The sequence below is a fragment of the Oxyura jamaicensis genome, chromosome 2 (assembly GCF_011077185.1).
Source record: "Oxyura jamaicensis isolate SHBP4307 breed ruddy duck chromosome 2, BPBGC_Ojam_1.0, whole genome shotgun sequence".
NCBI classification, from domain to species: Eukaryota; Metazoa; Chordata; class Aves; order Anseriformes; family Anatidae; genus Oxyura; species Oxyura jamaicensis.
In genome coordinates this window covers 151,871,796-152,015,974 of record NC_048894.1, presented here as the reverse complement: position 1 = coordinate 152,015,974, position 144,179 = coordinate 151,871,796, and the positions used below count along the sequence as shown (strand labels likewise).

General features: G+C 37.7%; 1 protein-coding gene and 1 long non-coding RNA gene across 5 annotated transcripts; both read right to left on the bottom strand.

Moving 5' to 3' along the window:
• Positions 1-25,243: 25,243 nt before the first annotated feature.
• On the bottom strand, positions 25,244-119,180 carry KHDRBS3 (KH RNA binding domain containing, signal transduction associated 3). Of its 4 annotated transcripts, XR_004748273.1 has the most exons (12): positions 118,727-119,180; positions 91,425-91,543; positions 81,469-81,585; positions 78,034-78,180; positions 71,534-71,673; positions 60,555-60,665; positions 58,943-59,135; positions 46,892-46,974; positions 33,033-33,091; positions 29,781-29,930; positions 28,364-28,420; positions 25,244-25,992 (listed from the first exon to the last, which is right to left on the bottom strand). XR_004748273.1 is itself a non-coding variant. In XM_035317988.1 (10 exons), the coding sequence occupies exons 1-10, from the start codon at positions 118,812-118,814 to the stop codon at positions 29,839-29,841; spliced, it is 1,149 nt and encodes a 382-aa protein (XP_035173879.1). In that variant the 5' UTR covers positions 118,815-119,179; the 3' UTR covers positions 28,916-29,838. The 4 variants fall into 4 exon arrangements, 3 of the variants coding, with proteins under 3 accessions (XP_035173879.1, XP_035173880.1, XP_035173881.1); XM_035317988.1 differs by lacking the exons at positions 25,244-25,992; positions 28,364-28,420 and having other exon boundaries at positions 28,916-29,930; positions 118,727-119,179; XM_035317989.1 differs by lacking the exons at positions 25,244-25,992; positions 28,364-28,420 and having other exon boundaries at positions 28,916-29,930; positions 60,555-60,662; positions 118,727-119,179.
• Positions 64,507-66,941, bottom strand: LOC118162063. Its single transcript, XR_004748274.1, has 2 exons — positions 66,563-66,941; positions 64,507-66,490 (listed from the first exon to the last, which is right to left on the bottom strand). It is a non-coding gene; the product is annotated as an uncharacterized LOC118162063 (long non-coding RNA).
• Positions 119,181-144,179: the final 24,999 nt, after the last annotated feature.

Below are 144,179 nucleotides of genomic sequence, written 5' to 3'. Positions count from 1 at the left end.
CCATTAACACATATTTAATGAAGAGAGAGGCACTGAACTGGGATTAATTGGATGCCACAGCTTTTATTTATAGTCTAAATCATGACATGAATCAAAATGTGTTAATGGCTACAGGGTTCTCCAGTGTATCTTGTGCTCCAATAAGGCTCAGGACCCTCCAGGAAGAGTTTCCCTAACCCTAATGGTTGTAGACCTAACTGCTGTCATGTTGTTAGTTTCTGGATCATTTAGTTGCTCGAACTGATGTTCCTATTTTGGCTCCAGGAAACAAATGGAAGGCTCATGAATGATTTCTCGCAACGCAAATACGGTTTTAAACTGATCACCAGAAAATCAGTCATTCATTATCTGTCATGTACCCCACCTACCTTGGTAGAAGGAGATAGTGTAGAATTGCCCCAGGCAGGCTAAGGCAGCTACTTTCCTGTCTCTGGGATGAACCAAGGCCCACATCTTCCAGAGTTTTAAATCTGCTCTTTAGTCAAGATTTACAATTCAAATTTTGCAAATGATCGAAGAATTGGGAACAGAAACTCAAGAGATGAGTGCCAGGAGGTGGAATATGCACCAGAGATGGTCTTTCTCATCTAGCAGAAAACGGTACAGCAGAAAATGAAAACTCAAAAAAGAAGCCAAAATTTAATGTGAGAGGTGGTGAAACATCAGCATATTTCACCAAGAGAAAATTTTCCAAGTAGAATTATTTTAAGGAAGTTATACTGTACATCTGAAGTTTTGCACCTCAAGGTACAAGTGGATCATGAAAGTGGTTCTTTTTGACCTTGAAGTATAATAATAAATCATTGATCCCAGGTAAAAATATGAATAAAGTTTGACGCATTCTTCTAGTTGTCTTTCTGCAGTACCTACTTTTCTCAGATATCATTTCTTCATTTTTATCATTATTAGCCCTTGGAAACCCTCAACATGTGATTAATCTGCATCCTGGTGTGCCATATAATGAACAAAGAATAAAAAGATGTCCTCTACCCCCGAACTCCTCACAGTACAACTAAGACTGAACATCTGGGTAGAGGTGGGGAACACAAGAAAACAAAGACAGAATTTCTGGCTGCAGATGGTGTGGCTGCACAATGTGGTTAACCCTGTGTAGCCTTCATGGACCAAATTTAAGGGTATTTGGGTAAGATAAGGTTATTTAGTTTCTTTTTGTTATGGAAACACATGGCAGTAAGGGTGAGGGCAATAAGTGGAAGCTGGTATCGTGGGTGGAGTAGAGGCAAGATTTGATATTGTGATGCTGAATGAAAGAGGCTAGGTGGGTAGGTCATCTAAGTTCAGTTAGCTCAGTTAAGACAAACAGATGTTTTTGTTTGTGTGTTTGTTTTTGTTGTAAAAGAAAAAGAAAATCCTGAGGAAAAGTGCAAAAACCTTGCTTGAGAGGGGTGGCACGGTCAAAGTGGCAGCCTGGGAGAGCAGTCCTGACAGCAGACTTACATAGATATGAAGACAAGCTTGTGTATGATGGGGTCACAGAGAAGTGACGAATCAGAACAAGAGCTGACCAAAACATGGGCAGAAAAGCAGGAATGGCTGTGAAAGCACTTTGCTTAGGAATGTCCATCAGAAAGCATAGGCAAGATGACAATCTAAATTTGAAGATAGCTAAAGACCTGCAAGCCCAGCAGAACAGTGGGGTTATCTGTAGCAAACCATTTCAGAAAGCAATTGTAGACAGTGCCTTTAACAGGATCAGAAGAGGGACATGGGACAGAAGTTGAACAGTGTCCTGGTTTCAGTTAGGACAGAGTTATTTTTCCTCCTAGTAGCTGGTAGGGTGCTATGTTTTGGATTAGGATGAGAAGAGTGCTGATAACATGCTGATGTTTTAATTGCTGCAGAGCAGTGCTTACACCAAGCCAAGGACTTTTCAGCTTCTCGCTCTGTCCTGCCAGCAGGCAGGCTGGGGGTGCAGCAAGAGCTGGGAGGGGGCAGACCCAGGACAGCTGACCCAAACTAGCCAAAGGGGTATTCCATACCATCTGACGTCATGCTAAACAATATATAGGGGTGGCTAGCCGGGGTAGGGGGCCGGCTGCTTGGGGTTGGGCTGGGCATCGGTCAGTGGGTGGTGAGCAATTGCATTGTGCATGTCTTTATCTCAACCCACAGGCTTCACTTTCCCGTTTCTCTCCCCAATCTCAGAGAGGGAGGGGGGAGGGTGAGCGAATGGCTGTGTGGTGTTTAGCTGCCAGCCGGGTTAAACCAAAACAAACAGTCAGTTAGGTTTTTATCAGGTTTGTTTGCTTGGTATTCCTTTTTTTATTTTTTTTTCCTTTGAAAATATGTAAGGTAAAGGAGTAGATAAGTCAAGGGTGAAAAGCTTGAGAGATGGGAGAGTCAGTGAGGCAAGAAGAGAGTGAGTAGAAGGGAATGGGGTGAGATTCTTCAGCCTCAGTAACTGGGTGAAAAAATGGGAAAGATGAAGGGAGCAGGAGCTGCAGGAATGTACACACACTTGACCACTTGACAGCTGCCCAGTCTCCAGCTATTGATAGGTGTAGCGCTCTAGCCAGTGCTGTCATGGATGTTGCATGGATGTGTGAGATACCACAGGGCATCAGAACAAGCACTAGCTGTCTTTGTGAAGTCAACTCAACAGATCCTCTGATGCTTTGGTCAGTTCAGCAATGTGCTATATGCCTCTACCTTGACTTTGGTCTGGATTTGATTACCTACACAGAAGTATCTACTACGGTCTTATTCCCCAAGGTATCCTACCTGGCCTCTAGTGGCTAACCAAGGAGACCAATCTGCAGTAAGGCTTGAATCATCTCTGTCAGCCTCGTTCATGTCAAGACAAACCTAGTACATCTGAAAAGGCCTATGCATTTGAGATGCTAAGCAACTGAACAAAGCCATTGTCTCTAGTGCTGAGAATGAGAAACGTAGCACATCTATACGTAAACACCTACATTTAAACTACTAAATTTTGTCATTCTTTGTGAAATATGTAAAGGAAGGAACAAATGAGTATCCTCCCTAAGGAAAGGTGAACCCTGACCTCAAATATAGTTTAAGCACTGGAGTCTTTGCATAGGAAGGGATTGTAACAAATTTTCCACCCATAGAAATAGTGTTTAATGAGAACAATTATCTTGACATGAGACTCCACAGCAGTGGACACCCCACCATACGTGTTTTGCTGCTCACACCAGTACTTAATAAAACAATAGGATCATATTATTTAAAATATTCATTGGTACCTTTTTTGATGTATATTTGTGTTCTTACTAAAGCAAAAGAGAGAGATAACAGAAAAAAAAAAAAAAAAAATCAACCCCCCCCCTGCAATCAATGTTTTTGATTGCAATTCTTTGCAAGGAATGACTAGTGATCATGAGTTGTGAAGTTTTTTTACACTTCATGGCTGCATGACAGTGTCACTAGTATGCTACTAACTTAATTATGTCCTCTCTTCCTCTTCATGCTGGCTGAGAAGCCAAACATCTCTAGTGAGAATACACAAAACATCTCACAGCTTCCTCCCAGCATCAGTAAGAAAAAAAATAAAATAAAAAAATTGTTTTTTGGGTTGACTGAATTTCTTTCTGTTTTTATTTGAACCATAGCAGAAATTTTACTATACTAAGTAAATACCTTATTAAAGTCTTTTTGTTAACTTTGTGCATTTTAACAATGATGTAAAAACTACCACCAGCTTAAACTGTTTTAAAAAAAAAAAAAAAAAAAAAAAAAAAGCTTTAGATAAGTTCCCTTTAGCAAACTAACACATAAGGGCTTAATAGTTTTTTTTGTTTGTTTGTTTGTTTTAAAATACTTTATTTATTGATGCATTTCAATGAGTAAGTTTTAACACGAAATTTGCTATCCATTTAGGCCCAGCTCCAATTTCAAGGTAAGATGGGAAATACTATGCCGCTGTGTAAAAAATATCAAAACTAAGTGGTACTTCAGCATGACAAGACAACATATCACTGCCCAGCTGGGATGCCAAGAGGAAAATCAAAGCAAACACTGGTGTTTGTAGGCTCCTGCACAATATGACAAATGTATGTTGTGATCTCCAGAGAAAGGAAGATGAGCTCAGGAAGTGTGTAATGAATGGCACTCTGTCTTTGAGAGTCAGCAGCACTGGGAGCAACTGCAGTTCCAGTAAAGCTCTGCTTCCTTCCTATAATGCTTTCATATCGAGCTGTTGTTAATCATTACCAAGAACTCCTGTTCCTATGTCTTCCATGGGAAAGACTAAATGCAGACCTACAGCATGTTCATGGCTGATGGGGGCCTTGGAGCCCCTTTGGAGAGCCAGCAAGGAACAGCAGAGCTTGAGGGTGGGGATACATCTTTCCTCATCTTCTGAGGAGATGCTGTGTCTTCTGCACATTGTGCTGATAAATGGTCTGCCAATTTTCAGTGGAAGGATTCAAGAGACATTTGGCAGCTGGCTAGTCTCACCCAAAGATAACTCCTAAGGGAACTGCTGAGACTCTTGGGCACACCAGTGGGAGAAGGAAGAAGGAAAGGGATGTGTGGAGAAGACACAGGTAGGTACACAGATATGTGAGTGATATGAAAACCAAGAAGCAGCTCAGGAGAGAAGGACTGAGACCAAGAAGTGAAGCAGCCACCATGTTTCAGTTGTTCCCTTCCTCGCAAGCCATGACGATGCCTTGAGGTCCCCTTCTGTTACAGCCTCCCAGTGCAAACAAAACACACAGGAATTGTCATCAAGTCACTGCACATCCCTGTAAAAAGTGTCTCTTATTCAGTCACAGGAAAATGCATGTAGTATTACTCAGATGATCGTGAAAAGGGAGGGGTACCTGAAGAGACCTGAACTGAGCCCAACCCTGTAAAGAGGCAGCGGAAGGGGGAAGTAGGTTGGACTCAGCAGGTAGCTGAGCTGGTCAGCCCCATTCTGTGCAGTAGCAGGGCACTCCTGTGATTGAGTGGAGGCCTAAGAACAGATATAAATAAATAAACAAAAATCATTTGTGCAAACACAAGAGTTTAGAGTGTTTAATTCAGGCCTGACTGTTACTTTCTTCTCTGCACAAGAACGGTGCAGAGTGAGGACCACTGTGAGATATAAAGAAGCATTGACTCTAATAGGTTTTAGCTATTCACCATATTAATCATAATCCAGCTCACCTTTCAAAAAGTAAATAACATCTTTAAGATTATCAGACTCAGTTTCAAGCAACATTTTTCTTATTAAACGAGCACACAGGACTGGGAAAAATCAATAGGAGACTTAGACTAGCCTCTGCGTAGAGGGTGTTTGTTATCACCCGTAAGTCACTGTAAAAGATGACTAAGCTGCCACATCATGGAGAAAAGTAATTTTACAGGGCGCAGGTGGGTTCAAGTTCCTGTCTTCTCCACTCCTGTAATTCAGTGAATCACATGTCTCCACCAGCTAAATGAATCTGCGAGCCTGCCAGAGACAGATGGTCACCACAGTGACAGAGCTCAGCGTGCTAATTTCCACTTTACAGTCCATGTTTCCTTCCCTTCTCTCTTTAGCAATAAAGAAAGGACTTCTAACTCTTTGTCAGCACTGCAAGTTGGTTTGTTGGGGCTGGTGTAACAGCCCACAGTTGCAGATGGCTGGCTGACCACATCCATGCGAGGAAAGAAGCAGATTCTCATTTCAGCTGGTAGGAGGAGACTTGAGTGATCACCACATTCATCACCTGGTTGATACAGTCCACCTCCCTTGCTGTCCTGGTCTCCTCAAATAACTGCAAATAGCAATGTAAATTCAGTGAAACTGATATTGTTGAGAGTAAGGTTACCATGTACAAAAATGTTTTTGTCTCCAGATGGTCTGATTTTTCTCTGTAGTTTAACAAATATGAAACTTTCAAAATTAATTACTTATGCTAAGGTCGGGGGTTATTTTGAGGGAGTGTTTTTGGTGCTTTTATTTGTTTATTTATTAAAGGATTTTATTATTATTATTATTATTTTTCAAAAAGTAAGGTCATCTTGAATTTTCTTACTAGACCAAAAAGTTATTCAACTGTTTTATAATAGGGCTTTAGAGCTTGCAGATGTAATGGGAAGACCAGTTGTTTGGAACAAGAAAAGATAAGTAGCCATTCTAGCAAACTGTTTGCAACACAAAGGAAAGGTGATAAAAGGAACAACAGAAGCAGAGAAAGATTAAACAATTGGCCTATGGTTTTACAACCTATCTGTGTCAGACAGAATCCCTCAATTTGCCTTCCATTTAGTAAACTGCTTGTGGAGGGAGTTACAGTACATTAGTGAAAACAAATACATATATATGTTAGATGTTATGGACACTGAGAACAATTTTGGAAGCATTAACAAGAAACTATTTAGGTTTGTAGTAGCACTAGTTATGGTACCAGTTTCAGGCATACAAGAAAGCCAATACTTTTCCTTTTCCTCTCTACAGCTACTACATGGACAGAATAAAACTCTGTTCTACCTGTGACTTTCAAATGGATGCCAAGCTTCACAGCTCACTTCTGTTACCTAGATTAATGAGCTATTATTTTCTGTTTGTCTTACTACCTTTGTTAATTCTGACCTGAAATGTAGCTACTAAAGATCAATAGGGCCCCTAAAATGCACATCTGTACATTAAAAGTAATGTCATGCACAGGATACGGCAAAGCTGACTTCACGTTATTAGCTGTGTTCACCAGACAATTCCATAACCTTCACCTGTCCTCTGCATATATTTTGATAACTAGCATTGAGTGACTCTCTAAAGTGAATACTGGAACCTTTATCATGAAATTAATCAATATTACTTGCTACCCTTGATATTACATTCTGAGGATATTTAATTGTACATCTCTGGAGCACAGGGGTATTTTAAAAATGTGTCAATACTATTAGCTGGCTGAAATGAAAAAAAAAAAAAATTGTATTCAATTTTTAATGATATAAGAGTTGGTATGATGTAATAGAACTTCAGATCCACACATTCCATGAAAATTGAATTATTTCCAGAATCTTCCAAAATTTGAATTGAAATTATATGAATTATTGCAAATTTCCTGACAGTGCACTGAAACAAGGATAGAGTGCAATCAGAATAAGATTATTTTAAGCCAACTTCTGCATTCACTGCTATCCGTACAAAAGCATGGTTGATGCAGTACTATCTGCATACTCCCAGCAAGCTTTCACTATGAGTAATCACTATTGAAGGGTGAATATGTAGTCACCTAGAAAAGCCATGTGGAACTGTAAACATGGGAAGGGAACTGACTCACTAGGTCTTCCAAGAGAAGGAAAGGTCTCTTCACGAAAACACCTGCCCTCTGACTAGACAGAAAATCCCACAGGATACAATCTACTTGAATTCTCATAGGATTATACTAGATAGAGCCATATATGACCACTTCACAGTAACATAATTTCTTTCTCTTTCTCCTCCACCCCTTTTTATTGAAGAAGAGAATGACTCATGGTCACCTCTTTGTAGTCCAGACTGAATGTGCCTACAACCTGCAGATACAGACAATGGGCAATTCTCTGAAATGTCATGATAACTTATTAAAAGTTACCACAAAAGTTAGGCTAATCTAGAGACTCTAAGTCTTTGGTGGACCATCTCTTGGAACTCCACAGTGGGTGCAAAGATAGTGTCCAGTTCTGGAGTTTAGTACTCAGCCATGATAGTCAATTAATCCTCACTTCCCTTCCCCTTTTCTGCTCTTTTATTCATCATAACATTTCTAATTGCTTCAAGAAGTGATTTCTCTAGGCATAGGAGCACCTTCACTACACTGTCCTGATTCATCTGTGATATTAATATATACATGTGCATGTATTCGTATAACCAATACCTGGAAGGTAATATATATTTATGAACAGCACCAATTCACCAATTCATGTGGCACAGAATTTTTTTATTCCAGTGATTTGCATGCTATGTGTTATGTATGTTTAAAAAAACATGTAAGCTTTTTTTAAGAAGTAGAAGTAAACAGGGTTATTTCTAGTGAAAGAGGCAAAGGGAAACTTTGCTTTTGGGTTACAATATGTTTAGGCAGTTATGCTAGAAATGTATACATATCTGAGATCATTCTTTGGCACAGAGTGGCCTGTATTTGTACTATTAAACTCTCCTAGACTGAAAAACAGGGTGGGTACATCCAAACTGCTAACTGGGAATGGTCCCCAGTCTGTGCTGATTCCCGAACTGTGTCCAGGATGTGTCTGGGAGAGCGCCAGCTGGCTGCAGCCAAAACTATAACAGGAACCATTTAACAGGACTGGCGATCAAGTTCCCGTCCCTGGGAACATTCCCTGGCACCGTTCAATTAGCCAGGATAGATGTAGTCCAAAAGTCTAAACTAATTACCATGAAAAGAGACAGTAATTCAGTGATGGTGTTTCATTGCCATATGTTGGCATCTTTGGGGTCTGGAGAGAAAATAAAACCATCCTAAGGAAAATTTCACTAAAGGAAAGCTCTGAAAGGCAATTACAATAGGGAAGCAATTTCAGGCAGCGCTTATGACACTGTCAGAGGGATGAAGATGAGCAAGGGAAGGAAAATGAGCCCATAAGAATAGAGCATGACAAAACTGTGCTACCCTTCCTTCCGTCCTTGCTATTTCAACAGAAGGGAAATATGTTAAAGAATGGAAGAAGAAAAACATTCAGTTACAAAGATGTTCTGCTTCCTTTAAGAACACCCTTTGAATGATGTATTGGATTTGATGGACTACTGGGCTATAGAGTTAACCATATCCTATTCTATAGAGAGAGCTCAGATCACCTCACAGTTAAAGCAAATTTCAAGATCTGGTATCCTGAGACTGTGTCCAGGACACAGTTGTGAGGAACATTTACAAGAAACAAGAACACGTTATTAAGAAACCTCACCAGGAAAGGCAAGTGTGCTACAGACATGCTGAGGCCCTGTAAAAGACAAATATTTCCAGTGAAATGTCAACCGTAAATGATAAATCCCACTTCAGGTTTAACTACTTTCCTTATACACAAACATACATATAACTATGCATGTTTTAGAACTAAATATCAACTAGTCCTACCTCCAGCATAGATTTCCCAAACAGATGAAGTAATCTATCTTCTTCTCACAATTATTTGGCACAGCACAGGCACTGGATCATGGAAGAAGGAAGAAACTGCTCCATGACACTATTGACATTGCATCCCTATCTGCTAGACCAAAGCCAGGAAATGACTGGATCATGAGAAACCACTGCATCAACAAGGAGGTAAACAACTTGTGCAAAGGCCATTGCTTGCACTGTGGCTCTCCACGTTATCAAGTACTGGATGTCCTTTGAAAACAGACTGAACTCCAAAGGTAGAGGCAGAGTGTAAATTCTTTCCATGTTTACTGGGACACATTTTGGGATATGACAAATATCTGTTCCTTCTCCTATTAAATGGAAAATGTTTAACTACTGACCTTCTCAAACATAGCTCAACAGTGAAAAGAGGACTAGTTAAAACCACTTTCTCACTGGATGGAAAATGTACATGTAGGACACAATGGACACAAAAGTAACTTGATTGTAACTCGACCAGTTCTCCTTTACCTGGACAAATACAAAATGTGCTTAAAATGATTGCATCTCAGATGTGCCTCACTGCCCACTTGTATCTTGTTATAAGGAGAAGTTGTCAGAACATGATCTATATACCCTGTTAGCTTTAACCAACTTCCATTCACTAAATTGTGGGAGATAGATAAAGGTCAATTGGTGGCTGAGAAAATTGAGTTTAATCACAAGCCACCTAAGTGAGGAAAGACATTACCATCTGGCATTATATAGTACATTAAACTGACTCTTCTCTGGCCTGTAAAGGTCATTATGCATTGTATGGCAAAGGCTGTACTGTGGAAATGCTAATTGATTTTTAATATTGGCTGCTGGTTTTCCTGGAGAGGGTGTCAAGTGCCTCTTGGGAGTACTTAGAGTGGTGCATCAGGAAGAGCGTTGCCAGCAAGTCGAGGGAGGTGATCCTCCCCCTCTTCTCAGACCTGGTGAGCCACACGTGGACAACTGTGTCCAGTTCTGGGCTCCCCAGTACAAGAGGGACATGGAGCTACTGGATCGAGTCCAGTGGAGGGCTACTGAGATGATTAGGGGACTGGAGCATCTCTCTTATCAGGAAAGACTGAGAGAGATGGGGCTGTTTAGCCTGGAGAAGAGAAGACTAAGAAGTGATCTTATCAATGTATACAAATATCTTAAGGGAAGGTGTCAAGAGGATGGGGTCAGACTGGGGTCAGATGGGGTCAGTGGTGCCCAGTGACCTGATAAGAGGCAATGGGCATAAAGTGAAACACAAACTACTTTTTTCTGGGGAAAGAAACCTCTGTCTAGATGGTGATACCTTCCTTTCTGTAAATAAGCCAGTTGATAATCTCATTTAGCCTTTACATACATATAACCTGCTTCTGATTGTCATCTTCAATGACACAAAATGCTTTGGGATCACACATGGTTACCTAATGCATGCAAAGCCCAAGTCTTCCCAGTGCCATTTAGTCAGCTGCATTTCAAGGAAATCCTGAAAGAAAAAGTACATGACTGGAAGAATGTGTTTGCCAGGGCTCTGGTATGGAAGACTGCCTGACTTATAAAGATGGCTTGCAATGACAGAAAAATTCCTGGCATGGTATTGGCAAATTTCCATGTTGGTAATGCCCTCAACCCTAAAATGAAGTCTGGAAGGCTAACCATCATCTCTATTAGATCACTAGCATGTAGGAATTTAATTTCTCTATATCAGAAGTGTATATTTCTAGAAAGAAAGAAAGAAAAAAGAGTGTTTCAGCTTTCAAACTAGGACTTCTTTAAATGACACTTCCAGCAGTTTAGACAACATTACCATTTATGTTGAACTTGTCACAGCTTTGCACAAATGTTCAAAATGAGGGGAAAAAAAAATGAAAAGGAAATGAAAAAGCACTACCAGAGCTTAAAATGAAGAGAAGAAAACAAAAGACAGCTTATTCCCAGTGCAATCCAAGCTCCTTTTGTCAGATTTAAAGAATTTTATCCAATTTCCCCATTAATCAGCCGATAAAGGGGACCCACATTCTGACATGAAGCATAAGATAATGTCAACATTATTTGCAAACTGCTACATTACAGTGACAGCCTAATGTTTATTACTGTCAAATTACTGTCATTTTAGTAAAAAGACCAAAAGAACTGGCTTTGCTAAGCACAGCTCTCAGTCCCACTAGAATAGTGAAGCTGCTTCCTCTTCCCCTGTGCTGTTCTCTGTGATGGAGCACAGTATATCCATTCCTCTGTACAGACAGCTCTGTGAACATGCAAGCTAATGAACGATTCAGGGACTTTTAAATAGCATGAAACCTTTTTATCTGAATCACCCTTTGTTTTTTTTGATATTTTTTTGTCCCTTTAAATATTTGTATGTATTATCACTACAGTTTATTTTCCTATTAGCTATTCTCCGTATAGCATTTGGGATTTTTAGTGACAGATTCTGATAGCCTTACACCATTTAAATAAACCTTTATTTATTATTATTATTATTATTATTTGTCAGTTCTGGCACTTTTGGAGTGGCATGCTATGCAATTTCAGAAAGCATATCAGTGCATAACCTTCTAGATTTGCATCTACTACTCAAACAATGTCATATTCTCATCACCTGCAATCTCCTAGTACAAAATGAAAACACTTGGTAACAGATCTGAGCTAATTCATTCTGTAGACTTGCATGCAAGCACCTGAACTTCTTTGACTGTGTTAAGAAGAGTACTGCAGAAGCTGTAAGCTGGAGATGGCAAAATCCAACCTTGAAATCAGTGATGGTTTCCTAGAAGTAGTATTGTTAAGAGCTGATACAATGCTTACACAAGAAAAGGAAGGACAGTCACTGGCTTCTGTGGCCTTTTAAAAAAAAAGGTTTGAGATCCCTCTATCCAGCTTTGAAAAGAATTGTTGGATTTGCATTTTTGGTGGGAGAGAGGGCAGATGAGTTTCTTCTGTTGAATGACTATGGGTGCTGCTAAGAGGAATGGAATTTCTTGTGCTGCCTTCAATGTATTTATGACAGTAGTTTAGCTAATGGTTATTTATTTCTTGCAGTTGAACTTCACATGTCAGATTATCACCTACTAAGGTCAGAAGATTGTTTTTTTCTCTCAACTATGTACTTAAGAAAAAAAAAAAAAAAAAAAAAAGCATCAGAAGTACATCTTGTACTGTGCTCCACTGGTTTGTGTCCAGAACCACTCTGTTTGGTGTGACCCTTGCCTCCAGTGTTTGCTTTTACAGCTAATAATGAGCAAACTGCAATTAGCGGTGGTTCAAACGAGAGTTAGAATGATCGGTTAAAATTTTCAGAACAAAGAAAATAAGCTCAGGACATGCCTCTCTACACATAGGTGAGTACACTGTAAAAATACACATTAAATAGCAAGCCCTGTAGATGGAGACTTTTATATGACAGGTGGGAAACGGAAAGCATGGAAGTGAGCTGAGGGTTACGAGCAATGTGCTTTGTCTGTCACTGGGAGATATTAAGTATTCCTAGCTATAACACTATCACCCTGCAGTCAGGCTGAGTGTCCAAACCATGCATCTTTCATCTCATAGAATTTTAGTAGCTTATTACCAGATGAAGCTCAAGTTTGTGGAATTAACCACTACAAAACAGAAAAAAATAAACCGTTAGATACCTTCACACAAGAAACTCATCCACAATGTTCAATTGCCTGTTCAATTCTGAATCAGAAGACCTAATATAAAATTTTAATTGACCCATTTTAAATTTGTCTTTGGTTCATTCACATTCATTATTTGTTGTCTACCATTTAGAGAAGTACTTCACTAGTCACTAGTGGCGCCCGGTCACTAGTGGCGTTCCCCAGGGCTCGGTGCTGGGGCCGGTCCTCTTCAATATCTTCATTGATGATCTGGATGAGGGCATTGAGTGCACCCTCAGTAAGTTTGCAGATGACACCAAGTTAGGTGCGTGTGTCGATCTGCTCGAGGGTAGGAAGGCTCTGCAGGAGGATCTGGAGAGGCTGGACCGATGGGCCAAGGTCAACTGCATGAAGTTCAACAAGGCCAAGTGCCGGGTCCTGCACCTGGGGCACAATAACCCCAAACAGCGCTACAGGCTGGGAGATGAGTGGTTGGAGAGCTGCCAGGCAGAGAAGGACCTGGGAGTGATGGTTGATAGTCGGCTGAGTATGAGCCAGCAGTGTGATCAGGTGGCCAAGAAGGCCAACAGCATCCTGGCCTGTATAAGAAACAGTGTGGCCAGCAGGGCCAGGGAGGTGATCGTCCCCCTGTACTCGGCTCTGGTGAGGCCGCACCTCGAGTACTGTGTTCAGTTTTGAGCCCCTCTTTAAAAGACGTTTAGATGTAGAGCTTAGGGATATGGTTTAGTGGGGACTGTTAGTGTTAGGTCAGAGGTTGGACTTGATGATCTTGAGGTCTCTTCCAACCTAGAAAATTCTGTGATTCTGTGATTCACCTTATCCAAGACAGTGAAGATGATCCCTTGCCCTGGCTGTGAGGCATAACCCTTCTCACATCAGGTATCTGTTCCACACTGTGGAGATGCTTCTGATCCCCGCTTGGAGCAGATCTTGTACTAAATAAGTAAGGCTGCCAAGATAAAGTGGGCTATGGAGATGACAGAGCAGGAAAGAGAATCTCATATGCACAGAGATTCTGTGTGTGAAGAGCTTTTCTTAGATTAATTGCATATGCACAGGGATTGTTTGCTTATTACCTAATTTTACCAAAACACTTAGGTCATATCTTCTTGTATAAACTGTGGAAGTCAGCTTAAAAATTACAGTAAAATAAGCACAAAGTCATACTAAATATAACTCATTACAAGAACAGGCAAATGGAGCACATCTGGTAAAATATTAAGGTTTTTTTTTTTTTTTTTTTTTTTTTTTTTATCGATTTCAAATACAAATGACCTCCAGAACACTGAAATTTAATTGCAAACATTCAATCTGATTAGTAAATCTAAAAGTCTGTCTCTTCCAGAAAAGATCACTACATTATTATTGGGGGGTGTGGGGTGATGAAAAGAACTAGTCCTCTGGCAGGGATATAATAATTTAAGGTCACATCCCTACCAATATCTAAATCACAACTCCTAAATCTACAGATGTCTGAAAAAGATTTTAAAGTCAAATAAGGCAGAAGAGTAGGAGCTCTTTAATCCCAGGGAATTTCACATGCTTGAAGAACAGCATTTGCTTTGTCTTCTGCTGAAATGCAGCTCTCTCTGGGGTAGAGGGAAGCAGCTGTGCAACACCACATAGCGATGCCACACAGGAACTTGACAGGAAAGGAAAAATTGCATGTGAAAGTACAGCAGCATCAGGAAGCTTGGTAGAAAACTGTGCAGTCATTACCCATTCAGATTACTGGGACAGAGATGGGAATTAAACTTCCTGTACCACAGGGTCTTTAAACAGCCCTGTGGCAAAGCTTGAAGTTTGATATCTTATTTAAGGGCTGCCCACCACCTATAGGGCCCTTTGCTCTGATAACTGCTGCTACTTGTGCTGTACAAGTGTCATATGTGCAGATAGATTTTCACTGAGAAGCAACGTTTGGTATAGGCTGATTTATTTTGCTGGTGCCTAATAGCATGAGCTGTTTCCAAAAAGGTTAAAACAAACAACAAAAAAAGGCAGCAATCCAAACACGATTAAATAGGATTCAGAAGCTGTAGAACCCACTGAGTCAACAGGGACCTGAACTGAGATAATAAATACCTGACTCTGGACAAACATCAGAGGGCTTGGCAATATGGTTCATGTGCTTCTCAAAGGGGAAAAGTACAGGGTGAAAACTGAAAGCAGTTACTGGAAACGTAAAAGACAAACAAATAGCCATATCAGAGGCTTGGGAGATGATCGGTTTGCCCATAAAGGATTTTTGTTTAATCTGCTTAGAGCATTAGTAAATATAAAAGGCATCCAAGGAAGGAACACCCAGGCACTTCTTCTGAGGTTCACAAATAATTTTTATAACCAGGAGGCAAGCAATCTGTTACGACCTTCTGTAGGTTTTGTCATCAAAGAGATGCCCATTTTGCACAGATACCCTCTGTATGATCTGCTTGGACAGTAAGAGTATACCAACCTCTCACTAAGTCAAGGATTTAGATCCAGTTAAGGAGATGCTTGTGAGTTACACTGGAGGTCTGATCTGTACAGTGACAAAACCACCACCTGGAAAAATGCAGGAGTCAGATCTGCTCTTCTTTTCTGCTGCATATAGAGCCCAGGCCTGGTATTCACACTAACCATGTCTAGTCTTGCTTGGTAAATAATACTTACATTACCTTAATCAGACATGGGTACATAAGACAAAAGCATGCACTGATCCAAATAAAACTCATCCAGAGGTCAATACCCCCTTACACACATACACACACACACACCTTTATTATTATTATTATTATTATTATTATTATTATTATTATTTTTCAGCTCATTTCATCCGCCTAGTACTACTGCAGCGTAGTGTTGTACACTGCCATAGCAGTACCATTATGGCACAGTACTGATCCTGGAGTGCTGGTAAGTAAAGACAAACTCATGATCAGAAATTATTTCAGAGAAGTATAGCAGAGGACTGAGAAATAATAGATGCCCTTAGGCAGGGCATTTGTAGGACAAGCAAGAGAGGTTTACACTGAAGGCTGTGGGACACTGTCCATGGCTCTTCTGTTTCCATGTTGGAAACAGCCAGACTGTGTCTACTGTAGATTACAAAGTGATGAAAATGTAATTGTAACAAAAGATTGAGCCCACTGCAAATATACTTAAGGTGATGGATTGTGTGTCCATGCCCAGGTCCTGGCAGGGGCTGCCCCGTGTCAGACCCACATGGTTCCAGTCGACTCCAATGGTCCCACAGAAGGGCCCAGCTGAGCCCAGCACCGAGCTGGTGGGGCCCCAGGGAAAACAGATTTCTGAAAGGGCAGAGCGGGCACAGGCCGAGGAGGAGGCCCAGGGCAAGGAAGAAGCAGCAGAGGGCCCAGGCCCCAGGAGGAGGAGGGCAGGAGGGGCTCCAGGCCCACAGGCAGCAGGGATTCCCCGGCAGCCCTGCAGAGCCCCCGATGGAGCAAATCTCCACCCTGCAGCCCAGGGAGGGCCCACGCCGCAGCAGGGGAACATTTCCTGAGGGAGCTGAGGCCATGGGGAGCCCCTGTGGGAGCAGGGTGTTCCTGAAGGGCTGCAGCCCAGGGCAGGGCCCTCGCTGGAGCAGGGCCATGGGTGAGGAGGAAGGGGTGGTCAAGAGGGGCTCGGGGGAGCTGAGCACAGCCCCCATCCCATCCCATCCCAGCCCATCCCTGTGCTGCTGGGCGAGAGGAAGTGGGAGTGAAGGGGGGATGTTGGGCCTGAGGAAGGGGCAGGAAGGTATTTTTAAATGTTTTTCTGTGTTCTTATTATGTGGATTTCTTAAAATTGGCAATAAATTAAATTAGTTTTCCCCAAGTTCGTTTTGTTGATGATGGTAATTGGTAAGAGATCTGCCTATCTTAACCCATAAGCTTTTCCATCCTATTTTCTTCCTGTCCTATTGAGGATGGGAACATGAGAACAGCTGGGTGTGAGTTTTGTTGTTAGTGAAGGCGAACTCACCACATGGGACCAGGAAATCACCAATTCATTTGCCTATGGATACTCTGATAAATCCAGCTGGTAAGACCCGCAGAATTTGATTCATGCCTTTCAACGGAACAAGTTAAATAAGAAAAAAGGACCACACCTTGTTTCAAAAATTACCATGCTCAAGAGATTTGATTTTTTTAATGGATAAATACATCAGCCCTGATTAGAAAATAGGACTCTTATGGCAAAATCCCGAACTCTGTTTGCTTCAAGACTGGAGACTTGTGCTTTTAGGCATGTAACTGCCTAAACCCAGGCTGTAAATCTTTTCAGATCTGCTCTGTCCTAATCAACCTACAATGTTATGGCCAGGTACTTAAAATTCTGACCATTGTTCATTTGAAAGATACAGATGGATCATGATGCCTGTCCTAAAATATAGCTAAGGCTTTTTAAATTTTAAAGCCCATTACACAGGGCTAATAGGAACAATACATTCACAGATACATGAAATAAGGCAGTGTTGTGTTCTGCTCACTGGATATGAAATGCTGCAGGTGCTCTAAAGAAAGTAAATAATAAATTGCAGTTGGCTAGGTTTATATATATACATATATATATAATGTACTAAGAAACTCTTTGAAAAAATAAATGCCTGTGTATAATTGAGAATGTTGCCTGCTCTTGAGATGTATCTGTAGTAGAACAAAAGATCTGCAGGGATGATTAATAAGTAGCACTGTTTCTCAAGCACTAGCTGATTAACAGCATTCCCACTTACACAATATTCCACTTGAATTAGCAGAACAGGGTATCGTCAGTGAATGACAGTAATGGGACTGGTGGTGCAGTAGCATAAGGAAGTCAACCCTTTCCTGCTAACATAATCTGATTATCAGGAACTTATTTATAATCAGCTCACTTACAGTCTGTATTTGCACAAGACAGAAGACAGAGGAGGGAGCACAGACTTCATGTTTAGTGTGTTTATTCATTATTAAATTAATTATATTATTAAACTAACAACTTCAATTATTTCAACAGCAGTCATATGGGTCAGTAAGGAGGTGTCAGCTAAGCCCAGGCAACCAAACGAGGCTTCTAGCATAGGAGGAGTTCTCCCATATTCCTTTTGCTGGTCAAATGATACCAGGCAGGCCTGTCTCTACCTTTCTTCCACAGATCTCTCTCACATCTGTCTATAGAGGTAACAAAACCAACCACAGTTCAAACTTGAGATCATATTATGTGGGTCCAAAACACCTGAAGCACATAAGCCTGGTTATAAAGTGGAGGGATTTACATTATCCGACGCTGTAAATGCCTTTGAAAACCTCACAGATTCTTACAGCATACTTCAAGAATCAATCTGAGCCACACTAAGCAAAACTGTAATAATGGTCCCATGGCTGTTGGCTGAGGGAGAAGAAAAGATGTGACTGTTACCATGACCAACCTGAGGAGGAAAACTAACAAGAAAGCATGTAGTATAGTTTTAACCTTCTTACATATTTTCACAGAAATCAAAGGAGGAAGGACCTCTCTAGTTTTAGTTTCCTTCCAGCTACCTTGAGCTGGGGAGATGTAGACTAATTGATTAATCTAGTGTAGTAGGTAATGAAGATTATAAGAATATCTGAATGAAGACCCTGCCCCCATCCTCTCCCACACACTTTTTTTTTTTTTTTTTTTCCCTGCCATGTATGAAATCAGAAATATAAAGCAGAAAAGTTATTTTCCTGATGCCTGGAAAAAGGGAAATTTCATGGCCATCATGAAGAATGAATATCTGGGGAATTGCAGGCTGTCTGGTCTAGCCTTTGTCTCTGGGAAGGTTATGAATTAAATCCATGCAGAAGCACATGTTCACAGAAGCATGCCAAGGACAAGAAGGTGACTGGGAAGAGCTGTTGTGAATGTACCAAGGGTAAATCACATCTGACCAACCTGTTTGCCTTATGTGGTGAGATGACTGGCATGGTAGATTTGGGAAGTACAGTCAATGTCATGCACTTTGACAAGAGAGGTTGGTTGGGACTTCTGGAACTCATCTTGCTCAACCTCCCTGCTCAAGCAAAGTCAAAGAGCAAGTTGTCCAGGACTATGCTAATAGAGAGAACTACAGCTTGTGCAAACGTTACAGAGTTCTGAATCAGTGTCATATTTTCTTGTTTCTACCTTTTTTTTTTTTTTTTCCCTTTCTTTCTCTTTTTGGTCAAAATGATTTTCTCATCTTTTGAATGGCCTAGAAACACCAGACATGTCCTGAGAAAAGCATATACTTAAAAAATATATATATTTGGAAAAAAAAGAGTTTTTTTTTGAAATGAAGTAGTAACTGTTCCAAACCCCCAAACAATTTTTTTTTTTTCTGAGAAATGTTGAGTTCTGAGGGATATCAAAATTATATAAATTCAATGAAAATAAAAAGTCTTATTGGCACATACGGGATTATTCACTGGAAAATTGCATTGATGGAAAATTTCAAGTTTGTTTTGGCTCCTTTTCTGTATAGCACAAAATGATCTACATGCATCACCTCTTTCTTAACACAATAGAATTTGAAAGTCTGCAAATTCCTCAGGCGTTAAGAACCATGGAAGTGTACAGTCTGAGGTTTCCATTAGTGGAAGCGCTGCATGTTTTCTGCTTCCTAGTTAAAAGATTTCCTATACATATTCCAATGGAGAACTAATCTTATTTATACAGCTCTGGATAACTGGGTAAGTACAATGAAGGTTTTTATTTTCCTTCTATGCAGCATCTAATAGTTATTACTGTGAGCTAGACACTAATATTTTAGGCACTAGGCTGAAACAGGAAATATTTTACTTTCTTAGTGCTAAGTTTTTATGCATAGAAATTCAAGTGCATTTTCTAGTCTCTAGACTTTCCTTTAGCCAATCCCATTTAAAACTTCCCTTTAAGCAGCAACTAAATTTATACATAACCATAAATTTCCTCTTGTATGAGTCGACTCGGCCAATATTCTAGCTAATCCTTAGATTTATCATGGTCAGAGATGTAGCCATGTTTAACAGAAGGCTCTAGAAACAAACACTGGATATTACAATGTCCTGATAAATACATATGCCAAGAAGGCTATGTCACAGGAACATTCAAAGTGGAAGCCATCAAAAGACAGTCCTTTTCTGCTTACACAGACAGCGTAAACCTTGGGTGGAAGGACAGAATAAAGGAAGGATGGGAGGCAACAACATGGTTATATACACATCTCTCACCTATTCCTTCTTTGAAAAGCCCCTTCTATACTGTTTACCAAACCACGTCTTCCATCCACATTACTATAAGAGCTGTCTTTTGTGATTTTCTCCAAGTTTCTGTTTATTTCCAGGCTGTGTTGATCGCCACAGTTTTCAAGGTATCAACAAAGCTGGATTTGGAACAGAAATGTAAGTGGGAATCACCATGCTCCACTTCATACATCTAAAGTTTAAACATCCAAATGAGTTTAACCACCCACAAGAGCCAAGGGGAAGGAGCCAGGTGCTTTCAGAGGATGAAACACCTGATCCCAATGTACTTCTGTCTCAAAAAAAGATGAGTTAACATTTCAAGTTGTTTCTCTTGGTTGACTATAAGGGGAGCCTGGGCAACCAGTCTAGAGTTTGCCATCTGAGTTTTAGATACATAAATCAGAACTTAAAAACCTGCCCCCTTTCTTTTCTTTAACAAAACTTATAGACTTTTGTTAAATTCATACCTACATGCTTTTTTCTCCTTTAATTTTAAAAAGTATAATTCATAGTGTACAATATCTCTAATTGTTTCTTGCATGAGGAACAGCAGATTTGTTGGTATGTTGATAACAGTAAATACTGGCTTACTGTGGCTTTTACTATTTGTAAAAGCAGTAAGAGATGTGGAAATATTATATTTTTAGAATATAGAAAAAGAGAATTTATTTGTGTTAATAAAATGTATTTTTATCATCTCAAACCTCAGATTATTCCATCAGCTTTTAAATCAGAAAGAAAAAAAAATCGTGAAGATTTTAATTTTTATACAGTCATCACGCATCCACAGCTTCAGTTCAGACACAGTTATTAGATCTTTCCATCTAGGGTCCTATGTAGGAAAAAACACTGAAGCCTGTTCTCCTTTATGTAGCTTGCTGCTGTGGTTAATCACTCTCATTTGAGCCTAATTTCTCATTTGAAACTGCAGAGCTTACACCCAGCATTAGTTCTTACTTTTTTTCACTACTAGATTAGAGTCATTTAGTGCTTGTTATTTTATCCTTGTGCAAGCAATTATAAACCATAATCAAGCTTTTTAAGTCTTTCACAGTAAGATATCTTCTATCCTTTGAATTATTCTCCTGAAGAGCACTTACCAAATACATTAAATTATGTACACATGCATATAAATATTACTCAGAAGTACACAAAGTGACCTTTCAAAGGGATTGTGGCATTTACAAAAATTATCTGCTTGTACCTTTGAAGGCTACCACCAAAAAGTACTGAAGTTATTACTACTATGTGAGGGATTCCAGTGCCAGACCAGCTAAGAAAAAAAATAATGGTAAGTTAACATAGACCCTGCTTGGGCCCCACATTTTACTCTTATAGGATATCCCCCTCTGACCTAGGACACACCAACTTGCACACATCATGTCTAAATCAAGAGTGAACTCCAGGGAATCACTGTTGGAATACTGTGTGCCAATATATATATAAACATATATATATATATGTTTTAAAGATTAGCCACTATTGATTGCATGGCTTCCCAAACTGGCTCAGAGAAGCTGTGCTCTACAACATGGAAGCTTTTTTCTTCCATTCCAGAGTTGGAAATAAAAAATGGCTTTCAGAATTTAGACTGATTTTTTTAATAACCTATTTTTCCTCATCTAGAGTTTCCTGTTGTTTAATATACTATTACTTTCTACTTTCATTTCTTCAAATCTGTAATGAAAGTAATAAAAAAATGCAACTCACAATCGCCACCGTCAAGTATATCAAGAAACTTCACCACAATTCCTTACACATTTATTCCACAACAGCTTCAAGAGGAATAATTGCCAGAGGATCATCTCTGCTTTCTTGACTTCTCCTGAAATGAATCAATCTTAGAGGGTCTATATTGCTCATATAACAATAACAGTCTGCAAGTATATCAAGAAAAAAAAAAAAAAAAAGTGTACTTGTACTTATTAATATGCTGTACCACGGAGAAAATAATCACCGGAATATTTTGAATGTCCAATGAAAGTTTCTGTTCAAAGAAACTGAAGTTTCTTTGAGAGTGAGAAGTGAGAGGCTCAAGTGCAGTAAACAAAATGGAAACCATAAGCTAAACAAAATAAGATTAATTTTCACATTTGGATATTTCTGATTATGAAAGTCTTCCAAAATGCACGTAAGCAGTATTCACCGTAGTTAATACTTGGTCCTCTCATTTGTTTTTGAGTCTGTGATCCAGTGTCCTGAAAGGCCTAATGAGTTTTTAAAACAGAAGATATTCATATTGCAATATGAACATTGCAAAATCATCTAGTGGAAGCCCAAAGTCCATGAATGTATGTTCGGCAGAGTAACTCTATAGCAGTCTGTTACCATCGCAGGCAAGATAATCCACATCTGTGGAGTTATGAGCTGGCAGTTGCATTATCGGGTGAACAAATTTCAAAACAAATACATTTTCCTTCTTTTTAATACAACAGTGACATTTGTGGGGGTGAAGTCTGAATTTTTTTCTCTCAGTAAGACATACACAAGAAACAGCTACTTCTGCATTAAAAAATGAAAAATAAAAAAAGCAACTACCACCACCAAAGAAACAAAAACAAAACAACCCTCCCCCTTAAAAGAATGAAACAAAACAAAGCCAAACAAAACAAAGACTATTTATCAAATGAAAAATAAATAAATAAATGGCAGTATTCCGTCTTTGTGAGATGCTTACGGGGCCAGGATCTTTCACAAGCAGATCAACAGTAGTAGCACAAGTTGCCACTTACTCTTTTGCCTCAGAAATCAATGAACCACTGTGTTTGTAGGCTGCTGCCTGAGTCAGCATTTGGAACAGTTCACTAGGTTTTGAACAGGAGGGAAAAATCACTCTAGGATCAGTAAAAACCCTTCCTTTTGACTCCACAGAAGGGCCATCATTTCACATCGGGTGCAATACTTCTTTCTTGATTTTAAATTTTAGTGAGAATATAAAGATAATACCATTTAAACTATGTTACGCCAAATGGTTCTATGCATCAGGAACTGTGGATAAGTGTTTAGCTTTGCAAAAGCAGAAAGTGAACTCCATGGACTGATTCACATTTGATTTCTCTCAGGGTGGTAAGAGCGGAACCTTGTTTAGTCAGGAATTCTGTAGCACAGTAGCTTTTCTATCTTGAAATAGCATGAGTTATTTTGATTTGTGGATGTAAAGATTCATGAGAAAATTTGTCCCATATCCTAATTAAATCTAAATTATTTTAATTTCATAAATCCCAAGTACATCTTTGACTGAAAGCTGGAAATTTCCGTTAAGCTTCTTCCCTAATTTGATATTTTTAGTAATGTCACCATTTCAGACTTAATACTTTCCAATAAGGAGGCTAAAAAAGAACTGTGCAGCACAGCAGCTTTATTTCTGCCCTTGGCTAAAGTTTCTAAGCATTTTAAAAATCCAAGTTAGCAGAGATGTTCTCTCAGCTTGCAGTCATAGGGAGAGCCTGCCTTAAGACAAGGGTCAATGCACTGCAAACACATTCAAGTATCCGAGAGTGCACAAACATTTATCATCTTAGCAATATGTGCTTTAACTCTAACTACCTTCAATAATTTCCATTACCAAAGGGGTTTTTCTCCCCATTAAACAATTGCAGCTGTCTTGGAAAAAAAAAAAAAAAAATGCTGAGCTAGTGAAATTTATTCTCAGCCCCTTCAACCAATTAATCTTTTTTATAAACTTGAAGCCAAAGGTACTCTGATTCTTGGTTGTGAATTTGCTTGGCTGTGACAGCCCTGAGGTTGTTGTATATTGGTAACCTAGAAATTATATCACTCAATGACAGATGTGATCCTCTTTACCAGCATATTATGTGTATTTTTAACTGTATAACTTTTTATTTTCATCTTTAAATTTTCCATTCTTTTACCCAGAAAGATGAGAAGTTCCAGTTTGAAAAGTATGCCTGCAACATTCTTTAGAAAGAAGGATAACCACAGTTTGTTCTAATTCATACAGTCATAGACTATTATTTCATACATTTATGTACCTAAGTAATGGTGGGAGGCCCCCACTCTTAGATATCCAAGTACACTATTGGAAAGATGTGAAGCAGCCTGAAGCTGAAGGCTCATGCCCTTGCTACAAACCTTTAAGAAAGGTGATGGTATGAACTGTTATTGTAGAACCACAGGAAGGATGCAGCCTTCCCTTCCAACGAACATACACAGTCATTTGAAGTGAGTGACAAAGAATTTCCCCCTTTCAACAAGACCCAGATTTCACTTAGAAGAAATACACAGGAAATACACAACCCCACTCACACTAATAAAACCAGCAGAAATGAAGCCCAGGATTCAGAGCACAAACACAGGTTTTTAGTGAAATCAAGCAAACTACATGCAAGACAAACAGGCAGATAGCCTGTGGTTGACCCACTTTAACTTGTATCAGTTTCTATGTTAGTCTACTCAGTATTTAGAAAAGATATCAAAACTATTGGAAATTCTGGGTAGCTTTGATAGTGCCACATATTAAAATAAGTTATGCTAGCAAAACATTTTAATATCAATACTAGGAAGCTTTGTTGTTGACTCCAGAGTGAAAGCTCAATACCTTACTCATTATATAGTTCATAGCAGTCCTCAAATTAGATTGTGTTGGTAATCCTACTGTCCAGTCCAAACTGTAGCAAGTGAAATTGCATTCTGCTTATCTAAATTCCAGCTCTCCCTGCCCAGGATCTACAGACAATTTTTACACTTGGCTAGCATTTAAAACGTTAGGTGCTGTTCCACACCAGAGGTTCCTGCCTGTCAATGTGAAGGGAATCCATTATTATACGCCTCTTGTGCTTACTCAAATGTTTTTGGATTTTGCTCTTACTTATTAAATATGTTATTTATTTACTGTGTACTCATAACTTGCTGTGGAAAACACTGCAGAAATGTAGTTGTAATACGGTGAGAGATGATGGCAGGGAAAATATTTCCCAATTGTGAGAGTAACTGATAAAAGCACCTTAAATGTTCAAAGGTTAAAAGTATTTTTTTTTACACTATGATAGTGTATTTTATTTTAAAAAAATATTTTTTTTTCAGTTTATTAAACATGGTATGTTACTCAAGACACTTGCATCAGTGCAAAGTTTAATATGAAATCTTATTTTTTTTTACCATATCCCCATTAATTTCCAATTCATCCTTCAATAGTCAGTATACAGTATTAGAAAATAATATGCTGAAAAGGAGGCATTTGGTGTGAAGAAGCTATTCAGTGATATTGCTTATTTTCAAAATAAAAACAAATGTGGTAGGCCCAGATTGTTTTTCTGAGGATGAATGAGTTTCAGTAAATACAAAAAGAAAAATACATCTGATGGAAGCATAACTGAGGAATGAGACACACACTCCGCAAGAAATATTTAGGAAAAAATGAAAGGAATTAAATTATTGTAATTTTATTTGTTACAAATTATCACAATCACAATTAATATAAAACAGAGAAAGCATTGAGGAAATGTAGCTGTAAGGTTCAAGATTAATCAAGGTGTAAAAGCCTCATCCAATACTACTACTAGAAAACTGTGATTGTGTGCCAGAGAAAACATTTCTATGCAAACACCAAGTGAAAGAGAATAAGCAGCATAATATAATTGACAGGAATTAAAACACCTTCATGTTATACAGTAGGTTTCTGAAGGAAATGGAATTTGGAATATTATTTCTACCCATGAGTCTTGTTTTGAGTAGACCTGTTTACAGTTAGTTAATATGAAAAGCTTCAGAATAAAACACCAATCTTCATTTTCATTTATCAATGTTGTTCATATATCAGACAAGCTATTTTGAAAAACATATTTAAACTCTAAGTCATGAGAATTCACACATGCTTATACTTGCTGTGTAAGGCTAAGAGGAGTCACTAAAGGAACATGAAGTTGCATTATTGCTTTGTAACAGGAACTTAAATGGAAATTCTTTATTGATCTCTAAATAAACATTGTTTAGTCACTAAACAATTAATGGTTTATATATACAATTATTTTAAAAAGTATATAACATTATACACTTTAAGGCTTTAATACAAGAAATACAGAACAGGATTTTCATACTCCGAAGCCTGTCTCATTGTTGCCTAGGCACACGGACATATACAATGCTCTAAGCAGTCCGTAATTAACATGGCAGAAGTTCCTGAAAAAGAGAAAAACAGAATTTATTTGTATACATCCCAAGACTAGCTACTACTAATTCTCTGAAGACTGTCAGATTACAAGCAGTTGAATCAGGCAATAATGTATACAATAAATGCATGCAGATTTATGGAAACCATTTCAGAAACTGCCTTCATTGGAATTCAATGCAAGTGTGATAAAAGCTTCAATAAAGGCAAATTAATGATGTGATTATAATCATATTACTTGGCCAGTAACACAGCAACTGACTAGTGTTAGAATACTATTCTTACTAGAATGGATAAATGTTGCTAGATTTAAGTTTGTCACGATAAAAGAAAGGCTGCCTTCTCTCTTTCTATCTCCCTCTCCCTTGTTCCTCTCTACCTTCCCCCTTCTCTGATTAATGCACCTTTTTAGATTTATTTTTCCCTCAGTTCAAAACCCAACAAATCTAATTTCATAGATTAGTTCAAAGAACGAAAAACCAAAAATGCAATAGCTGAACATAATGCGACTTCACGTTATCTCAGAACTATCAGGTTTCATACTGCAAATTTGTAGTTTCTCTGAGTATCTAGAATCAGCTCTTCTAAGTGGTATAAACATTCTTTTCTTGGGAGAAATAAAATGTGAGGCATTGAAAGAAGGAAGACTTACTGGATTTAAAATTCATACCACTAATATGCTCAATATCTATGCAGACTTTTTTTCTGAAATTTACCAAATTTAGATCTTACATCTCATTAAAAGAGCAAATAAACCAGGACTCAAATGGTTAACTTTTCTGGCAAGGTGGGTCACAGCTACTGAGTAGGAACACTATAAGGCCAGGGATTACTCTGTCTGCTGTCAGATGCAGATCTGGCACATGCCCAAAGCCAACACTAGGATGGGTGTGCACTTAGTCATGTAAGGAATTTTCTTTTAATTAAATCGTGACCTGCAACATCCAGTCACATGAGACCCTCCCAGACAACAGGAGTTGCAAACATCCTCTGCATGATTTGACAGGGATACCTGATTCCCCCCCATCCCCCAAGAGAAATTGCACATATCTGGTGATCCATCCATCCTCTATATAGCATATTATATGGCATCAAAGCTATGAGTTAGATAAGCACTCCTGAAGGTTGAATTCTTTTCTGATTCACTCATGCATCTACTAGCTATCCCCGCTGCTAGATATTTTAGTTTTAAGCCATCTGGTTTCATTGTATATGGTAAATATAAAACAGTATTTGCAAATGAAAACTTAATGATTTATGCAACTCATAATATTATGTGATTTAGAAGTTATCAATAGAAAGATTTAACCAGTGTCACTATTTATGTTTATATGTATTTTAAAAATATATTTATATTCTCAGATTTGCTCTAGCAGTTCTAGCAGCTAGCCTTACTCTCGGTTATTTAATCTTTGCCCTTCAAGCCCCAGAGGGCAGAAATCCTCTCCAAGCTCTCCTAACATTTCTAAAGTCCTTTGCTTTAAATATTACAGTAGTATCAAAATTGTTCTAAAGCCATCCTGTATGTACAAAAAAATCCTTTGGCCTGTGACAGCAGAGTTCTGTAGAGAAGCAGTTCAATGTATGCAATATTTTGAAGTATAAAGCTCTGAAGTCCACTACAGGCTCTGAGATCATGAGGTTAGCAGGAAGTATTTCCATTCCAAGTAGAAAACAAAGAAAAAAATCTGTACAAAGTACAGTTAAATTACTTCATAGAATTATAAGATCACTTAGGCTGGCAAAGATCTCTAAGATCATCAAGTCCAACTGTTAACCTAGCACTGCCAAGTCCACCACTAAACTTTATGTATTGAATTCATCAGAAACAGTAAAGCTAGGTCTATAGCTAATGTTTCTCAATGGACTTGTCCTCCTTTTGTGCCAAAATCCACTTTGCTTTTCATGCAGAAATGCTTGACTCAAAAAATCTTTCTACAAAATGCTTTATTCAGCTTTGTAAAACCATTTCAGACCTGTCTGCTGACTAGATGAGAGTTTTAAGTTCCCATTTGAACACTACTAGCATAAAATTACATTCATTTTCTTTCACCTTCCTCTGTGTGATAAAATACTTAGTTGGCTGAAATGCTGTCAGAACTAGGTATACCTTTTGATTTCCAGTCTCAGATACAGTTACACAATAAGCAAACAGCCAGAGGACATTGTCTGCACACCAGCACAGTTTAATGTCCTGTTTAATGACAATTTAAAATTATGGCTTTTCCCAGAGGAATTGAAAATAGGCAGTGATTTTGATTGCGCTCTAGTTCAGTGCCTATAACCATTAAGTAATTAAAGCCTTGTGTATAAAAAATTAAGGATCTGATCAAGAGCTCCATTATTTATCTAATAATTTCACAGATGAGTAAAGATACCTACCAAAGCATCAGAAGATTAAGGTTTTTGTTCTCTTGGCTGTCCAAAGAGTTAGGTTTCCTGACAAGAGAAAACAAAACACTTTTACAAAATTTGAAAGACTTTCAAATAAAAAATAAAGAAAACAATGTAAATCAAACTATAATTAATAAAAACTTAATGATCAATAAAAAGAACTTTGGGTAACATTTGTAATGTTTAAGTTACTAGAATTTATGGAAAAATAATATATTACGAACTATTGGTTATGAGGTTTTACACTTGTTTAATAGGGAATAGTTTGTCCAAATTTAACTAGCTAAGCTAAGGATTTTAGATTACTAACACAAATTAAACGTTTTAAAATGAGAATTTTTAGGTGTTCTTAAAGCCTTTCCTACATTCTGAAATGAAACCTTCTAAGTTGTAGTCTCCCTGTTTTTATTGGTTATACTACGATAAATTAGTGAGATTAAAATCTTATTTGATTTATTTACCTTTGCAAATGAAGACCGTTTTAAGGGTTACACATCCTCTGCCTCTGACGAAAGCGACCTCAATTAGTCAAGTCAGAAAGTCTTTAAAAGCTTTGTGTTTATTGCTTCCAGCACGGAGCGAGGTGGTCATTAACGTACCAAAATTCTCATAAAAATTCCAAAGTTGCACTAGTGAAAAAATGCTCAACAAGATGAAAACTAGTCACATCTTTTTCAGAAAATTCATTTGCTATTTTAAACAATTTTTTACAAAAATATTTTGATTTAATGTGGCACTCAAGCAGATCCATACCATTTGGATACTTTAAACAGCATTTATATCTACTGTGAGTATATAAACGTACATTTAGGTTTATACCATTTTTAAGAAGTTGTGCAATGTTTAATGTGAGCCTTTTATGCTGATCATTGTTAAACGGATTTCTCCCTGTTTACTACTATTTATGGAGTTTTATTATAAGATAAAGCATAAAATTAATCTCACACACACTGATTTTCTTTCAAAAGTTTATTTAGTATCAAGCAAGGGTAAAACTTTGCTTAACACTACAGAACATTTCAAGACTTGAGTTACAAAATACCACATTATTTGCATTTGTAATTTGCTTCCCTTTTTACGCATGTTTGCAAAGAGAAAAACTAGCAAATGACTGAAAATAAAGACTAAAAACTAAATTGTTGAAAACCTTTAAAATAAAAGGTTACGCTTATGTTAAAAGAATGGACTAACATATTTAGTAAACCTAGTTTAACACTAGTTAATCAAAGGTTATTTTTTTGATCACCTATTTTTCAAATACAGTTTGGAAATAACAAAGTTCCTTGTTTTACATATCTTTCTGTCCAGGTCGTTCTTTCAACAAAATATTTTAAGTTCAGTCCATCCATTCAGATTTTTAAGCGCTTTGATTTAATAAAAAGGGATTGTTCATAGAAAAAATTACTTTGAACAGTATACAGGACTGGTGGAGATTGGATATTTCACAACATCAGACAGTACAATCAGTATCTCGCATATGGCTGGTCTCTGTAGACTCCTTTTGTCGTCCTTGCAGAAGGTGCCTTGTGTCTTGAGTTGGTCCATTCTTCTTGCCCTACAAGAAGGGAAAATAAAATATAGTTAGACCCCTTTCAATATTCTCAGATGCTGTACTTTTTAAAAAAATATTATTATTTGTGATTTAAATGGCAACACTATCTACTCAAAACAAGGTGTACAAGCTGAAGTTTAATACGTGAACTACAAAATGTGGGTGCAACACATCTACATGAGCTACCCCATGATAGTCTTTCAGCCTATAACAGCATGGAGTGTGACAGATTTACAGGGAAACTATTTAGGGCTCTGTCATTCAGCTGAATCTACTTACTCAATATATATAGAAATGCCAGCTATACTAACAGACTAAGAAATAATTATGTTAGGATGAAATGAATGAAGCATCTGAGCTATAAATATGCAACCCTCAGAAATAAATTTCTTTGAATCAGCACCAATTTAGATTTAATTCAAATATGCAATCTAATAGTGAAAAGCCTCAAGTTTCACTACAAACACCTGTGTCTTCTAACAGTCTAAAGGCAATATTGGTCTTCACTTAAACACACACATCCTTTAACATGCAAGAAATTGGAAGGAGTACCATATAAACCAAGAGGGAAAACAAAACAAAACAAAACAAAACAAAAAACAAAAAACAGCAACCTGAAAAGAGTGAATGTGCTTCCAAATCTGCTTCCAAATCTGGTTTTGGAGAATTGCTCTGCCCTAAGCAGACAGGTGTACAAGTGAGCAGAATGCAATCCAGAAACAAATTGTAAAATCCAAATGAATAAATATGGTAATCTAAAATGCAGGCATCACTATTTGTTATTCTAGTCAACAGCAAAAAAAAAAAAAAAAGAATCACAGTCAACCATCAAGCAACCCCCTGGATTTTTTTGAATGGTAAGGTTAACTTCCTCAGATGGTAGACATCTGAAATTAGGTGGCAGTGATCCCATAAACTCAGTGGTCTGGTTTCATCATCTCTTCGTAATAATCTCATCCTAGATACTTTATTTAAAAAAAAAAAATGATGAGGGGAGTGTAGGTTATGTATCACACTGAGGTGGACGGAACAATTGCCGAGTAGGCAAGAGGCACAAGTTCAAATTTTGCTCTAAGGCTAGAAGAATTAAACTTTACCTTAGGCATTTTCTCCAGCTATCTGGTAACAGAATAATATATATGAGAAGCAACCTCATGGGCTTCTTCATTACAATGAGAACAAGGTTCATATTGAGGAAGAGAACCCCAGCCAGACAGTAAAGGCAGCTGGCTAAGGGCCAAGAATTAAAGAATATCCTAGCTTTAAAGTACTGCTGCAAATAATAGTTTAAATATAAAATTAAATCTTGGTTTAGTAGCAAGAACAGTTTGAGGGGAGTACTTGCTCCTTTTCAAGCACCTGGCTAAATCAGTAGGGCAAAGAGTTACTCTTCATCAGTTCTCCTTTTGGTGCCATGGCGGCTCAGAATTCTAAACAATATTCTTCCTATATCCTCTGGACTTGGCACCTGAGTTTCTCAGAAAATGAGAAATTCAGATAGTTCCTGGGACACCGTTTCCTCCTGGTCATCACTAGGCAGCCATCTGCTCAGTGAGCTGTCTTATGAATTTTATTTTGAGGCAACTAATGTTCTTTATGTAACGTAAGAATGATTATTAGTACTTGATTCCACATTTAAGGGTGCACTTGAGGGTGAGCTAGTTAAGAAAGCATGTAACTTGTAGTCACTAAGGCTTTATTGGCTCTAACCCCAAATCATTCAAGATATTTATAGTCTTCCTCTCAACATGAGTAAATCACTTAATATTCTGAGTGGCAGTGCTTAGAAAACCAATTCTAAATGAAAAAAAAATACATACACGTTTTTTTTTCAGCCTTAAATACTGCAATCCACATTTCCCCCCTCAGTCAACTCTATCTATATTGAGCAGTTTAGCACATTTTCCCCCTATCAATTTTGCATTCATGAAATATTCTTAGAAATATCATGCTTATATTGGCAAAGCATTTATTTTAACACTGAAATAAACATTTCACTTATATATCTATCAAGACCAACTGAAAGTGCTGGGGGATAGAGGAATTTTAAATGACTTCTTTTGATAAATTGACTTTTCCCTTAAGCAAAATGAACTAGTTTAAGCAGATGATATTGAGCAAACTTCTGTATTAGGTTCATTTATCAAGACAAACATCTTAGTTGAGGTCATTTTTGTTTTCAGCAGGAAACACTTCAAAATGTAGCCCAAGAAATATATCACGGAATATTTTCAGTTGAGTTCTGAAATCACTGTAACAGCCGTTACTCAGAGTCACAACTCTCACACTATGTACTAGCAATCCTCAAATGTTTGATATTTGAGTGATCTAGATTTTATTTCTCTGATCTCTAGCCAGAGATTTAACACTGATCCCTTAAGCAAAGGTGCCTTTTAACATGCTTTATGCTTCTAATCCGTAACACATTTCTTTAATTAAACCTGTCACTACTGTAATACTAGCCCAAAAAGTGTAATCTTTACCACTGGCATATGGTTTTTGCTTCATTATGCATTGTTTTGTCTCTGTATGAGCAACCCACTGCCCTTCTGTCTATTAGCCACCTAAAGTACTTCTACAACCTTTACATAGTGACTCCCTGCTTGATTTCACAGGACTGATGCACGATAAGAATACAAGAGGACTATACAAGTCTAAAACACTCTCAGTTAGGCTCTGACTCAGTACAGAAGTTCAGCATATTCCTAACTGGTATCAAATTGCACACCACTTATGCCACATTTAAAACGTTTGCTTTCAGCAGCAAACAGCTTCTGAAGTATGTCCCAACACCCCATTTTTTTTCCATAAATTTCATTGCATGTGACATGAAAAGAGTACTTGCAGCACGATTTAGATTTTTCTCTTTTAGCTTTTTATTTCTTTGATTTTAGTCTTACATGACTATGTTAGCTAGCATACCACAGAAGCTTCCTGCAGTATTTTTCTCAATAACCACATGTGGAGCTCTGTGACAGTGCAAGAATCCCCAAACAGCTGTTATCCACCGCAGAACTGAAGTCTGCTTTAGGGAAATTCTTCTTTGTTTATATTACTTTTTCAGAAGATTTTACTACTGTACTCATTCAGCTCAAAGCTACTCACCATAAGAGTCATACGTTTCTTCACTCAGTCCATGGCCATAGTCATAGTAATCTGCTCCACTGCATAGGAGGAGGGAAGCAGGAAGGGGAACAAGAAATAAAGAAGTTAAAATTTAAGAAGCAGTTCTTACAATTATTATACATTCTACCTATGAAGAGGAGAAAGCTTGAAGTATGTAGACATGTCCTAAGCTAAGGAAACTAAGCATCCATGTGACAATGACAGCTAAGGCCCTGTTTGTTCATTAATGAGAAGGAAAATAAGCTGTATTTATATCCATTTAGGTTTATTTTTCATCACTGTGATCCTGGTCCACAGTGGTAAATGTGGATGTGGGAATTTTGTATTTAAAATGATGCCAATAGGTTGGAAGGTTGAAGATCTTAAGAGTGCCAATGAAAGAAGAATAGCCGGTGTACATATGGAACCCAATTCCTTTGCCATCAGTGCCGACTACTGTCTAGTGTTTTGCCTGTGCATCTTTGAATTGACTAACAGAAAACACAGATAAAAGATAAGCAAAGTTAGATGCTTCCTATGTGTTTGTAAGGTTCAGTGTCTTTAAAACAAGAAAGATGCACACATATTCAAAGGCTATCGTTGTAACAAGTAGACAAGAAATGACAATTGAAATTTCAAAGTTAAAAGCAGAAACCTGCAGTCATTAGTATTCAAAAATCTGTACGAATATTATAACCATGGACTAAAACAGTCTTCCATTTCATAATGACATTTCTATTTCTATTAAGACCACTGAATGGAAATTGGAGGATAAGCCTTATTACATGCTCCTTTTCCATCGTGTTTTCATATTTTGTAGAAATGTAGCTATGTATAGTCTTTTACATAATTGATGGAACAGGCAATATGTAACAGAAGACTATTAGACATGTCCGCAGGATGTCTAAAGCAAATCTCTGGTTTTCTCTCCTTTTCTTCCTAATGATTGGCAGACCCAGAGCTGATGATAACTGGAAAATAAATACTCCACAAACTGATGCCACCAAATCTTTACCTGCTGAGTGGAAGGAAATCCTTGTAAAATATGATCGCTAACAAGTAATTGCAAATATTGATAAAATGCTTCCAAAATTAGATTGATTGCTAACAAAATTAAAACCAGAGAGAAAAGGCAATTTATAGCCTTAACATGAACTAGCAGATAAAAGATTTATTATAATACAAATAACACTTAAATCACAATCACTTCTAAAATAAACAAAATTACAATATAGATTTTTTTTTTTTTTAAACTAACATTTTTTAAATTCCACAAAATAATCCATGCTGGACACAGTAAAGCCGTGATGTGTGCAAATACATATCCAAAAACTGTGGATGAGTATTTAGTTGTTAACATAAAGCTTCCTCAACAAAAAGTTAATAGGAAACTAGTACTATGAAAACCCCCCAAAAAGTATGTGTCCAACATAAATGCTATCTGTGGTTCGCCAGCCCATACAGCACAGACCAGAATATCAAGGTCGAAGGTGGAAGCCTAAGAACACAATTTTGCCCTGCAGCAGTCGGTGATAGAAGAGTCTTTATTCTGACAACCAACTTGAAATTGACATTCACTATCCTTCCACATGGTACATAATTATTTATTTTAAGACTGTCAAGTTTAGAAACCTATAGCAGCTGAGCCCTATCCCCAAATCTGTCAATCCTGTCAGAACGACTTTTGCAGGGTTTCATTTCACAGACCTAAATATATATTAAACAAAAAAAAAACTCATAAATATATATTAAACAAAAAAAAAACTCATTTTACAGTATGCAAACTGCAAAACGAATAAACATTTGAAAGGAAAAATCTTTTACTTCCACTAAAAGGATAACATGACCTATCTATATTAATGGACAGACCCTTCAAAATTAATAATTTGTGTAAAAGAGAGACAAAATCATAATGGGAAGTAATGCTGCCCAGTGATATTCGATACCTTCTACTTTGACTCCTTTCCTTAGTGCTCTATAACAACACTGACTCTCTCAATTCAACTGACAAATACAAAACGTCTGAGAAGGCAACCGAGAGACTATGACTATGAAAAGGGTACATCTGTATGCTTTAAGGAGTTCTGTGTTAAAGAAAATAAACAAAAAGCATTAAAAAGATTTGTTTCACCTGTTATAGAGTCTGAATATGCTGTGGCATTCACAGCCAAAGTTATCTTTGTATTACACAAAAATCTAGTACGATACATGAAGTTGCAATTTAGAGAGCTCTATGATTTCAAGGCAATAATCTGCTCAAAGGAAAACTTTTCAAAGGAATCTGCAGTATCAGAATCAAACTAGTTCCTGAAGTGTGAATTTAAACTCATTAACTGAGATAGTTGAGGCCAATTATTTTGTGAGGATTTAAGTATTTATGTTATTTTTTTTTTCTCTGGACAGAAAGTATAATGTCAATACAAGTCTCACTTTTGAAGTACACATACTTTAAAGATCTTTAGGCAACAGTAAAAAAAGACAAACGTGTGATTTTCTTGTTTTAAAAGCATCCTTGATATTTACAATATTTTATATAGGTTCTATGGCATCCTAGCAATTCTGACTGAAGGCTGTTCATGTTTTATATTTCCCTTTAACTGATTTATTCTGCAAGGGAAAGCCATTTCTTCCTACTCCTTTTCATCTCGTCTACCTCCCTCCTTTCAGAACAAGGGAAAAAACACTACAGGATCCCTTCTCTTTTCACCTGGCAATACAAAACTGGGAGTCTGCTTTGAGTTAAGTTTTCAGATCTGAAATGTCCTCTTGAGGCCATTTTCTACAAAATTCCTTCCTGATTTTTTTCCTTCTCCAGGTGTCAGCAAGCAATTTCTCCCTAGCAGATGGGGGCGGTACCTAAAAATTCTGCAGTGTCTTCTTTATACATGGACCATTGCACACAGTGCAGTTAGGTAAGCTGTTCAGGCATTTTCCTAATCTTGGAAAAAACAATACATAGAGCCCTTGTTTATATCTAGTTTCTTCTGTATTCGCATACCACACAATGTCTTTTGGCTCTTGAGAGAAGACAGGGAGAAGACAGGGAGAAGACAAAGAAAAAAATAGCAAACAACAATAAACTTAAGTATATTGCCTCAAAGTGGTGAGGGCTCGGCATTAAACCTATAATGCTTAGATAAACTGTGAAGTGAGGTTTGAGTAGTTTAGCTATGGCCATGGAGAAATGATTGTTTTCTCTGTCCAAGAAGAAGGCAGAGATCTTGACAATCTCTGCAACACTGCAACACTGATGAAGTAAAGTCTTAGAGAAGCTGTTTTGCTATGTAAAACGGAGCACTGTGAAGCTGCTTGCCATTTTTCTAGAACCGCTGTGCTGTGAGAAGTGTCTTCTAAAATGAGCATTATTTTATTTCTGCACTTGAAGCAACAATAGCATGGAAACAAGACTTATCACTAAATGGAGTAAATTGAGTAAGGGGAGTTTAATGCAAAAACTCAGACTTTAGCACTGGTTACTGGGTTTCTAAACACCAAGTGAACTGGAACACTTTCCTCCTTCACAGGGAGGAAAAACAGATTCTTTTTTTTGCAACCAGCTGTCTGTAATGCTTGCTACGAAAAAAAAAATGTCTAAAAATATTTTTTTTCTGCTTTTTATTTTACATATTGATATCAGAAGTAATTTAAGACTGACAGAAGGCAGGGCCGTCTCAGAAAACTTCTGAACAGAGAAGACTTCCTTTTATTTTAATTGCAGCTTCACAAATGTCACCTCTGTCCTATAGAAATTACACATAAAAGCAGTGAAGTAGAAAGAACAAGTAAAGATCCTTTCTAGCAAGAGATCTTGTATGATAAACCCTGGCTGATATGATCGTATCTGAACAGAACTCTTCCACAAGGACAAGACTCTTTCTAGCCTTCCTATCAGATCTTCATGCTCAGCTGCTTCTGATATCACAAACCATCTGTCAACAGTAAACAGGAAGAAGAGTGTCCCAAATGTTATTGTCAAGACAATGATCACAGTAGTGAAGCTTCTCATCTCCACAATTGTCTTGAACATTGAGCTGAGTATCTGTTCTTAATGTGTTTGTGGATCATTAAAATGGAATCTGTAACCCAGCTTCCAGTACCATAGCGTGAAACTGGAACATCAGGAGGAAATTCATGTATTTTCTTGCATCTTACGGATAGAAGATTTTTATTTACTGCTCAGTTCTGCCTCTTTTTGGCAGAAGTTTCTTTGGTACATACTCTTATCCCTGCATCTCAGTTTATGTCTGTAATACAGAGATAATGATCGCAGAAAGCAGCTGACACCTGTAAGTGAAAGCTTTATAAAATACAGGCAAATGATGCAATCATCCTTTAACTACATCCCATTTTAATCTCATAATACAAATATCAAATCTTGTTTCCTAATCCTAAAAGATGACCAGAGTGCCCTCTCAAGGATTACCTTAGCTATCTCTATTTAGAAATTATTTTTTTATGGTAGGAGTTGTAATAATTTTCACTTATGTTGAAGAACAGTGAAATGTCTTTAGAACAATCTGCATTCTGAAGCTACCTACCAGGCATTCCAGTACATCTGTCTACATATTTCAAGCAGAACTCTAAGCACTCTAAGAACTAAGTTTTGCTGTAAAGCTAAGTTTTACCATCTGAAATGTCCAATTACTGATGTCTGTGAACTCATTCAGCCTTTTCTCCCTCAACTCCACTCTCATCATGATCCATCTCTCAAGACAGAAGTAGCAGAAGTGACTGAGGGGCATAAAGCAAATATAAGATTTCCTCTCAGGAACAGCAGCAGCAGGACCCTATAGCTTTATCTGGAAACTATCTGTAGACTACCATAATAATCCATTCATCAACATGGGAGTTGCTAAATAAAATGCCAAAAGTTTGCCACATGAAAAAAGAAAGCACCAACAGAGAAACTAAGAAGCTGAGCTGCCTCACATTGGCATTTTGGTTTGGCCTGTGAAATAGAACCAAACTCCTGCCGTCACCACATGACATTTGTCTGGCTCACAAAGCAGTTTGGGGACACATGTGAATGAGACTGCTATAAGAGGAAACCAAACTGGAAGTCTTGAATAATCTAGGTGTGTACCAAGAGTGTTCCAACAGCTAAATGAGGAAAGAGATATGAACCAATATAAACACAACGCTGAAGGATGTGTTTTCTTCCCCTCACTTCCAGACAGACAAAGACTACTCAGGACAATAGAAGCAGTGAGGATAACAAAGATCTGAATGGTATCAGTCAGAATTTTTTGACTACCCACTGCAATCCCAGAAGCAGCTGTGGGAACTGTTCCATCTCTAATTCCTGGCTATCTTTCTTGAATCCCACACAAGATGTTGGAGAGCTGAGATAATACTCCTTGACACAGACTGGAGTACAAGATAACACTGCCTATAATGCACTATCATCCACAAAAACTGCACAGACGGTATGTCACCATTCTGTCCTTAGAAATACTACTCAGTAAGATATACATCACACCTTCTTGTCTTTCTAATTTATTGAAGGAACAGTACAACTTTCATCAGTTTCCCATAAATTTGATAGCCTTACTCATCAGCTGAAATTGAAGAGCATTTGAGAAAAGAATTATCATTCTATCCCAGTTTTATGATTAGAATTCAAAATAATAAAAGTGCCATCAAGTAATATATTTGGTTAAAGACAGACTACGTTTTCAGGACTGTATAATCATAAGCACCTGACAGATCTTAAAAGCAATGCATTACCATGTTTGAGATCTTTCTGGTGCTTTCCTAGCACCCCTTACACCAGCAAGGTTCAAGTCTTGCTTCTCCAAGTACAATAAGGCAGACCTCTTCCTCTTGTGTTAAAAGCACAGTTCAATCCATTTAACTGCTAAGACTTGCTTTCTGGACTCCAGTGGACTCTATGACATGAATCAACATGCATGTTCCAACTGCATTGCATACTGCTCTCATCTGATGTGACTATATGACAATAAACTAAATTCTGATGGTTACTGAACTGAGCATTTTCTATTATTTTCTAAAGTTTGCCTAATTATAATTGATATTCCCCCACCAATGGAAGAAAGCAAATTTTTTCTTTCCTTGAAAGAAAAGAAAATACACAGGCATGGTCTCTACAAAATAAAACTGCAATTTTCAGTTACTATTAGCAAGCAGATATAATACACTTTCAACCAGCAAAACAGCATCAAATTGTCATCTACAAACATCAGCACAATTCATCAACACAAGAATGTGTTCTGAACTGATGAAGTCCAGTTTCCTATGCCTCTGTCATTCGACTAATAGACATTGGCTTCCAAAAAAGTGTGAGCTTCCAGTGAAGTTCCTTCTCCACCCCAGATGTGGGAAATAAATCCTCCCTATATATTTTTCACTGTCTACCGCAAGTGTGAATTTATGATGCAATCGTTTCCCTAGTTGTAGGACTAAGTAGTCTCTCTTCCTTCTCTGCTCATCTCTTTTAGTGAAACTGGTAAAAAGTGAATTCCTGTGCATGACATTTTAAAAGTTAATTCCAAGTGAATAAGAATAATTTGCAAACTCTGGAAGCCTGATTATCCAGGTTTTTTCTCCAAAGACCATACATCTAGTGTCACTGCTGCACTATCTTGACACCTAGCAATTGGATATTCATTTTACCTTTTACTGAATGTAACATCTTTGTAATCTTCATTATCCAAGATTAAACTACCTTCTTTTTGAAATCATACTGTAATTAAATTGAAACCCTCACAATTAAAATATTTTTAACCTAATTCCAGGAGTAACCATTAATACCTTCAATGTAGCCTTTGATATTCAAAAAATATTCACTGTTAATAATTTTCTCTTGATATTAAGCATTTCTTCAGATTCTATTTGTCTTATTTTTTTCTTACAGTTTCACCTGTATAGTCAACTGAGGAAACCTCCTAAATCCTACCAAATACTCATCCTCTTTAATTATACTGTGGAAATTCAATGACACTATTGTTAAATGCTGTACAGACATGTAGGAAAAAATAAACTACTGAAATAAATTGAAAAAAAAAAGTTTGCTTTCAAAACAAATTCCTTTTTTGGATTCTTTATATACTTAAAATTTTACACTACTTCTCTTTTTGTACTACTTTGACACCTATGTAAGATTTTTTCCAGCAGGTCTCTTAATCTTATATTATTAAAGGCATTTGTTACAAGTTTTCAAAACATTGAAAAATAGTCACAGTAAAATAAAATAGCAAAGCCATGAGGGAAACCAAAATTAGTTTTGGTATCTAAAGAATATTTTATTATTATTAATAAAACTTGAAATTAATTTCTTAAATAGTGAGATTTACTAATATCTACGTGATGAGGACTCTGAAAAACTTTTCCAATTTTATGAGCACACTGTGTGAAATACTTGCATTACAATTTATTTTTCCTTTAAAGATAGTTATTTTCCATCGCTACACAGAATTGGCTTAGTCATGTTCCTGTTTACTAAGGTTTCAGAACACTGATTTCTGTAAACCTTTTTTTTTTTAAAAAAAAGTTCAAACACGTATGCTAGAATCAGAATTAAAAGTAACTGTGCTTTTGTGAGGCACTTCTCAATATTTTATCTTATCACATCTTCACAGATGACGAAAAAAGGAAATCAACTATCTGAAGATTTGCCTGAAGAACAAGATCTGACAAACTGCAGAAAATAATGTCTTCCAAAAATATGAGCATAAAAATTAAGCAGAAAGCCACATAGCAGGGAATTTTAGTTAAAAGATGCATTAGCTTGTTTATGCTAATGCTTTTTAAGCTTTATTTATTCAGAATTACAACATCCAATAAGCTCCTATATACCTGGTGCTCATGTAACAATAAAATAATAGCAAAATAGTAGCCATTTTCACTATCCTCAAACTGCTGTGGATTGATTTGATTTATAAGTCAAAGCATGAAACACTAACAGCTAATGGCATTAAAATCCAGAGAATCACATCTTGAAAAGCTACAGTAACAGACACTGTTTTGCATATAATGCATATTTATACATCCTGGAAATGCATGATTGCTGACAAACTTAACAATGTAAATTTAAAACACTGAGCATCACAAACAAAATGTTAGCAATTAACTTTCAAATGCCAACAGCAACACCTCTGTAAGCTAGTTTCAAATCCATATACTCAGCTGTATGAAAATTCTCGTTTCATAAACAAAAATGTTGTCATCTTCTGTGTGACTACTAAGCATGGTTTCAGAATATAGATGAAAATTTGAGTTCCTAAGGGAAAATGGGGAGGACCACATTTCTGGACCATCGTACGAACTAAATCCTCTGAATCAGTTTGTCAAAACTAAGGTGCTTCTGGAATGGTATAAAAATCAGGGATCTACAAATTTGGAGAATTTTAGCACATCAATTTGTGTGCTTTAGCACACAAAGCTGTGTTGTTGCATCAGTTGAGCAATGGCCATTGCTTGACTTCATTGATTTATTTATTAAAAGGGAATATTTTTGATGTGATATCCAACCACGTTTTTCTTAACTACCACAAGCTACTAACCACAAATCTACTCACACCTTTCAAACCCCTGGGTCTTTGTGTGTAGTCTTCTGTAAAGAAATTGTCTTGAATCAGTCACTTGATGAACGGTGAAAAATAAGGCTTCACTGCATGGCATTCATAATGCTGGGTTTTTAACATGCTTGGCAATTACCACGTGTGGTTATGTTTTCAAGGGTTTAGATAAAAGATTTAGAGTTGCATCATGTACTTATCCTTCAACACATTAACGAACGAACACAGTGAACTAGATGCATTGAATAAAAATAAGCGGACTATAGGGAATTTGTAAACTCCCTCCAAAAGTTCAGATTAGCTTGACAGGATGGCTCTAAAGCTTACAGGCAAATTGCAGTTATTTGAGTGTACCACATTTTGGTGTGATTTGAAGTGGTAGCAATTATTGTTCAATATGCATAGAAAGTGACTGAGAAACACTGTTTAAGTCAATAGCACAATGGTTGTTGCTGAGAGGAATGTGGAGGATTAAGAAGCAACTGTGAAAATCAGAAAACAGTGCAGGAAACAGTGCGGAAAAGCCAGCAATTATTTTAAGTGTTAATCTTTCCCCTTTTGTATCGGTGTTTAAGATTAAATTCTTCTGCAATGGAGTGAAGGCAAGATCACCCAGACCGAAGACCTTAAGCAATTTTATAATCATAAATGTTACAAATTAAACACCAAATGACTACATTACTACATGAGTGACTTACTATTTTTGTTCCTAAACAGACACAGACGTATAGTTATACAAACTATTTTATAGCAGAGACTGCTGATCTCCACAGCGGATAAAAATAATGAAGCTAGTCAAAAGCAATTTTTTTTTTCCCCAGGATAATAAATAAATAAATCCAGTTTTAAATGCTACCAGAAAAGCATAAGAAGTTATTAGAAACTTCTGAGTGGCACAGGCAGACAGATGGGGTTCTCTGGATTTTTTATTTTTATTTTTTTTTGTGCTACAGTAACAGCATTAGCCCTTCTCTCTTGATAGCAAACTTAAAAGCAAACAGTAAACCTTTAATGCTGTTGGAGAGGTAACAAACCCACCCCTTTTCTCCGCAACCTTGTCACATAATCTGAATTTTAGTAACAAACCTCGTTCTCTGGCATGTTAACTCTCTGCAGCATCTGTCAATGCTATGAATGGTTGATCATAAGTACCTCTGTAGTCATCTCAATGCTATTAAGCAGATGGCAGCGCTAAATCCGAATGATGTAGTACATCTCCCTGGTGGACTTTGTTTCCATACACTACCATTATTCTACAATTCCTCAGTGATAAATCTTACGTATTCTAGAGAACATTAAACAGTGAACTGACAGCACCAATTGATTTATTAGCATCCGTTTCCCTTTGCCCTATTATTGTCTTCGCAAACATTTGTGCAGATCATGTATGGAGCCACTGAGGGATGAAAGCACATTTGCTCAATTTGTAACATATTTCAGAGATTTAGAATTAATGTATGTATATATATTTTTCATATGGAAAAAATGTTTAAACTGATCTACCAATTAAAATTAAGACCCAATTAATTTCTGCTGTTTCCTCTACAATATTATTTTCTGAATTTTCAGAGCAGTAACGTTGGTCCACTATGATACCCACTACTTGCTGCAATAAATCCAAGTCAAAGATTATGGTTCTAGACAGGTTTGGGAAGTCTTTAAGGGTCAGCAGGGTCATGTAAGCAAGCATTCATGCAGGGATAAGGGGAGCTGCCAAATCTACGTGCATCTGACATACGCAAGTATCTGCACTAAGAGTCACATGGGGAGATTATCACAGGGGTATCACACACTTGGAATTCACATTCTTCTATAAGATCCCAAAAAGTTTTTGGCGTACAACTGTGAATATTAAATTACTACACACTTATATAGGACCGATTTCGTGAAGGAATTACTGACGGCATAACGTGACGCCTGCCCTGCATGACCAAGTAACTAATTCTAGTCTTGCTGCTTTCCTTACCTCAGCATTATGTATCTCCCATAAATGATCATAGCTTCTGACAGCTTTCAGTGCTCTGTTAAGGTTAAAACTGTCCTGGCTGCTTGAAGTATTTGATTTTCAGAAGCTGAGATTATTATTTTATATATATATATATATATATATATATATATTATGAAGATACTGAACAGCCTCATTTATTAACCCTACTAGTTCACAGTGGCATAAATTTCATCTAATGATCCTCTGCAAAAAAAAAAAACTAAACATACAATTTAGTTGCATCTCTTCTAAAAATCTGTTAAGATAACCAGTCAAACTCAGTACAGCTCCAAGGGATATTTTTTAAAGGTTCTTTAACCATAAAACATAATTCTGATAAAAAACACATCCCCAAGCACTACAGTCTGGGGCTTTCTTACATGAACTAACAACACTGGATAAGAAAATGTTTTAAATGAAAATGATTTCTATGGGATTACAGGGCATTAAGATGGATGACAACTTGGAAAGAACTCTGATATTTCTCTCCCTGTTAATGCTGTGACAGGTTTTAAGTAAGGCTTCACATTGTGTGTGACTTTTATATCCCTTCTTGTACTTGACAATGTCAAATAAAATGCCATTGAAATTTAAACACATATGATTTGGTAGCAGCAAGCAAGCAGGTTACAGTCAGGAAGAACCGTTTGCAAATGCATGCAAATTCTCAGCTACCTTAATGCACACAGAAATACACAATATGCTGTTCTTCATATCTGAACATACCACGCCATCCTAGTCCACCTCAGATTTGGCCATTTCTGGGAAGTACACTAAACATGTCACAACTAAAAATGGAATACAGGAGAGTACTGTTGTGCTGTACTGCATGGTTGAATATGAAGAACATATACTCGTGCACACAGACATCTCAAAAATGTGCTGACATGCAAAAAAAAAAAAAAAAAAAAAAAACAGAGGTATTTTAATTATATTGTAAATTTCCATCTTTAATAAAGGAAGCACTGAAATATGCAAAATCTTTAAAAACAAAAAGAATATTTCAACTGTCTCCACTGTATCCCATAGGAAAATACACTTGCAAACATTAACCAAGTTTGATGAGGTGCGTGAACAGGATTCAAATGCTGTCTACTGCAAATGATTTTATGAACAAACTCATCTTTTCAGTCTATTAGCTATTTCTCAGCTTCCTTCACTAATACAGAATGTCTTTAAGATCACAATCTTCTGGAGATATTAGTATCAGAAGATATAGTAAAAATACTATTACTGTTTTAAAAGATTATTGCTTTCAACATTACAAATGAAAAGAAGAAATGTTGTTCATACATGCTTGTCATTAACGGATCTTAAACATATAAATGCCCTCTACACACAAGTCTTTTCTATCCATGCTTTATAATGAGGGTAAAATGTCAAGAATGATATAAGGTTAAACTATGCAAACAATTCTATTTCCCGTAATTTCCTTCACAGAAAGAACATAGTAATACACCGAAATATGATAAGTATCTCTCAGTGGTGACAAAATGACATTTTGCAATATGGGCTACTATTTGATATTCAAATTAGAGCCAGGAATGCTGTTCCAGGTAGCTCAGATGGCTGTTTATAGTTATTACTTTTTTGCCTGCCAATACAATCCTAAAATTATTTTTGCCAAGCCAGAAAACATGCCAGAGAATGAGTATCCATACCCCATTTGAAATATACGAGTGAATCATTTCTTGCTTTGTTTTACCATGTAGCACTTAATAAAATTATGGGAAAAAATATATTATTATTCAAGAGATAATGGAATCAAAATCTACCCATGTGTAATATTGTGAAACTACAGGCAAAATACAAAGTAAAGCAAACAATTTGTGAATCATCTCCTTCCAGACTAAGCTGAGTATATATTCATATCGTATGTATGAATATTATACATATTTTTATGTATAATTATTAGTTCTTTACGTGAGCAAACGCATCTCTTGGAAGACTTTTTTTTTTTTCTAATTTTAGTTCAAATGAAAAGAACACCCTAGTGAAAGCCTGCTTAGCATGAAAAAGAAGCAAATCCTAGTAATGTTTTCAGTTTGGGCTCAGTCAAATGACTTGGTAATGAAATCTGACTGTTTGTATGCAATAAACACTGTTACCAACACTAGAAGCAGTAAAACAGAATAGAATTACCAACATAAAAGTTCAGGACTATTTTGGTAATTTTCTTTTTGGAAAAAAAATCCATTACCAGCAGCTGGTCTCTAAATGCTCACAGAGCATCATATTTTGGAGGTCCTACAATGCTGGTGTCATGCCTTTTTTTTTTAAAAAAAAAAAATCATTAGTTTCCAAGACTTTATAGGAATCAAGTATATGTACAAAAGTATTATTTTCCTTGTGTTAGATCTCAATAATAATGACATTGGAACTTTCCACTAAGCTTTTTCATGTTGAGTTGTTGGGCACAGGAAAATATTCATTTTTACAATGAAATTTATGTTGGTTGCGTCAACACTACAGCAAAGCAGATGTTAAATGCAAACAGCTTTGATCTCAGCTTTGCTGTGAACAGTTCTATAGTATTTGAGATATGGCTACATGGAAAAAAGTAGTCTAAACATTCAGTGGAAGGTAAATGGATACTGCTGGTTCTTTTATTAACACAGCATCGACCCTTTCCTTCTCTTGTTCCCTGTGGACATGGTTTGAAGCCCTAAGCACCCCAAATAACCAAAGTAATAATATATAACTAGAGCATTTCCTAGCATTTTTTCAGCATTGTCTCAACCATTGTAAGTTTATTGCCATAAATTGTTTCAAGAAATTCTCAATGACATTAGGAAATCTACTACTTATCAAACTATCAGCGTAGTCTAAGAAAAAGAGTAAGAATAAATTCGCTAAAAGGTGCACAAGAATTCCCTTTCCTTAGAGTTATTCTCATTCGGTGAGACAGCAACACCAAATAAATGCAAAGTACTTCAGTATAATCAGGTTTAAAAAGGAAAAAAAAATCAAAATCTGCTGTTTCAGATGATTTACTACATTCTCTAGAGTTCCCCACACCTTATAAAAAAATGGTTTTTAAACATCAGTTCAAAATTAATACTCAAATTTCCTGAATTTCCTGAACAGCTAAACACTTTGATTTGTGATTTGGCATCATGGAAATTCTTTGTCTCAAGATATCACTTGTTTCTTTTCAACCACTAAGTAACTTTTATACTTAGGAGCTACTAAAGACAAAACACTGGAGGTTATTTCTCATAAGCCACTTATAACATTTTTACAGTCTAAAATGATTCTGAAAAAGTCTTTAAGTAAAATTAACTTTCTGACTGTGCAATATTTCACCTGTAGTTACTGCAGATCTTGGAACTTACCTCTGTGCTTGAGTACTATAGCTGTTGTCATAGGAATCATAGCTTTGCTCATCATAAGCAGTTCCATAGCCATCATCATACTCCTGAAAGGATATAAAATATAGGTAATATTAACCCTGGGCACACTCCAGAAACAAAGCAGTGACTTAGTTCTAAATATGAAAGACAATACCCTCCTGAAATGTATATACGACATATATGCACCCTGAAATAGCAAAATCTTGATATTAAGAGACTAATTCTATGTACATCTAAGACTCTATAATAAGTTTGAAAATATCTTGAGCTACTGGCAGCATTGTGCTTCAAAACGGGCTTGTGCAGAGAAAACTACTAAATACTTCATGTTTCCACATCTTTGAATTTGAGGTATGTCAGCTACTGAACCTTCAAAGAAAGTTCAGGGAAGCACTTCAGTTAGGAACCAAAGCACCTAAATAAAAGATTGTGAACTGGCTGATGTTGCTGACTCTTAATTCTGGACACTAAATTCAGTATTCCTATGTAGACTACAGACAGAAAAGAGAAATTCCCTAGAGATAACACTAGTAAGAACCACAGCTTTACCCTGAATGCCCTCTGTAAACTCTTCACCCTGTAGGAGTTTAGTAACCATTATTTAAGACACTAAAAGTAATGACTCCAATAGTGTTTCTCTTGAAGTATTTAAGAATACTGTTTAAGTATACACCATAATACTGCTCTTCCCAAATAGCACGGCATTTAAATACTAACTTGAACAAACCATGTTAGCTCCAGCCAGAAGCCATACAGAAGTTTAATATGAAAACAGGTGACAATGATGCTGTGCTTTCATGGAAAGATGGAATGTAGAGATCCAAATAATTGTCACTAATTTACTGTTGGATCAAACAATAAACATAACTGAGCTAAGCTGATGTTGAGTAAAAATGGCATTTCCTTCGTATTGATCCCTCACGTGGGAGATTTAGGAAATCCTATGCAAATATCCCAAAGGCCTCAATGAATATTTAGAGTTATCTCCTCCAGTTTCAACAAATGAGAATAACTCTAATTAGAAGGCACTTTGAAAACATAGGGACCCAGAGAAACCAAAAATCAGGCAATGTCATATAAATGATGCTTTCTGAGTGTGTATCAACCCTGGCAATGTAAGAATAAAGTCTCATCAAAGGACAGTCTCTTTACCTGCAAAAGAAACCTTTTCAAGAAACTTTCAGTGAAGACTGACAATAATAAAAACTACTGCTTGTGTCAATTAGGTAGGGGTTGTCTGACTCTAGTAGAAAACCCCTTCAATGATTTGCATCTGAGAGCTTGCTCAGAAGGAAAGCTTTCTACAGCAAAAATGCCAACAACATCCTCAAAACAAACAGGAAGCCATGAGTTTGCTGAGAGATTTTCTAGCATTTTCATGTCATTTGAAATTGCTAATATGGAACACCAAGCAAACAGCCCATCAGTACTGCCCCACCACTGCTAGATCAGTGATTGTTTCCCAGCAATGCTTAGAGAAGGGTGTTAATGAATATTTGCAGGCACAAGGGAGTGACAGCCTATTCATAGGCCTGGAAAAGGAAAAAAAAGACTCTTCCAATTCTTCGCAAAGAGATGCATGGATAAATGGTCCCACTCAAAAAAGGAAATTCATTGTTTGCTCTTTCAATAATTCATTGTCCTGAAACTAAAAGCTAAAGTACAGTCTTAGCATTTTCTTTGCCCATCTGATACAGATATGGATTTTCCTTGATGAGCCACACACTAAACCCACAAAACCATTCCCTCCTGGCAGTTATTATGAACAAGCACTTTATTACTTCTTGATGCAATGCAGACATCTGTTAACAATACAGACATTGATCAGCAGCAGAAGCTGTCTGAGCCAATGTATCTGCTCTGTTCCAGAGCATTTACATGACATTTAGTCTCCTCTCATAGAATCTGCTAAGTGTGAACAAGCCATCCCTAGTTCCCCAATCTCCAACGGTATATGCACATCAGTGGCAACAAATCGAAACAGAGGACTGAAATTAACCTTTTAACATTTTAGGAGAACTCGGCCCCTAAGGAATTCTTGGAGAATTCTTAAGCAATCAGTCCTATTTGCTATGGTGTATCTATGACTTCTTGCAGACAAAAGAACAAAGTTAACTTGAAATAGGAAACGCATTATCAGGACAACAAAATGCCCAGCAGAATGAAAGTACTATTTTGTGAAGGCCAATGTTTAGTATCAGACTTGTGTGTATGTAGCTAGCTTTCTCTTCCAGAGAACTTTTGCTTGGAATTCACTACTGCTCACCGCTGTGTGCATTAATTTCTGAAGCTGAGAATTTATTAAGTTTTGTATTACTATTTTGCTGAAGGTGACTCTAACCTTTGAAAGAAAAGATAACTGGTTTCTATTTTTTTGTATGTAGGACACCTGGCACTTAAGCATTAAGATCAACCTGTGGTGTTGCAATTACCATAATCTGCTTAGATAGATCATTTTTTCCTTTTTCTCGCTGTATTTACATTTATAAAATCAAAGCTTTACATTAAAAAATAAATAAACTTCCTGTGCTACATGATGCAAAAAAAAAGACTACATTTAAAGAGCTGCTTATGATGTCTTGTTAAGATAGAAAAGATTCAAATTCCACATTTATTTACTGTGCACTACTCCCTCGAAACAGCAAAGAGGCAGGGGCAGCCAAATTATGTTTCAGAGCTTTTCCTGAACTAGATCTGACATCGTATTTCCTGTTAGTCACTGCATTTGAAAACTTTCCCTTTTGGGAGGTTATTATTAAGGCTGGTCAAGGCAAAGTATTTTCAATTTTTAATTAAATCCGCACTATTTTTTGTTTCTGAAACAGACCTCTGGTGAATTCAATCCATCATAGAATTATAGAATACCCTGAGTCGGAAGCAACCCACAAGGATCATCCAAGTCCAACTTCTGGCTCCACACAGGACCACCCAGAAATCAGACCATGTGTCTGAGAGCATTGTACAAACGCTTCTTGAACTCTGGCAGGCTCAGTGTCATGACCACTTCCCTGGCAATGTTTTATTTAACCTTAGTATCTATACATAATATCCTCAGCCATCTGACATGTTTCAGCACTATAAAACATCATTCAAACTTAAAAGTAATTTTACATATAATGAAAAGGCAAAGAACTTTAGTATAGGATATCTGTGTATATTTAAGCGCATCATATTCACTGGCAAACAGTAAGGACTTCTTCCAATGGAACACTGGAAAAATTACACCTTCATAAAATATTTTCACCGCATTTTTCCCTCCTGATTTTTTGCATGCTTCACTTATTTATAAAGTACTTATTTTTGTATTTAAAGCCGTTATTATTCTTCGCGTGGACAGGACTTGCACTGCCACTACCTATCACAAGAAATACAGCAGGCTTCCCCCATACTCCAGTTACAAAAACAGCTACAAAACAGCTCTTCCTAATGGTAATCAGTAATCATCAGGAGTTTACTAGTGAAGCCTTATTTCTTCTCCAAAAAACAAAAGCCCAACAAAAACATGTTTTTAGCCCATGAACGGAGGCACTTTGTTTCTATTATTCACTATTCTACTTCTCAAGGCAACTTAGAAAACTAACTCTCATCAGATTTAGTCTGAAGAAAAGGCAGCAAATGTGCTGTACAGTTTATGCTTACAGTATAAAAATGTAGAAAGAACACTGCGCTGAAAATGCTATAGTCATCTTAAAACTGCAGGTACCACAGGGCACTTGAAATATCACGCAGGAAGGCATCAAGAGGCAATAGCCTGACTTATGTTCTTTATGATCTTAAGGTTTTTTTTTTAATTATTATTTTAATTTTTTATTTTTCCCAAAGGAAAAGAATGGCTAGAATTACAAGACATATCTTCTGAAAAAAAAATATGAAACTGTTCTGCAAAATCTCTAACCTTATTAATAACTCCACTATTAAGCCAGCATCACATTACATTTCCTCTGGAAAATGGCTTTTGCCTGCCGTTGTCTTAATGTTAGCACCTGCAGTTGATGTAAATCCAAACGGTGAAGAGCAGCGTTTGGTAGCTGCAATTGTTTAGTGCAAAGTGCAGACATTTTTCATGGACAGAACCAAAGGCAATACGTAAACATGCATCCTCCAAGTATATTAAACAGTAAGTTACAATCACAGGTCAAATGATGATAAAACCAATGAAAGCAATCTTTGCCAAAACCTCTGCAGTGCCCGACACATTCTAAATCAAGCTAAGTCTTGCTCATCTGTATTTCTTTCTAATGATTAAGTACTTTAAACATACCCTTGTTCATGGGGAATAGGAAATGGTGGCTTTAAATTATAATCTGCTGGCAGTGACAGTGACAGACTAGTGTTTGGGCCCCCTTTAGGTGAAATTAACAATGTTTCAAAGAGAACAAGACAGAGAAGCAGGAAAAAGAGGGGGTAAAAAGTTCATTTTAGCAAAAAGGCCATTTGCAGTGCTGGAAAAAATCATCAAATCAATAAGAAATCTTTTTCCCTGCTCTGCCCCACTACAGAAATCCATCCAAGGGGAAAAAAATAATTAAGGCTGTTATCACTATAACTAAAAGGTTGTTGATTCTTTTCCTCATCATTCTCTGAAATTAATACTTACACCAGTACTTCTTCACCAAATACTGGTGGAACTTCGTCTTTTCAGATAAAAACGATCACATTCAAAAAAATACAGTGCTTAGAAATTAACTTGAAGGAGAAAGCAAGTGAAAAAACATCAGCACAAGGCAGTAAAGAATTTTTGCAGCAAATTAGAATTGTAAAAAGAAGGAACAGCCATTTTGTTGTGTGAAAATAACATCTCCCCATCACTTAAACAACAGGGAATACGGGGCAATCAGAACAAATATGGGCACCTACTTCCATCTGAAGTCTGAATGCTAACATTAAGGACATTTGCAGCGAACACGTACAGACTGTAAGCTCTTAGTTGGTACATTTTCATCTGTTTTCATCTAGAAGGAGACCAGGGCATATTCAACCAGAACAAACAAGGTATTTCTGAAATGGGAGAGATGTACCAGTGGATTCTGTTTCGTGCACTTAAAAAAAAAAATAGAAGAGTTGCTAATGAATATAGGCAGCAGCATTTAAACTAAGTGACTATCAGGCCAAAACAGTTCTCTTTCTGTATACAGGGCCAGAATAAGAATCACAAGGAGAACTAAGGCCTATGAATAACATCAAGTCACAACATGGCCCCAGTTCAGATTAGCTGCTTGAACTCTGAAATAATTCAAGAATTATTTTATATACACAATATAGGTTATGTTTCAACCTCAAGATAAGTAGGCAGAAAAACTTTTCAGCTTTGCCTCCAAAAAACATCCCACAGTTTCCACGGCTAAAATGTTGTCTGATCTCCTGAGAAAATGGAAAGATTTTCCACTGTCTCTTCAGCACATCCTGAAAACCCCAACAGCAAAGGTAAACATAAAAGAAAAAGAAACAATGAATTGAGGGTCTTAATACCTTTAAAACTTAAAAAATAAATAAATAAATAATAAAAAAATATATATCTTTTTTCTTGACCTATTTAGCATGGAACAGAACATTGCAACTTAAAAAAAAAGAAAGAAAGACTGTTCTGACGCTGTGAACTTCCTTTCCAAAAGCCTTCCAGAATGTACACTGACTTTAAGAACTTTTGAAAAACAAAAACTCACTGAACGCATTGCTTTAAAAAAAAAAAAAAAAGGTAAGATTTAAGTGTAAACCACAACATTATCCACAGAAGGGAACAGAGACAGAAAGGACAAAAGTGTCATTTATGTAGTTCCTAGAGAATGAAGATTCCTCAACACCCTTTCCAGGAACTCAAACAAAGCTTCACACTCAAAACAACTACGCAAACAAGAATATTTGAAATTAATTTGAATAAAACTATTTCAAGTTTTTAGGAAAGTATCAATATTCAGAATATCAAGGTAAATTAAAACATGGTGCAACTATTGCAAAGTGAGATTAAAATTATACTGGAAATCAATGCAGGTAGAATTTAAACTCTTTTCAAAGTCTTATGTCCTCCGGACTAACCCTTATTTTGCGTAATGTTTTGCTCCCCATTTCAGGAAACATTCACTTGTAAATAAAGAACTTGTATTTTTCATATGGTATAGAAAGATTTAGCTCTATTTTTCCCCCCCTACAGATCTTACCGTTTCAACCAGGAACAGTAAATGAGTAAATGAATGTTAATGAGAAGAAGCAGTCTAGTTTAAAAACCGTTTACCTTGCAAAATCAACATCAACCTTGCTCCAAGAAATTGCTTCCACAGGATGTTTTTTGTAATCTTTACTCTCAGTTTTTAAGAATCTTCTAAACTAAATATGATCTCGGGGAGGAGATGCAGAAAGGATAATTACAAATCAGAATGCTGTGTCAAAAGGGTTAACTCCTGAACATCTTATCCACTCTTATAGTCTCCATACAGCCCTCAGACACCTATGAACTGATACTAAGACACCCAGCAGGGACTGAAGCCACCTAACATAATGAGATGAGTGGTAACACTGAAGGTATGAAAAACACAGATTGTGGCCTCAGTCCTGTCAGTGTTCAAGAAGCATTTAGACAACGCACTTAGATTTAAGTCTCTGACTAGATTTTACCTCTCAGATTGCCCTGTGTGGAGCCAGGAGATGGACTTGATGATCCTTGTAGGTCCTTTCCTGTTCTATGGTTCTACATTTGTGGTAAACAGTTCTTTAGGAACTCAACTATTTTCCTCTCTGCTCAGAGTCCATAGCCCTAAATGCATCCATTGCATTTGGCATTTTCCTCACACAAAGGAAATGGGACTTTATGAATTACAACCAATAATCAGCATCTGCAGAATTAAAGCTGAATGCTCGACATCAAGTCTGAGAGAATTTGAACGAACTTTCTAAGAAGATGCACTAAACAATAGGCTGAAGGTTATTCAGCTGAATGTGCTCTCACCTGCAAGAAATAAGACCTTGCATTCATTCCTTCATTCATGAGCATTTTATATTAATCACTGGATTGTGAAATGGAGTGTAGACTTCTGTTCTTAGCCATCCAGCCACACATCACTTGTCAGCAAACCAACCTCACCCCTTCCTTCCCTTTAAGCTTTGCACAAAGTTCTAAGAATTCCTTCCAGAATGGAAAGGATGGAAACCACAGCTCCTGACCCTGAGAATGCCAGGACAGCCATTAGCCTGATGGTTAGCACATGCTTTTCAGAGAGAACTGAGGGAATGTGAATACCTGCAAGGAGAGTCTAAACCTAGGACCTTCCGATACTGGAGAAATACCAAGCTTACAAATAAGCGTGACATACAGCATCCCATCTGATCGTTTTTTGGGTAGCATCTTGTTATCCAGCACATTACAGTGATGTCTTTTGGATCTTCACCATTTCTCATGGGGAATAGTATGAGCGTAGTCTCATACCATTTTGGCGCGTATATCTTACAGTATATGTAGTTTAAGTGGAATAGACTTAGTATGAGAACTACAATCTTAAATCTGAATTAAGGCAGAAAACGATGCTTTGTCTACCAGTAAAAACAAAGTATTTCTGGAAATATCCACAAATATATGCTTCAGTAACTATAAACTTAGAAATTTAAGAATCTCTAAGCTTTAGGATATTACAGAATCAAATGATAACTAAGCACAAAGTTTAGATCTTGAAGTTTGTTATTAGTATCTGTTATACATCCAACTGTTTTGTTCATCCTTTGAAGAAGCCTGTATCTTCACATCAACAAACCTTGACATGTAATTGTAAATTGTTCATAATGTTCTTTTTCAAGTTACAATTTACCTAACATTAGAAAGGCTCCCTAGGTCTCTTACTGGTATATGTTCCATCATAATTCAATTTCCTATTACAGAAAGCAATTTCATTGAAGCACTCTAATTTAAACACTGCTAGACATTATACACGTGGTCGCTGCTTTAGGTAACCCTTGTCTGAACACAAGAAAACATCAATAAACATCCAGAAACAGAACTAAAGCTCTGCCACCACTTCACACACACACACTAGGAGGAACATTTAGAACTGATTGTTTTCTGAAGTACTGCTGAAGCAAGTCTTGACCATAACTTGCTCAATTGCAGTTATTTTTCAGTTCCACACTGACACAAGAATTCATTTTACTTTAAACAATCTATGTTAAAAGTCCAGTCCTTAATGCCTAACATCTGATTATCAGCTCAGATAAATCTCACATTTCATTTAAAACATATAATCAGTCAAAATAGGACTCAACACGGCATCATAACAAATATGTTCCCACAGAGTACAGAATTGAAATACTTAGAGAATATTTGAAAAACCCTTCTGTGAAACAAGAGCAGGAGTGAATAAAAATCTAATCTTAAAAAGCTTCAGTCCCATCGCTGTATTACTAATTTGGAAAAAAAAAAAAAAAAAAAAAGGTTTAAAGCTGGTAGAGACGACAAGAAGAAGCAAAAAGCAGAAACTGCTACTAGACAGCAATTGAGATTGAACAGTTATGTTCTAACCTCTCTTTGCCTGAATATTGATCAAGGAGTCAACACTAAAAAAAAAAAAAAAAAAAGTAGTGAATTGCTAGCATATTGTTACTTATTTCTTGCATATTGAAAATTATGGAAAAGATTAAAATCTCCAGGTAGTAGTTAAATACAATTTCTGTTCCTTATCTTAATGGACTAAATTGTCAGTTTAAGAATGCATGAAAAATATTTTGACTTTTATCTATTGCACACGTTTGATTCAGTAAGTATAGAAACACTCTCTTAATTAAGAGAACAGTGTCCCTGAGACTATCCGCAAGTGCTTCAATAAATCTAGCAACCATCTCATATGTTTTTCCTTATCCAAGTATTATAAAAATAATCCTGGCCATGTTTCCATCTCATACTAGGCTTCCTCCTGACTCAAGCAGTCGAAGATGCAAAAATGGGAGGCATATTAGCTGTTGGAGAAAGTTTATCACACCAGAGCAGTGAGGTTAGAACGGTGATTATAAAGCTGGCTGGCTGCAGATGCTGGATTTTTTCCTACCATCCAAGCTGATGCTACAGCTGTTAAAAAAAAATCTTAACAGGAAACAGTAAGGAGCTGTGGTTTAGTAGCTTCAAACACTTTATCATGGTACTAGCAATATTGTAAAGTCCTAGGAGGAATGGGTTGTGTGGCTGAATGAGATATATAAGCAAGACTTGCAAAAGTGAAGTGGGAAAACTAGGCATACTGAACTGGAAAAAATGTGCAGGTACTGCTGCTAGTCCAGTACGTTGTGTGACTTCAGCAGAAAAGGCCACATCAAGCATCCAGAGCCAGCATTACAGACATCTGAAAAAGCTGACTGATGGATGGATACAGTCTACTTCTGTGTAGAGCCTTCTGTAACAGTTACGTTCTGGACAACTTCCTTATGGGCTCAAAACACGGGATAGAAATGATCACTTATTTCTGTTGATCCTGAGCCCTTGTTAAAATGCATCTACATTCAAATGAATTACTTTTTGCCTCTGGCATGATTTTCCCAGTGTAAGATTCTTCCTCCAGAATTAACCCTTCTGTTTTTTCAGACAACAGTAACTATCTTCCATTTTGGTGGTTTTTCAAAGTAACATCTTAAGAAAAAAAAAAAGGGGGGGGGGGGGGGGGCCACATAACGATAGGCAAGAGGCAGAAGTGAGTAGATTACTCTTAGATGTTAAAGATTCGTTGGTCTGACAGGTGTTCAGGACTACGGAAAGAGATTGCCAAAGGGAGTGACTGAAAGCGGAAGCTGTTTATGTGAGTTAATAATGGCCTCATTTTCTGTCACTTCATGTACATAACAGTATGCCAGAGGAAAAGGGCAAGGATTTTATGTACTGGAAGTCCTGCATCATCTTAGATTACATAATTACAGAAGCAAGTGGTTGAAGGCTTCCATCCAGAATATTGTTTGCTTCTTTCTAAACTTGCATATTTGCACACTATTTTAACAAGCACAAAGTAGAGGCTTGTAAGCCTATAGGAATTAAAACCTTCATGAATCCTTGCAAACATTCCAGTGTTCAATGGAAAAGTTTCAAATGCTGCTCTGTAACTTCTCCAGATATCCTGGTCTCTGTAGCTCAGAAACTATATGCCACAGATGCCGCTTAATATAACATGTTATAATACCTCCTTTCTCATGGATGTTGTCATTCTATTGACATCTCAGCAAATTGTGACACCTCGCCCTCCTTGGATATTGAGTTTGCAAAACAGCACTTGATACTTAGACACAGCCAACCACCAATTAGTAAGCAAGGACAAAAATATTACTAATGACTTTTACCATGTTACCTAAATCAATAAAATATACAGTTTTGGTACTTTGATTGTATGCTACAACTGGGCAGGTGGAAACAGTATCAGGCTTTAACACCTAACATACAATACCCTAATGGTTCATGTCCTAGAAAGAGTTTTGTAGCAAAGCTCATGAAGACACAAAACATGCTAATTTTAAAATGGTCCCTTTTGCACAGCTTCATCAATTACAGCATAATATATTTATCCTGGTTCAGATATCTTGTTTGGAATGTAAGTGATCCAGTTTTAGAGAATGTTCTTTTTAGCAGTTCTATAGTGTAGCACTGTTTTTCATTTTAGTGGTATTTTCTGATTATTATCTCAGGAGAGAAGCCTATGTCAGGATACAGATTCAAGACACTTTTGGACATTCATGCCATACATGTCTTTGCTATATGCTATAAGCACGTATTTAGAAGTTTGAAGTTACTAAGGTTTACTTTCTACCATATCAACATCCATTCTACTGCATATGCTATGGAAAAAGGCTAGATTGATTTGAAAGAACTACCAGTACTAAATGCTTTAAAAGCATCATGAAATAACCACCTGCTTGCCCACCTTGATCAGTCAAGTCAGGTATAACCAAGGGACATTTAAACATGCTGTTCAAATACGGATTCTCATAACATTAATAAACTACATTAGAATCTCCTTTATTGTTCAGGTATGTACAAAAATGTTCATGCTAAAGACATTAAACTTGTATCTCCATAAAGCAATGTTACATTGAACTTTATGTTTCTGATCAAATGGACAATGGCTGAGATTTGATTTGGAGCTTTTGTGGGGGGAAAATGTGGTAAGATTTTGTGGTAAGGGAGAGGATAGGTAAGAAAATGTGGTAAGGGAGGGGATAGGTGGAAGAAAGGTTTTGAGAGAAAAGAAGACATCTGAATAGGAAAAACTTTTTCTGAATCTCACGAGCTCCTTTTTTGCTAGTTTGAATAAAAAGATACAAAGTCTGGACAACAGACCTGGCTGTAAAAAGTACACACAAAGCTTTAAGATATATAAAAACATCAAAAGTTTTGTCCTTGAAAATGTTTTCTGTAAGACAATCCATTTTTATGACTATAGTTTTGATTTTATAAGCTTCTTTATTCTACTGCTCCGTTAGTTCAGTATAAATTAAATTCATACAATTCATATAATTCATAGCCATCTGTAATTTTCAGTCGTACAAAATATTTTTATATGTTTAATTTTTATTGCAGTGAAATCAAGACAAAAATGTAAGGCTTATTGAGACGCACTGTATGATTGTTAAAATTCTTGGATCAATTCTGAAGCTTTCATAAAAGTATTTTAATTGTCTAATCGTTGAACTGCACTATGCCTATAAATATGGCTCTAGGCTAAAGAGTAGAACATTATTCTCAGTTCAGAATTAAAGATCTACTGACAGCGTGATTTTTCAGATTTTTAAAGCAGAAACCTAATATGCTTAAGAGCTACATAAATATTTTGCCAAATGCACTGCAAATGTCTTTATGATAGCACATATAACCTGAAGTATTAGTGATTTGAAACAGTTCAAGTCTAAGAAGGTAATGAGATTAGCACATTCTCCATAAATTCTCAGAGCAAGACTTAATTAGGTACTAATTAAAGAAATTCTACTGAGTTCTGAAGTGATAGTTCTGAAGTGATAGTTAGGCTTATCCTTCCAAAAATCAATACGGTTCACGTCAACAGCTCTGAAAACAGCTCGACTTACATATTCACCGTAAGTCTCCTGTGCTGGAGGTGGTGGAAGGGGCCGGTAGCCTGCAGGTGGAGGTACCCCTCTCGCTCTGGGTGCTAGAAGTCCACGGCTACGACTGACTGGTCCTCTACTAGGAGGCACTCCTCTGGGTGCTGGTGCCCCTCTTGGTACTCCTGCTGACGGCGGAGGCACTCCTCCACGGCCCCTGTGAATACACAGATCACTTAACATTAAATAACACCCCCCTGGCATCCCTTTTAACAGCCCCCTCCCTCACATAAGACAATTTTGTTCTGCTACAGCCAGACAAAAACCCTATGAAAGAGCAATTTTAGTTTGGCATTTTTCTGTACGTTTGAATCCAATTATACACATTAAGCCATAAATACTGAAAGATAAAAACGAGACATGTATGATTCAGTGATGAACTTCTTACTAGCTTCAGCCATTCTTTTTTGCTGGTCGTATACACAGAGACACCCAAACCAATTTGCTGGAATCAGTCATCTTCGCTACAATTTGATATATAGTATGTGAAATCACAGTCATAGAATATCAGGTTAATTTGAATCTGTCAGGACACATTATACTCAAATCCTGCACAGAGGAATCAGCTGCAACTCCCTTCTGATCCTGAGCAACCTCCTAAATGCAATCCAAAGATCACATTGCACGTAAGAGATCAAACAGGTCAGGATAAATACATTTTCTTCCTTTTTTTTTCTTTTTTTTTTTTTTTTTTCCTAAAGAAGAGGTTTCCGCAGGAAACATTCAAACACATAATAAATGTGCAGGGTGATTAATTGGGCATAACCTCATGTTCTGTATGTATTTAAAGGTGTGAAATAGCAATGTATACATAGGTTTTTTTTAAACTTCTAAAAGAATAATAAAGGTTAATCTGCAATCCATTAATTTGAACACTTAATATATGAATGTAAAAAATCTGAGACCTAAACAGGGACAGTTTTCAGAAATATTGGATCCATTTTCAGGTAGAGTTCCCTCCTGCCTCCCTGTAATAAAGGGAGAGACCCACAGGCACAACTTGTGTGAAGCTTTCATCAATTATACACTTTTAAACAGGATGTCTAAAATATTGTTAATAGACATCTCCTTTTTAAAGGAGTCCATTTTCCCTCACTGCCTATAATTGAATTTAAATGACTGCTCTGTAGGCATATAGACTTGCTTTGAGGAAGTCATACCATCAGTCTAATGTAGCAGTTACATAGAAGAAAATGAACAAGCACAAATTCTTCACAACCTTCTCTACATATCAAGCCGTCATCTAAATAATTTCCAAAGTAGTAGCTGAGTAAAAATATTGTGTCTTGATTTCAGTAGAAATTTCCATCTCAAGCAATAGTACAGAATAAGACCCAAATCTCTTGAGGTCTCGTATTTCAACTGAGATATATTTTTATTAATTTATCAGAAAAAATATAATAAATTTAGCAGAGATTATTAGTATTTGATAAAGTGCATCAGCGATGAAAGAGTACAGAAATGTAAACACTTTCTACAACCAGTATCTAATTGCTTCTAATTACTGATCAAAACACAGTCACAAAGTATTTTAAACAAGCCTAGAGAGTAAGTGATTTAAAACTGTGCTTATTACTTGGTTTTGGCTAATCTGTAGAATGCCTCCTCAGGACAGGGTACCAGCTGCTTATTTGACTTCATTGTAGTGGGGGCAGGGGTGAGCAGAGATGTTCCCAGACACAGCCTGCTGAAGTAATATAAAGAAATAGCAAATGTGACACTTTCCAAGTGAAGCCAAAGAAAGGGAAACGAGCCTATTGGCATAGACAATAGTCAATACCAAGTAAAAAAATAAAAATCAGTAAAAAGACTCAAGAATCACAAGCCGTAATTTTCTCCATGGCATCCTTTAGCTACGGTACAAGTGAAAGCAGCAGGAAATTGGACATGCTGAAAAACATGGAAAAATGTTTGAGGGAGGAAAAATGATTTTTTGAGCAGCATAGGTTTACTCTTGAAGAGGTAGTATAACATCAGATACACAGGATGAAAAGGGCTTTTCTGCATTTCAAAAAAGTTAATAGGATTGGTGTGGTGATGGTTGGAAACCATACTTCTCCTGTCTTAGGAGACCATTTATATCCCGTTTTCTTCAGGAGTTCTTAAAGGAAGCACAAACAATCTGAGAAGCGTAGTACTGTCTTACACCACTCGGATGATTACTGCACTGTGCTGCGGGAGACTACAGAACGGTGCAGAGACAAGAAAGACAAAAACAGGAGAGTTAACACCATGCAGATTGAGCCAATGTCATATCAGGGTGTGATGGTAAGATACAATTTTTAGAAACTAAAAAACTTTAGTATCAAGGAACTAATGCTTGGCTGGCAGGAGCAACGAGCAGAAACTGACTCATACTATTGAGGAACCACTTGAAGGGGAACCTTTGCCTACCTTCACAAAAAACAACACAGTTCTGGTATTGCACAATTTGGAAAATGAATTTGAAAAATTAATTTATATCACGATATAAATTATGTTTAAAAAGATACATTTAAGAGTAAAACGTGTATATGCAGTATGGGAAGACATTCAAGAATATCCCAAGGGAAGTCACGCCAAATACACAACTGTCAAAAAATAAAAAATGAGAGAAGGCAAAAGGAGCTCAGTAAAACTAGGACAGCATGGCAAGAGGTATTTAAACAGGTATAACTTAAAAAGCTGAACCCATCTTTGAACATGAGGCACTAATAAAATAAGTTTAAAACACTCACAAAAGCAGCTCAGATAATTTAAGGCATTTGTAAAAAGCCTAGAATAGCTAGAAATCTTTCAAACACCCTGAAATCAGGAAAGTTGCCAAGAGTCTGAAGGCCAAAACAACAGTAAATATTGCTAAGGTATGTATCTATAACATCCATTTTTTTGGCTATACAATCAAGAAAGACTGGACAAGGTTCTCATGCTACAACCTTTTCTTATTGGGAATGCACAGTATGGTGTGGCCAGCTGCCTTAAAAACAAGTTACAGAACAAAAAGACGAAGTAAAAGTAATTGTACTATCTCTTTTTAAAATGTAATATGAATTCAGATGCCTAGCTCTTTAATCTGGAGCTGAATGCCAAACTGAATGTCAAGGAAAGGAAAGGAAAATAGCAAACAAAATTCAAAGCAGAAAACTGGAGGAGGGTGCAGGTAGGAGTGTGTGTGTGTATATATTCTAACATCAGACAAAGTAATAGGTTCTGAGCTATTCCTACCCACAGAACATTCATAATTAAGATTGGCCCAGTATTCAGGACAATAAAAAAAATAGAAAATATAAAAAGAGAATAAATAGAGCTGTAATACTACTATGTATCTTTATGATTCTGTTTTCTCATTTTTAAAGGGCATAAAAACTGGAAGAACATCAGAAACTATGATAACCCACAGTATAGAACAACCTTTATATAAGAAACAATTAAGTAGATTAAGGCACTTCAGGCTACAAAGGACAACTGAGGACAACATACTTTGATAAAATATAACAGAAACATCAATGCAGTGGAAAAGATATAAAAGGAATTATTCACCTGTCATTCCCTATGTAAGAAACAGGGCACATCAAGTAGGAGAAATTAAACCAGATTGCTTTAAGGTCTCAGTCACTATGACTGATCCTACAAAATGTGATCACAGAATCACAGAATGTTTGGTGTTGGAAGGGACCCCTCTGGAGGTCATCCTGTCCAATCCCCCTCCTCAAGCAGGGGCCACCTAGAGCCAGCTGCATAGACCCCATCCTGACAGCTTTTAAGGATCTCCAAGAAGGGAGACTTCATGATTTCTCTGGGCAACCTGTGCCAGTACTCCGTCACGCACACAATGTGAAGTGTTCCCTGACGTTCAGAGGGAGCCTGCTGTTTTTCAGTTTGTTCCCATTGAAGTTTTCCTGTCGATAAGGAGAGCCTGGCTCAATTTTCTTTGCACCTTCCCTTCAGGTATGTATATACATTGATAAGCTCCCTCTTCAAGCCTTCTTTCCTCCAGGCTGAACAGTCTCATCTCCTTCAGCCTTTCCTCATAGGAGATGCTCCAGTCCCTTCAATCATCCTCCTGGCCCTTTGTTGGACTCTCTACACTATGTCCACATATCTCCTACAGTGGGGAACCCAGCACTGTACCCAGTACTCCAGCTGTGTCCTCTCCTGTGCTGAGCACAAGGGAAGGATCACCTCTCTTCACCTGTGGGCAATACTTTGCCTAATGCAGTCTGGATACCACCTGCCTTCTTAGGAGCAAGGGCACACTACCGACTCACATTCAACTTGGTATTCATCGTGATCCCCAAGTCCTTTTCCACACAGCTGCTTTCCAGCTGGGTGGGCCCAAGCACGTACTGGTGCCTGGGGCTGTTTCTCTCCAGGTGCTGAACTTCACAACTGTTGAACTTCATTAGGTTCCTATCAGCCATTTCCCCAGCCTGTCCAGATCCCTCTGGATGGCAGCATGGCCCTCTGGTGTACCCACCACTCCTCCAACTGCTGTGTTGTCCCCAGACTTGCTGAGGTACAGTTTTACCCATTACCCAGACCATTAGTGGGGGCATTAAACAGGACTGGACCTAATAATAATCCCTGAGGTACATTGCTCACTGCTGGTCTCCATCTGGATTTTGCAACACTCATCAGCACACTCAGGGCCTGGCTGTTTCAACCCACCCTACTGTCTGTCCATTCAACCCAGACACCAACAGCTTCCCTATGAGGATGTTTTAGGGGACAATTTCAAAGGCCTTACTGAAGCCCACAAAGAGTAAGGCCACAAAGGCCTTACTGAAGCCACAATATCCACTGCTTTATCTTCATCTACCAGGCTGGTTGGTCACTTTGTTGCATCAAGTTGGCCACGCATGACCTTCCCTGCATGAAATCTGTAATACTGACTAATCTTCCCTTCTTGTGTCTGGAAATGGATTAGTCAGGATTAGTTGCTCCATCAACTTTCCCAGGGACTGAGATGAGGCTGACTGTCTCCTCCATTCCTCAAGCATCTATCCTAGTTGCCACGATCGTTCAAACACTGAGGCTGGCCTTGCATGGGTACCTGCAGCTCCCTTAATACTTGTAGATGCATCCCATCAGTGCCCTTGAACTTACATCTGTTTTGCTGAACTACTTTCTAACCTGATCCTCTTCTACCAAGGGTATGTCTTCCTCTTCATTTTGGGTCCCTGGATTTCTGAAGACCACTCTTACTAGTAAAGACTGAGGCTGAAAAAGCATTAGGGATCTTAGCCTTTTTCTTTTTTGTGTGTGTCTCACTCGGTTCCACTCAGCAGTAGGGCCACATTTTCCTTAGTCTTCCTTTTGCTACTTAAGTATTCACAGAAGCCCTTCTTATTGACTCTGACATCCCTCAACAATGTGATGACTCCTCTAAGTCATCTCAATCTTACAGCTACACAGCAGACATCTGCTATGGGCAAAACAGATGGCCCAATGGCTGATTATTCCCAATACATCCTTTTAAAGATGCCCATCTTTCATCTATGCATTAGTTATTCCTACCACACTTGAATTCTGATCCATCTTGCCTATTATTTTTCCAAAACACTTATTTTTATTTATGTAGTTCTCTAGTTTTGTGTTTTTAAGTAAAAGCTACGCTCACACATACTTAAATGTAGCCCACTCTACTTCCATTTCTAAGTTTATTTTATGTGCTAATTATCTTTCTTCTTCCGTTTATACTCTAGACATTTATTGGTGTGCAAATACACAGAACGTATTAGAACACTCCCAATGGATAACTAACGACTTTTCAGCTAGATTTCCTAAAGAACTTCTCCACATATTCCGTGCTGTGTCTACCATTTCTGATCCAAACACATTTTTTTGATCTCATAATTTTTTTTTTCCTGCTCTTTTCCTCCCCTAATCAACAACTGAGGGGTACCAGTCATCTGCTTTGCAATTTCCTGCAGAAACTGCATAGAGGTCCTTTTCTCTACTCTTTTTAAACAACAACCATCAAAAACCTACCTGCATCTGGTAAAATTTAAATTCACCCTTTTACAGGTATTTCATTCAAACAAAAGCAGCTTTGTTCCATCACTTCACAGAGATATTTTACCATCAAATCAAATTCATAACGGCTTCTAGTTTGCCCAAGTCTTTTTCGCTGCTTGCTGCTTTTATGACTGAGGACATCATTCTGTACACCAAATTTCAGCTGTCATCACCAAATATCCTTGTCTTTGCATATGACCTACAGACTGTATTTTTTCTTTACGAACAACACTTAAAATATAGCCTTTTTTTTTTTTAATTACATAAAACTATTTGTCTTGAAAATTTTATGTGACATCAAAATTTCAAGATAATGAAAATCCTTCAAAAACTAGATATTTTTTCATATTAATTGAAAGTTTGGAAAAGTAGATTTTGAAAGTTTCTGAAACATCAGCAATTAGGTACCAAATCTGTATTTTCATTAAAATTGTAGCACAATTGTTCAAATTACTATTAAACAGTCTTGACCCACAGCTTTAGTCAATGTATATAATCCATGGTTTCATTACAAGCAGAAAAATTACTGAAAATATGTTTTCCTTTTGAGAAAGAAAAAGGATATATTAATACTCATTCAGAATGCTTCTGAATCTAATTTTAATCAACACTTTTTTTTTTTTGCCTTTTAGCCTTCTCCTTAATCCTTCCACCATTTCTTTGTTACAGAAGAAAATATCTGTTTCCCTTCTAAAGGATACAGAGCATTATCTCCAAACCTTGAAAGACGTACTTTACCAAAACTCATTTTGTAAGCCTGTGATGTCAGCTTTGACCACCTGCTCATTGGATTTAGAAATACAAGCAACTTTTGCCCTTCTGTTTTCCCTCCTCAGTAGCATACTGCCTCATACCCTTTCAGAAGTATTTTGAATATCTTCTTTGCTCCAATGCCGATATGAACATCTTTTACAATATTGAGATTGCCAGTAATATCCAGGCTAATGGTGTACACAAATGGACACTTGACTCTCCATGTCTTCAAACTGTTTGTATGCTTTGACAGTATATGAACTCTGAAACAGGGTTAATGTGTCTTATTTTCAGGACACCTGAAATAAAATGGTCATTGCCTGCAGTCCCTCAGATTTGTAATACTGCAGATACGCCAAGTACTTAAGCACTATGGTAGACAAATGTGTTTGTCGTATTTTCAGGACACCTGAAATAAAATGTTTGTTGTTTGTGATTTCTCAAATTTATGATACTGCAAAAACACAAGTACTCCACGAGACAAAAAATGCTTGTATTTCGCTATATTTATGAGAAAAATTCTACTCTTGAATCTTATATTAGTATGCTAACCAGAATCCCATGAGTTCCTCTGATGATGGCAATCCTACTCTTTAAGTACCTATTAAGTTTATTTTCTACTAAACAATCTGTAATAGTTAAATAGTTAATAGTTAAACGCACATCAAAAACCTAGACTGCAACCAGTTGCTATGATCGTGACCTCTAGACAAATTTTAAAGAAAAAGCAATGGTCTGTGTACTTGGGACCACTGGGACTTACTCTCAAAGAAACACTTTACTGACCTAAAATAGATTACTACAGTTATGGCAGAAAACACTTCTTTGTTCCACCTTTATTATCAGTTGGGTTTTGATTTTCCAGAATGCATTAGTCTGGCAGCGGTGAATTCAGTGAAGGAAATTCAACCTGACCATTTAATTGGGCCAAGTGAATCTAGATGCTAAATTAAGAATTACTTTTACTCCTGGAGTTTAGTAATTAACTTACACTCTGCAGTGAAAAAAAGTCTTTCAATCTTGTTCCCTGGGACAAGACCAAGTAAAGCAAAATGTAGTAACTTTTTTTTTTTCTCTACACACTAATCTGTATCAGAATAGTGCATGAAAATAATTTAAATTAAATCATGTCACATCCCTTGAAAATTATGTCATGTAAACTATTTTGTTGGAAGCTGAACCTTCCTCCCATACTAGTGTTTTATTATTTATACTTGCAATTTAGTATGAGGAAAAAAATTACAAATCAAATGTGAAGCAATTTCTACAAAGCAGTCTTCTCAATCTGCTGTCATAAATAAATTGAAGAAGGAAAGAACAGGTCTTTCACAAAAAAAACGTTACTGTGCTACAGTGTCATAGAACAGTAATTACATAAAATCACTATACGCTAATCCTGAAGTGCACCTCATTGCAAACAGTTAAAATATTAACTAAGCATTGAATTTTGTAATTTATTAATCTCTTGATTTTTGACTTAGCACGTGGGTGTATTTGGTTTATGCTGCAAGCTTTTTGGGGGGGAGGGGGCTGCAGGAGCAGCTTCTGTGGCAGATCTCCATGCTGCAGCCTGTGGAGGAGCCCCCTGTGGAGCAGGTGGATGTGGCCTGGAGGAGGCTGCGGCCCATGGATGGACCCCATGGGACAGAGCTGTGTGGGAGCAGTTCTTGAAGAGCTGCTGCCTGTCGGGAAGGACGGCATCCCATGGGAGGAACCCCACGGGGATCAGGGGCAGAGAGGGACCGTGAGGGAGCAGCAGAGATGAAGCATCAGGCTGACTGCAACCCCCATTCCTTTGCTCAGGGAAGGAGATAAACAAGGGTGGATGGGCGAAAGTGGTGATGGGGATGGTTTTGGTTTGTTTTTAGCTTCACTGTTCCAGTGAGTTTAGTCTCTCACTATCTGTTAGTGATAGGCAATAAATTATATAAGTCTCCCTATATTGTCTGTTCTGCCCATGATGATAATTGGTGAGAGATGTCCCTCTCCTGATGTAAACACTTTGCTTTGGATATATTTTCTTTAGATATATTTTCTCCATATATTTAGGACCAGTTCCATAACACTTTAATACTTTGAATTCTTTAATTTTAACATTTATAATTCCATACATCTGCAGTATTTTCACCTATTCAGTGAACTAACAAATTTTAACAGATTGAGGTGTTTTCCTTCTTTGAGCATAGTCAATGTCGCTCAAGCAGATATTTTTGCTTATTTTTATAGTATACATCTGCTATATTATTTTAAAGTGTGAGTACCAAGCTATTGAACACTTCAACATCCAGGTGTCCATCACAGAGAGAGCTCCACTTCCCACCTTTTCATCACTGTATCTTTTAACTGCTTGAGAGGAGGAAGGCTTTGCAGGGGGAGCAGGATAGACTGGATCAACGGGCAGACCAACTGCACTTGTATTCAGCAAGGTTAAGTGCTTGGTCCTGCACTTTGGTAATAACTACTCTAGGCAGCGGTATAGGCTAGAGGAAGAGTGGCTGGAAAGCTGCCTAACAGAAAAGGACTGGGGGTGCTGGCCATCATGAGCAATGCAGCGTACCCAGGAAGCCAAGAATGCTTAAGGCATGAAGAATTTCTTTACAGATGGGGTGGTCAAGCATTGGGACAGGCTGCCCTGGGAAGTAGTGGGGTCCCCACCCCTGGAAGTGGTTAAGAGATGGGGATGTGGCACTGAGGGATGTGATTTAATGATGGACTTGACAGGAGAAGTTGATGGATGGACTTTATGATCTTGAAGCTCTTTTTTTAAAAAATGTGAATCACTGCTGAAGCAAACACTCCCATGCAAGTTATTTCACATTCTTGTGTCAAGTAGCAATACATACAAGTTTCAGAGGGTAGTGGGTTTTTTGATAAATAGGGGATTTATCACAATATTAAATAGACACTGAACATACCTGGCTTTATCAACATTTACAGATGCTTTTGGAGAATATTATCTGTGTTCCCAAAAATAAGCTATTCTTCAAAAATAATCTGGCTTATTCTAGACAGTATATAAGGAATGACTTCACTTTGATAAAGTGACTAACAAAGGACAATTGAAGCGAACACGTTACAGCAGTGATCCACATCACCTTGTATTACTTTTAATATAGACAACAGCAAATTCTAGCCTACAACTTCTGCAATAGCTTTATTTGTCCCTAGATGGAATGACAGGGTCCTAACCCTGTATACACAAAAATCAAAAGTAAATAGAACAAAATAAAGAACATGCAAATTCATCCAGGAATACAGATATTTAGCTATTTCTTTTATTGGTTAATTCCTACATGTTGGCTTTATGAGAAATTGTTTTCAATTGATAAACCTGAGGGAAGATCTGTCTTGTTTTGTCAGAGAAGGCAAGTAATACTTAATAAAAAGTTGATGTTCAGCATAATCCCCACAGAAAATGGCAGAAACGTTGTGATGCATCTGAAGGTCATCATATCTAACAGTATTAGGAGGGAAGAAAAAATATGAAATGATTCAGCAGTAGATGGAAAGAAGCAAGTCTAAGCCCAGCTTCAGTGATCTCCCCTCACATCTCCAGAATATTACTTGGCTGTAGAGTCATTAAAAAAATCAATGCAAAGAAGTCTTGAGCAATCCAGAAACACTGGAATAAAAGTTATGCCAAACCACAACCACTAAGAGTTTACTTACCATATACAGGAATACCTGTGTACAAGCAAGAAATTTGTATGAAAGCACAACAAATGAATCAACTTTAAATGAAATTTTTGTATGGAGCTGAACATAAGTCATCTTAAAAGAAGGCACTTGTTAAGATGTATTATCTCCCGTTTCAAGATGTCTGATAAGGAGTAAGAAAAGGCATAAATTAGTATTTAAGAGAAACTGTTCAGGAATAATGTAATATAGAAAGGCTTGTGAACTCTAACACTTATCACATCCTCATTGGGATATGTCAAGTATCAAAGGCTGATACCTTACAAATATTCAGCAGATTACAAATAGATTAAGATTGAGTTTTGTAGACTTAATTTTTCCCGTCTCCTCAGACTGCTGACTACTTTGAAGATATTCAAGTACAATTTCTTAATATGAAAGCTTTGCTTCAGTCTCTCCTACAGGTTTCAAGGATGCTTGTTATCTAAATTGTCTCATCATAAGACAAAGCCTTCCTCTAATGAAAATATTACTCACTGAAGTCAGTCTGTGCTAAAAAGAATCAGAGCATTAGAACTCAGTTTGAGATCTTATCCCAACAGCTGTAGTATCTCAGTAGCAATGACATTTTAAATCTCACTCAAGGAATCTTTTATGTTACAGGAGAACTTCAATTTCTGAGGGGAAAAAGACCTAAAATTTAAGAGAATCCTTAAAGTAAGGACATAAACCAACAGCCTTACGGTTTTCTCTAGATCATATATGAAAATAGAGTGGACAAAACCAATTTTTAGCTGTCATCTCCTAGTCAAATGCTAATATTTAAATTTACCCTGAAGAGCCTTCAAGAATATGCCAGTGCAATGAACTACAAATGACTGAGCTACATAGCATGCATGTCTTACATGCATGTTTGAAAAATTAATTTGAAATCCAGATTATGGAAGCATATGTGAGAATTTTAATACTCAGAAAAAGTTAACACATGTACTGCATAATTAGTAGTGGAAATTACCTATGAGGAACTTTAGTGATAGGTAAGGATGCAAGATCAGAGTAAACAATAACCATCTTCTGTATCACAAAAATACTAGCTTAAGGACACATGAGAAACAAAACCACAAAATAGAACTGCAAGTGTCTGTACCAAGCCCTGACAGCATCTGTAGTAGACCTGTTACAGGCATCTATGGAAAAATTGAAAACAAGATATTTAGCTGAAGTCTAACATGCTTAATCTGGGCTAAAACACTTCAGAACATTATTTTGAAATTTTAAAAGCTGAAATGTTAGTTTCAAGCTTGCATTGATAAAGAAATATAGCTACAGCTGAAGGAGAACAGTTTACCAGAGAAAACTGTTACACTTAGCTGCTGCAGTCACAATCTTTCTGTACTGTAACAAAGTGTTATGCACTTTATTTAGTTTTGTTTTCACACTTCAACACTCAAAGGAGTTGAAGCTGTCATCTCAGTATTCAATGAAGATAGGGGAGGCTAGAGTAAAAATAAGAGATCTCCTGTGTCAAGAAAAATAAAGCAAAAGAAGCAGTAAACTTGTCTATTCCTGAATCAAACAAAGCCATTTAATGAAAGATGTTCCACTGAGATAAGCTGAAACCTGAAATCTATCTCCAAAACATTTCTACATTACTATAACACTTTTTATCACAAACCTGAAAGTCCACTACAGCACAGCAAAAAGGAATGTCTGTTATTATGTATTACTGTATTATATATTATTCTAGAGAAATCACTATGAAATTCCTAAGTAAAGGGAGGACAGTTTTTAGCAGTTTTTCAAAAGCTGTGAACTCCACAGGGTCATGATGTAGCCTCTACATGCCCCTAAAGAGCAGCTGAAAGTTAGCAGTCATGCAAGTGCTCAGAGTAAGACTGAACATCTTTTATGATGCATAGTGTTTCTTAAACTGTAAATTCCAAGTTTCATAACAAATGTTAGTGCATTGTTAATTCTTAGTTCAGTCTAAACTTATTAGACTGGCTTTGAAGAGTCAAGATCATTCCCCTTTGTTCTTATTTTGGGATCTTTATTTCACACTTCTTACTACTGTACTTTGAGTTTTTTATTGTTATTTGTTAATGTTTGAAAGAATAAGCTTAAAATATACACATTCAAATGAAAGACCACTGCAACTGAGATATTTACCTGGACAAAGCAGGAACCGGTACTCCTCTTGCACGAATAGATGGTTTTCCACGAACTACTGGAACTTCTGCATTTTCTGAACCACCATTTAAATATGTTAATTCTTGAAGCTGTGCCTGTCTGATTTCATCATTGTAGTCCTATAACAGAGGTAGAGAAAACAAATTGTTCAATCACTATACAAAGTAGAATCAGCAAATGCTGCTCCTAAAAAGGCTTCCTCATAAGCGAAAGAATCCAAACATCCCATTGAAAAGTTCAATAAACAGAAGAATGTTACAGGCATATTGTTCAGTCAAAGTTTTTCTAAAAGAATTCTAGGTATTGATTGCAATTTTTGCTCAGGTCATATTTTTTTCCCACTGATTACCTCCAGATACCTTTACCACTTAAAATGACAAAGTTAAAATACTGTAAGGTAATAGGAGAAAAAAATTATAAAAAACAAGGTCCCATATTCTGAGCTGAGATCTAGTCTTTAGTTGTTTCAGGTGGCTAGCCCATTAAAAGCAGGAAAGATCTACTGCCTTGCATTGTAAACTAGTACAGAAGAATGTACTGTTGAGAACAGCCCTCATGAACAAGGAATAAATTATACACCCACACTTAAATTCAGGAGTTAAGGAGAAAATAAACATGAAATTTGTTCACTACAAATGTGCACTCTTATCTCAAAAAAAAGAGTTCCAAAATCTTCAGTTCTACATTATGCAAGAGTGAGCAAGCCAAAGACATATGATTTGTTTCTTATTCTGTACAAACCTTCGCCCAACATCTACAGAAAAGAAAGTTAAAGTTTGAAGTAATTTGAAGTAATTTACATGGTATTAACAGGGTACTTCTCAAATATGCACAAGTCTTTTCAAGGGACCTTGAGACATCCTCCAAAACTGGCATATCACAGGAGTAAAATAAATACTGTAATGAACTCTTTAGAGCATATTTTCCTGTCACTTCCCCCCCACACTTAAAATGAGCCAGAGAATGAATCTGTCAGACAGTCAGGGTGAATCAAAGAATGCTTTATTCAGCATCTATACATAAACAGTAAGTATCAAAATACTGATAGGTCCTCTAATAAGAATGAAGTAAGCCAATGCTTCTGATAAAAACACTCATCTTCTGCAAGTATACCCATTTCAAAGAATGGGAGTTTGTCTAAAGTACTACCTACTTTACAATTTTTATGAAACTTACAATTCGTTTATGAAATAAAAGATCTTTACTTCCTATCAGAAATCTGATTTATTACACTTACGCACTATAAAGGCACCAAAAAACATGAGGCAGACAACTCATTCCGAAACATTGCATTGAAAGATTATTGGAAGATTAATACTTCTATGAATTCAGAGATCAATTATGCTTGAAACATTCCTTCCCCTAGACTTCCACAGATACCAAAGTTTTCCTTTAGATGCCATTTTTTTCCTTTAGATGCCATTTATGAAGATACCGACTAAATTAAGAAAATGTGGCACTAGTCAAACATTTTGCCTTTTTTTCAAGTAGGCCCTGAAACTCACAACTGCCCCTTTGAGATCATTTTCTATTTAACATCTGCAACCAAGCAGCAAAGAAGAGGAAGAAAAAGCCTAGAAGACTGATTCAATTATGCTGTTCCAAACTATCTATCTGAAGATTTTTGAAAAAGATTCAATTATAAAATAGAGCTTGGACCCAGCACAGTTACACCACCACAAGGAGTAGACCAGAAAGAGGCAATGAGCACTGTTCTGACTAACTACTAAACAGAAACACTTTCTTTGTACTTTGTTTTTAGACCAGAGCTGGCAACAATTTTTTTTTAAAAAAATATGCAAAGTACAGAGTAAAGAATTTTGATCTTGAAATAAAACGTTAATGAACTGTTAAAACTGTACCACAAACACACAATATTCAGCTAACAATGTTCTGACATAGCATACTTCAGAGACGACCTTGATAACTTCTCCACAAGACATCCTCCTCAGAATTAGACTCCTACCAAAATACCTTTCGTCATTATTTGATATTAATTTATTTTCCTAAAGACATGTATAGTGGCAACCTAAGCCTGTTGGGTCCTTTTCCTTCCCAGTGCTTTCTCCTTTTCTTGCAGCATACTATTAGACATACCAGCAGCATTAGTTACAGACAAGGACTCCATCATGTAATTGCACACATCAGAAGAGAGGGTCCTTATCACAAATGCCAGAAGCAGCGGGAGGATACAAATTGATGGGCCTGTACAAGGAAATAACAATAAAAGTAGCCATGATAAGCAACAGTGTTAATCCATTAGACTAAAATGGATTCTTTAATTAAAGCTAACAGATGGTCAATTTATGAATACCCTGCTGAAAAACATTGTGATTTCAAATTGAGGAGACAATCATCCCTTTTCTACACTTTGATGGACATGGAAAGCCCTCAGATCGCACTCTTCCCCTTTAGAGTTTATGCAGAGGCAATGGTCAAATGCATTTCAGTCAGATGCTGCTGGTGAACTTGAAACAAGCAAAGGTTGTCATTTTCCAGACAATATCCCTCTAGTCTTTCTTGAGAAGATTCTCTGAACATGGAGGATGTCCCCAGGTGCAGGACTTGGCACTTTCTGTTAAAGTCCATGAGATTCTTGACTGCCCAATTCTTGATCATGTCCAAGTCCCTCTGGACAGCAGCACAGCCCTCTGGTGAATCAGCCACTACTCCCACTGCACACAGGGTTGGGTGAGGGGAAGAGGGAAGGCAGCAGGGCAAGGTTGAAGGGGAAATATCCAGCTTTTTGTCCATGGGACAGAATGCATTCTGGGATGGATTAATGCCAAGCACAACACCCACCAATCTAGCAGTCTAACAGGCAGAGAGTCTCTTGCCAGAGACTAAACGGACTGTCTAATCTAAAGTAGAATGTAACAAAAGGCAGGTAAGAATCGATGCAACTTGATAAGCACAGCCAAAAAAAATTGTGTCAGAAGCTTTTACGTCTTGCTTTCAGTTTTACACTGCTGCAGCTGCTGACCTTCAAGCAAGGATGAGTAAGGGTGCTTGTTTGTGGATCCAGAAAGATTAGAGAAACATTAGAGAAGACTGTAGCATTTTTGCTTTACTCAGCTACAAGGATGTTTTGTATTTTACACTCTAGCATCAAATGTGATTGTATATTCAGCCTGATTTGGAAACTGAAAAACTTCCACAATGTTCATGAATCAGGATCAGCATCTAGTGTTAGAAGGCATAGTTAGCTTGTACTGTAAAGAACACAAATTAAGGTCAGGTAGTGAGAGCAGGACTCACTTCAAAGAAAACTGATAGTTTGCTAAGAAAGCCACAGCAGATCTTCCAGGAAATAAAACCAAATTGCATTTGGCTGCACTTAACCCAATATTATTTCTAGAGGATACAAAGCCGGTCCTTATTGCTTCATGGAGTTACTGCTGCAAGGAAGGGGCAGAAGAGATTACAGCATTTAGAACCATTGTGATAAGATTACATTTGAAAAGCCAAAGGGAAATTAAGACAGTGTTGATTTGATCTCATATTTCAGAGGAGATTATGCAGTTCAGCTCAGTACAATAAAGGCAGCAATCAAAGAAAGTGAGTAGGAAAAGTGTCTAACCAATAAATTGAATTGCTCATTATCAGACTAATTCTGCTGGCTTAATAGTAGTACAGTAATGACTAGATTTTGATAAACATTTATTACGACATTAGGTGAACTAAGCTCAATGAAGAAATAAGATCATGTGGGAACCAGACATACATCCTGATTTCCAGTGAATGTAAAATGCATTTGTCAAAGTGTGTGCATTTTCACCTAAAAACAGATGTTTGCTCACTATACTGGACAATGCAACTCCCTTATCTCTTCCTGAAAAGATATTTAAGGCTTCGCACAATCATGAATCATGTAAATACAGTAACCAACATGACAGTCTAGCATTCCTATAAGTTCTGCTATGTGTCCCTACATAATCAGTTCAGATGTCTCAACAGCGGTATGTTTATTTACCTCTCATATACATCAAAAAGAAAAGCTATTTTGAACTTGTCAACAAAGTTATGTTGTAATGTTTGATTTAGAATTAAGAGAAGATAAATCACATTCACACAATGGTTGAATGGTTGGAAGGGAACTCTGGAGGCCATCTGGTCCAACTCCCCTGCTCAAGCACAGACACCTACAGCAGGTTGTCCAGGACGATGTCCAGATGGCTTTTGACTGTCTCCAACAAGACAGACTCCACAACCTCTGAGCAATTTATTTCAGTGCTCCATCACACATACAGTAAATAAGTTCTTCCTGATGTTCAGACAGATCCTCATGTGCTTCAGTTTGTTCCCATTGACTCTTGTTATAAACTTTGAGCACCACTGAAAAGAGCCTGGCTCTGTCCTCTTTGTACCTTCCCTCCAGGTATTTATGGACATTGATGAGATTCCCCCGATCCTCTTCTTGCTCTGGAAACTCAGTACGTTCCTTTGGTCTTTATCTTAAAATGCACATATTTTATACTATATTTTGCATCAGGATATAGTCTTAAGTGAAACTCCTGATTATCACTGCTTGCCATGCATTAGTTCATATTTTGGAATATCTAGCATTTCATCTAGATATAGGCTGGAAATTTTATACAGAAGGATACTGTGAGAAACAGCATCAAAACTGAAAATTTACTGAAATTTAAAGTGATCGCATCAGCTGGCTTCCCTCATCCAACCAGGCAGGTAATCTTGTCATAAAAGGAAATTCTCTTTGTGACCACATTGGCTGTCACCAGTGTCCTCATTGCCTTTCAGGTGTTTCTCAGTAACTCCCACAATAATCTTCTCCATAATTTTACCAGGCACTGAGACAAGGCTGACAGGCCAGGGTATTCTTTCTTGCCCTTCTTGAAATGTGGCCAACATTTACTTGCTTCCAGTTGACTGGGAACTCTCCCAATTCATGGAATCATAAGGGTTGGAAAAGACCTCCAAGATCATCAGGTCCAGCTATCACCAATGTCACCCACTAAACAATATCCCTAAGAACCAAGTCCAACCTTTTCTTTAACAGCCCCAGGAACAGTGGACTCCACCATCTCCCTGGGCAACCCATTCCAATGCCCAACCGCTCGAAGAAATGTCTCCTCATTTCCAACCTAAACCTCCCTTGACACAAATAACTGGAGGCCCTTCCCTCTAGTCCATCATTAGGTATCTGTGAGAAGAGGCCAACCCATAGCTCCCCACAGCTTCCTTTTGTTGTAGAGAGCAATAAAGTCTCCTCTGAGCCCCTCAAGACTAAACAGCGACAGTTCCCTCAGCCACTCCTCATAAGTTCTGTATTCCCAAGAATGTTGAAAAATTTAGAGATATCTCATGACATCAGCCAGCTCTTTGAGTACTCTGGGGTGAATTGGGCTCCACAAACTTAAATGCATCCAACGAATCCCACACAAGTTCAGAGTTAGCTGCGTGTTTGTTCCCATGGTCATGTTCCTCCAACTCAGGGCACTTTTTCATATGAAACTAGTTTTCATTCAGAAAGAAGCAAGTCAGAACAAACAGCCAAGGAGCATACAGTCAACTTGAGTCACTTGGGACTTCCAGTTTCATGGATCTAGGCTAGTGCAATATAAAACTCCCAATATATATATACTAGTGTTGTCAGGTCATGAGCACCAACTGCTTCACACTAAAATAGAAATTGCAGCTGTGCTTCTAAAGGGCTGTAGGAACACACACCCAACTGATAAAGGAACACACACCCAACTGATTCTTGCACACCTATACCAACTTATTCAACATGTGTGCTACTGTCACTCAGAGGTATACACCTTAGCCAAGTTCCCTTACTGAAGTCTCACATTTCCAGATCTGATACTAATCAATAACACCACTTGTATAGTGTTATCAGCACCTTATAAAAAGAAAACAAAAATCACTATACCTTGAGCATGCTTTGCTTTTCGCATTTGTTCATTTGATAACCAATAAATACAACATTCACTGTGGAATTGATAGTTAGGACCTCTGCACACAGTTAACACTACCTCAAGTGCCCAAGCTTTGTTTTGTAAAGATTTCCATATTTTACACATATTAATATTTTTTGAGCTTAAATATTTTGTACATGACCAGTTAACATGAATAACATGGCTCTTATTATCATGGCATGAGTGTTCATCTGGACAGTTATGCATTCATATAGTAGTTGTCATATTAAAAGTAAAGGACTTACACACATCACTCCTTTGAAGGTTTTTCAAGGTAAAGAGAATGAAGCAACATGACCTGACCAATATCATACAGTAAGTTGATTTTAGAGACTAAAAATCTGGAGAAAACAGTTTTAACTCACTCCAGTGACCTTTCTATAGAAAAAGATCACAGTACACATGAATTAAAAGTGGATTTTTCTTGGGAGTATCAAAATATTAGGATAAGGACTTCAGCGAACAGTAAGATCAAACTATGAATTGACTGTTCTGCAAAACTGTTACTTGGATCAAAAGGAACAAAAAAATACTAACAGGGATGAGAAACTTCTTGATTTCTTCCAATGCATGTCCCATTCTGGCATATGCTTCTGCTGGTGGAGCAAAAACTTCAATTAAAACATGCAAGTCATCATTTAGGTGGAAGTATTTTGCCTCTCCACTTTTTCTCAACTCTTCCTCCTAGAAGAGCAGAAAAGAGTTAGAGTTGTTTCTCTATCTTCTCATTTTAAACATAATACAAGTGTTAAAGTTTCTTTTATTATTTCCAAATATATTTCCATTTCAAACAATCACATTTGCTAAAATATCAGAATATTATCAGTTTACCTAACACTGTGCCTAGTAATCCACAGAATAGGCCTCAGCACTTTCTATCCACATACAGGAATGTCAGCATAAGGGAGAAAACTCCCCCACCAAGCACACTAGTTCCACATAGAAGACACTACAGAGAAACAACACAATGGAAAGTTTCTTAAAAGGTCTTTAGAAACAGGTTTGTTCCAATATTCAACATGAGCAAGATTTTTTTGCCAATATTTCCATCTTAGTTTCACTGCAGTCCTCAAATATTTCTTATTTTCTCACTGAAGTAGTGTGATGGATGCATTCCAAGAGAATAAACAAGAAGTGTGGCCAGCAAGTTGAGGGAGGTGATTCTGCCCCCCTTTACTCCACTTCCATGTGACTCCACCTGGAATACTTTATCCAGCTCCGGGGCCCCCAGCATATGACAGACATGGACTTGTTAGAGCAGGTCCAGAGGAGGGCCATAAAGATGATCAGAAGGCTGGAACACCTCTCCTACGGTAGAGGGTTGGGGTTGTTTAGTCTAGAGAATAATATGCTTTGGGGAGTATTCACTGCAGCCTTTCAGTACTTAAAGTTTGAAAGAGACTCTCTATTAAGGCCTGAAATGATAGGACAATGAGTGATATTTTAAACTACAACAGGGTAGGAGTTAGAATAGACACAAGAAATAAATATTTTACTCAGAGGGTAGTGAGGCTCTGGAACAGGTTCCCTAGAGAAGCTGTGGATGCCCCATCCCTGGCAGTGTTCACGGCCAGACTGGATGGGGCTTTGGGCAACCTGGTCTGGTGGGAGGTGTCCCTGCCCATTGAAGGGAGGTTGACACTAGATGATCTTTAAGGTCCCTTCCAACACAAACCATCTTCTCTAGACTACTTCTTTGAGCATTACTGTATTTGAGCACAGCAATGATGAGGTTGCTTGTTTTGGCACCTGGATTACTGAACAGAAAACAGTATAGTCTACCTACTATTGTCCTATAGGAACAAATAGTTTTTGCATATTTCAAGTATTATATCAAACAGGGCAAGAGTTATGTACTTCATTATTTGTCAAATACCACATTAAAGTTTCAACTAGATTTTCTAGGGAATGCATGAAGTGGTCACATCTGAGAACTTGCCAACCTTTCTGATCAGTAACTTGACACCAAGTAATTCAATTCCAGGCTTCTTTTCAGTGTAGACTGATACTCCTTCTCATACAGAGAGAACTATACAGTTAATATTCTCTCATTTGCCTGTTCTTTGGACAAGTTTTAATATAGCAGTTCCAAAGTACTAACCCAGAATGTATTAAGATCAAGGCAAACAAAATTAAATCATCTGTTAGCAAAAGATGGTTGAAACAATTAGCACAGATAATCCAAGCAAGGCTAGAAAAAATAATGTCTTAAGGTCTCTTGTCCTTTTAAGTTTTACATATGGAGCCTCCAGCTGGTTGAGCAGTGCCTCCAAAGAACTAAGGATGAACGCAACCTGTTTTAGGTTATTAGCAACAGGGTACCTTTGTGGCTCCAGTACTTTCTTGTACACATTCCACAGGTTTGAGTACTGGAAGTACTAATTAGTCATAATTAACGGTCTGCTTTAGTTCTGAATAATGTTTTCATGCCTTCTAAGAACTACCCCAAAATAAAGATATACAATCTATTCTACCCGTATTATTCTAGTGTCTACACCCTTATCCCTTGCAAAAAACTTATCAGACCCACAATTGTATCAACCTTACTCAAATGTTAATTGCATTAACAGTCTCTGAAAACAGCTCTCCAACCTGTAACAGATTTACTAGCCACTTAATTTAAAAAAAAATTAGTTCAGCACATTTGGATAGCATCTTAAGTAGGAAAAAGTCAAATAAAGATACAAACAATTACTTCATTACCAAAAGAAACATGAAAAGTTCAAATTATTCAAATAGAAACCTTTAAGACTCCTCCAGGGTTGTGGGTTTCAAGTTAGGATATGAACTTTTCAACTTAAGCTTTTGCTTTTAATATGAAAAAACCTTTCTACTGCAGAGCTATTAGAAAAACTCAGGGGGTGGAGGGCTTTCTATTCCATGACATGCATTTTGATGTAGAAGCATGTATGGTAACAGAAGAATGTCAGTTCAACACATTCCACAAGAACTGAGAAGTTCACCATATGTTATTTAAAAAAGTATTTGGAGCCTTACTTTATTTGTAAAGATGTTTTAGTAGGAATTTTAAGTTTACATTTTCTTTCTCCTCTAGTCAAACCAGCATATTGTCATCAAGTTACATAGCAACATGTTTTTTTTTTTTTTTCCACTAACATGTGCTCTAAAATTAGTTGCATTTTCTATATTAGAGATTATTCTATATTATAGTTTAAAAACATAACAGCTCCCATTCCAAATAAACCGTTTTTCACATTATCAAGCCTTTACTATAGAATACATTTTCATAAATTTATTTTATTAGCTTTTATTTAATACAACTATAATGTTTTCAAGAAGGAATTAAGATTAGTTCTTAATTTAATTGCACAGAAAAAATCAAGTCTTATGGACTCTAATCAAATTTGATAAATACTCTATAAATCACATAACATTTACTTTGCTTATGGAGAGATGTACTAAAAATTATGTCAATTTAAGGAAACTCCTTCCAATGAAAACCGCAACTGGCCATTTGCTTAAGATGCATAAATCATCCTCAGTTGGGGTTGTGATTTTTTTTCACTTGTATTTAATCACCTTTCATCAGCTGTTTTCCTCTTTGTCTATAAAACTAGATGTTATTAAATGTCAAATTAAAGTGTTACAAACTATTTTTTGTGAAAATCTTTGACTATAAGTCACTTACTTTCAAATGTGAAAACCCTTGGGCATTATTCATTATTAGTAGAAGACTGATCTAAGACAGGCCACTGATAATGCCACAGTTGCTTCCCAAGGGACTGTAGTTTGGGGACCAAAAGTACAGCTTATGGTAGCCTCAAAATACTGGTCATGAGAGCAGACTCCTCACAGGAAACAGACTCCATCTGCATCAAACGAGTACAAGCATAACCTATGCTTATTTGCTCTCAGACTTGTTACATGGTTTGCTTACTTCTCCAAGCACATTTGGAAGAAGTTTAAAGATTCGGGAATCTTAACCACTTTCCAGTAACATTCAGGTCTTACCTTTGTTTTGTCCCTCATAGAACCTTTTCCCAAAATAGACATTTTTGTCAGTGTTTCTTCCTGCAAGCGCTTTAGAGAATTGCCACGTGGACCCAAAAGCTTTCCCACAAAGTTGAACTGTAAGAAAACAGACATCACGACCATTGGATCTCTAAGCACTGAAACAAGCAAAATGGAGTACACATTGATAAAACTTTGTTTTAGGTGCAAGTATTAAATTATGACAGTCAAGTACAAATGTGTTCAAATGTGTTGGACAAGCATGTTAGTGACTCTACCAGATGCCAACAGAAACCTGGAAGTATCTGAACTCAAAAGAACTTTGAAATGCATAAGGAAGTGTCACATTCAATACTGAACAGATGTGCTCAAACTGTGATTCAGTTTTTCAACAGTTACCAGGTACATAACCATAAAAACAAAACTGGCAGCTATTTTTCACAGATGCAGTAGCAACCAACTACAGCTTTGAAGACAAAAAAAATCTGAATTGCCTTATGCTGCCTTTAAGATTTACGAAGTAATACAGCAACCCATACAATATACCCTACACTGAAAAACAGAAACAGGGAATTAAAACCAGAAAATGTAAACATAAATCTTTTTCCAAACCAAAATTAACATCAAGACCTTCTCAATTATTTCTCAGCCCCTTTTATTACTGAAGTTTACCAAAAACATCTGGAGTTCATAACCACAACATTACTGTTAAGGTAACTAGGGAGAAGAAAGTAGTGTGCAACAAAAATACAGAAAGCATATTACTTGAAGAAAATCCAAACATTTATGGAAAACATCAAAATACAGGCCACCACAAATACATGGTGCTCCTTTAGCCCAGAAGGTGCTCCAGAGAGAAAATAAGCTAAAGAACACAAATACAAAACCCTACCCGTGACAGGAAAAATAACAAAAAGTAATGTTCCTGTTGTCATTTAAAGACAAAATTGAGCTCAAAGGAGCCCATAGGCACAAGAAATCTCCACAAAGCATGTTCCCAGTCACATACTGGGAAAACAGCTGTGTGAATTCAATAGTCCAATTTTGTATATCATTGTACTCTTAAAAAGCAATAATTGATTCCATTCAGAATAATAAGATTATGAAATAAAATGCTGTCCCCAATAAGACCTCATAAAACCATGATATTCAAACTTGTAATCTAAAATGACCTGGTCATCGTGAAAAAGACAATTTTAGGAATCAGTAACACATAGCAAGACTACAGAGCAAATACATTTAAACTGTTTGTTTTTCTGGACTCATTTATGCAACAGTTGACTCTTCCTCTAGTATTGCATCATAAGAGGGCCACAATGAGCTCATTTGATCTCCCTATTCCTCGATAGATTTGATAACACTTGACAATGGAGAAGTAGAAGCACTAACAAACTCCTTTGTTGCTACAATGGAAGTGCTGATGGAAAAAAAGCTCAGCTGTAGTCTTCCTACAATGAAGAAAGTCTACAGCTCAGCTCAGTCTACAGTTCACCCACTTCAACTTGAGACACAGAAACACAAGTATTAAAAAGCTTATTAAAAATGAAAACGTAATTCTCCTCCCTTTAGAACCTGCAAGCTTGATTCCTGAGGTAGAAACAGGATACAATTGAATGGATGGCCATGGATGACTAGTCCACACCAGCTATTGAATTTAAGGCCTTTCATTAACTAGTATTTTCTGAAGCTGTCAGTTCAAATTTCAATAAATCCTCAGGTGATACCTTTAACTCCATTTTATTAGATATGTTACATTACTTTTGTCCTTACAGGTCTTAACGTGCTATCAAAGATAAAGTGTTATAACTTGGTTGCCCAAATGGGGGAAGTTTCCATTGCTGACAGTATTCAAGACTCAGGTGTCATCTAATTTACAGTCAGGAGGTCATCAGAAGGCTGGACCACATGTTTTCCAGAGGTCCTCAACTACAGACTTATAACTTTATGATTACAAAGGTGTAACTGCAATGAAAGCATTTAAACTAGTTGAAACAAACACTGAACTTTGAGAAGTCAATGTAACACCTCGTCAATAATTTCTATAAAGGATCATTGCTTATAAATAGGGACTATGGCTAAATTTCACTGGAAACCTTCATGTAATGGAATACTGTATCAGCTTTTTACTGTTTCAGGTTACTTATGTTTGCATTAAAATAGCCTTGTAAATTAGGAAAACAAGTACTGTTCACATTTCTAAATGAGGTTTTCCATTTACAGTAGAGTTTGTTGAAATTATTTCTAATGTTGAATACCTGCAGTCTGATATAGACTTTTTAAAACATATTTTAGTAGGGTAAATATCCAAATGGAATTTCAATCCAAAAATTGATCACAATCTAGCAGTAGGCAAGCATGTATTTTAACTACACAGTGTATAGTGGCCATCACATCATTGAAACAAACTACTTGACTACTAAAAACTAAAAACAACTTACAGATAGAAGAGAACACTTGCAACAACAAAAATGGGTTCTGTTTTTGCATGTCATTTTCAGAGAACGCAACTAGGGGGGCTTTGGAGCTCAGAGAAGTGTTGTGATCCAAAGCCAATTTGTTTACTCAGCTGTTTAAAACCAAATAGTTTTATTCTGTTTAAAACTAAGTACTGTGTAAATATACCTAAAGCTTGACCCACGAAACTAATACCAAATGTTTTTGCATTTTTCTGCAAATACAAGAAAACATTTAGTGCTGATGCTAGATATGGTAGCTATTCAAGTAGCTGCACAGTTGACATGTTCTAGACAACACATTTAATGAACATGAAAATGTGTTATCTGTATCCTGAGATCCACCGAACTATACTTTCCTGTGCACCCATGCTACAAATATTAGATTTGACAACTCTGAAGCATGAGAAATCTGCACTGCAAGTCTGAAATTCTGCTGATTTGAAGGTACAGTACATCTAGATATAGCTTAAAATGAGAACTGTGACTAGAGGTTACTAGAAATGGCTTACTACCTACTTCCAAAGACTTGGTTCCCACATAAAGTTAAAAATCAACAGATATTTCAGATTCTGTAAATAAAATCCATTTGATATTGAATGATACTTTTCAGAGAAAATTTACTTTCAACAGAGATTGGATTTTGTTTGAACTACTGGCTTATCTCCCTCTTACATTAAATGAGAAATATCTGATCAGCAAAAGCTTAGTTTTAAATATCTCACCAAGATATAGAAATAATAAAAAAGAATCACTAAATTGCTTTCACTATTTAAACGGTATTATCCCAAGCAGTCAAGTAGTAGGAATCAAACCTAAGGTACAAAACCCCCACATAGACAAATTCTCATTACAAAGTTAATAAAACCAGCCTAGCTACTGGTGAACCAGAAGCAAGTAAACCTGGCAGTTCTAAATGCTTGTACAAGTTAGCTCACATACAAGCTTCATGGCTGCTTCCCATGCCTCACATTCCTGAAGTTTATATGCCCTTCTGAACCTAGAAAAAACAAGTTCAGGTCTAGTATTGAACTCAAGGATATAAACTCTGAATTAGGCACTAAATAGTAAAAAAAATAATAATAAAAAAAAAAAAAGTATTTGTGCAGGTCTGGGCAAGTCAGATCAGATCAGTCACTTATCAGCTCTAGCTCAAAATCAGACATGCCAGGCTCCTCTCTTCACTTTCTCCCCTGTACAGCATGATCATATCGGAATTGCACACAACTATCCCAAACTGTAGTGAAGTCCACTAGCTTCAGCTTAACATTGTCTTAAAGCAGTCATACTGCTTTCCAGCCCAGGCTGGTCTGGAAGCTATTACCCTGCCCATAATTCTCTTGAGCTACCTGAAGTAGGAACAAGTGCCAAGTATGAGTGATACTCCATAGCATTAAAACAAGGGCTGTCTATACATTAAAACAGCTTGCAATATCCTAGATAAGAATCAGGATCTTGTTATGGGTAACAGCACATAAAATTGAAGATCGTCATCATCATGAAGCTGTTTTGGGACTACTCTCAAGGCTGTGCCAGATATGGTACCTACAGAAACAAGATTATAGCTAAAGAATTAAACTATTTTAGTGAAAATGGTATCAAGATCCAGAGTAACAGACTTGGAAGGGATTCGAACAAAACAAATTGTTACTTCAGCTACTTCAGTTTAAGCCAAAGGTATTCATAAATCCTCATTTTAAGAAAGCATTTTTGCAGATACAGTACAACAGAGATTATGGACATTGCTGCTTAACACCCATTTCCTTCAGAATCCTCACATCAAAATATGCCTTTAACAGTTATCTAGAGATTTATTTCCTTACCAAAGCACTGCTTGAATCTATTTCCTGAAAACAGTTCTGGAAAAAACACTGCTACAAGGGAATTATACAAATGAGACATTCTCTTTTTGAGCATTTAATCTACTGTATGAATTTCAGCAAAAAAAGAATTAATGCCGATGCTACATCATGTTTAAATGTATATATTACAGGAAGTAGGATATAATAGAAAGAGTAATCCTTGTTTATCCCCACCAAGACAAGTCTGCTGAGAATGGTTCATCCAGCTTAAAATGCTTAGTGAAAATACAAATGCTTGACCAAATGCTTTGCTGTAAAGCTCTAGCCAGCCAATGTCAAAGCCATAGAAAGCTTTCTTAATATATTAGTTTTCTGCAACGGTTCCTCTGTGATAGATTTATGAGGAAAAAAAAATGTTTAAATTAACATTCAGGGCACTTGCCCTTAGAGTGACCTGAAACTGGGAAACCTTCTAGACTTTCCTTACTCGTTTCGAGAGAATAAGGCTTTTATAAGAAGGGAACTATTTCATGCATTTACACTACCACAAACTGCTGTCTCCATCACACAGCCCTCAGAACAGTAATAAATTTTTATAGATTTTTTTTAAACACCAATTCAACATTAAACTTGGTCAATAAAGTTACTCAAAAATTCTCTGGTATTAAATCTAACACTTGTTCCTTCATATCTCTTGTGGTTATATAGTTCTTTCATTTCTCATTCCTACTCTAAGAAATCATTAGAACCATGTTGTTATGAAAATTTGTTTTTAACTAGTCATGTAATTAATATTGAATCTTTCCATGACTATGTAAAACTGTGAACACATTATTTTAAAATGACATTGTCATGTATATGTATTTTAATTTTAAGCATTGAGCTAAGAGACTTAATGCACACCTGCACATTAAGAAAGTAACTTTTGAGAATATGTATTTAGAGTATCACTTCAGAGAAACAATATGGACCCCTTCTTACTAATTCTGAGATCTGCTCAATACTTAATTATAGCTTTGTAAGCAATTTTTAGAATGGTACCCTATGAAATGGAAATAATTCTCAGTCTTGATCAACCTCATTGAAAACTGTCTTTCCACTTATCATCCATGGAAGCTATTTCACCAAATTCTGTAACACTGGAGTTCACTAAACTGCCAAAACAAAATCAGACTTGAGATTATAAACTACTTCACAGTGCATATTCATCAAGTGCGTGGGAGGAAGGATAACATTCTTGCCTCATATGTATGTAAGCTATGAAACACCTTTCAACTCTCGGCTTTTCATTGCACTATTAGGGTAGATTTAGAGTCACTTCACTCTCAAACACATCTTGACCTCCTATTGCCAGCTCACTTTATTCCTGCCTTTAAATCTGCAAGTTTAAAGATGGATTTTTCAAGCATGAAGTGTAACAGAAGTACAGGTTTAAGGATTGCATTTTCACACTTGACCTGGAGTCAAAGATATTCAGCTGATCAAATAGTAAAGTATATTAAATCACCCTAAACTCCAATGCCTAACCTGACAAGATCTCACTCCACTAACTTCAAGTTAGACATCCAGTATCCGTGTGGAAATCCTACTGAAAGGTAAAAATCTGGAAATGAGTGCTACCTGAGGAAGTTGTTCCTTTTCCCATTAGAGGGAAAGTTAGGATTGTATATAACCTAGTCCTTGCTTGTAATCCTAGTCCAGTTAGAACAGGACTGCAGACCGCATTATCAAAACATCCAAGCCTCACCTAAATGCTTCAGATTAGTTTCTTATCTTAGCAATTCAATAGCTAGGCCAACCTGAACAACTCCTGACAAGACTGCACACAATCAGATTTTGAAAATACTTGACTTGACCTGCAACCTACAGGGAGTTTCCACAAGGCTTTGTCTCACCAAGTAACACTATCTGTCATTAAAACATACTCATCCTGTTTTTCAGCACATACACAAATGAACATAATTCAAACGCACAACCAACTGGAGCTGAAACTGAACCTAGGACTACTTTGTTTGCTTTACAAAATAGTTCATTACCTTCTCTCACATTCTATTAAGGTCCAGACAAAAAAAAAAAAATAGGCCAACTACCTGTAGTATGAACATTAAAGGTAACTTCTGTCATGGCTGAGCAAGACAGAAGGTCATGGCTAAATAATACACACATAGTACCATAAAAAGCAACCAATAGCTGTTAGGTAGAAGGCAAGTTTAACATCCACAGGAATTAATACTCAACTCTTGGAGCAATAAGCAGAAGATCAGGAGCAGGGAGATTTTTTTTAGGGAAAGCAATAACATCCAAACAAAAAAAAAAAAGATACTGACTTTTGAACCTGAGGTCTACCAGATTATTTTCAAAGATAAAAACCAGCTGCTCTGAACTTCAGTCGAATAGCCTTCTACTGCAGTTAACCTGTCACTGCATAGGTATGTCAGAGGTAGAGGTTGAGTATGCACAGGACTCAGCTTTGATCCTGCAAGAATGCATCTAACGGGAGGGAATGGAAGCAGTCATTGCAGCAACAGCTTGGTCTGATCAGAGCTAGAACTGGCTGACCTATGCTGGGGCTCGTATGATTTATTCAAGATGTCAGAGGAAGAGGTTCTAAAGAGGGAAAGCACAGTGAAATACTTAAAGCAAACTCAGATAACCCCGTGCAAGGTTTACTAAAGTATCTGAAGAGTGAGTAGTGTGCTGATGGGCTGCTTTGGTGCAGAGACCTCATTTACATTCAAAACTAATCATTGATATTGATCACAACTATATTCCTACACAGAGGCATGACTTGCCAGAGAACCACTGGCAAACATTAACAGAATAGCTTCTGCTAGCAAATTCGCTCCCACTGGTAGCTTCATTTTCAGATATTTCACCTTCTTAAGGATTTGAGAACTTTAATAACCTGCTTTTCTGGTCCCATTTAAGCTGAAAAACCCACATCATTTACTTGGGAAGACAATACTCTATTTGCAAAGCTGAAGCAAGCCTCACTTTTCTTGTCACTTTCTGGATACTTACACTTTCCAGATTCAACCCAAACTGGCACCCCAATACTTAATGGATTTGTCAATTATTGTAGTAACTTTGTCAACTCTAAACACCAGATTATCTGTTCACTAACACTGAAAAGGCTACGCCTGAAAGACTGAAGGTATCCTTCTCTGGGAACTTGTATGGTAACTGTCTAACTGTCAACTTTAGTGATGACTGCTAGCATATAGAAAGAAAGGAAAAATTGCTAGGAGAATGACTCTAAATTCAATATTCACATGCAGAAGAGCTTTTTACACAGCTGTCATCCATATTTATCTAAGTTTTACATCCCAGGCTTCTGAAGCATTTATCACTAACACTGATCAGCAGAAACGAAAAAGTTACTCACAAATGAGAATCAACTTTTAACCATTTTTGTGATGAACTATCAACTTGGCATCCTCTTCAAATGACATTTGCATTAATTCTAACAGCTTTTGCAGGCAAAATGATCCAGAAAACACATGTACAGGAAAGCATGACTTCGAGGCATAAACTATTTATGTAAAACATCCTTTCAGGTTTTTACATAAGCACCCCATAATATCTTCTGCTTAAATTCTGCAGAACTTGAATATATTATGAACACAGCTCACCAAGGTGTCTGGAATAGTTTCATATGTACTCTGACAGACTCTGTGAACATATCAAAAGAACCAGAATTAGTATCTAGAGCAAACATTAGCATGCAAGACGACTGCTACCCTGTGTGCAGTCATTCAAATCTTGTCACTTGCTGCAGACTACAGTACACCAGAATAAGTACCTGTTTATCACATTGAAGCTACATGACTTTGTACAAACCATTTAGATTTCTTAGAGCTCCAAAATAAAACAAGCCTGGCTCTAGTAAACAAGACAACACTTAACTGCAGCAACTGCTTGTGATTTGGGTCCCCTCCAGGGAAGTTCATGAGGGCCTGTCACAAGTTTGAACTGATGCTCACCTCCTAAACTACACCTATCCAGTGAAAAATCCCAATTCCTTTTGACTACCTTTTCTTTTTGGCTATGTTTGGTTTGTGATGAGTAAGCTTGACATATATCTATATGTATCTATATGTATGTATCTATATATAATAAAATGGAAACTTCTGAGACATAATGAACACCTCCTTACCAATTAGGGGATAAAAATATTAAGCCAAAAAAATACTTAATTTTATTCCCTCTGATAGAAGAGAGTTGTTTGAGTGGAGAAGCCAGTGTTCTCCTTTCTATGGAAAAGGTACTAATGTAGACATAGGAACTCACATAGGAAGTCTGTCCTGCACAGCAGTTGTACTCTATGCCCCCTAGATCCTGATCTTCTAAACAAAGACGTAGAATTACAAAGCTCTGTCTTTGGATATAAATTCAGGTTTCTTTCTATAGCACATACTGGGCTTAATTCCATCTCAGACAGCCAAAGAATGTCCACAGGCCACATCTACTAAACACACAAAGCATCCCTCCCACTCAAAAGACAGCATTGGCTTTCCCACTAGCTATTCTAAAAAATAATTTTAGTGTTTAGATCTTTAAAGAAAGTTGACACTAAAGAAACAATCTTTCTCCTTTTAATAACCACCTTGCTTTTTCTCCTTTCATGTTCAGATATGTGGACAGATGAGCATTTGAAAACACATCTCAGTAGTTGAAGAAAAAAATCTTGACTAGAAGCACTGTCCACATAAGCTTCCCCTATTTGTTACCTTCCCTTCTTTACAATGCTGAATGTAGTGTTTATAGTAAGTTTTCCTAGTCATTAAATAAAGATGACTTCTAAGGCAGAATTCCAAATAGGTACCCACATATAAAGGGTATGCAAGCACACAAGTTCATTGAAGCAATATTTCATGAAACTTTGAACAGCAGTAAAGAAATCTCTGCAAATTACCCAGCATAGAAAAACCTTAATAGTGCAAATAAAGCTATTTAGAAAAAAGTCCTCCAAGTGAAATAGAAGGAATGAAGACATTTTCTCCCATAAGCAGAAACAGAAGCAGTCTTGAAATTTCCAATAGGAAAAGAAAATGTGATAAGCACTAACATCCTGATGATTCTGCACAATGTTAGCGTTAAAATTGGTAAAGAAACCTAAAAGAATGAACTTCCACGGTCTCTTATACATTGAATACACAGTTCCATGCAGCAATATGTTAAACCAGGATAACATCTGACCATAAAGAAACGTTAAGAATTCATGGTGGTTAAAGATATTAATGGAATAGTCCCTGCTTCCCCTAGAACACACTGCATAATTCAACAGCGTGGGTGCACCTAGTTCAAAACTAACACTACCCAAAACTGAAGATGAGAGCAAGGTATTTACACAATTCCTCTGACAGTGGATTTTTACCTTAAATTTTTCATACAGTAAGTACATTTCAAAGGCTGACATCAGCATCAGTTTAAATACAATTCCTTCTTGAAGTATTTTCAGCATAGTAGAATCCTCTTTGGAATTGAAAACACTTATTTTCAACCTAATATTTTGTGTAGGACTAGCAACACTTCTGCTCATTTATTCCAAGAAACAGTTGTATCTTACAACTTCCATAGAACAGACCACGGAACGGCATTGGCACCGATGGTTAATAATGTTTTAAGTGAAACAGTCACCATCTTAAGATATTAGTGGAATATCTTTTATAAGCACTTAATTATAAAGTATTGAACTTACCTTAGGGAATTGTTTCACTGGAATCAAAACTTTTTGTCCCAACTTCATATTTTTATTGATGACTACATCAATATACTTTTCTTCTTCCTTTCCTTCCCCTTTCTGGAATTTTTCAATTTCTGTTAAAGGAAAAATGTCTGTTATTTTCTCAGTTTAATATTAAAATTTGAAAGCTGAGAATCTTTAAAGTCTATATAAATTATAAATAGTACCTTTAAAAATAATTCCTTATAGTATAATATTAGTGGTATAATACATAATTAATACATATTACACAGGTGAATGGAGCAAATCATGTTTTGCTTTTACGGTGTTTAATATTTATGTTCATATCAGCACTTTCAATTAGCATTGCAAGTGTTTCAAATGAACTTTTAACTTAATATTCAGAATATGTTTATGTATTAAAATAGCTCAAGCAAGACACCTTTAGTTCTTTCAAGTTCAAAAACTTACAGCATAGTTTAATACTTGGCTATTTTCTCCTCTATAAAATACATAGAGCTTTTTATAAGCTGTAGAGTATGCAGTTGAATGATGGTCATCTACTGCACACTAAGTGTCAATTCAAGCTTTTAAAATTTCAGAAATACAATTAAAGCACATTGGTAAAACACTAATCTCAGATTTCTAGGTATGAGTCAAGATGACAGTTAGGAATAAATTTTAGAAGGAATGAGATGAAATGCAGGATGCATGACCCTACTCATTCTAAAGATATTTCACAGATACAGAGGAATGATTCTTGATTCTAGTTCCTGCCAATACTGACTCTCCCTTGTGCTAATGAAAAACGGATCATTTCATTTCACAGGTGGTAGAATAAAAGGGGCATACAAACACTGAAGAAGTGTTGCTTGAGGTCTTTGCTGGGTTGGAGTCCAGCTTGTCAGAGGTTCTAATGTGTTAAACATGTTAGCACAGGACATAGCAAAACTCAATGTCAGACATGCTATGGAAGTTCTATGGGTATTTAGCATTTGTCCTCCACAACAGTCTTCAAATATCCCATTGAACTCTTACTGATAGCAAGCAACCTCGTATTCCACTTTAGTACAATTTAGTGACATTTATCACAAGCTTGGAGTTTTTTATTCTTTATTGCTTGTGACTAAAGAACTAAAAGCAAAAGTCACAGAAGTCTGGGTCAGGAAAGACCTGCAGGAGCACCAAGTCCAACCATCAATCTGACCTGTAAAGCAACAACACTAACCCATTTCCCTCAGCGCCATGTCCACGCATCTCTTAAATACCTGCAGGGATGGAGGTATTTAAGACTACTTCCCCAGGCATTCCAGTACTTGACCACCTTCTCCACAAAGAAATTCCTCATGTCCAACCTAAACCTACTCTGGCAAAACTTGAGACCATTTCTTTGCCTCCTGTCACTTGTCACCTAAGAGACCAACACCCTCCTCACTGCAACCTCCTTCCAGGTACTTGTAGGACACAAGTTCTCCCTTCAGCCTTTTCTCCAGACTAAACCATCCCAGTTCTCTCAGTCATACCTCAGAAGTCTTGTTTTTTCATTCCTTCATCAGCTTCATCGCTCTTCTCTGCGCTCAGACTAACTTGAAGACTTCTGAAATAACAGTCCTACCCAGCTATACTTTAAAAACTTCTTGGCAAGTCCCTAGAAAAATTTAATCATATGCATTCTAGCAGCATAAACATTCTGGAGGATCCATGTTCTGTAAAGCAGCTTTCTTTTTAAAGTGTCCTTTATTTTGCAGCACACTCAGAAAAAAATCTCAAGTCCACAGCCCTGCAGACTGACAACAACTGAGGAATGTGTGATTTTAACAGCTCAGTCCCAGGAACAATGGAATTCACGTGGTTTCTGTGTCACTTTATGAACTGGAGAATTATGCTTCCTGATATAACAAGGGCAATAATAAAGGTCTCATATTTCCTGGGAGACAAGATTGGATACTCAGAGGTTTGTGTTTTAAGAGTAGGAAAAAAATGTGACATTGATTTTTAATAGTGTACAAGCTGCAGCACTAAATATTCAAAGCTCAAAACCATGCAGGCAGAAGTGTATGACGTTCTTTAGTATATTTTGGTATAAAATGTTGCTAAACGTTGTAATTGCAATAAAAACCAAACTACTCTTATGGATGAAGCGATGTAATTACAGGAAAGTTAAAGATCAGGACTAGAAGTTTTTCAGAAAAGCAGAAGAGCAAAATAGCATAGTTTGAATCCAATCGAGATCCCAAATACTACAGCACAGTACATTGATTTCATTTTGAAACAGATCAGTGCAGAGGAGAGTCCCAATAATCAGACTGACACAAGATCTGTTCCGTTGTGCCATACACTGTTGTACACAACATTATACTATGGTACACTCTGCAATTCTACTATGAAAATAATTTCAAATGGGCAGAGAAGTTGAATTTACAGATATTATAAATTGTAAATCAGAACTTTCAATTTGAGTGAATCCTGGTTCAAGGACCATCATGGGAAATGCTAGGAAGCATTACACAACTGAATGAGCTTTGTTTCAGGAACATCCAGGTCTTAAACTTGCCAAGGGTAAACTGTATTGGAAGAGTTAAGAGCAAGGTTCTAACAATGTCTATTAACATTTCTCAAATGACCCATCTGGATAATTACTTCAATACACTGTACTTGCATTTCCTAAATCTTAGCTTACATAATCATTTGATTTTGGTACTTGAAGGATTTGTTGATGGCAACCTCAATGTTAGAGTCACTTAATTTTACAGTATTTTGATTTACTTAATACAGATATTAAAAAAGGTCATGGAAAGTCTTGCTTGCTTCAGTCACTAAACTTGAAGCAACCGAGGCAAATTTTGAAATAAATCCATTAGTCTGAAGATCTATCTTCATACCCCAGATAGCCGTATATGTTGACCATTTTAAGAGCCACTACTTATTTACATGAACTCCCACTGTTTAATCAAGCTTCCATTTGCTTGAAAAAGCTACCAAGACTCATGAGACTATCAACTGCTAGCAAAATGGATCACAATTTTCCCCCCAGTTTGTTTTAAATTTAAATGATTTTTTTTTCCTCTGAGCAGCCATAGCTATGAGCACTGGCATAAAACTACAAAATAAGATTCTCCTATTATTCCTATGTTCATCAAGAGAACTTAAGACTTCATGCACATTCACTGAAATACTGACATTCTTGTGACCAAAAATCTGATTTTTTCCTCCTAATTTCATTGCACTCAAAACTAAAATGAATATAAAATATTAAATATTAGATTAAGCATAGAATCAGATTCCCACAACTCATTTGATATCTATCATTCACATATATCCAGTTTTAGATAATTAGGGAAATTATGTCAGATCACATAAGAAATCCAATCAGATTTTCAAGGTCAGACAGAAAGATTTGCTTTTTCCTAATCCTTAGATCACATTCTCTACTGCTTAGCTATATGAAGCAACGGCACCTCCTAGATCACAAATAGTAAATGAACATGTGATTAAAACTTCCCTTAATGCTGGAGATTAAAATCCCATGTTCTCAGACCAAGGATGCAGCTAATGCAATAGTCCAGGAATTTAGTTGGATGAAGAAATAACTGCAGGGATTTTTCTCCTTTACATTTAATCATAGCAGAGAGATCTAAGCAATGATTACTCCTCAGTTAATTCACCAAACAATATTGCTAGATGTATCAGATAATGACGAAGTAGAATTGTTTCATGTTAATCTCAAAGTAGAATTAATCTTCCTACAGGAAAACTACAAGCCAGGATTCCAGGTCACTCCGCTAGACCAACATAAGTACCTGTGCTTAATGCAGAATTAAGTGCTGCTCTGTACTTGTCTGCTGTAAATCAATTTGTAAATCAATGCAAGATCAAATGCCAGAGTAAACAAATGTTTATTGCATTTATCCTTAATACAATGCTTACAAAACAAGATCAACAGAAATGAGAACAAGCTAAGTTTATCTGGAAATCCTTAAGAAAATGTACTTTTTTCCTCAGATTGAGAAGTCTTAGAGGCACTAAGCCTGCATCAAAAGCAGCATGGCCATCAGGGCAACGGAAGGGAGCCTCTCTGCTCTCATGAGACCCCATCTGGAGCCCTACATTCATCCCTGTGGCCCCCAGAACATGGAAGTATTAGAACAAGTCCAGAGGAGGGCCATGAGGATGCTCAGAGGGCTGGAGCATCTCTCCGGTGAAGACAGGCTGAGAGAGTTCGGGTTGTTCAGCCTCAAAAAGAGAAGGCTCCATGGAGCCTGCCAGTACCTAAAGGGGGCTACAGGAGAGCTGGGGAGGAGCTCTTTGTCAGGGGGGTGTAGTGATAGAATAAGGAGTAATGGTCTTAAACTAAAAGAGGAGAGATTTAGTTTAGTGTTAGGAGGAAAATTTTCACTCAGAGAAGGTGGTGAGGCCCTGGCACAGGCTGCCCAGAGAAGCTGTGGATGCCTCATTATCCACAACCTGAGCTGGTGGGAGGTTGTCCTTGCCCATGGTGGACGATGCAGAGTTACATGATCTTTTGAAGTTCAACTTCAACCCAAAACACTATGACTTATGATTATAATGAATTCAAGTAATTCCATACTAGTTTTCTATTTGAGATGAAGAATAAGTAAATAATTCAAGTCTGAACTAGGACATCAAAATAATCATGACTTCAAAAAACATATGGTGTTGACAGAATTGCACTAGTTTCACTGGAAATAATTTCCATATTCATTTTCAAAATGCAAATATTTTAAGAATAATGTTATGAATGTTCCTAAATAAGGGGCAATGGTATAATATGCTGAAGTTGTTTTGGAACTTACTAGCAGGACAACAGCAGAAATATGTTTTGCTTTATTATTTTGATGGAGCTGCTAATCCTGGAAACCATTATCAGGCACACGAAAGGCAAGAAAGTCAACAGTAGTCAGCATATATTCACCAAGGGGAATCCCTAAGAGCCTCATAACTGCTGGTGAATGGGCTGAATGGGCAAAAAGTGAGGTGCATTGAAAAGTGGCTGAATGGCTAGGACCCTGTGGCAGAAAGTCCAGTTGGAGGCCAGTAACGAGCAGCATGCCACAGGGGTCATTACTGGACACAGTTTTGTTAAACCTAGAAACAGAACAGTTCGTGTTAGAAGGGACTCTCAGAGATCTAGTTTAACGATAGGGCAGAGCACACCCTTAACAAGTTTGCTGATGACAAAACTGGGTGGAGCACCTGATACACTACAGCGTCATGCAGCTTCCAGACAGATCCTGAAAGGCTGGAGATACGGGCTGATAGGAACCTCATTAAATTCAATGAGAAGTGCAAAGTCCTGCACCTGGGGACAGAAGTCCAGGTATCAGTACATGCTGGTGGCTACCCAGCTGGAAAGCAGCTCTGCAGAAAGGGACATTGGGGTCCCAGTGGATTTCAAGCTGAACATGAGGCAGCAGTGTGTCCTTGCTGCTAAGGCAGCTTACAAGATCCTGGGCTGCATTAGGCAAAGTATTGCCAGGAGGTTGAAGGAAGTACTGGGAAAGTCATAGGATACTTGAAAGAAATCTCTGCTACTGGCCAGATATTTGAATTGATGATATGAACATTCATTAGGCTCTCACATTAAGAGAACAGTAAAACCAATGGTACTACCAAAATACTTTGGCTTACCAGACTGGTTTTATGATGTATTTTTTATCTCTTTTAAGGAATACACCTAAGCCTTGAGAAAAGACTGGCTTCAAAAGGAGAAAGATGAATTCTAAGTCATTTTTTTAAAACAATTTCAGAATAGTTTTTCTTTAAAGAACAAGGACAATATAATTTGTTCAGTTTCAAGCTTTCTTCAATTCATCCAGTACAGAGCATCAGTAACCACTTCTGAACAATCTTTGGGATTAAAAGACAACGTTTATGCCATATGTAAATTTCTCTAGCATTCCATACTAAGTTTTCCAGCAATAAAATCCACACTTGTATCTCAGGAGATTTACATTTTAAGCTCACCAATTCTGAAAATGCTGGCAGTTAAAACTCCTGCACTGAAACAAAGCCATAGGAAGTCTGTAAAGCCAGATGTTGATTTAATGCTCCCAGGTCCTTCCAGGATTTATTCTGCTGAGTCCACAGTGCAGTATGGTAGGACAACGAACCCAACAATAGTTATAATTTTGTGTTTGAGGGCTTAATCTCATTGACACTGAAAAGGATCTTAACCATGCTTCAGATTACACACTTCTTATTCTAGACAGATAAGATAAATAAAATACACAATTTTACAATAAAACACTTAAGTAATAAACAACAAGCAAAAACTTCATGATGTAAATAAATGCTTGAACAGATATCCCTTTTCTACCTGCATTTTTTCCAAAGCAAACACGGTCTCGTATTTTCATGGGAAATGCAAATTAGAGAAGTAGAGTAATCAAATAAAAATACCCTCAGACTTAAAAATAACGGGCAAGTATTAGTGGCATGGTTATATCTAGATCCATCCTGAGTGGGTATAAAAGACTTGAATGAAAAATGGAATGAAACATTCAATGTTTAATGCAGCTGCTCCACTACTGTAGCCACATACATTCTTCCACATTCATTTCAGAAAATTCCACCCAATCTCCTCAGCCATCATCTTGATATTTCAAAAACAAATGTCATTTTTAAATACAAATTTACCATCAACAGTTGGTTCTAATTTGGAATTGATAAAGACAAATAGTTAGCATGAGTTATGCTTAAGAAACAAATTTATTTTAACAAATGCACATTACAATAGTTGAAATCAGAATAACTGTCTTTTATGTGCCACTGCCTTCGCAGAAGCAAAGAACAACAAATCTGATTTGAATTTACAATAAAATGAGTGGTTTATGCTAGAATGTCTGCAACATAAATTATGAATTAAGTCCCACGTTGAGAGACTTAAACCAATCTTGATATAAACTGCATTTACAGGCATTAGAAATTCTGTTTTACAGTCTGAATACTGCTGTCTGCACCGATCTGAAAGTACGTTTCAGTCACCAATATGACAAATATTTTGAATAGGCCTTTTTATTTAAGCAATTCAGAGCTAATTGAACACCTTTACATCAAAAATGCCTACACTGGAGTCTGTTAAGACTTATTAATACTAGCAGTAGTTGAAAATACTAATGTAGAAACCGTCATAAGAGAAGTAACACCTAAGATTAACAGATGTTCATTCAACCTCGCTCAGGAAAACAAGATGTAAACATAGGCTTCAGCCCTATATTCCCATCCCACTTCACTGAAAATTATTATTTATCTCATTGTGAATAGAGCCTTGGAATGCATGTGTATAATAAAGTGCTAAAAGTTCCCAAATGATTTACCTACTGTTGACGATTTTATTTCAGGAACGCTTGTCAATTGTACATAGCAAGTTCAGGAATCCACTAACTACAAACACATCAGCTCTTTTGTTCCACGATTTCATAAGAAATTCCAAAGGTAACTTAAATATACGTGGGATAAACAACACCTTGTGTCCCATACACACATTTCAAACTCGGATGTTGTATCCTACCGGGACCACTTAACTTCCATGTCCCTTCCTGCTTCACTGCCCAGAAGAGACAGAGCTCTGGAAACCCTCTGAATTATTTCCAGTATGCTAAGAATAAAATATAGGCATTAATATCAAGTGATGTTTAGGTTTAGAAGACTTCTTTTAAACATCAACCTGGTATAGTTCCCTCCAACAGCAGCACATGCAACCAGTTATTTGCACTAGATATAAAGCTACAAGTGCAGACTTCAAATGAAAATCTAACTTTATTTCGTAGGGGTATCAAACAGGTCTTATGGCATAGAGCACAGACAAAATTGGGTTAATATTCTGTATCAAGAAACCTTACAAAACGTGTTCCAACTCTCACATTAATGTGCGTAAGGGTTACCTGATCATATTCATGCAAGATTTAACTTGTCATCTTGGTGAGTCATCATGAGCCTACATCTTTTCTTCCTCACTTTGTACGTAGAACCTTAATTGAATAAGCTTTTTTTCACTGATTCCTTCAGCACCATTCACAAGAAAGGAAAGCATAGTTTTGGTCTCACTTGAACAGGGGATACAACCCACAGCTCTTAATATGCATGCATCGCACTTCAAAAATACTGGCAAGTCAAAACCATTACCATCTGTCCATAGCATATCCAGTTACTAAAGCCTAAAGCAGACAGACGCGCACTAGCAGATCTCATATTTAAAGCTTTTTAGAGGACTAACAAAGACCACTACAGTCTGCTGACAGATTTATACAAACCACATTTAATACTGGAAAAATACCTATGCTACCAAAGCATGTATCTTAGTAGGCTATCCTCTACCCCTACATACTGTGATTCTGTGATTTTGTGTAACTGACAATTATTCAAATGTACAACTTAACGTAGCATTAGGCAAGATTCATGCAGCCATCAACAAGACAAAGTAATAACATTATATTCCCCTACTTTAAGTCATTTTCAGCAACTTTAGAGCTTGGCCAGCACCCTCCATCCCAACTGACAGAAGGCTATTGTGAAACTTCACAGTGATAATCCTTAATTCAGCAATATAAAATATCCTACATTTGGTATTTAACCCCCCCCCCCCCCCCCCCGCCCGATTTATTTCTTATGGAACACTCTGGCACATGGAAAAGAGTGAGGAATTCAACATTTTTACTTCACTCTTTAGCAGCACGTGCTGTAGCCACACCACCCACTTCACAGAATGATGAAGCACCCATTGAGGAAGATCTGCCCAAGAAGGACACAGACCCATCAGAGCAAGTTCAGTGGGACACAAGAATAAGAGGGCTCAAGCTCCAATCCTACAAGGACAGGCTGAGAGAGTTAGGGTTTTTCCAGCCTGGAGAAAAGGCTCCAGCAAAACCTTACAGCAGCCTTCCAGCATTTACAAACCTACAGGACAACTGTAGAAGGACTCTCCAGGACAAGGCATAACAGCTTTAAACTGAGAGGGCATATTTAGAGTAGAATATATGAAGAAATTCTTCAGAGGGTGGTGAGGCACTAGAACAGGTTGCCCAGAGAGGTTATGGGTGACCTGTCCCCAGTCTAGTGGAAGGTATAAAGATGTAGTTCCAACCTCCTTGCTATGGGCAGGGATAAGACCCTTCCAAGCCAAACCGTTCTATAATTCTATGGTACCATAGCCTAAAAAGCCATATTTGGTACCTGAAAGTACACTGGAATCTCATACTACATTTCATTATATAAATTTAAATAGTCTAGACAGATTCAGACAAATCCAGTGCCCATCAGTCTCTAGCCCCATCACACTGCTTTCCATGGTTGAAAGTCTATGTCTAAGTCACCCATCTCTTCCAAACATTCCCCAGAAGAGCATGTCTTCTAAACTAAATGACTTTTTATAAGTTGTATTGGGATTATGTGGCAAGGTTTTGGTAGCAGGGGGGCTGCATGGCTGGTCTCTACGAGAAGAACCCAGCAGCTGCCCCATGTTAAGGGCCAGTTTCAGACAGCTCCAAAAGGGACCTGTCGCTGCCCAGAGCTGAGCCAGTAAGTGATACTGTTTGTGCCTCTGGGAGAGTAGATTTAAGGAGGGGGGAAAAAACCTGCTGTGCAACAGCAGCTGGTAGAGGAGTGAGAAAAATGAGACAACCATCCCTGCAGCCCCAAGGCCAGTGCAGCAGGAGGGCAGGAGGTGCTCCAGGCAGGCAGCAGCAGTTCCCCTGCGGCCTGTGGAGAGGCCCCTGGTGGAGCAGGCTGTCCCCCTGCAGCCCATGGGTCCCACATGGAGCAGATCTCCACGCTGCAGCCCGTGGAGGAGCCCCCGCTGGAGCAGGTGGATGTGGCCTGGAGGAGGCTGCGGCCCATGGAGAGCCCCCGCAGGAGCAGGCCCCGGGCCGGAGCTGCAGCCCGTGGAGAGGAGCCCACGCAGGAGCAGGGGGTCTGGGGGGAGCTGCCACCCGTGGGGGACCCGTGCCGGAGCAGTCTGCTCCTGGGGGATGGCCACATGGCATGGAGCCATGTGGGAGCAGTTCTTTAACAGTTCTAAAAAAAACTTTTAGTTTGCCTTAACTTCAGTTGTGACTACTCTAGTCTGTTAATAGTTGGCAATGAACTCCTTTGTATTGCCTGTTCTGCCTATAATTCTAATTGGTTAGTGAACTCTGTCCTCATTTCGAACCAGGCGCTTTTCTTCATCTTATTTTGTCCTCTTGTTGTGTTGAGAGGATTGAGCACTGTGGTAGAGCTTAGCAAGCCAGTGTGAAATCACAAAAGCTTGCCATTGTTCATGCTTCAAAGTATTAGGGAGCAGAACGGATGAAGCTGCCACAAGCACATGTAATGCATCTAAGTTCTTACACTGAATTCAGCAAAATCAGTTGTATTGGTCATACGTGTGTTTGGACTTCAGAGAACTCATACTTATTAGATTCAATATAATCAGTACCAGCAAGCATAATCTGTATCTTACTAGAAGATTGAACCCAATGTACTGGATACATGCAGCCATGCCTTAAAAGCTGCCTTCAGCAGCTGCCTTTTCACCACCTCTGCGTAACCCATTCCAATACTTCGTTATCTTCATGGTGAAGCATATTAAGGCTTATTCTTGTTGAGACTGCACTCTTGTTTTAAGCTATATGATCATTCCTCTTAAAGTCACTCTTCAGTTTCAGAAGGCATAGTGAGGCTGTTTATAAAATTCAGTGTGAACTTCCACATCATTGAAGTTGAAGGAAAATACCCACATTCTGTGATATTACACTGCTCAAATGAACTAGTGTGATGGTTTCGCTCGGGTGGGTGACCGAGCTCCACCACAACCGCTCTCACTCCCCCTCCTCAAAGAGGAACAGGGAGAAAATACGATGAAAGGGGCTCAAGGGTTGAGATAAGAACGAGGAGATTGCGCAGTAATTATTGTGATGGGCAAAACAGACTCAGCATAGGGAGATAGTAAGATTTATTGCCTATTACGAACGAGCTAGAGAAGTGAGAAACAAAGGAAAGAAACCAAAAGCACCTTCCCCCCCCATCCACTCTCTTCCACCTCCTCCCCCCGAGCGGCGCAGGGGAACGGGGGAATGGGGGTTATGGTCAGTCTATAGAAATTCTTCTCTGCCGCTCCTTCTTGGTCACTCTCGTCCCCTGTGCTGTGGGGTCCCACCCACGGGATGCAGTCCTTGCTGAACTGATCCAGCGCGGGCTTCCCACAGGCAGCAGCTCTTCAAGAACTGCTCCAGATATGGGTCCGTACCACAGGGTCCATCCCTCGGGAGCAAACTGCTCCAACCTGGGTCCCCCACGGGCAGCAGCTCCTGCCAGGTCACCTGCTCCTGCGTGGGCTCCTCTCCACGGGCTGCAGGTCCGGCCCGGAATCTGCTCCGGCAGGGGTCTTCCACAGGCCGCAGTCTCCATCGGTGCAGGGCCACCTGCTCCACCGTGGTCTCCTCCACGGGCTGCAGTGTGGAACCCTGCTCCACCGTGGTACTCCATGGGCTGCAGGGGGACATCCTGCTTCACCATGGTCCTCACCACAGGCCGCAGGGGACTTCTGCTCCGGCGCCTGGAGCACCTTTCCCCCTCCTTCTTCACTGACCTTGGCGCCTGCAAGGCTGTTCCTCACTCCTCTCACTCTCCCAGCTGCTGTGTGGCGCAGCATTTTTTTTCCCTGTCTTAAATCTGCTCTCACAGAGGCGCAAACAACATCACTTATTGGCTCAGTTCTGGTCAGCATTGGGGCCCTTACCAAACATGGGGCAGCTTCTAGATCCTTCTCACAGAAGCCACCCCTATGGCCCCCTGCTACCAAAACCTTGTCACATAAACCCACTACAACTAGGAAAATGAATACTACTACTTTGGCACTGATCAGCTATTCAAAAAAAACTTATGACAGTGTCATCTTCATGTATATCTGTTGAGTCAACCTGCTGTTCAAAACAGTAGTTCAGTTGGGACATACAAGGATCTAGTCCAACTGCCTAATGACTTCAGGGTTAACCAGAAGTTACAACATTAAGTTACAACATAAAAGTTAAACAAGTCCTAGAGCACTAATGTATTCTGGTCTAAATTATTCTGGTCTTAAATTCTGGTCTAAATATTCTGGTCTTAGTCACTGGAATAGGCTGCCCAGGGAAGTTGTTGAGTCACCATCCCTGGAGGTCTTTAAAAGACGTTTAGATGTAGAGCTTAGGGATATGGTTTAGTGGAAGATTTGTTAGCGTTAGGTCAGAGGTTGGACACAGTGATCTTGGAGGTCTCTTCCAACCTAGACTATTCTGTGATTCTGTGAAATATGTATGAAAACAAGCATATGGAGGCTAACTTCGGCAACTAATTCTAGCATATCATTCCAGGCAGAGAAGGACCTGGGAGTGATGGTTGATAGTCAGCTGAGTATGAGACAGCAATGTGCTCAGGTGGCCAAGAAGGCCAACAGCATCCTGGCCTGTATAAGAAACACTGTGGCCAGCAGGGCTAGGGAGGTGATTGTCCCCCTGTACTCGGCTCTGGTGAGGCTGCACCTCGAGTACTATGTTCAGTTTTGGGCCCCTCGCTACAAGAAGGACATGGAGGTGCTTGAGCGAGCCCAGAGAAGGGCTACAAAGCTGGTGAGGGGCCTGGAGAACAAGTCTTACGAGGAGCGGCTGAGGGAGCTGGGACTGTACAGCCTGGAGAAAAGGAGGCTCAGGGGTGACCTTATCGCTCTCTACAGGTACCTGAAGGGAGGCTGTAGCGAGGTGGGGGTTGGTCTGTTCTCCCACGTGCCTGGTGACAGGACGAGGGGGAATGGGCTTAAGTTGCACCAGGGGAGTTTTAGGTTGGATGTTAGGAAGAACTTCTTTACCGAAAGGGTTGTTAGACATTGGAACAGGCTGCCCAGGGAAGTGGAGTCACCATCCCTGGAGGTCTTTAAAAGACGTTTAGATGTAGAGCTGAGCTTAGGGATATGGTTTAGTGGGGACTGTTAGGTCAGAGGTTGGACTTGATGATCTTGAGGTCTCTTCCAACCTAGAAATTCTGTGATTCTGATTAACTTAAACACCTCTACTCCTTCAAAAGGCCATTACTACTATTGCCAGAAGACAAAATAAGCAAAACTATGATTTTGTTTTATCATTTATTATTGACCCTGGCTGCAGTAAAGCCAAGTTACCTTTATTTTTTTTTTATCTCTGCCTGGAAGGTACAGGGTACAGTCCTAATACTTATGGAAACATGCTTGGCAGTTACAACATAGAGGTAGTTTGTACATCTGCTGTCCAAAGGAAAAGTACTTAAAATTCAACGTGTTAAATTGTATCAACTTGAACATAAATTGAACATTAAAAACTTTGCATCCAAGTTACAAACTAACAAGCAGAGGGGAACAATCATTACTATCCCTTCCACATGCTTAACAGCAGGCATTCCCAAATGTTTGTGTATGAAGAAACATAATAGAGAAGCAGATCACTACCACAGTCCATTGTTCCAAGTATTTTGAGAATAAGAACAATGGGCTGAGCCACTTCATTTAATTTTTGACAAAGACATAGGATTTCTCTACAACCGTAACAAACTTGAAAGTTCAGCTTATGGACTCACTTCAGCTGCAGTTCTCACAAGGGAGGACACCAACATCTGTTGGTTGGTTTTTCAGCAAAAGTGAGATCTAAGCCTGTGAAAAGTCTATTCTCTGTAGGAGCACCTGCTTATCTATGCTGTGCCTCCACTAAAGAAAACAATCTTCCTTTTTATGGCATCTGTCCGAGTTTTATTTTCTTAAACTAGTACTTCTAGCATCCCCCTAGTAGAATATTTATTATTTTCAAGACTTAAGACTGAAAGAGTACAACACCATGATTTATACCTGCATAAGCATCTGAAGTAGCTACTGATTTCTGCCAGTAAGCTTTAGCTAAAATTAAAAGATTTTGTAAACAAAGGATTAAAACATGCTTTTAGTAGCATAGATGATATAGCTGTATTTGCCACAAGAAACAGCTCTATGTATTTTTACCTAAAGTGAGTGTCTTCATGTTTAGCTTAAGTGAAACTAAGCAGTTCCATATAAAACAAATTACAGGAAAATCCATCATTTCAGGTTCGGAAGTTTGCTTATTAGCAGAAGTTACGTTAGAAGTCTGAGGTCCAGTTTCTCTCCAATAGGCAGTTATGTGATAGCTGCAAGAGAAAGTATATGCATGGAGTTCTGTCCAAGTACTAAGCAGTCAAGGTATTAAATCCAGCAGTCTTTATTTTAAAGCAATTTAAAACCAAGCACTTATACAGAAGTAAAGTCTGATGCCTCAGTTTACCACTTTCAGAAAACACATTATCTTGCAGTCGTGATGAGTTTCAGGAATGTTACCATTTGCATTTCAATCCAGCTAAATGCAAATTTTTTTTTTTTACTGACCACTACAACTTTTTTCCTAGTGATGACTGTCTCATGTTTTTTCTTTATGGTAATAATTCCCACATTTGATTTGATGCACAAGGCCACGGAACTTCAGTGTAACAATTCACAATCGGTGAAGTATATCCACACTGAAGGTGAGAAAAATCAAAGCTGAACTGATCGCACTGGCTTGAGATATGAAGTAGTGAGTAATGGTGGTTAGTTGTAGCTTCTGCATTTTCCCAGTCACATGCCCTGCCTTCATAAACCCATATAATCAAGTTCCTGCTCCTTTTCTTCCTGCCAGCATTATGAAAAGCACCAACACCAAGAACCTAAGGCACCATTACTCTTGGTTGTGTTATTTAAGATTTTTCCAAATGGGCAGTTTGGTGCTTCTATTTCTAAAAACACAGAATCAAAGTATTATCTAGATGTGAGAGTGGAAAAAGGGGCTACATCTGAAGAGCGCAGCTGCCCAAGAAATGCAGGGTCTTGGAAGCCAGAGGGTGAATGGTAGCTGAAAGGAAGCAGTAAGCACTCAATATGGCAGATTGTTGTATCATAAACAGGAAGCAAAACATTCAGAACATGTTTGAGAACAAAAAGACAAAAACAATCATAGTCACACTTCATTCTACAAATGCATTCATGGTTTTGTAGATATTGATATACAAATTGATGTTTCACATCACTTCCCTATCTTGATTCATTGAGCAAGTGCAAAGATAACCAATTTAGTTAAAGACAGTAACTAAAACATACTATTTAATATAAACCCAAGAAATAAGAGTGCTTAAGTGAACTGGACAGGATCTGACTGCCCATTAATACTAAAACTGGAAAGAACAATTAACCAGGGAAAACTTGAACTTCTCATCAAGCCATCAGCAGAAAACCATAAACGTTTCTAAATTCCTGACTGAGGGTATAAAACCTAATGGTCAGTGTTTCAGAGCAAGAAAAATATCAAAAATGCTAGGCAATCTCCACAGTATATGAACAAAACTATGTTCTCAGGACTGCTCTTTTGATAGCGTTCACTTCTGAAGCAATACACATTATTTAACAGGTTATTATTCCAATTTACTACAGCTCTCAAAAATATGAACACTGAATTACCTGAAAGAGCTGAGATAGGAAAAGCATTTTTCTTTTCCATTAAATTCATATAGCTACCATTTTACCCCTTGCATAATAGCCATCTATTGGCAGTACCTCTTGACAGGAAGCAAGGGATTAACTATGTAGCTGGCCAGAAGCATCCATTCTCTTTAATCTATTTTTCTGAAGGGGCCATCTGCTCTTATTTCTTCATTTCATCCCCTAGCTTGAAATCGCATTCACTATTCTGTTAGTATTTCAATTAGTCACACGCAAATTTCTCCCATGTCAGGATGGCTGTCATGAGGATGAAATGCTGTAAGGTGAGAGGGGAAAAGGGTTATTACTAACAGCTGATTGACTAATTTATACAACTCAAATAGCTAATTAGTCATCAATAAAATGAAGGGAAAATAACCCTTTCTCCAGCATTTGTTTTATTACAACACAGCTTGACATCCATTCTAACAACTTACATACAGCCATGTTTCCAAGTGCCAAACCTGAATGGAAAAGGGATTTGGTATGTTCTCCTCTCAGCTATTTTAATGCAGGTGACTATGCAAAAGTTTTGAATCTTTGATAACAGCACCAAAAACTTCCAAATGAAGTGCCCAAAGTGCTTCACACAAATGCTGACAAGCCTTATCTACATGATTAGCACCATTTGCAAGGACTTATGAATAATAAATGCCGCTTCTAAAAAATTTACTCACTACAAACTACAAGTTTGAGCTCCAGCCAGATATCACTAATAGAGTAATATCTAATTAAGCAAGGGAGTCTAGAAGGACTGTACAGAATGAAGCAGTTCTACTTTCCATTGCATCCAAGCAGGAAATACAAGTATCTGACTCCAATTTTTTCCATTCATTTCATCAGCACAAAAAACAGCTCAGGTACTGGGCAGGTTCTGACTTAGCACAGAAAGCAGCTAACTTCTCAGCATCTTCATGCAAGCCAGCATAACAGGGAGCCTTCTAGCCTAGACAAGCACCCACTGAAAGCTCTGGCCATTGCCTTGAACACAGACAAAAATGAATCAATGCCTTGAGGACCTACTAGCTACTTACATAGGGAAAATACATTACATTAACAATGCTGAGCTTAAATTAAAGAAATTTACTTGTTGAGAGCGCATTGTTCCATTTGCTTCTATCAGAGGCATTAATTTAAGTGATAATTTGTCTAGAGTTCTTCACAGAGCTGACCTCAACCAGCTACTTGCCACTTATGTGATAATGAAATACATATCAGCATTTTTAATTAACCTTGCATTAAACTATGTGAGCTATTACTTAGTGTTCCAAACAAGGCCTATTATTTCAGGAGATGCATAAATTCCTTAAGTGCATCTATGAATAAGTGACTTATAAATAATATGATAGTTGCCCTGCACTGTTTAATCAGTGATAATTATTATATTCTAAGAGCTGATAGTTTAAAGGCTTAGTGAAGTGTTACTTTTAAAACTCAGTTTAACACTTGCAAACTGTCCTGGGTCTCACTAGTTAAGTAATACACCAGGAGAACAGCACAGGCCAAAGCTATTTGTTTCCATCTACATCTTAATTGCACTTGGATACCCTGAGCACAAAGTAAGGCAGCTCTATTACAGTTACAGCACCACACAAGCCTAAGCTTGTGATTAAGCAACAAGCAGTAAGAACCTATGGGATTGCAAAACAGACACAAATACTGTTTTCAAACAGGTCAGTTGCCAGTTAAAGACCTTAAGCCTTCAACTTTTCATATTCACCTGTTAAAACTGGTGCTCAGAATCATTTAATGTTACACACATTTTACAGTATATCATTTTCAGCAGGAGGGGCCTACATTTCAAGAAGCAGACAATACTTGGCTACAAAGTCCCTGTGTCTAATGAACATTGAATACATACAGCAGCCAGGTACAGCTCCACAGAAGCAGCTACCAGCTTTCTTTAAAAGGGAGCGACATCACTTCCCAACAGTTCTGTTTCAACACAGCAGCAGACACTCGTTAGGCTGAATGCCGGCTCCCCCTGCTGACACATTGTCAGTATGAGAGTTAAAGCACTGCTGTCATGCTGAAGATGCAAGCTGTATTTCAGAAAAACGTCTGAAAAACCCTTCAGAAAAACCTACAAGTAAAAACCTACAAGTAAAAACCACATGATGGCTCTAATACTTAGTGACCTATGGCGAACAGTGTTTCTTGACAGAAGGAAAGATGTCTTAATTTCAAAAAATCACTAAGATTCTCTGTAGGAATCCTACAGAAAATCCCATTGTGGGACACTTCTGCTCATTCTGCTCAGATTAATACTTCATAATTACCTGAAATACCCAAATTCACAGAAATAAGGCTGAAAGAAGTCCCAGAAATACAACCCTTCCCTCAAGCATTTTAGTATACTCTTGTCATTGCTGACGCTTGCTTTGTATGACCTTAACAGGTATCTGTGAAAACTTCAAGAACAGATACAGTAAGCTTTAAGACAGTTAAATCCTCTGTTGAATGTTTTCATACAGTATGCCAAAAAAATATTTCTCCAGACCATGAACACATTGTTAATAAAAAGGCCAAGGATATTTAGTAAGTGAAAAGAATCTTTGAGAACAATTTGTTAGACAAGATAAATTTGGTCACAGTAGTCCTTTCTAGTTTTCAGGACCCAGTGTCAAGGACATTTCACCCCACAATCTTTGTCCAGGATATCATTAGAATAGCTCAAGGAAGTCTAACTAGAGCCAGGAAGTATCATCACAACCTAGTTGCTATGGATCTTCAACTGAAAGTAATGCAAATTATCTCTTCCAAACAACCAGGATCTAAGCACAAAAAAGTCAAATGATTCATAAGAAACTGCTTTGCTTTGGGAAACTCCACCACCTACCACAAAAGTCTTGGGAAACCCCTGTAAGGCTCTAGAAAAGTCTGTGACATGCCTTTCTCTACTGAAATCAGATGTTGCTCCTAAAACCAAGGCAGACTGGAAGCAGGCATGAAGCAGTCAGGTAATTAGTACATTGAAAAAGCACTCAGGGCTTCAGAACTTTTGTTGCTATGCAAATATGGCAAGAAACTTGCTCAAACCATATGAAGACAGTTCTAGGAAGGAAAAATGTTTTAGGCCAAATTTGGTTGTGTGGGTTATACTTAAGCACAGCAAAAAAAAAATTAAAAAGAACTAAGCAGACATTATGAGCCTTAGTGATTTTCACTGTTGCAAAATTGAAATACATTTAAGTTTGTAGAAGGGCAGAAGGTAGCAACTTTTCACATCAATTTACTACATCAAGCTGTATCATTCAGGTCTTCATATGAGGGTACATCATTGCTTTTCTTCATTCTGCTAAGAAATAAAAATCACAGATCCTCAGTAGCTGATGGTTGAGGAGCTCAGAGAATAGAAACTGCAGACCAGAGATCATTGCTTTACTGCACACTCTGGCTGGCCACCTCCTAGAGGGATACAGATCAAAAGGAACCAGTAAGGAAAAGCTTTGTCCATTATCAGTTAATGGAAGAATATACTGTAAAGGAAGAATTCCTGTGTTAAGAGCAGTTCTTTGGTTCCTGTTCATTTCAAAAACACCACTATCCCAGAACAGCAAAAAATACAGCTGAAAACATCTAAAACCTTTCTGCTTTCAAAGAAATTTGCTTTCAGGAATACTGTTAGTGTTCCTGGATGATCAGACAGTTGAGACTACAAATGCATTTACCTTCCAAGCATCCAATGAAGGCAGCAGGATCTTCAGTGTCAGAGCAAGAACAGCAATTTTCACTAGATTCTGCTTTATCCATGAAAAGGCACCTTCCCTTACTGGTTACTCCTTTTGTACGCTCCAAGTGGATTAATGAAGTTGAAGAAAAATAGTAAATCCTCAAAGGATTTGCAACTTCAGATTTTTCATTGTCACTATATTACACTAGGATCAGCACAGCCAAACTTCTAATCTAAAAGGGAAATAGTTAAGTGCAAGAGCAAGAGGTTTACTGAAATTATTCCTGATTTAGGTTTCCAATTATTTTGTCAAGGAATCCTTCCTGAAGACCTACAAAAGAACACCTAGATAGGCCAAAATTAAAGATTACCAACTACAAGCATTGAACTGATATTTGTTTGCTGCTGCCTTGCAACTTCATTTCTGCTAAGCTGCTAGGTGAAGCCAAGTCTGATAAACACAAATAAGAAACGGAAGGCAGACAGCTAAACAGCAACTGGAAATGGAGAATAGGAGAGAAATTTAACTTTTTAGTTTCTTATGGATCTTATCATGACAATAAGGTAAAACAATTAAAAAGACAACACATGTCATAAGAACAGTAAGTGATAACTAAGAAAGATGAGTTCTAGCAAATGAATTTTTAAAATAAAGTGCAAGGAGAACAAAACAGGCACTGCTCAACTGTTGAGACAGCTCAGCTTAAGGCACAAAATTCAGAATTGAGTTTGGACAAGACCCATAAGATCATCAGGTCCAGCCATCCACCTAACTGCCAAGTCCACTACTAAACTATGTCCCTAAGCACCACATCTACACATTCCTTAAATACTTCTAGGGATGGCAACTCAACCACTTCACTACACAGCCTGTTCCAGCATCTAGCCACCCCTTCTGGGAAGAAATTCTCCCTGATACCCAAGCTAAACCTCTGCTGGCACAACCACTTCCTCAGTTTCAAGTAATTCTTCCTACCTCTTGTTGTAACTCTTCAGCTTCATCTTTGTCATAAATATCCTTTGCATCATAGATGTAGGCTAGATAAAGTTATTAGAGATTGACAAAGGAGGGCTACAAAGATAAAGGGACTGCAGGGGAAGACATATGAGAGGCTGAGGTCCTTTGGTTTGTTCAGCCCAGAGCAGGCCGAGGAGAGGCCTCATGGGGCCTGCAGCTCCCTCACGAGGGGAGCAGAGGGGCAGGCGCTGAGCTCTGCTCTCTGGGGACAGCGACAGGACCTGAGGGAACGGCATGGAGCTGGGACAGGGGAGGGTCAGGCTGGGGGTTAGGGAAAGGTTCTGCACTAGGAGGTTGTCACATTCCCCAGTGAAGTGGTCATGTCATGAAGCCTGCCAGAGTTCAAGAAGTATTCAGACAATGCTCTCAGACACATGGTCTGATTTTGGGGTGGTTCTGTGTGGAGGCATGAGTTGGACTCAATCCTTGTAGGTCCTTTTCAACTCAGGATATTCTGTAATTCTACAGTACTGTATATTGTAAGTCACTGACCATTATCTGTTATGAGCCTAACAATTTGGTGAAGACCAAATATCCAGAAGTACACATCACTTTGAATCAAGTATGTCAAGATAAAAATCTTTTATTTCCTATACTTGATTTAACAGCTAATCATCCTAAGTTTTAGTACTGTGCTTTATTCTCCACTTGCACTCTTTGCTACATATTTCACAATAACATCAAAGGGCCTCTTAAGAACCTTTATTTACCTCTGTGGAGGTAGTTATGCACTCGAGCCACAGGTTAACGATCATTTTCACAAATGAATCAGGCTAACAAGCAGCCTACAAACCTTTTACCACATTTCCAAAGCATTCTGCAGAGTTTTCCATGATATTCTTGAAGATTAAGATGTACAGAATTTTGTATCTAGAGTGTTAGTGAATTTTTAGTCCGTATGACCTTAAGATAGTTACAGGGCCATATGAATTTCCTAGCTAGCAATGCACTTGGAGACTACTTTCCTTCCTACTTTTCAGGTAGTTATCTTTGCAGATCATAGAATCATCTAGGTTTAAAAAGATCTTCATGATCATTAAGTCCAGCCATAAACCTGACCTGCCAAGTCCCATCATTAAATCACGTCCTTTAGTGCCACATCCCCATCTCTTGTTTTCTAGTCTCTCCACCAGCTTCATTTCTCTTCTCTGCACATGCCCAAACAATTCAGGATGCCTTAGGCTTTCTTGGCCACCTGGGCACACTGTTGGCTCATGTTCAACCAGCTGTCTGTTGGCTAGCACCCCCAGGACCTTTTCTGCTGGGCAGCTTTCCAGCCACTCTTCCCCAAGCCTGCATCGGTCAAGCAGATCAACAGTCCCTACTTCATCAAGATATGCCACTTACCCAGTGTACCTGCCCTTTATCATTCTCTATCACTATTAATAACAAACATTAAGCCTGCATGACTCCTGTAGAGCTCAGCAAACAGTCAATTTACCAGAAACTATTAGTTATGTCAGGTACCAGTTAATCTATTTAAACATGCTTTTTACTGGAACTGCATAACATTAATTAAAAAGGCATGCAGTACCACATTGAACACTTAAGGCTGCTCAACTCTGAACCCTGATAATCAACTCTTAAATCAAAGCACTACCTTATTTCTCAATTACACCTCAAGTTCACATCAGACAGAGGGAATTCAGGAGGCACAAACATCACATTCATAAATTTTAAGTACACGCAAGTAGAGTCAAGCAAACCATGGGCCAGAGGAGAAGCCATTCAGTGCTGTGACTTTGCAATTTCTCCAGTAAATAAGTGTTCAGAAGGTTAGAGTTTTAATTTGCATGGCTGGTGTCGAAAAGGATTGAAAGTGACAAACCATGTCAGCTTAAATTTGAAACCTTTAAATTTGATCTCTCTCATTGACTGCCAAAGTAAGTGTGCAAGTGAATTAGAAGTCAGCTTTGGGCTCAGTGTGATCATCGGTGAGCAGCTGCAGGCTAGAGTCATGCTTCAGAGCAGATGAGCCCAGGGTGAAGTATGCATGATTATCTTAAGCTGCATTTTGCAGCTTCCCTGTTAACATGACTTGAATGCCTGATAAACCACTTCCCCAGCCTTTTAAGAGACTAAGACTGGAATCTAATTGTTAACAAGCTCTATAACTTTCCCTGTGTCATTTCACTGGAGTAAAGCAATGAGCCAGCTACAAAAAATGTCAACTTCTGAGGTGCTACAGAGCAGAGAAGGTATGGCCTGGCCAAGACATGAGGGACAACCACCTCAATGATTGCTTCAAATTCTTATTTCTTTTCAAGCTACGTTAACAAAACAAACAACCTAGGTCAGCCTTGTCTGGTTTTATGGAGCTGCCATCAAGCTATATCCATTCATATTATAGTCACAAATGTCTCAGTGCATTATGCCTGTAAAATAACAGTAGTCCATGAAAGCTTGCAGAGGTTTTGAAGTCTGATTACTAGAAGATAACAGCAGTTTTTGCTTTCTAGTTAACCTCCAGGAATGACAACTTCAAGGGGCTTGAAAAAATCTTTCAGTCTGAAGGGCATATTACAGAATTAACTCTTAGGATTTCCTGAAACATTTAAAACCCCACCAGCTTTTTGTTTGCTTAACAAAATGCTTACAACCTTCAAAAAGCATTTTGGCAGCCTCCAAGAGCAGTACACTTCAAATGAGTTATTTCCTTGCTCATGTGTGAGAATGCAGTGAGAAGTGAATGCAAATGTGAGGTTGTACAGAATTAGGGGATGTGTAACTCCATGAGGGACTGGGAACTGGAGGTACCATGCATGTCTGCCCCACACCACACCTCAAAGCAAGAGGATTATTCACTAAGATTTATATCAGAAGCTATGTTACTTCACTACAGGTAATCAAGCACACCTTTTAGATTTGTGAAAATTAGAATTCTATTTGTGAAAACTTAAAGAAAATCCTTAGTAAGCATCAGGCAACATTCATATCCCTAGAGGGATTTATTCAAAATACCTATACAACCTTTATTAGATTCCTACTTTAACCATTTTCACAATGTTATCTTGTCTGCTAAAAAATCTGGCAGGTTTATATTCTCCACAATGCAACAATACTTTTCATAGCCCATCTTCATTGACATTTAGGGAGGTACTGTTTTTAGGAGACATCTATTTGATTACTAAACTCCTACTCGTGAAGTTTCAAACAAAATCCAGCAAACCCGTACTGATCACAACTGGTCACATGGCTCAGCAAAGCAACCCAACATACAGCTAGCACATACAGCCATCTACTGATCAGAGGGCTTGTTATTCCTCTGTCTTGTTCTTGACAGTAGTTTAAGGGTAGCCTTGGTGACTGAAACACTACCTTAAATCTCAAAATAACTAAAATGAGATCATAAGGAAGAATTGCACAAGGCCAGTCTATATAGAAGTAAAAACCATCTTTGTGTATGCTCTGGGACTCCACCTCCTAAAGTAAGCATTTCAGCTGCCCTAATCTTAGTTTCTTCCACTTACACATTTACCATCATACAAAGCAAGTGCCAGACATCAGCTCTCATGTCTTCCATCACAAAGCATGCCTGGTATTGACATGTTTTTACAGTGAACTTCTATCATGCAAACTCATGTTTTTTCAACATTTATAAAATACTTGTCAAATTAATACAACATACAGGTCTGTAAGAGGATGATGAAAATAACATAATTTACTGATCTTTCTGCATTTTATAGAATTACTTGTGAACTAAGCTATTACAATCAACATTACACTTGAGCATTTACCAACTCACATGCAATCCGCAATGTAATAGCTATCAAAAAACATTGAGAAGCTGCTCAGTGCCTTGCAATGACAAAGAATTGGTTTGATCTCAGACATATCACTTCCACATACAAGAAAATCTTATGTAAAACAGTACCTAGCAGCTGTGAATTGGAAAAACACATTTTTTAATTTTTGCTCTTTCACAGAACTTTATCCTTGTCAAGATTCTTCATCTACAGAACTTTTAAGACAGTAACTGGACTTAACATTACAGTTCCCATCATCTGGTACCAGCTGTAGATTAATCCTATTAGCATGGACACCTTATTGCACACACAAAAGAAGTCTGCTTCCAACCTATAACTTGCTTAATCATTTGCAGATAAAAATAAGTCCTTTTTAAAGAGACCTACATCTAAACCTCATCAGTATATATGTATATATACACTGATATATATATGGTATATATATGTATATATATACTGATATATATATGGTATATATATGTATATACCTCATAGAGTATACATCTAAACCTCATCAAAGCAGAAAAGGATACAGTCTAACCTCCTTCATAAGATTACTACTGCTCTAAAATTTAAACATTAAATATGTAATTGATTCTTTAAAATCATTTCAGCAATGGATTGCATACCAAAAAGGCAAGTCTCCAAATGCTTGAAAGTTTTGAGCAAGAAAGATCACCACTATACCAGGGCAATGAAGAATACTGATCTTTGATTTTAAAGCTTTGAAAATGCTGAAAGGTCTTATTAGGGAAAGGGAAGTTACTTCAATTCCAGAGGAGACTAACAATACTGCCCATAAAAAAAACACTCTTGAAGCATCCTAGCCACTCTTCTTTTTCAGCCAACTACCTTGAAACTAGAAAGCATGTCATGCTCCATTTTTCCTGTATCACTTACAATTATGCAATGTGTATGTATCCAAATTATAATTTGTAATTATAATATGCAAATCTGTCCACTTGTGTGAAAGCTATAATTAACAAATTTTCTCAACTCTATACACAGGACCACTTCTCCCTAGAAGCCAGATTTCAACATGGGTAGAGCAAATATTTTAGTGATGTTGCTCTTTTGTCTAAGCAGCACACACTTCAGCTGCTTCAGCACCTCAGAAGGATTTGCTGGCTCAACCACACAATTCTTACAAATCAGTCTGAAGTTTCTGGAGAAAGTTGGCTTATCTATAGTACTTCAGTTAAAGCAGATGCAAATGAACGTAATACTATTAAGACATCAAAAATACCATTACATAATTAAGCCAGTTATTTTAAGCACTTAAAGCCTTTGATAAGATCTCCTACAACTGGGTAAAGACACTGAAGCATGCCTCACTGTAAACTGAAGAGCTACACAAGCTAGGTTTTAGAAAACAGACAAGCCATTTCATTTGCCTTATTAAATTGTCATAGGAAGAACTCAGTGAACCTGACATACAAAATGCAAGCTGAAATTACATATATTTTCCCACTAATTGCATTCATTTACCTGCAAATAACAATTGAGACAAATGAACCAGACACTGATAAAGTTTTGTCAAGACAATGGGGGCTGTAAAACATCTTCTTAGTCATGCATCTCCTACTTCTATTACAGACAATTTACCTTTGATTCTTTGACTGTACAACTGCCTAGGAGGATTTCACATAGAAATTACAGAAATATGCATCTTAAACTACAGCTAACTGATGCTGTCCCGTTTAGTAATTTTAAATAACAGGTGAAATGCTTCAGATTTAATAGAAGACTGTCAAAGTAAACAAAATAATCCAAAGACTAGAATACAGTTTGGATTTATGTCATCTACATTTTCTCCATGGAACACACCAATTTTTGCAACTGGAAGTGTGCATGCGAATACCAGGTATTACACAATAAAAAGCAGGCAGAAATTTGTCCTCTAATTTAATTTTAATAGGAATTGTAAAAACCTATCAGTGTCTCAAAGTCTGGATTCTGGTAACAGTTGTAGAATGTTTAATTCCATAAACATTGTTTGAAATAATGCACATACTTCTGTAACTTCCCAACAATAGTTACACAATTTACACAACCTGCACATGTAAAAAATCCACTATTACTAACTGAAAGTGACTTCACTAATTTGCAGCCTTAAACTCTTAACCATCAAGCTAAATTTTAGCACTTACAGCAAACAAACGTCTGTTTGTTAATCCATTTCCCTTTCTCCCACTATCAGTGGCACACTTCCAAATCCAGAATCAGGAAAAATATGCAAAATACCAACAGCCCAAGGGCACCCAAGCTACACATCACATGGCATATGCATTCCACAGCTGAAACTGTGACAGCTACCTGTAACTCCAGAATATTTCAAACAGTTGATTCCCCATCAGAGACTGGCATTTGCAGTTCCATTACGCATCAAGAAGTATGTCAATGCATTAAAAGAAGCATTGATTGAGACTTGTTCCTGTGATGTGAAGTACAGGAGTACAGCCCTGCAATCACTTCAATTGAAGCAAAAATCATTTGGTTTTCCTTAGGTAATGTGCTGATCTAACATAACATTTCACTTGACCATCCCAAGCACTCTATTAAGTGTCTATCTACAGAGCTGCACTTGAAAGTCACCTGCTAATTACCCATTTCCAAATTTACATGAGGCATTAGAGTAAGTCACATGGGACTTCACTGAAACAAAGAACCAGCACTTCACAGCTTATGTGACATGTCAGATGCAGAGGACAAAATCACATCTGATTATCTGTAGCTATGTAACTGAAAACGTTTTCTTTTTGATTATCTAGAGGTATGATTTAAAGAGAGAATGTTTTCAAGAAAATCAATGAAATATCTGAAGTATTAATGTACAACCAATACCTAAAGCCACAAGATCCTGGACAAAGATATAGATTGTAGTGTCCTTTTGAAGAAGGATCACACATCTATAAACTGTAAGCTATTTATTATGCAAAAACACTCTAGCAGGCTAAACCAGAAAAGCATTAGGGGCATTTAACAGAGAAGCCAACTTCCAACACAAGCAAAAGCTCCTGAACCCCAAAGCCATCCTATGCAACTCGGCTTGGGATAAATCAACCAGTGACTGTCTCTGGTGGCCTGAAATCCACCCCTGGAGGAAAGCAGAGATTTGGGGATATCGGTACAGGATTTCCAGCTGCTCGGGGAGACGGAGCGGGTCTGGCGGAGCACCCTGTGGGATCACCACCGTTACCCCCCAGCCCCACAGACCCCGGGGACCACTCGGAGGGTTGAAGGTGGGTCCCCAAATCCCACTCCGGAGCTGGCAGCGGGGGAGGCAAAACAGATAAAGTGGGGAACCCCGGCGGAAAGTTCGAGCAGCGCGGCAGGGGCCGCCCCCCCGCCGCCCCTCACCTTGGTTGACCAGGCGCAGGGCGTGGGTGAAGGACGGGTCCAGGGAGTCCTTCTCGGCCATCAGCTCGGGCAGGTACTTCTCGTCCATGCCGGAGGCACGGAGAGCCGGAGCCCCAGCGGGGAAGGAGGAAGAGGCTGTGCGGGGCTGCGTCCCGGGCGGCGGTAAATCCTCGGAGGCAGCGCTTCCCAACCCCGGCTGCCTCCCGCCAGGGGCTGCGGGGACGCATCCAGAGGGCAGCGCCGCGAGCCCCCGGCCGAGAGCGGGGAGGGAAGGGGCGCCGAGCCCCCCTCCCCGGTCCTGCTCCGGGCACGGACAAATCCCTTTATGGAGACGCACTGGGGGGGAAGCGGTTCAAAGCGTGCTGGCCCCCCCCCGAAGAAAAATCAGGGGGGACTAATTAATTAAAAAAAAAAAAAAGAGGCTGCAAGCGCAGCACCCAGACCCACACCTGCCACCGCGCTGCGCCGACTGAACGGGCGAGCCCCGCCGCGACAGGTTTAAATACCCCAGCTGAGGCCACGCCCCGTTAACCGCGCCCACAATCCGTCAAGACACGCCCCTCATTCCCCTTTGCTCCGCCCCCGCTCCTCCCAACGGGCGGTGCCGGTTCGACCCCCTCGTGTGCCGCCCCGCCTATGGGGACGCCGGTTGCTATTGGATAGTTTGGGCTGTCAGTTAGAGGGGTGCCGCGGGTCAGGATTGGTCGTTGCGCTTTCTGAGAGCCCCGCCCCTTCTGTTCTATCCCGCCCCTCGGTGCTGCGGGGGTTGGGCTGGGGCGGGGCGGGGCTGTGAGGGGAGGTTGGGGCTAGTGAAGGGTTTTAGGGGATTTTGGGGGTGTATGAGGGTTTTTCGGGGGCTGTGAGGGGTTTTTGAGGGGCTGTGAGGGGTTTTTGAGGGGCTGTGAGGGTTTTTGAGGGATGGTGAGGGTCTGCGAGGGCTTTTGAGGGGTATTGAGGGGCTCTGAGGGGTTTGGAGGGGCTGCGAGGAGTTTGGAGGGGCTGCGAGAGGTCTTGGGAGGCTCTCGGGGGTCGTGAGGGGTTTTGAGGGGCTTCGAGGGCGGCCTCTCCCCTTGAAACCTCCGTGGCAGAGCCCCCTGAGGGGATGTCTGCCCCTAATCCCGCCTCGGGACCTGCTGCCATCAGGACGTGTGAGGGGCAGCTGGTGAGGGCAGCGTCCTCCCTTAAGGGGGCCCAGAACGGCGAGATGTGCTCATTAAATGAGAACTGAAACCACGATATTTAACTTTTTTCTCCCCCGAACAGCGGTCGTTCTGTTTATCCAGCGTTTTGTATTTGTGTCTCTCGTACAAAGCACTTCGTAAATATTAGCTAGAAAATCATACTGCTGAATTACACGACTTTAAGTGAGTTTGTGATTCAATAGCAGCCCATTTCACGGGTAAGAGAAAAGTTCAGGCGACTCAAGCCTGTTTTCCCTTTTTTTCAGTGAATGCACTCGGTACCTTAGACCATTATTCACTTTGATCTTCAGATTTGAGACTTTACATAGCCTCCTCGTTAGACATTAGGTGTTTTATCAACAAGTCTTTGGTGACAAAAGCCCAGAGTAAATGAGAACAGCCATTCTCCTCAGTAACACAGCACAAGGGCAAAACAAAAATACAAAATCACTGATGCCAAAATCCTAATAGTAAATTTTGGAATCACTTTGACATGATCAGCCACAGTTAAAAGACCACTGAAACAATCTTTATTTATTTATTTATTTATTTATTTTTATTTTTATTTTTTATTATTATTATCTGTGACAACAACCAAATAATCTCACATTTGTATTTCATGCAAAATAGGTTTGTAATGCATCTTAGTCATGCCCTTGCAAAATGGAGAAAAAAGCTCCAAAAAAGACTAACATGAGAAATCACTCACTCAATGGTTAGGAGCAGGGGTTAAGATTCCCTTCTGAGAATTACATGTGCTCTTTCACCCTGAAAACAGAAGGGCCATCTATTAAGGTATGTTGCATCTTGTTATATTTCACAGACCAGAATATCTCATAAAAAATGTTTGATGCTCTGCAGTATAAAATATACTTGATTTACATTCTCTGTACTACCCCTCCAAATAAATCTGACCCAGCAGTAACAAGAACCAGAAACAAATTTACAGAAATATATTTTTAAAATTCTCCTGCATGACATCAAACTTGACAGATACGACTAAAACATACAAGCAACTGCAATAAGTTGGATTACAATGAATGTTTTATTTCAACCTTCTATATACATCTTCTATAAAAAAAAATACTGAAATGCAGCCATCTGTTGTGAAACAGGCAGACACACACAACTTTGACACAGAACAATATGTAGGAGTGTAATCTTTATTGAATGACCTGGAGCAAAATAATCCCTACCTTTGCCTGGAAAGCCAAAAATATATTTAAAGTCCCTCTACAGCATACAGAACCTCAGACAGGAAGGTAGCTGTATTATACAAATGGTTTAAAACACAATGGAAATGGAAATATGACTTTCTTGGAAAAAGTCGTATTCCCCTGGTACCTGATTAAATAAACATTTGATGTTTTATAAAAAAAAAAACAACAGTATTTCTTCCCAAAGTATACCAATTCCCTCTGGTTTTCAATATAGAAAGGCTTACTGTATGTCTAAACACTGGTTTCTCACCAGATCTATAATAACGTAGGAAGTGTAAAATTATCCACAATTTATCCTGTCACTGAAACTCAAACCTGCACATAACAATATATTGTTTTTCCAGTGAAATTCACTGGCATGTAATAAAACGAGGAGGACAGAACTGATGGGAAATACATGGTATACAAAGCAGCTTCGGTTACCTGTTTACCTGGGAAAAAACAGCAAAGCATAGTTCTTACTGTCAAGAAAAAAAAAAAAAAAAAAAAGCAGGAAGTACTAAATCGTAAGGATTGTTTGCTTTCCTGCTACTGAAATCTATACTAAACTTTAAAAACAGCTTGGTCGAGGAATTGCCCAGCAAGTACTAGCTTTACTTTTCGCAAATGTGTAAAAATCATGAGTCTGAACTTTTAAACTTCACAGTTAATGTGCTTACACCTCCTCTCCAACGGTAAAATTAACAGGATTTTTTACATGTCCACTCTGCTGTCTACATGCACGTGGCAGTCTCATGAAGTTAGTCCAGTAAATGTTTATCAGCTGGGAACCAACGTCAGAGTAACAGCTCTTAAAGCACGAGCTCTGTGACGTGTCAGCATGCCTGTCACTTATTAAGAAAAAAAGGTAGATGCCAAAATTAATGTCTACATAATTGAAGCACTAGGACGTTTTAGTACCTTTACCCTCTGCTGTGCAATTCAATTCCTTACTTGTTGTACCTCTTGACACAGACAAAGGGACGTCTGAGGATTGTGCGAAGAGGCCGTAACTGAGCTGCATCCTCGCTCTGGCACAACTTGTTGCAGGCACATTTTCCTTATTTACTAGGTCAGAATACCAAGCAGTATTTTCACAACTAAGTCATGTTCCTAGTATTGCAAACACACTGAGATGTTCATCGTTTTTCCCAAATTACTGTCTACTCATTTTTATTTCATATGACTAGTGTTATTCCATTTACTCAACAATCATATTAAGCTGCCACTGACCACAGTAGACTTTACATGGCTTTAATGTACTTCTTACCTCTGTTTTACCGGGTCCTGATTTAAAGCACAAACCATAGCAGACTGTTAAGGAATTATTAATTATTTAAGCCTTCAGCTCATTAAAATGCATACAGCTGAAGACCTATAGAAGCAACATCTATTTTGGGAAATAGTTTGTCACACATACCACATCTAGTGAATATGTCCTTGATGTGACTCACCATGGTTCTGATTAGCATGTTGCTAAGTAGGTGCTGGCTTCCTTAGTGCTCCAATATATCACTTGCCAATTTCTATTAGGCACATTGAAATTATCATTGCACTCCTTACCCCAGTATTGTTGTAGCTATTTCTTTTTATTATTATTATTATTTCTTTTTTATTATTATTTGAATTTGGACTAAAGTATAAAGAAATAGACAAGAGCAAACTATCAATCAACACATGTATCACAAAATGTTTTCAGAAGCTCTGTAGGCTTTCTTCTGAATTGTGGTTTTCTCTTTTACCCTGTTTGCTCCATAGTTAAAAGTGAAGGCCACTTTCATCCGCAAGGAAATTTACTCCTAAGGCTGTTTCTTTTTAAAGATCTGTTACATGGATTTTATAACTTATTCACTCTTTTTCTACGTTTTATTTCTAAGAGAAGCAAGATTTGCAGGAAAAAAAGGGGGGCTTTTGTGAGGAGGAAAAAAAAAATCTGGCAGATGAGCTCTTTGCCACATTATTCATAGCCACTGTAGCATGTGCATGTGCCTTCTCATCAAAGTCTTCCATTTATTTTGTTTTTGTACCCTGTTTTATGGCATTAAATATCAGCAATGGGCTGACAGGAACAAGGGCAAGATCAGGGCAACCTGATCAGGGCAACCTTATCTGCTCTAAGATGTTCTTCTTGGAGATGATCTTCAAGGTCCGTTCCAACACAAACTATTCAGTGATTCTATGAAGTGTAAAGTCCTGCACCTGGGGAGGAACAACCCCAGGCCTCCCAGCTGGAAGGCAGCTCTGCAGGAAAGGATCTGGGGTTCTGGTAGGCACAAAGTTGAACATGAGCCAGCAGTGTGCCCTTGTAGCATCAAAAACCAACAGATTCCCGGGCTGCACTGGGAAAAAGTGTTGCCAGGAGGTCAAAGAAGATGATCCTTCCCCTCTGTGCAGAGCTGGTGAGGCCACAACTGGAGAGTTGTGTCCAGTTCTGGGCCCTGCAATACCAGAGAGAAGTAAACATACTGAAGACGGTCCAGTGTAGGCCCAAACATATGATGAAGAGACTGAAGCATCTCTCCTAAGAGGGAAAGCTGAGAGAGCTGGGACCGTTTAGCCTGGAGAAGAGACAGCCTGGAGAAGAGGGTGGGGGGGAACTTTTCAATGTGTATAAATACCTGAAGGGAGGATGTGAAGAGAACAGAGCCAAGCTCTTTTCAGTGGTGCCCAGTGCCAGGACAAGAGATTTTTTCCTTAAAATTCTCATGGACAACTGTTATGATAAAAATCATTTCTTGAACTGCTGTCTTCCAGAGAGCTGAAAAGTGTGTCACTAATTTCTGCTTGGGCTGACCTGCTATCCAGGTTGAACACCTAGTACATGAAACATGTAAGAACCGGAGAGATCAATGATGACATCATTTGTAGCAGGCAAATTTTATCATTCCTCCTTATTCTTTTCCGGCTTTTAAAAGCATCACAACAGCCTCTCCATTTTCTTGTACAGTAATTGATGCAATACACTGCAGTGAGTTCACCACCTTGTTCATTATATTCATGTAAGCCGTGATCTACAGGGCTTTTTTCTTTTGCTTATACATTATTGCTAATGGCAGTTTTAACAGTGCATGTAGTCCTGGAACTGCATGCACATATGCCTTGATCATATGATCTACCTTCAGATATCACAAAGAACTTTATTTTCTTTGCAATGAACTATTTCATAAGATTAAACAGTCTCTTCTAATTTTGCTTTATTTAAGATGCAATGATTTTTCATCCTTCTGTCCCAGTATTGGTTTTGTACATGTTTTTATTAAAAATCTAGATTTTGACATTTTCCTTTATGCACTTCCTAATATTTCATATAGTTCTGATGATGCAAAAAATATCGGTATTGTCATGGTGAAAGGACTTCTTTTTGTACACTCTTTCTTATACCTAATAAAAATTTTCAGTATAGTCCTGTATGTATAAAATGGCTTATAAATAGTTTCTCGGTACTTCTTTCTTGATCCTGGACTGTAGCTGTAAAAGAATGTTGCATTATTGCTGAATTTCTCTGCTCTGAACTTTTGCCAAATTGTATGCATTTTATTTTCCTTTATTTTTTTTTTTTTTTTTCCTGTGTATCATTCTTGTAGATATGATGTGCTTTGTACACTTTATGACTGTCTTCTCTACCCCTGAACAATCTACATGTGCTATGAACCTGCATGCATCTGGGCTTTCCTCATGCCTCTTTTATTGCTCTGAACCTGGGTGGTGCCAAAATCTATTTCACCCTTATCTTCGTTATACCCGTCATCATCCTCGTTGCACCTCTTTTAGCACATTACGTTGTGTGCCAACGAATGTTTTCTTTTGTAGTTTGGACAGCTTTTTCCAATGTGAAACTGTTACTTTTTTTTTTTTTTTTTTTTTTTTTTTTTTCTCTTATGCAATCTCATTAAAAACCTAGCTTTCACAGACTGTCTTTCCTAACTACCAAACCTCATAAGCCATAACATAATAGTTGTCTTAGTAAAACCTTGATGTGTCTTGAAACATTTATCTTTGTATGGTGATGTTTTCTTTAATAAGAAATATGTCTTAATTCAGAACGCTAACGTATTTTCCTATCTGTTCTTAAAGGTTTGCGGGATACCTGAGATCTTAAAATACTTCTGCCTTTTTCCTTGTGTATTTGGTTTATGTGTCAAGGTTTTGGTAGCCTTTTCATTCTATTTTCTGCACTGTTTCCTTTGAGGAGGAGGAGTGAGAGAATGGTTGTGGTTGAGTTCAGCTGCCCAGCAGGATGAAACCACCACACCTTCTTACCTGGTGGAAAGAGTGGCAGTTAAGGGTGAGGAATATTAAGAACTCCAAACCCTGAAAGAAATCCGCTGCATTAGTGTCTTCTACCAATCGCTACTTTTTGTGATAATTCTTTTCTGATCTACTCATGTCCTATTTCTTTCATTATTCTGCATGAAAATTGTAGTTAGTTTCTTTTCTTCTGATAATGTATCAGAAAATAGCATTGTTCAGACTGCTCAGATTCACAGAGGTAGGGTAAACTAAAGATATATAATAGAGGCCATTTGGTGCTGGTAGTTTATTGCATTTGCTTTTAACTCAGACTTAACTCAGACACAATAATCATAAAACAAACTTTTTTGTTCTGTTAAGGAGAAGGGATAACAGAAAAATGTCAATTTGGGGGAAAAAAAAAAAAAATCTTGTTTAAAATCCTAGAAGGTAGTGGTTTTCACTCCAGGTATTCAGCTACATCAGCTGCTACTAGAATGAACCAGAAAGGATTTAATGAAGACTTTGCAGAATACGATGAGACCTAAATACACACACAAATAATGAGCTTATGAGTGACCTCTAAGTGTTTGCTTATCTAAGGTGAGAGTTTGATGCAAAGCAGCAGTGGTAGGAGAGCCCCAAAGGAGCCATTGAAAAGTAAATCAACTGTACACAAAGTACACCATAACCAGTTCATCTTCTGTTGGGAAATGCTCCTTATATACCTTCTACAGGCAACAGATGAAAGAGAATGAACTCACCATGAAAGACAGCAAGACCTTGCCTCCTGCTCAAAGTATACAGGCAAATCAGTATGTGAAACATTGATTTTATAAGTGCTCCCACTCTGCCAGGCATGTATGCTACAAAGGAAGAATCAAGCAGTGCAAAATGTTCTCAGTATCCTATGTTTCAAGGATCTTCTGTGATTCAGAGATGAAAAGGACAGAAACAACCATCAAGCATTTGTCATCAGAGATTTGCTCAGTTTATTAGCACTTGCTGAACAGGCTAGCATGTTTTTATGTCTAGATCCAAATAATGTCATTTGCGCTTCTACAACAAAGGAATTCTGTTTTTTAAGGCCAATGTTGTCAAGCCACCTATCAATACCAGTTCCACAATGAAATGTTGGTGTGGGTTCACTGCTTAATTTCATTCTAACATAAAGTAGGCAACCAATATATTCAAGACAGCTGTTTTGAAAAAGACTCAGTTGTGCATATCTTGATAATCTTTAGTATTAGAGAAAGGGAGAACCTATGGTGGGAAAGCAGAATTGTGTCAAATACTACGTTTATGATGTTTGTCTCATCAGAAAACCAATTTTTAAATCCATTGCATGACAAGTTTAAATACAGTTCAAATGCAACTTCTGATCAGTGTGTTTTGGTTTTATACTTTGGAATAATATGTTTCTGTATTACACTTATCTTTTTCTAAATTTTAGCATTAAGCAAATTGAATATTAACTCTATAAGTTTAGCATATCTTGATATAGACAGTAAATAAACTAGCGAAGTTCCATTTCAATACCAGCCTGATTTCATTTGAGATGAAATTGAAATTGAAAGAACCTGCCCTGCAACATGGTATTAATAGAACAGTAATCTTCAGTTCTTTGTAATAATGTTACATTCTATGGTAGTTATATGACATATATAGCATTATATTTATTTCACTATTTAAGATAAATTAATCTGGATGGAAGAATAAATCAGATTTGTTTATCGGGATTCATCTTTCCATTAGTTGTCTCACAGCATGAGAAAAACAATATTTGTATTGTGCATTGTTTAAATGTTGAGTGGTCACAGAATCAGGTATCATTACATGGAGATAAGAGGGGGAGAGTGAGTTATTAGGACAGTTGTTGCAACTCATATTAGCTTTACAATTGTAAGGTGGTATCTTATTAGCTATCTTACATTTAGCTATCTTACATAAGCATGTAATCCAATTTTGGGAGTATTTAAAGAAGAAAGGTAATGGGCCAACAATTTAGGAGACCAAAATCAGTATTATTTTTCCCCTTTTAAAAACAATAACAACAAACACAAAAACAATAACAAACAGGAGGACTGGTTATAATTGCAAGGAATATATTGGAATGTTTATGATGTAACAAAAAAAAAAAATCTGCAGAAGTATCAAATACAGTTATATTTTTAAAAAATCTCAGAGCATTAATAAATCCCAGGGGAAAGAGCTCTGGGAATACAGCCTAGCAGTTGTGTATTAACAGATTGGCTTTGGGGATTTAAAGAGAAATTCTAGAAGTTGTTCCAAATTTGTAAGTCCTAGATGTGCTGTGGAAAAAAGACAAAATGCATAGAAGACAACAATATAAGAAATGTTGGGAGAGCTTTGGGGGCTGGGTAGAAAAAAATGTGTCTGTGAGAAAAGAAGTCACTGAATAAAAAATAACCAGTTTCTACAAAGTATTCCTGAGAATTCAATAGATGAGAATGCCCTTATTTTAGATTTTTAATTTTGAACTGAAATGGAAAACAATAGTCCTGACCGTGTGTTACAATTATAACAGCACTTCTGTCCACAAACTAAGTTTTAGCAAAATGAAGGAACATAATAGACTGGACTACTTCACTCTAGTTCCATGTGTAATGTGAAACGTTAAGGCAAAAATAGGCCTTTGCTTTCCTGCTAAAAGGCTTAATTTTAAGTGTAATTTTTCTCCTTCACTCAATCATTTTCCTTAATAATTTGGGATATTGACTTAATGCAATTCTGTGACTTAAACTGAGAAATTTATTTTTGGTCAGAAGAAAAACAAGTTACTAAAAATCAATAGTTTGAATTTTATCGATGCACCATCTTATTATTTTGGCAGTGAACAGCCAAGAATGTGCACTAGTATAAGAAGTGCTTAGTAAGGCTTAAAATCTAACCAAGCACAGATTTCCTTAAATACTACACATCACAGGGCTAATACCTGAATTCTGGCTCTTATTCACAGGCCTCTAGATATTTATTTATTTATTTATTTATTTATTTATTTATTTATTTATTTATTTATTTATTTATTTATTTTTGGGGGGGGATGGTTTGGTTTTAATTAGTGGAGAATTAGAACATAATATTTCCCAAGGAAACAACCTCTGATTTCTTAAGGAAACTGTTAAGTTTTATTGACTTTTCAAGAGTTCACCTCTTATACAGTTCAAGTAAAAGTGCAATGCTTGAAAAATGGGATACAAATGTGTCTTTTATATTACCTTGAAAAGCTAAGCATATCTTTATAGCATTAGTAGTTAGTAATTGATGCAGTCATCCTAAATCTCAACTTTGCTGCTGCAGCAAGTCCCAGAAATTAGCATAACAATTGGCTGCTGATATTTTCATTCATTACTGTGATTTTTTTCTGGTGTTTTGCCACAGATCTTTTGTTCACATGATATAATATGCAGTTAAATTATCCTATTTTGTGTCTGTTTTTCAATAAACAGAATGTGTTACACAAATATGCTGTGTTCTTAGTTGTATTGTGAAACAAATACAATGTTCTAAATGGCACAAATAATTTTATTTTTAATATTCGCTATAGTACCTTTTTATTATTTTTTTACTTCATGATGCCCTATATTATAGCTATAAGGATGATAATGTGATCTCTTGTGCTCTATATTGCATTAGATTTACTCTGCAGATTAGGAAACAATCCTAAAAATATTCAGTCCTAAATATATCCAGATACATTTCTATTTCACTTTTATAGCACATAAATAGAACAGCTATAATTCTGTACTAGTAACAGATCGAATTTGAGTAAAAACACTTCAGGTAGGCTGGGACAAATTAAAGCATAAAAGTGGGAATGTGTGAAAGAAACATATGCTTACATTTCAAGATTTGTGGTATTTAGCTATGGCAGTGTTAACATCCTGTTGGTTTTTTACATAGAGGAATGTATGAATATTCAAATTTATTTAAGCAGAAGGGCCAGTAGTCAACTGCAGCTTTATAAAACAATGCCTTGGCAGATGCTATTGTCTTCCACATGCAGGAACGGAATCAACATGAATTTTCTTTTTGACAACAGTCTTACAGGGAGCTGCATGATACAGAACTGTAGAAAAAGAAGGTGGAACAGACACCCCCCCCCCAGGTCATCTAATCCAACAGTTTGCCCAAGGAAAGAGTCCAGGGGATGCTAATATCAGCTGAACTGCCTTGACAGAAAATTGGATAAAATATTCTACAAGTAAGGGCCTTTCCTTATACCTACAAACATCTCCTTTGAAGTAAAGTGTGCATGCAAGTGTGCCAAAACAGAGTTCACTGTAGGACTTGAGCTTTTGCCCTAAGGCTCTAAAACAATGTATATAATGTTTATTTCACTTGGACTATGCATAGAGGTTATTCTTATGCATCCTGCATCTGTTTGTTAATATTCACCTAATCCAAAGAATGTGAACAATTGAGTTATACTTTTAGAACATAGGTCATTATGTAACTGCCTAACTACACTTTCTTTTATTAAATATTCTAGATAAAAGCCCAAATTCACCTTTCACTATAGTGTCTCTCATGTGTTTCCAAAGTGTTTTAGTCTTCAGCAACTGTAGCTGTGAAAATCATATTTACAACACTGTCCCCCAATTAACCCCTTTCTAGACAAAAAGGTTAATGCCAAACCAATTTCTTATTTAAAACCTACTGCAATAAAATTGCTGCAAACCTTTGGTCTTCCATGTCTCACTAAATGTAAAAGCCAGACTTGTGAAAGGTTAACAATAAAGTTATCGGCTTTTGAAGAATAAATTCCGAATAAAAAAATCATAATTAAAATGTTAATGCCTCAGTCATTTTAGTTAGATGCACTAGAATACAGGATGGGTGAAATTCAGAAATAATATTTAATCCTAAAATTGCTCCAAATCAAAAGGAGTCAGAAAAAAAGTAAAATAAAATAGATGCGGAGAGTATTATTACTCCAGTAGTGTTAAGACAAAAGATCTTAATTCAATGAAAGAAATGAAATGAAGTCCAAAGAAGTGTGTTTATCTTGTTTTTCTATTGTAAACTTAGAACTTGATGTCATATTAGAAAATCAAACGCTGTAATTTGAGGAACAAAAAGTTTTTTTCTTCTTAATGAGTGAAATCAAAATCTGTCCACTATCCGTTGTCCTAACATTAAAGCATGGTTCATTCATATCCTACAGCTTACAAGATCTAGATTCACGGCATTTCCTTACTATGACTGTCCTGCAATTGGCAGCACCAATATTTATATCCCTCCAGAGAAGAAGATTCAACTATTAAAAAGTTATTGTTAATCAAATAAGAAAATTTAGTCCACATCTTCAATAGAGACATAAAATTAGATCAAATGTGTAATTTCAAAATAGCATAGAAGACATCGGAAGAAAAAAAAATAACTTATAAGCTAGTTTAGTGTTCATATAATCTTTATCACAGGTAGCTCTTTCGTACTTACACTGAGCTCTCAACTTTTATTTATTTATTTATTTATTTATTTATTTAATTTATTAAAGCAAAGAAAATCCATACATCATTTTACACAGATGACTTTCATCCAGATATGCTGATACAGCAGGAGTCTTTACTGAAGTAGTTTCTGGCCTGATTTTATAAATACCATCAACCTCCACTCTTAAATACAACAAAACTTTTGAAGTTTTACACAGGCAGTGATATTCGTACCGTGTTTCTTTATTGAAATTGAGAAAGAAAAGCCTCTGGAATTCTGAATCCATTTTTCATTCCCCATAGCCTTAGAACCAACCCACCAAAAGAGGGGATAAGCTCTAATATTATAAAGTATTAAAGAAATAGAAATTAGCATGGATTAATAATGTGAAAGTTAGTATTAGTTCTTGTTAAAAAAATCTGTGTTGTTTTTTAAGATTTCATAAGGCTTCAAAATGGAAGCTCTCAAGAAAGCCCTAGGTGTTTTCTGCACTATGTCATTTAACACTTCCCATGTTGAGGAAATTCTTCTTCACCCTCTAAACTCTATTATAAAAAAATTAGTTATAATAGACAGCAGTGTACGGATGCTACAGTAGAGTAAACTGAGAGAAGATAATGTCTCTATAAAAAATGATTTTTCCTCTTTGTTTAAGAACACCTGCAAACCTGGAGTTGATAAAAAATCTGCAGTGCCAATTGGTATAGAGGCTGTTTAACTGGGTTTTAAAATGTTGACAAAGGTTCAAGAAGGAGGTTTCCTGTTATATAGGTTTTGAGAGCTGTCAAAAAATAACTGCTTTGCAAAATGATCTGGGAAATGTAGTTCTATTGCAAGTGATTATTTTGTTAATTATCCATTATAAACACATTGCAGAAAGGGAATGAAGTGCTGGTAATGCTTGATTAAAATGTATCTTACAGGTAAAGGAAACATGGCAGTAGCAAGACAGTATTGAGGGGTAATAAAGGTCTATAACTTCATTTGTGCCATGTTTGGTACAGTTATCTGGAAATTTCTTCTTTGAAGAAGACAGATGCTTTTTCGAGTATAATGTAGAACAGTTTAGTTTGGTTTTATGTTGTTTTACAAAAGGGTGTATGAGTAACATGCAATAAATCACATTATTTATTTAGTTATTTTTTACTAATAGTTGAAATCTTGAATTTTATTACACTTTTAAAATATTCAGACAAAGGGATGATATAGCTTTTGCTTGTTACCTCTCTGTTACCTGTATGATGTAATGAATAGTTTTATACACCCTAGAATTCAGTTTCCTGCAGTGCTGATGCTGTGGTGTTCCTGCAGATAGGTCTTTCTGTACTGCTGGAAAATATTTTTAGTCCCTTGGATCTGAATGACATAAAATTTCTTGGAAGCGACTATCTAGCTTATGATACTACAATCTTACATTTTTAAAAGAGGGTCATTAAAACTGAATTATGTCTTTTAGAAATTCTTGGTGCATTCTTTTTATTTCCTTTCTGAACCTGCCAATGGATATTTAAAGCAAAACACGGATTTCTAAACTTGATCACGCACGAACTAAGCAGTAATAATGTATATAGCTTGTTTTGTATATGAAAAACGGTTAACTCTTAATGAGATCTTAGCATGAATTTTAGAGTTGAAGGAGAGAGAATAGATTTAGACTTGCTGACAACCATAACTGTAGTTTCTGACTTCTCTTTTCATTACCAATGTGACAGTGAGGCCACCACTCGTGGTTTGGCACAGAGTGCACACCAAGGACTGTGCTCCTTTTCAGCACAAAAGTGACACAGCATTTGTTTGGGTGGGCAGCAGGTGCTAAACATGTCACTAATGCAACTTGACATGCTTAGTATAGCAGATGTGACCTACAGCTATTGTTGCAGATAGATGTGGATTGCCTATAGATCTTGTGTCATATTGGCTCATCCCTTAATGCCTTGTTATCAAGTCTCGAGGAATCTCAGGTAACACCAGATGCTCCTAGACAATTCCTAGATGCTCCTAGACCGGTTCCTAGACAATTGAATTGAATCTTTCCCATTCTTGAAGAATTTTTTCCTGGCTTATGGAAAACCAATGAAAAGACACTATTTTCTTCGACAAAAAGAACAATAAAAATGGTTGGAATGATTGTGGTTTCTCATTCCAGTTAAGAAAACAAATACATTAACTTCAGACTGTGTTTACTTTTCTATAAATGACTGAGGTGTGTCCCATGGCAACAATCTGTTTCTTTGATGGAAACCTCAATGAAATCTGTCATTAGCTGTTTTGTTTTCACAGACCAAGTCTGCTTTGTAAGGCAGATTCTTACCAAAATAAATAAATAAATAAAATAAAATAAAAATTAATAAAAAATATACATATATAAAATATATATATGCTTGCTCCCCTGTGGTTTTATTAGAGTTACCATGGAAATTGAAATTCTTCACCAAGCTTTTCATATCCTGACAATATTTAATGACATTATGGTGCTTTGGTAACCTTCTAAAGTAAACAAAACAAGCTAGCATGAGAGCAGATGAAAATAACTACCAGTATAACTGCTAATTCCTATGATCACATTGTGCCAAAGGTTATGCAGGTGTTTAACTTCAAACGTATACATGGGCCTGTTGCAATGGCCTCTAATGAGCACGTCTATAACGGAGACAGAGCCACAAAAAACCTTAGCCAAAATGAACCTTCTGCATCTTCTCACTTTTCCATGATCCTGCTTCTGTGAGCAAAAATATTCTGAAGAACAGCTTCTGCTCTGTAGTGATACTTCATTGAAGTAGGACTCCTTCAGCACTAGCAACTTGGAATAAAATTGTCTCACACCACCACTAAAGACAGATGGATAGAGAACTGCAGTGATTTTTTGAAGTGGTTATTTTTTAGGTGGCTGGTGCCAAAAAAAAATGGAAGCCAAACCCCTCAGAGCGCTTTCTGTGCAATGCGCTGGGGACAGCTAGTTCCTTTGGAGAGGCAATCCAAACACCCTCAGATTCAACAGAGATCTGCTAACACTGTTAGCAGTTACCCGTGAAAAATTCTGACCGTGGGAGAGGTCCAGATTTTGTGTCTGGTCTGCAATTTAGGCACCACTCACTATCAGTTCTGCAAAGGAGATGCAACAAAAACTCTTCAAAGTCAAAAGCCAGAAACCACTGAAGTTGAGGGAAGATGCCTAATCTGAATGAATGTAAAAGAAACTGTGCTAAAAAAAAAAATCCCTGTTTTACTAAATAAGAAATTCTTTTACACTAGTGCCTAATGCATTGACTTAAGAGTGTGGAGTCCTGGTGTCTCACCTTGCCCTCAAGATTATTTCTTTTTATTATTATTATTATTATTTTAATCCATTAATTGTTGAATAAAAAACACAGTAGCCTGTAGGCACATTCAGAGTGTTCCCCTGTGCTAAAAAAGAAAGATTCATGAGGGCAGGAGGAGAAAAGATGTGAAAGAGTAAATTTCTAACTGGCTACAGTAGCTTTCTGAGAGGAAAGCATACAAGTTAGCTCTCAATCCTACAGTTAGCTCAGTTATAAAATGAACTTAAACACCTAGTGAATCTAAGTGCAACAAATCTCACAGTCAATCCTGCAGGAAAGTAAATATTCCTGTTCCATCCTCTCCACAGATGGGAAGATGCAGAGACAGCAACATACAACATATCTCAGTATATCCAAATTGTATATACATATCCATATATATATATGTTTATTTATTATTATTTTTTTTGTGGGGGGAATAAGATGTTGGCATTTAGATAAGCATTTGTGTTGAACAAACAAACAAATAAAATGGGAAAAGCATTTACAGAGGAGTCCTCAGAGCCCTGGAAATTCCACAGCATGCAAAATGACAATAAACAGTTTGTGTGTATAATTCATTTTATTTAAGGGAAGATGTGAGGAAAACACAAATGCACTGAAAAGTACTTCTGTTTCTGTTAAGCAAAGGGAATTCTTAGGGACGCTTTTCCCCGCTTATCAATGCCTTTTGAGAAGTAAGAAAAGCTCTGTAAGTCTATCTGCAGGTAAATGTGCATTTCTGGTGTCTAGAACAAGACAACATCATCACATCAGGGTTTGGAAACAGCCACATTTCTTCATTGATTGTGTGTTGTCTTTCTGCTGTTGCTACACTTTTCCATAGAAAGTGTGTATTTCCAATAACTTTCAAGGACTGCATTTTCAAACAAATGTCCTCTGCAGACACTATGCTATTAAAGTGAAAGAAAGGGACAGCAAATTCCAGGTATATTCTCATCTTATTTTTTATAGAAATATATATATATATATTTCTGTACCTTGGTAAAAGCAAACTAATTTTTTGTATGTTTCAATGAAATTTACAGGTGTTATGCATAAAATTTTGTTTTCATTGGTGAAAATCAGAAACAAAATTTCACTGTCAAAGAAATTAGACTAATGCCAGCAGTTAAATAGTTCAGGACAAATACTGTTGTTCTTATTTCTAAAATAAATAAATAAATAAATCCAAAGAGAAGAATAATTAAGCATAGGTTAAAGCTTCTGCCAGGTCATGACATTGTTACATTGTTACTTAATATTATTAATATTACTAAGTTAATAATTCTGATTTTTACTCAGTACAGCTGCAATTTGCAGCCTAATTTCCAATCAATCAATCATTGTTTATAGGTTTCTACTCCCACCAACTTTAGTTAGAAGTAGTATTGTTCTTTGGGGGAAAAAAGAAGTAATGATACCCCTAGTCCTGTACAAACTCATACTTCTAGTAATGATGGTAGGTAAGTTTCATTTGGTCAAACTCAGGATTTCATTGGAATTGGCTTAGTTTGTCTTTGCTGGATGGTTTAGTTTAGATTAACAGCATTGGGAATATTATCCACTGTGTGCTTTTGATGTGCTACCAAATGCAACTGGTTCAGGAAACCTGGTCTGGCCCTTGCCTGTAACCCCAGAAATCTAAGGCTAAGTGAAAAAAAACAACAAGTTGTGCAATAAAATCAATGAAACCATTTCCTACCTGTAGGTTACCTCTGACATTAAGGTTGGAAATGGCAACTTTAAAAAATGAATTTTCTTCCTGATATTGTTAACTCCTATCAATGAAAGAATGAACATAAACACCTATGTCATCTCATGTTCCTAAGTGGACTCCTTGGGACTCTTGGCACTACATCTAGGCAATAAGCAGTGTGCGGGCAGAGCTGCTTCGCAAGCACTGACTGCATGAATCACAAGTGGGGCTGAATTCCATGTTTAAGTTGACTTCAGAATTTCACACGTTGTATTTAATAAAAGTAGAAGTGAGCAGCCAGCACTAGCTGAACTTTGCATTTTATTTTTTCTCTCTGGAGTAGAACTAATGATCACTCTTTATTCCCTTTGTACAGCAATAAGAAATAGACAAGTGCATCAAATGAATAGATTTTTTCCTCTTCCTGAAACCGTTGGGAGTCTCATGCCTGTGGCATGTTAAGAACTGACAGTCCAGCTTTCCTGCAGTTTTGCAGAAAACAGTTCTATGGACCTCTCATTTTAGATAAGCCTCATTACAACAGTATCAAGAACTGCATGGCAGTCATTAGATGATTTATATTTTAAATTCTATGATAATTAGAGAATTCATCTTTTGCCTTTGAGGATCCCAAGTACAGCAAATTGTCTGAAGATAAGCTGTGACAGAGCAGTGGATTAGGTTTTGGCAAGCACCCCATACAGCAAACCATCCTTTGGTGCCCTGGCATGTCTTCATGGTCACGTACTGACCTGGGCCAGCTCTGCTCATGTTGCGGCATGGCAGAGTGCAAGCCAGGTGTAAAAGCAGCATTATTTAATGTCATTGTCTCTGGGTTCTGCTCGTATCCATCAGCTCAGGTGATGCTCTCAAATGAGCGCAGCTATCAGACCTGGAGCTGATTTGCACTTTGCTAGCTTTGAGTTGAAGCAGAATTAAAGCCAGACGTTTCTGCCTGCCTGAGCACACACTCTTGGCACAGACAGATATACCAGGCATCATCTGATATTCCCATGGATTAGCCTGGTATGCTCACTTTAACATTAAAATCTCTTTACTGAAGGGGAGTTTCAATTGAGATGTGCATTGTGTTTCTCCCAATTTACTCTGTGTAGTGAGCTAAATAATTCAATGTAAATGTGCCTTAAAATTGTCAATTTTCAGTTCTTTACACTATAAGTGTTTCTATACTTCATGCTGTCAGCAAATCTTTCTGAGTTAATTGTTGCTGGGCAGTCAAGAGAGATGATAGCACCTTTATCAATAATTAGAGGTGTGCATGTCTGCCTTCAGGTGAAAAAGAGCAAATATCCTTCTTAAAAGATGTTGTGGGTAACAGCAGAAAAGGAAAATGTTATACACAGGATCAGCTACAGGAATTGAGTTCATATATATGGAAAAATAAAGATCATAAAATATTATTTAATGTAGCATTGTTCATATATTATTTCCATTATTAAAAAAAAAAAAAGAATTGCTAAATAATAAATTCCTCCAAGCTTATGGCAGTTTCTAAAAATAAATGCATAAGACAAGGATAGTAGGTAAAGCCTCTGTGGTACTTTGTGAGGGTCACAGTTTTTGGTGAAATTCCTTCAGAATCACTGAATGTACGGATAAAAAAGATCTACACTATTCACCAGTTTGCAGTAGTATTAATCATTACAAGAAAAAAAATAATAAAATAAAATAAAGCAAAATAAAATAAAATAAAATAAAATAAAAAGTTGTATTTTCGGGAACTTTTATTCTGATTATTCTTTTCTTTCTTATTTTTATTCTGAACAGCAGAATATCTCAGGCTTCTGCAGTTTCTCATTTTCACCTCTGCCACACAGGGCTTTGTTACTCCTTGTAAGGTTATAATCAAGGGGGATATACAGTGGAAAATTAATAAAACACAAACTTAAGGGTTTTGTTAAGCAAGAGAAGAGTCATGTTAAATCATCACTTTCAGCTACTTTTCCATAGCAGTTTGCAATCACAAAGAAGTACTCATGCTATGGCTATCCCCTAAAAGCTTTAGTCTCCGTTAACCAGCACAAATCATTCGCCGATCTTATAGCAAATATTTTAATTCCTATGCGAGGCAGGGACAAATGCATCAGCTCCTAAAGGTCTATAGGTGATCTGTTTTCTGCACGCTGCTGTTCCTGCTCGGGAGCTGGGCTGCACACACCGCTGAGCTTCCCAGCGCTGTAGGGTCGAGGGCCAGCAGCAGAAGGGAAAAGGCTTTGACACCGTGCTTGCAAAGTGACAACACTGCCTCCCGGTGGCTTCCCATGTCATTCATTCTCGTTGCCTGTACATTTAAAGCTGATCTTTTGGCTGAGATAAATTATGTTGTTTCTTTTGTGTGGTGGATGCTAAATATGCTAAATGCACACAAGTGCATTCCTTTATTTGTATACAATGATAGATCGCTACACCCCACCCAAATGTGCATTTAGCAGTTTTGTTTTGTTTTGTTTTGTTTTGTTTTTTGTATGATTACTCTACTTCAGTTGCAACAATTGTGACTCAGACCGAAAACCCTACTGCATTGTTTTCTTTTCATTCTGACTTAGCAAGACTTTTGAGGAAGGTGCGCAATGCGTTATATTCCTTAAGTCAAATACGAGTCCAGGGCCATTTCTTCTGCAGCACACTGAGCCATCTGATTGCTAGCAACTTATCTTTTTTTTTTTTTTTTTTTTTTTTTTTTTTTTTTTTTCCAGAATGGAAGCTTTATTCATGATTTAATGAGTCTGTATACTTCAACTTAATTATATACATTAGCTTCTTTGTGTTGCTTATGGCTTTCCAAGAGCACCCAGGCCCACTTGACCTGCCTGCACAAAGACTGCAGAACCACTCAGACCGCTGAGATGTGCCTGGGCTTTCAAAAGCTGAAAGTCAAGGTGAAGAAGGGTCAGTCTCTCCCAAGTTTTGGACACTCGCTCCAGCAGCTCCCACTGTCATATTTATAGTTGTCTTCTTTTTAACTCTTCATACACTACGTAGCTGAAAAGCATAAACACGATCAAAGTATAGACATATTCTATGACACGTAATGTATACAAGGTATGGAGCTCTGAGTATGGATGAGATACAATTAGTGTGGAGCTGAAATTGATAAAGGGGCACTTTCTTTGTAAGTCCTAGAGACTGAGATCTTGAAGTTTGCAAGCCACACTGGGATTTCAGATCGTTTCCAGAAGCTTGGCTCAGAGGCTGTCAGCTTCACCTGGCACATGTTGGATGAGAAACTTAATTCTTTACCAAGGGTGCTACAGAAGGCTCTGCTACCCATGTGCCTTCACCCTAAATGTGGGAAGGAAGAGGAAAGAAGCTTAAATGACTGATTATGCAACAATTTGCAAGTGTCCTCGGTTTTAATGTTCCATTTTAAAGCAATACACTTCCATTTTGCCAAGCTATATCCACTGTTTCTGAAGTGTATTCTGCATTAGCTCAAACAATGCTATAAAATAAGTAGTTGAATATGCCCTTTTCCATTTATTTTATTCAATTATATGTGAATTACAAAAGCTAATTAAATGTCTGCTTTACAGAATGTGAAACAATTCCGTTTTTTAAAAGGTAGAATAAACAGGAAAACTAGATTAACTGTGTAAATTTAACATTATGGCTTTAAAGTTAATTTTGAATGTTTATATTAATATTTTAGTTTTCATGTTAAAACCACAATGTCTTTTGGTTTGGGGGGGTTACTTTGTTATATTTTTTGTTGTTGTTGTTGATGTTTGTTTTTGTCTTTTTGCTTGCTTGTTTTTCAGTAACCTTAGGACTTTGCTCAGGATCTCATCTCACAATGTTAGAGCAACAGCACTGGATGCTCCAGACCCTGTAAAAGTTACAGCCTACTTTTTTGAAAATTGCTAATTTTAGGCAACCATTTTCTGGCTGTTATTTTAAGCAGAAAAACCTAAAGCTTAGACTCTCAAGGCTGCCATCCATCCATCCATCCATTCTTGGCTGAATCTCCTTTTTTCTTCTGCATGGAATTGCATCAAAAAAAAAAAAAAAAAGAAAAAGAAAAAGAAAAAAAAAAAATGAAAGTTGGTCCTGGCTGGGCTCGTGGCCACTGTGTTTACACTGCATGTAACCAAACCCTGACTTGCTGAGAATGCATGTGTGCAGCCACAGGAAAGCCAGTGCTACATGGAAATTTCTCAGGCTGTGCCTGCACTGCCAGACCCTTGTGTCCTCAAAGTAGAAGAGATTTCCAGAGTAAAATGGAGATATTGTAAGTTGGTCAGTGCCTCTCATGTTGGGTATCAGAATCTGAAGGGCCCAGAAGTGCATGACTGTATTTCAAGGGGCAAATATGAATTTAGACACAGCATTAAAGAGAGGTAATAACTGTGAGCTAGTGGGAATATGCATCAGCACCGGTCTCCCTGGAAGATGGGAGTTACTGGCATAGAATGTAGGATGTAAATACATCCTGATCTTCTTGCACTGCTCTGCCTCCACGGATGCTGCGGGCTGTACAGCAGCACAGCAACACACAGGCTCATGCCGACCTCTAGATCAGTACATACATGTGCGTCTGTACAGTGCAACAAAGATGTGCTGATATTGCCATGGAAAAAAAAATGGCTTACTGCATTTTCTTTCACTGGAGAAATTCCCAATGACAGCTTTCTTGCAGTGTTAAATTCACATAGCTGGATAACAATGTTTGTTTCATGCAATTAAACGTACGAGTGCTGCCATAAGGCCTGGTTCTCAGCCACTTCATACACTCAGCGTGCTGGTGCAGTGTTTGTGCAGTGCTGGTGTCAAACTTGGCAGTGAGAGGCAGTTTTTCCAACTCCACTTTGCAGAAAAAGACAAAGGGAGAGAGTGGTTCACCACAAGCCAGGTAACCAAAGCAATTAGGTTCCAAGTTTTCAGGTTCTTATTAGAGAAGCATTTACAAAAGAAGTTACAAATTGCCGTGTCCAGCAGTCTCTTTCTACATCCTTATTTCATTTGTGTGATTTCCTAAAACATCATTTCCTGCTGTAGGATTTCTTTGTTCTCTGCTCCACAAGGAGCTTTCCTTGCCAGCCAAGTTCCTTGGGAGAGCAGAAGCAATCTGTCATGCAGCAATTTTATTCTATTTTATTTTGTTACAGACTTTGTCTCCCTTGCACATTCAATTCACTAGTGCCCTACAGAAAAGAACATATTGTCTGACAAGGCAGCGCTGTTTAATAAGTGGTTAAATTTTTCCATGTTCTGGATAGCCTAGCTTTGAGGGAGGCAAAGGGAGGATATTAAAAGCTTTCAGTTACAGGCAGGTGCTTGAAGGACAGTCTTACAGGTTAGGTGCAAGAAGGATGCAGTACATCAGTGATCACACAGTTCTGTTTGAGCAGAAAAGCACTCTGTATCTGCTAATAATCTTTCCCAAGCATGCCTATGTAGCTTTTAGGTCTTGGCAAGCTTTTAGTTTAGAGCAAATAACTTTCTCTCTCTCTCTCTCCCCTCTCTCTCTCTTTTTTTTTTTTTTTTTTTTTTTTTTTAGGAGTGGTCAGTCCAGGTAAATGATGACTTGATGACTTTTTCCTCCTTTCGCTTTAGAACATCTGTGCCTCCAGGGCAGTATTTGGATGCAATCCTCTTCTCCTCCTGGCTCAAAAGCTTTGCAGAATTACTGTTATCAGTTTTCTGTCCTGTGCTGGTACATTTGAACAGCAGGGATGCTGCAGCCCAGAATCCTGGACCTGTAATGGCTCTGCACGTTCATGATGTTTATGACATATTGTCTGGAGCACAGCAGAATTCCTGTAAGCGTCTTGGGCTAAGAAAGATACATGCAGCAACAAAAGCAATATTCTGTTGAAGGGATTGCTATAAGTAAGAATCTCGAGTGCCAAAAGTTTTCCCTTCTAAGCAGTTCTAAATTAATTTATGATGCTAAGCTGGTCGGTGAGTGCTTGCTATGGCTTTCAGCAAGCTGTTTGCTCCCATGTTTTAGTTTATTTTACTTTTTTCTTTTTTTTTGTCTTCCTTGGCTTCTCCGTGTCTCCATTCTTTTTTTTTTTTTTTTTTTTTTTTGCAAATGACAGCTCTGAGAATGTTAAAGCACCTGAAGAGCAAGAAAAGAATCTGGCTGCCAATGGCAAGAACTTTAGAGCAAGGAAGAACTGCTCTCAAGGTGCTGCTCCCAGAGCTGTCATTTTCCAGAGGAAAAAATAAAATAAAATAAAATAATCCCATGCAGGCAGGCAGGAGGCAGCCAGGCAGTGTATGCAGAGGAAGATGCTGAAGAGGGATTCAGGGGAATGGGCAGAACATCCATGGCAAGAAACCATTTAACAAGGCAGCCTAGCTTAGAAAACATGTGTAGCAAACATGAAAGTAAGCACAGGAGTGGAAAAGGAGACGAGGATCAGGGTGTGAAGAAGCATAATCAGAGGAGCAGAGAAAGAAGGAAGAAATGAACAGATGGATCCAGGATCGTTCGTTTTTTACATAAAAAAAAGGGGAGGGTATGAAGCAAGTGGCAGTATCACATTGAAGACGTCTGTGAAAGCAGATATAGGTGTAAATATTTACATATATATACATATATAAAAAATATAGTTTCTTAATACTGTCTATATGAACAACAACTGCTGCTGCCAGAGTATGAAACGATTCTTACAGTCTTGCTGCATAGTTTGGTAATCCTGCAAACCCCTTTGCTGTGGGAGGTAAGAGAGCATCCTGTCTTCACCTAGGATACAGTTAATTTTCTTCCCAGTAGATGGTATGGTGCTGTGTTTTGGACTTAGGATGAGAATAATGCTGATAACCTACCGATGTTTTAGTAGTTGCAGAGCAGCGCTCACCCAGAGCCAAGGACTTTCCAGCTCCTTGTGCTGCCCTGCCAGCGAGGGGCTGGGGATGCTCAGGGAGCTGGGAGGGGACAGAACCAGGACAGCTGGCCCAGATGGACCAAAGGGCTATCCCGTACACTGTGGTGCCGTGCTGAACAACAAAAAGCAGGGAGAGTTGACCAGGGGATGCTCTGTTGCTCAGGGGCAGGCTGGGCATTGGTTGGCTGGTGGTGAGCAGCTGCACTGTGCATCACTTGCTTATATATATATAGATATGTATATATATTTATACATATCTATATATATATATATAACTGTATTTACCTCAGTCCATGAGTTCTTACACATTTACCATTCCAATGGGGTGAGTGAGCAAGGGGCTGTGTGGTGCTCAGCTGCCTGCTGGGTTAACCACAACAGACAGCTTCTGTATTTCTCAGTAGAATGAATATTCTCTCTCTCTAATAATTTTCATATTATTAACTTATTCTAGATCCTCTGCAACTCTGTGAAGTGAATATAGAGACTTGGATAATTCAAATGTATGAGTTAATAAATTACAGTTAGAGTATATCCAGTTACCATAATGGCTCTTAAATAATTAAACAAAGCAGTCTTAAATAGGATAGTGCTACACCGCACTAACTAGAAAGGTGTCATCAGAGCTACTAAAAACCTATCCCTTAAGGTCCCATTCCACTGTGTATGTAAGTACAATTAGTGGCTGCTTTGCAGGTCTAGAGAAATTTAGTATAAATCAAAGAAATAGAGGGCTTGCTGGGAATCAAGTGGAAACTAACGATGAGAATTGTGTGGGCTAAAGAAAATGTTGCTCAGTCGCTGGTGATAATCTGTTGGATGATCCATCTGATCAGGCTATGACTCAATTTACCTGCCTGAAGGACGGCTCTGGCTTCCAGGCCACTGCAAGAATGAATGTTTATAAAGTCCTTTCACACTCTTCAAAGAAGACAATTATTTTTTAATCAACATCTGGAATAAAAACGGTATTGGAAGGCAGTGGTGTATATTGACAATGCTTCAATCAGGCCTTGAAGTACTGATGAAAGCAGAAAGCTCTTCTTTCCTAATTAGTTCCACTAACATCTGACAATTTACTTACCTAAGTGGAGGATACAAGATTAGCCCTTTGTTAGGACTCTTGCAGGAGCTAAATTTGTACTTGGTAGCAATGAGGCAGTAATGGGCTGATTGATCCATTGTGCAGACCTGAATGAAAATATTAAAAACAGAAGCCTAAAAAAAATATATATATATACATATATATATTCTCATCATATCCTCATGCACACAAGAAAAGGAATAGCAATGTGGTAGTTCTTTACCACACAAAACGAGTGATACTGTCTAAAAATTGAGTAAAGGATATAGAGCAAGTCAGCAGAAGACTCTGTGGAAGAACTTTACTCAAAGGCTTTTTACTGTCTGTGGGATTTCAGATGTTCTCCCAGCAGGTGGACCATATATTGTGTTACTTTCTTTGAGAAATTGCACGAAAGCAGCTGGTGATGCACAAGGTGTCATCCAGCACTTGTTTCATATACAGTAAAGC

What these genes read in the sequence shown, in the direction of transcription:
- KHDRBS3 (XM_035317988.1), bottom strand. Translation starts at nt 118,814, where the DNA reads ATGGACGAGAAGTACCTGCCCGAGCTGATGGCCGAGAAGGACTCCCTG. An exon ending in CTATGAGGGACAAAACAAAG is followed by an intron (nt 78,181 to 81,468) that starts GTAAGACCTGAA and finishes CTGCTCTTCTAG; the next exon opens with GAGGAAGAGTTGAGAAAAAG. An exon ending in AGGAGACTTACGGTGAATAT is followed by an intron (nt 46,975 to 58,942) that starts GTAAGTCGAGCT and finishes ATATCCTTTCAG; the next exon opens with GAGTATGATGATGGCTATGG.